At 43.1% G+C, this 144,179-nt stretch overlaps 1 protein-coding gene across 1 annotated transcript; it reads left to right on the top strand.

Annotated features, from left to right (window-relative positions):
• Positions 1-88,015: 88,015 nt before the first annotated feature.
• TBX20 (T-box transcription factor 20) lies at positions 88,016-119,329 on the top strand (the record flags this gene model as incomplete). The annotated part of the gene is made up of 8 exons (XM_079538387.1): positions 88,016-88,142; positions 89,463-89,697; positions 90,862-91,026; positions 95,963-96,071; positions 99,960-100,118; positions 103,801-103,877; positions 115,009-115,118; positions 118,989-119,329. The coding sequence occupies 8 exons, from the start codon at positions 88,016-88,018 to the stop codon at positions 119,327-119,329; spliced, it is 1,323 nt and encodes a 440-aa protein (XP_079394513.1).
• Between the last annotated feature and the right edge of the window lie 24,850 nt (positions 119,330-144,179).

The raw sequence follows: 144,179 nt of genomic DNA, 5'->3' as shown, positions 1-144,179 counted from the left end.
TACATCAACATATAATTTGTTGATTTGCACTTAAATCAGTCAAATGTGCTCAAGTGACAGGATAGAGACTAAAGAGTGCTTTATTGAAAACCACTTGGTGAATTGCAGCAATGATTTCCTTGCGCACGTTGCCTGGCTTTATACAGTTGTGAGGTGACACGTTTGATTGAGTTGCTCAGCCATAGATATCTACATGCTGTTTGACATGCCATGCCTGCGGTGTTCCACACCGAGTTTCAGCTGCTGAGCACTTAGCCTGTGTCTCCCATACATTTATGTTGCACCTACCAGCCTTGTGCTAATGCCCCAGGTGCTCTGGAGCATGACGAGTGGGCTCCTAAGCAATGGCAGTTGCTTTGACCTACTTCTGTCCATTGAGTCTTGAAAACAGCTACATCCAAGTAGCATTAGGTAGCTGAGCATTAGGTCTTGACAGCCTTGTTCTCCTTCTCACTGTCTTTTATCTTTAGTCTAAATTATTTTTACCGTTATTTTTATGAATGCAGAGAATAAGTAAAGAGATGAGATACGTATTTGAGGCAAGAATTCTTTGGGTAGGATTGCACATAAAAAGAGAATGGCAAGCCAGAAGTGATTTGTTATGCAGTTTGTCCCAAAAGTAGTTTATAGTTGTTAATACAGAGGTTTTATATACTAACTGCTCGAATTCTTTGTGTAAATACAGGGTGATGTGAGAGTGGAGAAAAGCAGTAAAGAAACTAAACCTTGTAAACATTTTCAGCAGATGTTCTTGAAGAAACATTGAGGCAGTTCTCGTGCTCAAATCTGTGCTGGATCAGTGGGATGTCATCATGCTCACCTGGGTGATTTGAACATGCTGTGAAAGCAAACATTTATGAGATGCCAGCTCAAATGCTCGATTTTTGTCTGCTTTGATTTGTTGGTAAAACTTGAGGAGAGAGGCAAAGCCCTTCCTACTTTGTGCCTGCAGTGCCAGTCCTTATCTTAGCCCGCAGCTCACCCCAGCTGTTAAGGGGGTAAGCTGTGTTAACTTCTACGGGGTTGTATAAGCATGAGTTTTCAAATACTTAAATCTGTGCAAATGGGTGAATGTAATAGCAGGGTGCTACTGGTGGCAGTTATTTTGTTGAAGCAGTAGTCCTGCACAGGGATAGCTAGCAGTAGCTATCCAGGCACACAATGAAATGCCTTCAGTTTTCGGTTCATGGATGCACCCCACTCTGCTACCACTTCTTTTGTCCGAGCTTTTTGACCCAAACTGGGCATACCCACTCTGTCTAAAAGGTGCTTTCAGGGTTGATCCCTTTCACATCATCTCATTTGCCTTTGTCCTTTCGCTGCTCCGTGTCAAAGACCAATCAATCGTGAAAGGAAGAGTGTGGTCCATTTCCAGGATGAATTTACTTCTGATTAACTTGTGGTATAAATGAGCAGGATCTTGAATGCTACGTTCAGTGTGGCAAGGTGACCCCTGTATCTAATGCCTCTCATCATTATTCTCAGCACTGCACTGTAGTCAATGAAGCAAGCTGCTACCATGCTTCCTGCCACATAGGAGGTGGCATCCTCCTTCTGATCTAATCCATCTGTAACTGAGAAAGGTTATGTCCCTGTATGTGTGGGGGATAACTGGCTGGAAAGTAGCTCTGACTCTACAGAGGAGGATCATGAGATAAACAACAAGCTGATGATGAACCAGCAAGGCATCTTCATGGCCAACAGCATCCATTAGGATGTGTGGCAAATAGGTTGAGAGAGGTGATGCTTCCCCTGGATTCCTTACTGGTGAGGCTGCATCAGGAGATCTGGATCCAGTTCTGGGCTCCCTAATACAAGAGGAATATGAACATCCTGGAAGGAGTTCAGCAAAGGGCCACAGAAGTGATGAAGAGACTGGAGCATCTCTCCTACAAGGAAAGGCAGAGAGCTGGAACAGCCTGAGAAGGAAAAGCTCAGGTGGCTCTCATCAATGTCTCCAAATATCTCATGGGATGGAATAAAGAAGACAGAGCCAGGCTCTTCTCAGTGGTACCAGTTGTCAGGACAAGAGGTGACATACTCAGATTAAAACAACAAAATTCCAATTTAATATGAGGAAACACCTGGAACAGGGTGCAAGGTGAGGTTGTGGAGTCTCTACCTTTGGAAATCTTCAAAATCCAAGTGAACACAGCCTTGGGCAACCTGCTTTATGTGACCCTGCTTGAGCTGCAGGGGCAGATTAGGTGATGTCAAGAGATTCCTGCCAACCTCAGTGTTTCTGTGATTCTGTGATAAGGTCATGCTTTGTACTCTGTAGCTCTAAAGTGGAATACTTGTTTAGGACTACCCTCATAACTTAGAAATCCAAAAAATATATTGCTTTCTTCAGTGAGGATATATTTGTTGTTTAAAAAATATTGCTGATATTATTTGTTATAAACTTGATACCAAGATGAATGAGTTATAAACAGTGGGCTGTATTATGCCTTGCCATGAAAATATCTTCTGGACAGGATAATCTTTTAACATCATCCCCTATGGTCTCTGAAATCTTCCCTGCCTTCCTTCTTCTTTAACCACAAAGACTTTTTTGTATGTGCTGAAGAAAAAGATGTTGCTGGTGGCTGTTGCTTCATTTCAACAAGGATATTAATGTCCCATTGAGTGGAGAGCAGACCTTCTCACAAGGGTCCACTGGATCCCACAGGGTTAACCCCAGATCTCAAACACCAAAGTGACAATTAGGATCCGACAGGAGTTGATTACAACAGATTCTGGGTGTATTTGTCTCATAGTAAATATTCAGAAACATCCAGAAGTCTCCAACAGTTCTTGGAAAAAAAAAAAAAAGTCTTGTGCATCTTCTAATTCTGAGAGTGTTTTTATAACATAAAACCTTCGCTGTGAAACCCTTGTTTGGTCTTCTCCTGTGAACACATTTCTGAACTGCAGTTCTTAACCGTGAGGAATGTTCATGTGTTTTTAAGTCCTTATATGATAGCCACAAACACCAAAAGTTATTAATGGAATGGCATATATTAAAAGCATGAAAAGTGAACCCAGAGGGTTCACAACTGTTGACTTCGGAAGCAGAAAAGCTTTTGAAGTTGAAAATTTCCTAGCTATGGAAGCTTCATCAACCACTTAGCGTTTATGGTTTGCTCTTTAAATGTGATGCTGGTGAAAGGACTGAACAGCTGAAAAGATAGTTATTTTCTTGCCAGCTCCATGGACTCTGATTACAAACACATGACTGCATGGCACGCTCAAGTGACAGGTTACACCTACAAATAAGCTCTACTGAAGGTATATCACCAGTCATGTGCTTCTATGGGATGAGAACACTTGCAAATAACAAGCACTACAACAAAGTTAAAAAAAAAATCAGCATTTGTAGCTTATTTTGCTCAGAAAGGAAACAGCATGTCACATCTTTCCCTCTTATTATTATGAATACAATGTTTTGGTACTGCAAAATAAAATGTGTGATGCGTTTGGGTTAGTGTATATGCACATAGTAGGTCTGTATGCACACAAATACAAAATATACGTATATACACATGCACACATCTGCATATATTTCTGTGGTCCCACAGAAGACTATAGCCAAGCTGTACTGGACTTGTCCCAAACTGTCCTGCCTGTATGAAGTAAATCTTTTAGAATATATCAAAGAAATAATGAGAAAAAGAAGCTAGTGCACTGAAATCCCAGGAAATGTGGCAAGTTTTACACACTTGATTGCTGGATAGCTTGCATCTCTTTTTCAGAAAGTGCAGCTTTAATAACTGTTAGCTATCTGTCATTTTTTTGTACATAAAAGTAAAACCCCTGTAATTCAGACCCCATTGTTTTCATGTTTACCTTTTAAAAAAGCAACAGAATAACAATAAGCAAGTAATAGTTTGCTGTTTGACACTGTAACAGTTATTGTGGTTTGTCTTGCATCAAGGTGTGCAGTACAACAAAGCCTGATACCCAGTACCATGCTGCCTCACAAAGCCACACAGACATTTGGGCTTGCAATGGCTGCACAGCAGCATCTCTGCAACTGACCTGCTGAACAAATGATAAGTATTTTTCGTCAATTTCATGCATCAGAACAACTGTTTCAGATTTTCTCACTCTCCATTAAGTCTAAGCTTCAGAATTTGAAGGCAGAGAAGTTTGTGCTTGATTTTCACTCTGAATCTTGTGTAAAACCAAACTGGAATCAACTGTGCCTTCAGTCATTTCAGAAAATGCAGCTATAGCTGATGATGTATTAATGAATTGGTGTTTAGTTCAACAGCAATTTTAGCAATAACACAAAGTTGCTTTTTTGGTTCTGTTAGTCAGAGAGCAAACAGGGGTAGCGGAGTTGCCTCTTTAGGGCATAAATACACATAGAAAAATCATTGACAAGCCAATGGAATAGCAAAAAGGCAATCAAGAGTCTGTGGCATCAGATATAGAAAATCCTACTTTCATCTCCTTCTGAGCCCCACTGATTGTTACTTCTCTCCATCTTTCCACCTTTCCTGCATGTTCAGCAAGTGCCAGGACAGCATTAGCCAAAGGATTTTTCTGCTTATGTCTATTCTAGCCAGCAGGGATGATGACAACCCCTTCTCTTGGTTGCCACAACCTCAGAGGAGCCTTGGACAAGGATCCTGTGACGTTCAGATTGGTACAAAATATAGAGACTGTCACTTGGGTGCCTCAAAGCAACCTCAGCCCAAATGCATTTCTCAGATCTCACCTTGCAGACACCTGCAGTGAGTGGATCACCCCAGCACTCTCATACTCAGCACTGCTGTCAGCACTGGTAGTGCCACAGGCACTGGCCTAGTGCACAGGCAATGAAATGTCTGCCCAAATGAAAGTTGATTTCTTGCTCCTAAAGCAACACTAGGGATACTGCACCACCAGTATTACATTTTAGCCAGAATGTAAGTTAAAATATCTGGTTTTGGCATCAGAGACATCTCTGAATCAAACTTCTTATACCATTAATTACATACAGCTCAACGTATAAGCTCGGGTAATACTAGTTGCACATTTACAACTGATTTCTTTATTTGTGGTTGTGTTGATACTTCAAGGAAATTAAGCTGCCCATATCCAACCCTCAGGCTTTAGGCTCTACTATTAATTGCTTTTTTTTCCTGAGTTCTGGTGATACTGTCTGAGTTGTTGTCATTCTTTATTTTTTGTGGTTTATATTGCCACATCCTCAAAAACCTATACAACAGACAAAACACCCAAGCCATTATTTTTTTTTCCATACGGACATCCCACACTTACTCACCCATCCATTTAATGTAAATAGAATAGGTAGGGAGATAGCTGTCAGGGAGAATGTTGTGTTTTAAAATCATTGGAGACAGCAAAGTTATGCTCCTTCTCTTTAATAATAACAAACCAGTGCTTATAATTCTTATCAAGCAGTCTGTGCAACGTCTGCATCCTTTCACTAATTTCAACAAACCGTCCTCGTGAGTGGGGAGATTAGCTGTGGGCTTGTTTATTCTCACTGGAATTATGGCTATGTTCTCCTCAAGTGAGAGAGATAGGAAAATAAAATCGTGTTTGTATCTCATCTTTCCTGTGTTCCCGCAGTGGGAGAAAAAAATGCCGAGTGAGTTAAAATGCAGGCAGACACAGGGCTCTTCCCTGTTGGAGGGCTCTGCAGCCATGTGGGCATGGAATTTCATGGAATATTTCTGGAATAACCCATATTTTATCAACAGCTGAAACTTTTCTCTCTTGCTAAAACAAACAAACAAACAAAGAGATAAATTAATGTATAAGACATTGTCGCTCACTTCCGTATTGCCTACAGCAGCCCAAGCCTGAGCTCACTCCATTTCTCACTCTTCTAACATGGCAAGAGAAATATGGTGGCAGTGAAATCGTGGAGTCCTGGGTCCAAAACTGCTTCATTCTTTGCATCCAAGGAAATTTTGTAGGATGAAGAAAGTTACAACGACTGAACAGTCAATTACTCCATAGCATGTTAGTGGGGCAATTACATGATTGGCATTAATAGAAGACCTCTGTTATTCTTTTTTTTAAGGGTATTTTTATTTTGTTTGGTTTGGTTTGGTTTTTTCTGGCTCAAAAGTTAGCTGTTTCCTCAGCTTCATAAATGCAGCTTTAGACCTCAGGGCTTGAATGTTCATTGTGGGTTACTTCAGCAAGGGAGGAAGTAAAGGATATTGCAAGTATTATGAGTCAATAGCTGACCTTTTATTTTTGGTTTGATGTCTGAAGTAAGAAGGAAAAATTGCTCAGGGTTAGCTCTGATCTAAATAAAAAGGAGATAATTGTCTTTGTGGGTTCTCCCTCACTTTCTCTGTTTTTCTCTTTGCATGTGTGTATATGTCCGTATGCACATTCAAAGAAACATATCTCCAGGTTGTATTGTGTAAATTGTTTAGGCAGTTCTTTCATAATTTAAAAAATGTGTTTGGTTCTGAAGCAAATGGTATTTGGGATGAAACTCTCTTTGAAAATCTTTTTGAAAAACGTGTCATTTAAGAAAGGTTTTTAGATATTGAAATTCACTTCTTTTCTGTCTCTCTTTACTAAGTTACACAGGATTTCAGACAGAAACTTGGTTTTAGCTTATACAACCACATGTTTCAGTAATTACATTAGTGTGAAAATTTTGTTGAGCCCCACTGGGGTCTGTAGTGATAGTAAGGAGTTCACAGTTATCTTTTTTTTCCTGACAAATCTATGGAGTGGGTAGAGAAGAGTAACTTTGACTTCAGCTTCCATATCATGGGGGAGGCTGCACTCCGTAGTGTAAACTCTGCACTGAGAGGGACAGTGTTGGAAGGCAGTAAACCAAAAGGAACTGTGAAGAAAGTAAGAACTTGGCTTTATTGATGCCAATAAATCCACGTGTTTTTCTTTGCGTGCAACCCTGTCCTCCATTTCAGCATTTGGTGCAGCACGCTGCAAGCATCAGTTTGAAACCTGTAGCCCTGCAAACCAAGTGATGCCAAATTGTTGCCTGCAAAAGCTGTGCTGTTATTTTTCTCCAGCATTGCTGAGGGAGTTCGCCTCCGCCACGTTTATCTAGGGTGGAAGAGGAAGCCTGCAGGCAGCTTGATGCATGGGCAGCAAAGGCCGGCATGATGTCATAGCGAAGGGGAACAGAGCCCGGCTGTGTCGCACACTCTGGGCAGGGAGCAGCCACCTTATCAATTAGGTAATGTCTGGGGAAGATTGGGGGGAATTTAGCTGCAGTGCCCTGGGCTGTGTTGCTGATGGGACCTCGCAGTTTCTCGGCAAGCGCCAAGATCGCGCCGACGTGACTGAGCAGGGGGAAAAGACAGGGAAAGGGAAGGAGTGAGAGATGACTTCCTTCCAAAAAAACCTCCATGAGGGCTTTGCAATCTGTGGACTTCTCATTGAGATGTGGTGGAGACACTGCTGGGTGTGCTGCTCGATGGGGGTAGGGGGATGAAACATTGGGTTTGCCCAGCTAGCCCGGGTCTGGTGGCAGAGCTGCAAAGGGCTGAGTGCTGCTGAGGGGCTGTCCTGGGGAAACCTGCAGGGACCCCGTGCAGGGAATTTTTCCCTCCCCTCTTCCTGATAGAGAAAGACCAGAAAATAAAGGACTGTGAGAGGAATAGCAAGGAAACACTAGTGACAACCTCCCCTTTGTAAAGGGAAGACTTGAAAACAAATGTGTTCCTAAGGAACACATCGATGCTCTATTCTCTCTTCTACAAGAACCTCAAAGCTGCCATAAATGAACAGCCTCTTTCTTCCAGTACCGTGTCAGGAAGGTGTGTGAGCATCACCTGACTTGCTCTACAAAAAGCCATGTGTCTCATGGCTGCCACAGAGAGCACATCCTCCAGGCGTTTGGAGCCAGGGCTGCTTCATGGTGGGGATACCTCAAAATGGCTGCTGGTTTGGGGTGAGGTGCTTTAAAATGGCGGCTGTTTTTTTTGTGGCCTAACCTCAGCGCATGTGACAGAGGAGCTGAGTGCAGTGAGCACTGCTACATCTTGCAATTAATCCTCCTTCCCCTAGCTCCCAACAGCACTTACTGAGCCCCGGTAGTGTTCAGTGATGCTTTGGAAATGTAGGAAGAAGCTTGCCCCAACACAAGAGTCTAGGTGACAGCCATGAGCTTTGCACCCAGCAGTGTGAGGAGGCTGCGACCTTCCTTCTCATAAGCTCTGTCCCCTTGACTGCGGGGCTTCACAGAGGCTGCTCCCAACAAAACCCAGCATAAATCAGGATTAGTGCACGGCATCTGGGGAGCTGCGCCAGCGGCGCGTCGACGCGAGAGGGAAATCAGGCCTCACTGAGCAGGCTCCCCAAGTGACATGTTTATTCCTGCCAAACTCCCATTCTTTATCCCCGGCACAGAGCAGCCCTGTAAGCCCCTCTAAGTCCCTGGTATGTTAAACTGATAGGGCAGCTCTGCTCTTGCCGTGCTGGGAGGGAAGGTGGCAGGAAGAAGCCGGTGCTGCTTCCTTCAGCCTCACTGGCCCAGGCCATCACCTCCTGCCCTGCCGTGGGACCGATCCTTGTTTGTGGCCAAGGTGCAGCCTGCAACCTGCTCATGGAGTGGGAGGGAGCAACGGGAAAATGCTGAACAGAGCAAAATCATTCCCCCTCGTCCTCCCTCCTCCCTCCCTTGCCTGGCAGCAATTGATTTAGGAGCTTTTCTTAAGTAAAATATTTCATCACGAAAGAGCTTGTTCCCCAGAGCTGCTGAGAAATTGTTTCCCTCTATCCCTCTTATTTATGTGTACATATGTGTGTATACAGGAGCATGCAGCTTCTCTGACCTGGGTTGCCAGTACTCGAAATAATGGGTTGCTGGTGGCACAAAAAATGGCCAGAGCATTGTTGCTGAATGTTTAAAAATTTCTCTTGATGGATCACAAGGGATAATAACCTTGACCTTTCCTTTGATGCTGGGAGGAGAGCTTAGGAGATGGCAAGTAGGTTTCCTAATGTATTTAACATTAGGATTTCAATAAAAATCAAGTAAATCCACAGTCTAGGAGATACTCTTAAAATCCATGGCATTACGGAGATAGGTTTTGGGTTGCTTCTGATTCCTCACTTATCTTTCCAGAGTTTGAACACAGGATATAAGTGCTGTGATGTGAGACTTGCTCTTATGTGCCAACACCTGAGCAGGGCCCTTCTGAAGGACCCAGATGTCCCACCAACGTATCGGGGACTCTACCCCCTCTCCTCCTGAGTGCTTTGTAATGTGAAGGCTCTGATGCTCTGTGTTCCACCATGATATTAAAAGATATTTTTTAAAAGCCCTTAGAAAAAACATGAATTCTATTTGTGTGGAACGTATTGTACCTATAAGTGTATCCAGATTTGCAAAATATGAAAATGTCTGAACTTTCTTCAGTGATTTGGGAAGTCTTGTGACATAGAAAACTACCGTCGGGAACATTAGAAGGCACTCAGTATATAAAATCATAATAACACATGACTGGCATCCAACCCTGGACTAGACCCAGTAGAGCTTACTGGAAAAAGAGGAATTTTCATTAGGAAAATTCCCCTGTTAGAATGCTTGAAAAACAAACATTTTTCTCTGTGCCCTTACAGGAAAATTAAGACAATTTAGATAGTGGAAAATTGTGCTTTCTCTTACCTTGTCACTGCTTTCCAACACTTGCCTATCAGACAAGAACAAAAATGCACAAAAATATCACTTCAGCTGTTCAAAGAAGCTGTTCAAACTGGAGATGTTAGTCTCTTTATTAAAATGTTAGATTAGTAATGCACATAATTTTTCTGCCCTGAAAGAATTCAAAGTCACTTAAGCCAGACTTGCAGTGAAAGAATGTCATTAGAAGTTACTTACCTCCAAGGTCTGTGCACAGAACACAGAAATAATATGCACTACTTTTAAGGTAATTCTAGTTTAAGACCAAATAACAGCACCTAATTTATTCAAATTATTCTGCCTTTGCAGAGAATTTTTAGGAAGATGGAATTTAAATTAACTGGTAGCATTAAGAAATAATATCCAACCAACAGCTGTACCAGGGAATGAACTATTAATAGCTCTTTCCAGACTTAGGTATTGATTGATACCCAAAGGTAACTGGGCCTGAAATGGAGCATTCTTGAATAGCAGGTGGAGGTTTTCTGGGGCTCTCAGCTCTCCTTTCACACCACAAAAAAAAAAAATAGAGGCAGCAATACTGCAGAGCCTGTAGCCACCTCCCTGCAAAACTCTTTGCTGGGGTGAACATGTGCAGAGTTTGAGTACACTTAGTAACTACTTTGTGAATATTTCTTTAAATCAACTGCTTTTGTAAACTTTCCTGGCAGTAACTAATTAACTAATTGAGGAGATTGAGCGTGAAAAGACGATAATGCAGTAATTCACATAAAAACTTGCATTCAGGAAAGAAACCGATCTTCTTTAATGGTGAAGTATCAATTCTGCAGGATATCAGCTTATATCAAGCAAATCAAGAGGGACTGAATTGCAGCTCACATAGCCAGATGGTGACTGAGACCCCAGAGACCAGCAGGACCCCAAGCAGGCATGTTAGAGGGCAGAAATAATATTTGGGAATGGCAGTTCATGAAGTATCACGGAAGAGATGGATGATAATCTGAGAGACTGCCTAAAAATCCAGGAGTGAAAATATATGACCCTGGCATGGCTGCATGGACAAGGAAAGGGAATGAGCCAAAGAGAAAACTGTAATGATCTTTTCCCCAAAGAACTGCCTGCAGTCTACCATCAGTATTGACCCTTGGATTCAAATTCTGGGCTCAAAACTTGAAATTAATGTAAATGTGCAAAAATGCTGAAGATTTTTAAAGCTCTAGAAAGAAAAAAAAAAATGATAAAGCAGAGAAATCAGAAGATTTGTACATATTCCAACTGATGGAACTGGAGTCTTTTGGGACTCACAATAAAACTACTTCCATTTGATTCTTTGCTCTCTAAAGAACCCTGTCATTAAACCAGAATCAGTATGATCCCCCCTTTGTTTACTCTCCTGGAGCCTGGGTTTCTGAATGAATGTGTTCCACTTGCAAGGTTAAAAGTTGCCACTGCAAACTCTCATGTTCATGCCTTCCTCAAAGACCACAAGAGCTGTGCTGACTTCAGGATCGCTGCTCACGATAATGAAGCTGAGCCACAGAGGAGTTTCCAGAATCTGAATAACTATTCCCTGTGCTCTTAGTCTAAAAACAGTTTATATAGACATCTCAGAATAAATACTTCGTAATCTTATTGCACAATATTCATTTGTAAACAGCTTGCACAAATATAGTGAGAGATAAAGGAGCAGTTGATAACAATCCCTTCCTGCTCACAGTGAGGGAAGAGTTTGCATGAGACCCAAAGTGCTTCCCAGCACTGCTTTCTTGATGTGATTGCTCATTGGGGACCAACCTGAGATCCACCTCTGGCTGGGGACACGAACCTTGAGCCAGAAGATATTGAAACTCCACATCAAATCCCTGTCCCACCTGATGCAGGAGAAAGAACATTTGCTCTGGATGTCTGGTTGCATTGTTGCACATCACCTGTGAGAAAAACAACCACCCACATAGGAAGAGAGGGAGCCTTTTTCCTCAGATCTGCTGAGGAATGAAGCAAGGCAGTAAGAAATGTGTGGTGACAAGTGTTCATTGTGGCCTTCACTCGGGAAGGCTTTGAGGAGATACACACTGACGTGAAATGTATTACCTACTGTGTGCAGGGTGCCTGTGTGGTGGGGTCACTTGCCACTTTCAGGTGTTAGTGTAATGAAGGATGGCAGTGTGTAGGAACTCCTTCTTCTGTATGATGCTTATGGCATGTGACATGAGTGTCTGGTGTGCATCTTTCTATGGTGGTGTTACTATGGCTGAACACCACTGGCAATAGCAACGTATGATCTTCCCTGGCCCTGACTTCAGTGCACGCTTCATGCCTAAGGAGTGGAGAAGTGATGACTGAACTATGAAACACTACTTGCCTGGCACTTTAGTGGATGCAGAGCTTTCATGCTTCTGTTTAATCAATGTACTCTTCAGTACTTGGTTTTACTGGTCCTTCCATCAGTCAAAACTAGGTTTTCTTCATTTAAATTATATTCTAGGCAATGTGGCTTTGCAAGTGTGTCTGGTCACTTGTAATTTGTGTGCAGTCCATTGATTCAAGTAGAATAACTATTCATTTTCCAAGTTTTGTTTTGTTGTTTTTTTTTTTTAACCTTTAGAAAGCTAGATTTAATGAAAAGAAATGTCTCCTTTATTTTCCTCCTCTTCCTGAAATTTCCAAGTCCTTTGCCTTCCTGGCCGTATCTGCCTTGAAATGCTTTTGCCTGTTGGTTTGTGTGTGTGCGTGCACACATGCCTGCTGCAAATTTTTGTGTGTGCATATTTATATCTTGGTGGCTGTGTTGCCAAGGAGCTCTGAAAGAAAGCAGAGCTGAGATAACTTCTAATCCACCTTTCTGTGATAATGTGGCGCAAGTGAAAAAAGCCAGGGGTCTCTCTTCTCTTTAGCTATGCTCTAGGCTTGGTAGACTGGGGCCTTTAACAGGCACTTGGGACTTTGCTCTCTCTGTCTCACGCTGGTGCGTGGCAGAAAACAAATACCAGGGTGATTGGAAACTAGAGGTCTTTGCTTGAGGGAGACTCAGAAGTTGGATGAATGTCTTTGGTTGGATGCGGACAGGCTGGAGCACCTCTCCTATGAAGATAGGTTGAGGGAGTTGGGCTTGTTTAACTTGGAGAAAAGAAGTCTCTGGGGAGACGTCCTTGCGGCCTTCCAGTACTTGAAAGGAGCTTCCCAGCTGGAGGGGCACCGACTTTTTATACTGTATGACAGTGACAGGACAAGGAGGAATTTCTTTAAACTAAAAGAGGGGAGATTTAGGTTATATGTGAGGCTTTTTTTTTTACTTAGAGGGTGGTACGAGGCACTGGAACAGGCTGCCCAGAAAAGCTATAGATGCCCCATCTCTGGAGGCATTCAAGGCCAGGTTGGATGGAATCCTGGGCAGCCCAATACAGAGGCTGGCAACCCTACATAAGGTATTCTATGATAATGTGATTCTGTGGTGACCCTTTCTGCCTCAGAAAATTTCCTTTTACATCAAGATATCAGCCACGCTTCAAGCATGGCTGCTTTTACCATACTCTCTCAGAATAATTTTGGTTTTGGAGTAGCCATTTTCCAACAAGTGTTCTTCATCATGCAGTTCCTGACTTGGCTCCTTTTGCATTCTTTACATGTACATAATATATTTGCTGGTAGTAGGGATTTGCAGAGCTATTTGCTGATGTTGCCCCTGTCTAGCAAATAGAAAGAGACAGTTTGACAGAGAATCTTTGGAGGATAATTAATTTTTCAGTTTTACAAGGATTCCAATTAAGTGTGTTACTCTTCTTCTGCTGAGTATTATGAATAATGGGCCAAATGTTCCCATGGTGTAAGTGCATTAATGATTTCAATCATGATGTAAACATATGCAATATCTTTTGAAGTTTTGTCATATGTAGACTTTCCAGCATGTTCAGTGCTTTTTCTTCATCTGCATTCCTTACCCAATGGAGTTGGCTTGGCTTTTTAGTCTTATGGATGCATTAAATTTCAAAGGTTGACTCTATCCATCTGGAGCACTTGGCATCTAACTAGCGGCATTACTGACAGGCTGATACTATGCTGTAATTTGACTTCTTGGAATGTTTTTGAACGGATGGGTGCCAATACAAAGGCAAAGCATCTATTATTGGTCAGGTCATCAGAAAAAAAAAAATCAAAAACCAATAAACAAGAACAGGTCATAGTTTTATTGCAAGAGCTGCTGTGAGACTTAGACCAAAAAAGATCTCACCAAGCCATGAAAGAGATTTCCTATTTTGCTGTTGTGTAGTATTATGCTAGGTGAAACAACGGAGATGACTTTAGTGAAAACATGACTGTTTCAGATTGAGAGAGCATGGATTATTTGTTGTTAGTATGGGTGACTTTAATTCTACCCCTTTTTAACATTTTCTTAATATTAAAACTTGGCTTTGCAGCCTTTTCTTTCTACCAATATGTCATATGAGTGGTAATTTCATTCCAATATAGCTTATAAAGCATGTTGAGAATGATGAAATGTGGTTGTTTGGAATTATACAGATTTCCCCACCTGTTCCTGATAGCAGCAGTGGGACCTGTGAGCTGATGCACTGTCTGGCAGGGGAGGAAAGGCAGTATTTTGAGATGCTGACTCTAGGCTCTAGCTGGCCAGGGTGGTCTCTCTTTATTCCTGCTGTTCAATATCATTCCTCATAGTTGCTGCCATTACTGTCCCTATGTCCAAATCTGCTGCTATCTTTCTTGTATCTCCTTTTCTGTGTACTTTCCTCACTCATCTGAGCTTCATCTTTCCTTCTCCTTCTTCCCCTCTTCTTATTCACCCCTCTGCACCTTTGTCAGGCTGCTCTCATTCTTCTCTGCCAGAACATTAACAAGGAAAGCGGAGAGCACAGCTAAGGCAGCTTCCCTGCTGTCAGCTCTGCTGTCTGGCTCCACAGAGGCCCCAGATAGGAGAAAAGACTACAGGAAGAATAATTGCAAAAAACATTTTGCTTGGCCCTTTAGCCCTGGGATGTTCTGTGGAGACAGCATAATCCGGTTGAATGCAGGAGCTGAGAGAGGTTAGAGCAAGGGACCGTCAGGGATCTTTGCAGACAAACTAATAAGTTCCAGCTGAGCATTTGTGAGCGCTAATTTATTTTTGCTTCATTTTTGAAGTTGAGCCTTCAAACTTGACCAGAAGCAGAAAGCAATCAGGGATGACAACGAGCTACGTCCTAAGCGCTAAGCTCTGTTCCTAAGCATGGGAGATCCTGGAGCTCCGCGTATAGTTGAGAGATATATCCCTCATCCCCTTCTCTGTCAATGAAATTACTAGGTTTAGGTAATCTTACCTGAGGTGTGTGTCCAGAAATGCCTCAGGGTGACAGAAGTAGTCAAAAATGCCAGCAAAATGAGCTTCCCACCAGTAAGGTACCTTATGCACACCTTCCCCTGTTGCCATTGGAAAAATGAGGATTACTATCCCCTTTGTATTAACTGTCTATGTGGTTTTAGCAGCAGTTCTTTCTCCTTCACACATACTTCTCATGCTTTCTGCTTGTTTTTTTTTGTTTGTTTTGCAGCATTTTTGTAAGTCACCTAATGAAGTCGTTTTCATTAGGGTGAAATCACTCATTTTCAGGCCTTTAGAGACAAAGTCAATAATACAACTGCTTCCCTGCTCCTTGACAAGACTTTAGTATTGCTCACTTGCAGGACGTTGGGCTCCCTTTCTCCTGTGGCTGGCATGTTGCTCTTGGTGTATGACCAGTTCCTGGTTGGTTGTTTTGTGCTATTCCATGCTTTCAGGTGCAGTGACTCTGCCAGCAGTGTTTTGAGTCCTACCCTGATGCTCTTTTAGGCTGTGGTCAAGTCTGATAAACAAAGTTTTTTGCTCATGCTGCTTCTTGCTCTGCCAACTTGATGTGTTCGCAGAAAGTGGTACAAATTCTGTGGTAGATCCTATAAGGTAATAATGGGAAAGGTTTGTGTTATCTGCACTATGAACTGGATCTTTGGATAACCGTGGCCTTTGGAAGGGTCAGCAGACTTACCTCTCTGGATGAGAGTTTCAGAATTTTGTCCCTGTAAAAGGTGGCCTTATCTGGAGTTCCCATGAATAGCTAAAGTCATCATGGTCTGTCTAGGGTTGTGTATCACATGAATGTCACACAAACATCCAAGCAGATGAAGCTGTGACACTGCAGGGTTAGGTCTGGAACCACAGTTTTCCCCCAGCATCTTTCTTCAAATCTACTCATTTTGCTCGTATTTTGTGGGACTCTACACCACAACTTTCTGAATGGAAATCCCAAGTGCATGGATGCCGATTGTTTTCCTTTGTTATGAAGCCTTTTGGACTGGATTTGTGTCAAAGCCTGCTCTGTGAAGGTGGGGGTGTATGGAGTTCAACAAGGACTTAAATAATTGTCTTGAAGATCTGTCTTAAGCAAGTAGGAATAAACACGTATCTGCATTGAATGTGCCATGCTGGATATTGCTAGAGGAGGAGCAAAGTCTTCAGGATGGCATAGCTCAGCTATCTTCCTCCAGGCTGATGTATTGGTGATAAAAAATTTAAATAAAGAATAAATAAGTGAGCAACAGTAGGAGGTGATTTAAAAATCCTATAACAGGGAGAGAGTGTTATTAGACTTTATCGTAACTGTACTGTGGAGCAAAGCAAGTAAAATGCCTTCCTCAAGTATACAAGCTTTAATGTGGAGAGCAAAGCGATGCTCAAGTGAGGCAAACTCTCAGACATTTGGGAATGAAAAATTAATGTGTCTTTATAACGAGCTTTTGCTGTAGCTGAGTAAGAGTATCATGAAGTAGCAAATGGAGCATTCCATGTTTTAGAATAGAACGGAACGGTGTAGCATTTATTAGAAAGGCTGGACACTGAGTCTACTTAGAAAAAAAGAAAAGGCTCTCATTGGAGTTTGTTTGACATCTGCCCTGGTAGCTGGATCCATTCCTCCTCTAGCAGCCCACACAGAGTGACACTCTGCAAACACAACATTGTCACCTGAACAATTCACTCAACAGCTCACTGTGCTGTCAATCAGAATAGACTCATTTCTTCTAAAAAAAATTTTTTTATACCCTCTTATTTTTTTCCTTTTGTCTCCGAGCCTTTGTTGATGTTGACAGCTCATCCTCTGGCCATCATTCATCCTGGCTACTGCAAACTTTGGAGAAAATAAAAACCCTGCTCCCCTAATCAGATTACAGGGCCTGCAAATTGAATTCAGCCCCTCTCAGTGTCCCCTCAGCTGGCTGTCATTAGGAGCAAAGGCTGGCCTTTGGCAGAGGTCCAAACACCAGCTAACTGAATTTGAGATGCTAGAGTCTTGACAGGCCAACGAAGGTAATTGAAGAGCCGTGGGGATCTTGTAAAATTGCAGGCATCGGGGATTGCACTTGGGGGGATCTTTGGGACTCCTCTGTAGAAGGGACGGTGCACTGGAAAGCCGTTCTGTGCTCCTGCTTCCTTTCACTGTTAAGACTGGTTCAGATGAATAGAGGAAAAATACTGAAATGCAGAAATGAAATTTTTAGCATACTGACTTCTCTGCCTTGACTGAAACCCCAAATCTGAATGTTATCCAGTGGCTGTAGTTCAGAAATATCCAGAGGCCTCAGGCATAGCGTAAACATGCTGAATTAGTAAATTCTATGTTTGAATAATGTCAGTTCTTAAAATATTAAGAACTAAATACAAGCCTAAAATGAGCCTACAAACTCATGTTTGGGTTTATTTTCTGAAGTATCGTATACCAGAGTCCTTGTAACTCTTCCATCTATGTGACTTAATGTTACTTAATGTTTTAGTTCCAGTTTTGCTGTGTTTAGGACCAACTATCTTGCAGTGAAACTGTACTGGTTTTTTTGGTAGCTGATGTCTCCTACCAACACAATTTACTAAATGCACCAAGGCAGAGGGAACTTTTTTTTTGCCACTCTTCCAGCACTTGTAAATACTTAGATGGGTAAAAATGCTTTGGTTTTATTCACACATGAAGAGGTTTTTAGAAAAACATCAATATTCAGGTCTGTCATTACTTATGGATTTGGGGTGCTGTCACAAATTGCCCTTCCAGAAGATAGATACCTAAACTCCTGAAGACAGGTCCATGAAATAAGCATGTTGAAACTGAGCTTGAACTGAGGAAATCATACACAGGGTTGGAACTGTCATAACAGGCAAATCATTGTAAAGGAACCTTTGAGACAACTGATTCAAGCTCTGAGAAAGATGGGCTGGTTTCACAAGAGTAAAGCTGAACCTAAATGGGCTCCTGCACCTCTTCCATGTAGCTGCACTATGCAGAACATGGTAGAGAATAATCCTGTTATAGAAAGCTCACAGCTCTTTCTTAGAAAGACTTCAATTTCTGCTGGTAGGTGTTGGCAAGCATGGCCTTAGCATAACAAGGTGCCGTGAAGTGTGGAAGCAGATGGCCAGCAGGCTGATCTGGTTCCAAGCACCTGTGATCTATTTGGTATCACTTCAGTTATTGCTATATCAATCGCATCCTTCATTAAATCATAATGTTCATTGGTTTTAAAAGTCATTATTTCTTCCCCTACTGCATAAAAAGTTGTTTCACAAAAGAAAACTGTTTCTGGGATTCTGGGGCTGACACGCTCTTGGGACACTTCATCTGTTTTTCAGTCTGAACCCAGCTCCATGCCAGCTACATGGCTTCATCTGAGCTACTGGTGCATATTTGCTCTCTCACCATTTAGCATCGTTATCAGCTGCTTCAGCCTCTCATCCATCATTCAAAGTACAGTTTAGGAAAGCAGAATAACACAACATACATTACAGGCAGTCCTCTGCTTCTGTAGAATTGTATAGCCCTGGAGAGGGCAAAGGAACGATGCTGGCTTTCTATATTTTTCTCTAAAATCTTGTACTATTCAAGCAGCAGCAGCAGTGTTATAAGTCAGACCAAAAGTCTAACCTTTTCCTGAAGTTCTTGAGCGAGGTCCAATCCTCAGTTCTCATTATTTTCTCAGATAATATCCCCTTTCAGTACTAAACGTTTGCTTTGGATAGATTTAATATGATAATGGGGCTCTAAAACCTTCAGCTCTTCTGACTATCTGTGTAGAGGACTGCCTGCTGCCACATGATATTCCCAGCGTGCCCTTGTTCAGTTCTCCCTGCAATTTGTAAAAATGCAGTAGTGTTCTTCTTCCCTATATCTGAGCAAATACTCCAGGTACTAAACGGGTTCTACTCCATTGCAGTGTTGAAGGTGATGTAATGTATTAACACCTATGGGCCGATCTAAGGGTTGCACATCAGTCATGGTTCTGGTGCTTCCCATCTTGTGAATGCTTAACACATGATCCTTCTTGTGTGGTTTCTTGTTTTGTTTGGTGCTTTGTTTTTTTTTTTTTTTTTCCTTTGCTTTTCATCCTTTTACTTTAGGGCATAAGGATACCAATCACAGTGAGGGGCTGAAGGGAGAAAAGAAACATGGTGGTGGTCAGAGGAGTTAGCCACCTAGAAACAACTGAAACTGCTGAGTTTGCTTCCTTTGCCCGTAGGTGCAAATCCATCTTTCTGGAACATCATCTACTGTAGGACCTCTGAATATTGTATGTAAAATTAGAGATCTCTCCCTCAGAGAGAAAATAATTAAAAATAATAATGAAGTGCAGATTTTTATCAGGGGCAGTGCAGAAGGCTGTGGCTCTTTTCCAGAGGTTTTGCTCTGGGAGCAACAGTTCTGACATTGTATATCCAGAAGCCTTATGACTTTCATCAGTAGAAGAAAACAACAAGGAGGATTTCAGACACCTTATAACGACCTGTCAGATCATAAAAGTTAAGTCCTTAAAGCCTACATATTTGCTTCTATGAATCACTGCATTATGTGGAAGATGAGTTCTGCATCTTCAGTGTAGATGCAGAAGAATTGAGACGGTCCCAGAAACACATTGATCTCTCTTTGTTTTGATGGGTCTGAAATCACTTCAAGGTGACCACAAAGGTCTCAAAGTAAGGTCAGGCAATCCTTTCTGGTGAAGGACAGCAATGTCTTTATATATACTAGACCTGTAATCTAAAGATAGAGCTGCACTGAATGCTTTCAATAGTCAAATAACAGAACTGGCTCCCAGATAGCAACAGGCAATATCTCAGATCTTATTCCTGTACTTGAATGTGCTATATTTACAAAAAGCAAAAAAAAATATGGTTTAAAAACCTCCCGTGTTCACTTGAACAAAAGACTTCTGATAAACTGAATGTGGTTACAGCACCCTTTTGTGCTAGCAAGGCTGCGTGACTTCAAACTATTGAACTGTCTGCTTTTATGTTCCCCATAACCCTTCCTCCTGCAGACTGCACTCCAACTGGATGAGCATTGTTTTCTCTGTTATGCTATGTAGTTTGTGTTTCCTTAAAAGCCATCTTTCAGTCACTATCAAGGGTGGTTTTTAAAACGTAATAGGCTGCCATATTCCAGTAAGATTAGTATTTGGGAAATTCTGTGCTCAGAGTACAGAGTAAAAGAACTTTTTTTTTCTTAAACCTCAGTGTTTTCTTCTTTTAACCCTTTTCAGCCTCGTACATTTAGGACTACAGTGAGCAGCAGCCCTTGACATGACATGAAGCTCTCTACTCATCTGCTCTACAGAAACAAAATTAAAGCTGCAGTGGAAATTCTAAGTCGTGTCCTGAAGCAGTGATTGAGCACCTGGTGGAAAGGCAGGGCCAACCTAGTGGATCTCAGGTGCATACAATGTTCTTGAGTGACCAGAAGCGATGGAGGCAGGATCCACCCTTCCCAGACTTCATTTAAGAGTTGGCAGTGGAGGTGAGGGTACCTTGCTGGAGATCTCTGCCTGGCTGTGGTCTTCTATAGGTAAGCAGCTCTTTTTCTTTATTTCTGTGTCTGTGGCTCCTGCATTTGGGGTTGTTCTTGTTTGTTGTAGCTAAAGATTTTGCCACTCTGCTATTATTACTGTACTTTCCATCACGTTATAGCATTACAAAAGCTTTCTAAGATGGAACTGTTGGCTAATAATGGACAAACTTGAAGAGTTGTGCAGAAAGGCACTAAACCTGTAGAACCACAGAATATCCCAAGTACAAAGAGACTTAAAACAATCTTTGAGTCTGACTCCTGGTTCCACATGTGATGACTTAAGATTGTAACCCTGTGTCTGAGGGTGTTGACCTTACTCTCTGGCAGGCTTGAGGCTCTGACTGCTGCCCTGGGAAGCCTATATTGATTTTGGCAAAACTTAAAAATAGGTTTCAACAGAACAGATCATATTAGTCTTTTTCTATGCTAGTTAAATGCAGAACTCCTTGACTATCTGGAGGCTATGCATTTCAACCACTCAGCCAGCTCCTCTGGTTACTAAATTTATGACAAAGCTGCATGATAAAAATCAGACGTGAGCAGATTGTGAAACTCTTTCAGCCGCTTAGAAAGCAGTTGAGGAAACTATGCCGTTTTCAAACGTTCACATAGTGCTCTTTTTACATTTTTATCTGTGCTCATTATATGCTAAAGATAAGTGTTTCTTGTAGTGTTAATTCGTCATAGGTAATTTCTATTTGAATGATAGAATCATGGAACTGGAAGGGACTCACAAGGACTGCCCAGTCAAGTTCCTGGCTCCATGCAGAAACACCTAAAATTCCAGCCGTGTCTTTGAGCGTTGTCTAAAAGCTTCTTGTATTTTGGCAGCTTAGGGCTGTGACCACTACCCTGGGCAGCCTCTTCCTTGTCCTCTGGTGCAGGACCTGTTCCTCAGTCTGACCCTCCCTTGACATAGCTCCATGCTGTTCCATCAGATCCTGCCTCTGTCACTAGATAGAAGGAATTGATAAATGAACTCTGGGTGGCTTTTGGCTTGGGTGTATTGTGATATTCCAAAGGGGTTCTGCTGAACACACTGCAGATATAGTACCTGACTATTCATACCTGACGCTGTTCATCATGGCCAACACACTGATATCTACCAATTATTGCATATATATGTGTCATTTTTTTTCCTTTAGACTTGTTACAATGTATGTGGTCTCCAGCTCAGGTGAGGTGAATGCAGAGAGGTTGGAGAATTCTGTGCTTTTGACTGCTCGAGGAGCTGCCGACTGCTTTTACGTTCTCCTTCTCCAAAAGTCTTACTGTGAAACTAAATTGGTATGAATCTCTTTAGGATAACTTGTCACAAAGGTGGGAAAGCAGAGTCTCCTTCAAGGGTTTTTATTTTTCAATCCTTCTTCACGTTTGCTTCTTCTGTCTGCACTAGTACATTATTTTTGTCTTCTAAAACTTAGGAGATACTCCTCTTACAATACTGAATTTCTAATAGGCAGCCTTGTTTGCTATACAGCTGAGAGGGCGGCCTCACTTTGTGTAATGGTTTAATTATAATGTCAATGTGGATTCATTAGCATGACAGCTGTCACTGTAAATGGCTGCCTGGGAAGGCTTTTGGACCCCACGGGGTCAGGGTAATTGATGTAGTGAGCAGAATACTGTATTCTCTGAACAATGGGATGGGTCCCCATTCTGACCTGGGAAGGGCAATCAGTGTAAGCAGGGAATCGATAGCAGCTGAATTTTCATCCATGATCAGATTGATTCAACCATGTTAACCTCCTGTGCAGATTATGTTCTGCTGGAGCCTGGACGAGTCTCTCACACCCAGAAGGTGACCAGGCAAATCCTCATGCTCTAATTTTTGACATAAATCTTGAGCAAACACAAGAACGGCTGCAGTTCTGCTCTGCAACTGTTTGGAGGAAGAGGGGATCTGCCTGAACATCTGGAGGCAGTTCTTGAAATCTGTTCTGCCGTTGCTTCCACAGCTCTTACTCTTCTTGACATCTACTGTTCAGCTTGTCTTCTCTTGCCAAGCTTCCCTCTGGAAAATGAGCTAATAGCCTAGTACTGCTTGATTTCCTTGGCCCCATGGGAGTAGCACAGTATTTGAACTTCCCTTATAGGAGTCCTGTTACATGTTTGTGATCTATGTTATCTATTACTGGCTTGTTCCTCAGCTGGCCTATCACAGATCCTTCTGTTGATGCTTCTCCAATTGCGGTGTCTCAAGCTGATGATTGCTTCCTGTAACGCATGCTCATCTGATTTGTTCTCGTCTATTCAGTGTGCTCATCTTTTCAACCTATGCAAAATACATGAGCAGAGGTATATTTTTGGGAACTACCTAGATTACCTAGAAAAATAAGGTGCTACTGTAGACAAAGTAGATGCTGAGTCTGTAAAATATGGAAGATAAATTGAATACTAAATTAACTCCTCTCTGGTAATGGGAAGTTTTTTGGGGGGTCAGGAAAAAATAATTTGAAATTACTTCATGTTTAAAGCCTGTAGTGATATAACTGATCTGCTGCAACTTGTTTTTCTTTTCTGTTAGGATAAGTATTCTCTACGTTCCCTTCTGAGAGCAGTTAGAATTGTATGCATGAGAAGAGTACAGAGATTTTTCTATCTCTTTCTTGGGATGTATGGATTTATATTTTAGAAGGAAATTGTAGTTTTAAATTCTGTTGAGAAATAACAATAGAAGTTAGGAGAACCATGGCAGGACTCAACCATGTTAGGAGAACCATGGCAGCTTACCCTTCTCCTTTGCCATCCTTCAATCACAGCTCTGGGAAGCTGTGTTTATTCTGGGGATAAGCGCACCCAGATGTGTGCAACTCACCTCTGCTGCTGTGTGCCAAACCTGCCTGCAATCCCAGCTGAGTTCTGCTCTACCAAGGCTCACTTTTCTGCAACTAACCAGGAGCCTGGTGCTGCCCAGCCTTGTCATTGCTGCTCTGAGCACCGCTCCCTGCCTCTGTATGTGCTCTGGAGCCCAGGAAGCTCAGGTACAGTGAAGGATAGCTCAGACCGCTTTTGTGGAAATATTGCACACTAATGCTGAAAGGAGGAAGCCCAAATAGTTGGGGTTACAAGCACATAATTAATACAGGTACTGGGGAGGAGTAGTGGAGGGAAAAATGCTGGGACCAGTAAAGCGGAGTGACACAGGACTCAAAGTGCATAATGTAAAAGGAAGTATATAACACTAGGATCTGATGAATGACAGCTGTGTTGCTGGTTCCTCTCTTGCACTCAGGATTGCCACAAGCACTGGCTCGACAAAGGCTCTTGGCAAACCATTGCATCACCTCAGCAGGGATCAGCTCCCCATGCAGTGCAGAGGCCAAGAGCCCTGTCCCAGAGCTGCGAAATGGGTTGTAGGAAGGAGAGATTTGTTATATTGGCATTTATAGAGCCCTTTCAGCAAATTCCAAACGCATCCGAAGGCAGGAATTGCACAAAGAATCAGAATACTCAAAAGTAACACTTTCCTGTGTTAACTGCAAGTGATGAGACACTTGTAACGACCTCAAACATCTTAATTTTTCTATCTGTGCAATTTTCAAGCTGGCTCAATTTCTTAGCCTGAAGAAGCTCATGCATCACCAGATACTGAGGTACACAATACAGCTCTTTGCTCTCTTTGTTAGCACTAGGTGTCAAGATCTCTCTTCTGCAGGGACATCAAGGGTTTTGATTGGTGGACTTGCTCATCTGGTAAAAGGAGGAGGATGATAAGAGTTCTTCCTCCCCATAGCCCATCCAACAAAGTTGGGATTGCCAAATGTGACAATTTGCTATTCTGCCTGTCAAACTGTTCCTGCCAAGCTTGTGCATGTAAGTACAGCTGTTTCTAACACAAAAAGCTGTCTGGGTATGTAGAAATGTTCCCTTCCCAGAGCTGGGCTTTTGCTTGACAAAAGTCACCAAGGAGGGCCAAAAAACTCCAACACCTGCCTTAGTCATGGGATGCTTAACTTTTCAGAAGATTGTTGAGAAAATGGACTGAGATAATCATGTACTATGTCTGGAATGACAATCTCAGTCCTGTCTGTCTCTGGCTCAGTGATATAGGGGGTTCCACTTTGTTTCTGTCAGTGCTGTCTCTACTTCTTATGCTGACTTTCAGGGCAAATATGGAGCAGGTAGCTGCATTTGTTGGCTGGAAGCTTGCTACTGGATTTTAGAATGTCTCTTCTGAACAAGAAGATAAACATTTCCAGCAGAAAGCACTAACGTTTGAGAAGTGCTGAATGAAAACCTAACAGCAAGTAAGACCACCCTCTAATGGGGGTTGAGGGAACCCCCTCCCAAAACAAAATCAACAAACACCTTTTCTGAAAAGTGGGAAGAAGTGTCACTGCAGAATTGGTTCCTTGCAGAGTAAGGGGAACCACTTAAACCTATAAGCCTGCGCAGGGGATGTGGATATGCAGGTTTAATCCAGCAGTCAAGGAACATTGATCTGTTACGACTTCCACGGTGAGTCTAGACTTGTATAAAGTCATCAAAAGGGCATTCTCTGTGCTTTTTCCACTGGAGGTGGAAACTCACGTTTGAGATAGATACTGTGGATGTAACCCTGCACCTCGTTAAAATGTAAAAGAAAATGATTAATACTGATAATGGATAGAGAAAGGAGAAAGTAGGGAGAGGGCACACTTGCTGCCTCTTGAGGAGGTTTGTGTATGCACATGCACATGGTGTTGCCTCTGCTGGTTGCATAAGTGCTTTTAAAATAATGAAATTACTTCCATCAGAAAGAGGAGAGATGCTTGCAAGATATGGGTTTTTGGGAGAAGGGAGGGGGAGTAGGAAGGTTTGCTTTTGTGATTTTAAAAATATGTATGGTTGTATTTATACCAGCCAGGGAAGTTGTGTTGCCAAGTCTTTTAAGACTCGCAGAGGAAGTACACCACAAAGCAAGAAAAATATCTGTGGAAACACTTTGAGAATGAGCTCCAGAGGCAAAAAATATATAAAAATCCAAGTGCTTCATATTGTGTGGTCTGCAGAGGACTGTTTTTAGGGAAGGAAGAAGAAAGTGTGTGTAGAATAAGAACGTGTGTACATATGCTGTCTGGTAACCTGACCTGAAGGTTCTGACCAGAAGCAAGAGGCTTTTGAACTTTTTGTTTTGTTTTTGGAAAGTATGAAGGAGATCTGCTGCAGGAACCCTCTTCCTATGCCTCTGTTCTGAGTACTGTCAGGATTAAAGGGAGCACTATAGCAGGAGGAGTTTCACTTGGCAAAACGGAGAGCCCTCCAGTGAATAATCTCAAATTCAATTAGGCTTTGATGAGCAAGGTACTGAAAAGCCTGGAGACAGGTGCAGAGGGGTTGGTGGCAGATAGTTCTGACTGGAGCTCTTATAAGCAGAAGTGGTAGGAGCAGCTGAGACTTGGGCTGGGGCGATCTACAAGTTAAGTGCTTGCCTGGTAGCGTGAGTCAGAAGAGACAGCAGCAGTGCGCTCAGTGATAGCTGCCTTCACTTCCATGTACCAGCCTGGCAATGGGGGCCGTGCAGTTGGGTAGAGGCTTGTGGGCACTGTGCTATACCAGGCAGGAGCCATGGGGGAAAGTGCCTACATCAGCCCTCCTGCCTTTTTCAGTCTCCGCTGAGCCCACTTTGATCCCTAACCATTGTGCTGGGTTTGGTATTGTCCCAGTGAATGGTCTGGCTGTTAATGAGAGCAGTGTCTTACCTCAGGGAATCCTGGCAGTAGATTAGTGTTTTTGTGATCAGAGACCATATAGCCACTCAGGAACTGCGCAAGTAAAACCATGCTGGGCAATCCTAACTTACCTAAAACTTTTTTTTCTCCACAGTGAATTAAGAATTCATCTCTAGTAACTAGACGTGAGCACGTATTTTATACCCTCCAGATAAACTGTAGTGAAACACTTCTATTTCTGTAATGACACATCCTTGCATATAAACTTGCACTGCAGTAAACAAATACCTGAGCCCAGCCTTAGCTTCCAGCTATGCTTGGACCAGCACCTCTCTTCTCACCCTCCACCCAGCTAACCGTCCAAAATAGAGCTTACTGCAGCTGATAGCTGAAGGAGATGTGTTGTATCTGCAGCAGTGGTGGTGGCCTGTATTTGGCACTTGTTATCCAAGGTTCTGCTGTACCGCTGAGCTCTTGGAGAGGTTGACGTGGGCAGCTTCAAAGCCTGAAAGCATTCCTAGCAAGCCAGCCCTGTGGACCAGCTACATTAGTGCTGCTGCCTTGTTGTGTGAATGCTGAGCTCGATGTACAGCTGGCATTTACTTGGTGATCCGTTTTATTCTGACAAGCTGTAGATTTAATGTAGTAAGTGACCTTTTTTCTACACAATGTATCTATGAACATCCTTCCATCAGTAAGATGGACAGTGTGATTATGTGTAATGCACAAGCAGATTCTTTCTGGTCAGGCTTCTTCCACCACTGACCTTTATTTAAAGGACTCTTGCAACAGAAAAATCTGTTAAAAATAAAGCGAAGGCCTTCATTCTTCTTTAAGAGTCCTGTTTTCATTTCCCTCTTTCCCCTGTGACTGCTCAGCAATCTCCCTGAAATCCTGGGGACTGTCAAGAGAAATGATGACATGCCTTCTCTTGCAAGTAGACCAGAAGTCTGCAGTGGCAGAGTCAGAGCTGATTGCCTATCTTATCTCAAGTCGCTAGTCTCTAATTCAGGCTTTTACAAACAACTACCAGTCCTGTGTCTTTCTGGAGCTACAGGTTAGTGTTTAATGTACTACTTTCCTGGGGCTTTGCCTATCAAGCTGGAGGAAAAATCCTTTTGCCTTTTTGATCCCAGTTGGGAAGGGACTGAAATCAAAATTCAAGGGCCAGAGAACCCCGAAGGGGAAAAGGTGAAGGACAAGGGGATATTGCCCATCACTCAGGACCACTTTTTCTTGAAATCATCCTGGAAGCACAACAGGCTGTGACTTACGAGCTCTACTTCAAATATGTATTTAAAAACAAAAATCGAACTAACTTGAGGAGCTCACTTTATTCTTGGTCAGTAAGCTGGTGATTGTTTTAAAATTTGTTCATTTTTGGACATGTGAAATTTGAAGTTGTATCTGTGAGGATGAGGACTGACTGAGATAACACTAAAGAAAAATTTCCACAGAAATTATCTGACTTACCTTCATTATCAGGTCATGAAAAAGGTTTCTGAGCAGTTTATGAAGAGCTGTCTGTCCTTGGAGAGACACAGGCTGCCCTCCAGAATGGCAGTTGCAAATAGGTATGTCTATGTGCCAGTACTGCCATTCAGTCTAATTCAGTGTTATACCTTTTCTGTGCTGTGGGACTAGCAAATCACTCTAAAACTTGTAAGAGAGCTCAGCATAGCATGCATGGTCTCTTTTTCCCAAGTTCTGGACTATGAGTTTATGCTTCTTGGTATGGTAACAGTCTGGTTGTTTAGGAAAAAATGGTGCAACTAGCTGCATTTTCTGATAGCAGCTTCTATACTTCACATAGATACTATGAAATAACAGACTGCAATGATCCCATTAACAAACCTGTGGGGCTGCGAGGCTTAATTTGTTCCAGTGCATTTTTATATCTACCTCTCACTCAAAATGAAGTGTTGCTCCTTGGGGGGGGAGGAAGGACAGAAAACTGCTGCTGGAGAATGGGATAATTTTACTTACCAGGAGGTGATCACAGGTATTTCCTGTTGCCGGTCCTAGATTATTTCCTTATGTGGTAGTTCAAAGATGCCATGAAAATGGTAAATCCAGTGTAAGCTTTCTGATTAGCATGATGAGCGAGCATCTCATGATTGCTGGGAAGAATGCTCTGACCTCTGGGTGTTGAATATTGAACATGTGCATTCATGCTGTGCAGCATCTCAGTTTGTCCTGCCTTGGTCATGTATCAGTCCAGCTCCTGAACATGATTAAATCACTTGCAGAAATAGTGATTCTTTCTTTTTTTGAAAGATGTATTGATAAAATCTGCTCTCTCCAGCTTGTTTGACTTGGACACGATTTAAAAGTCTAACATCAAGCTGATATATTTTTTTGTACTAGCTACTGCAGAATTCTGCGGTCCCCAGGAGAAGATCATTTACATCCCTGAGAGAAGATCATTGCAGAATAAAAAACCATCATGTTTCAAAACATAATTTTTCTAACTTCTAGACAAGCTAGGCTGCATCTACAATAGCATATCAGTGCTTCTGGAGCCCATCTCCTACATCCCCACTTAGCATGCCTTGGTTAGTGTTGTGAGGCAGCCCTGAAGGTCGCAAGGCATTTCTTTTTGGATGGGAAGGAAGCAGAAGATGTGTTCCTGATGCACTGCAGCTAATGGCTGTTGATTCTGGGGCAAAGCAGATGAGAGTGAGGCTGAAGCTCCCTCCAAGCTGCATGCAGGGTGCAAGTTGGGCTCCCCCCACCACTTGCTGTACTTTACAGATCCCTCCTATTGCAGTGTCACTGCCTACTACTGTAGAGCTGGCCTTAACATTCTGTTGGATTTTAACTTGCAGTCTGTGTTCTTTTCGCTTGCTTCCATTTTATTACTTTGATGATTTCACAGATCAGTGAAACTCAACTGTCCCAATCCAGTTGTTGGTTTTGGTTGGTTGGGTTAGGCTTTCAGTGGGTTCTGGTGGTTTGGCTGTCTTTCCTTCACCATGCTTTTACCAGAAACTGGACATCTAAAGTTTATTTTGGAAGTACATCAATCTGCTGTTTCTCCCACAACTCAAACACTTTAGTAGCTGCATATATATTGTAGTGTATGTTAATCAGTCAAATCTGCTCTACATATCTAGAATAATGTTTTTGTCTGCAGGCCTGTCACACGCCTGATGGTGCAGGAAACTTGCCCAAGGCAAAACCTCTGAACGGGCAAAGCCACAAAGCATCTTAATGGCACACTTATCTGCTATTTTTTTCAGTTGGTATAGAAAAAAGCAAGGCCTGGTGGCTGTATACACAGACTGGCTTTCTAACACTAATAGCATCAGTTCTGCGGCTTCTGAGGGAAGCTCTACTGTGATCTCAATTAAGTACATTTTCTACTTAATGCCAGACTTAAAACTCATAATGATGCATAATACGAGATTTATTGCTGTTTGTGTCATTATTTGATTCATTGTGATTTTGCTGTAGCGTTTGCTAATTCACTATTGGTGTATGCATAATGGGTGGGGTTTTCAGTAGGGCTCTCTATCAACCTGAACCCTTTTCTGTCATGGCTTATGAAGGCTTAAATTGGCTCTTAGTCAGTAAGTCTCAGCACTGATGGTGAGAAATGATTGTAAACAATAGTCAATGCTTCCTCAAAATCTTTCTCCATATACATATAGATTTCTCCTGTTCTCAGCCCCAAAGACAGTTATGTCTATGTTGGTTCTCCTTGGACAGCCTTCTATTCTTGCACTGATCTACTCTGCAGTGTGTACTTGCATATACTGCTTGAGTACGCATAATTAATGCTTTGCATACATGCAGTTCTGGCTGTTTCATTTCAAGAAAACAAGCTAAAGTCCACACCTTTTGGTTTGAATGCTCTTTTGCCAAAGCTGCTGTATGTGCAGTGTTTCAGAAGCATGCTGCTAATCAACTTCTCCTCTGATTTATGTCTCACTGTCAGGAAGGCTGAAACTGTTCAGGTAACTCACAAGTGAAATGCTTTCTGTTAGTGAAATAAAGTAATATCCATCAGCACGTAATGTGAATGTTAACTTGAGCACAGCCACAGCATCACACACCAGAGTGACTGAATCATTGCAGAAGTGCAATCAGAACCAGCCTTCTGAAACCAGATGATCTTTGAAGGCTTTTCCAACCCAAGCCATTCTATGATTCTTTTGCTTCTGGCTCCTGTGGTACCTCATGGAAACTTTCAACTGCTCTTGGTAACAGCAGTGTCAGCTCCTGCTGAATTGGAGGGGAGAAGGAGAGAGAGTCTTTATGTTTTTTGTGGTGGTTAGACAGGAGAAACATGACTTCTTCTAAATAGAACTAGCTAGTGACTCTTGAGCTGTACCAGAACAGCTTTTCCCTGGGTTGTTTTTGACATCATAGCATTCCGCCCTTGCTGTGTGCTGCTGCTGACTGGTGTGCAAAGAGCTCCCCTTTAGACTTTGCCACTTTAACGTCAGTGAGTGCTGTCATAAAACATAGAATATAAACTCAGAGAGGCACCTACCCATGCCTGAAGTGCAAGCAGCTCGCTTCTTGCCTCTGCAGTAAGCCAAAGCATTCAGTGCAGCAATCTAGCCTTTCTGACCAAGCTGATCAGCACTTGCAACCACTCTGTCTCACGGCTGCTGTCAGGTGCCTGTCACACGGGCTGCAGATAATGGTCTGGGGGTAACAGCTTGCTGTCCCTCTATTCTGAGCATGGCAGGATCACCCCTGGGGCTAGGCTCGCTGTATCTCTTGCCTGGCTCTGTCCCTCACTCTGGCACTGCTGCAGGGAGGCTGCTAAGCCTGGCTGTAAAATGGCATGACTACCGTGTTTCCCTCCTGCTTGTAAGCAATGAAAAATGCTGCCATGTTACTTGGGTAATTCCACTCAGGTCTGAACTAGCAGGATCCTTCCAGTGACTGTGTTATCTTCATACTGACCTTGTTAGTTGAACAATACATTGCTTCCTTATGGAGCTGAAGACTTGTTCATGTTTCAGTCTGCTAGAATGCAGGTCTTGATCCAATCCCAAGCAGTAGAAATTGTACTAATACCTGCAGGCTGAGACCTTGAGAATATCAGAGATTTAAGTACCAGTGTAAAACAAGTTATTCTGATTTTACTTCTCCTCCCCCCCCCAAAAAAAAACCCTCAAATTTTGCCCATCTTGCTTCATCTACCAAAACATTTGAATGCTTTCCTCATAAAAAGGTGTAGATCTCAACTGTAATCTTATGGATCCTTCTACTGTAGTTATTAAAAAAAAAAAAAAAGTAGCTGGTTAATTGGTTATGCTTTGAGATCTCTGGAGTGTAAAAGAGCTAGGGTTTAGATCTTGGGTGCTGTATGTAGGTGACTAAAAATGAATGGGCTTGTCTTGGTGTGCTATGCTAAACATTTGAGACTGTTTGGTAAGCTTGGGGTAGAGCACAGGATACAAGGACCATGCATGGAGTGAAGACTTCTTTCTGAAGCATCACAAGGTGTCCTTGTGGCACTGCAGATAATGCACTGAAAACCTGGGGACAATCTTCATGATTTCTCTTAAGAGTAAAAATCTTGCCATTTAAATAAAAAATAACTACAAATACATGCTGATCTGAAGATGAATGATCACTCAGAATCTCATCCCTGTGTGGGATAAGTAGAAAGCTACCAGCCACCATGTGCTTCTAACTCAGAGGGTGATATACAAACTCAAGCTAAACAAATGAAGACATGGATAGGTATGTTAATGCTAGGAAAATGGAAATTGGGAACTTGTAGGAAAGTACAGAGTTGTGTGTACTCGCACTTGATGTGTATTCCTGATGGAAAGAGGTAGAAACTTTATTTTGGCTTGGAAGCAGTACATTCAAATGTAAACCTAAAATCTAACAGGCTCTTTAAGAGAAATTTGCTCATATATTTACTCATCTGTGTTTTCTTTCCTGGAGACTGGACAAACTCTGCTAGCAGATGCTAACAAATCAGGAGAAATCCTAGTGCCATCAATTCAGAATACAGACAATGCTATTGTAAGTACTCTGACAATATAAATATGCAGTGAAGCTGTAATGGTGCTGAGGAGACTGAGGTGGTTCTGCCCTTGTAAATTAGTGTGCTTTTGAGATGATGGTGCGGTGATGGGATGGCGGTGTCAAGAAAACTTAGCCTTCCTGGTCAGGTTTGGATGTGGGCTGCTGAGGCAAATTCTCAAGAGGTGTATGGTCTTGGGCCTCAGTGTGCAAGAACACCTGGTATCTAGATCTGTGCTTTCTCTGTTGGCTGTAAGAGGCAAACGCAGGTTTTGAAGGTAGGTACAGAGGTAAACCGTTCAAAACCACCTATGTCTTCACCAGTTCAGTTACTGTACGCTGGGTGATGGGGTGTAGTTTGCTTGCTTTGCATCCTCAGGCTGCTACAGCAGCACAGGTAGTCAGTCACTGCATGTGTAACTGAGTTCTGAGGCTTTTGAGCCCCAAACGCCTAGCTCCTTACATCGCTTGGTATGCTGTGATTCTTCTGACTGTACCAGCTCATGCAGTCCCTTAGATGACTACATCTGTGTTTTTCTTCCCTTTTTTCCAGCTAAAAACAACTGAAAATACTTAGCTGCTTCCTCCTCTGCGGTGAGAATTTGGCTGGAATCTTCCTGGGAATAACTATCAGTCACTTGCAAAAGAGTCCTACCTCTCTGAGCCTGCTTGTGAGCCTAAGCTTTTATCAGGGCAAGTTTAATTCTCAGTGGCTTTGCTGTGAATCCTTTTCCCTCTCATTGCCTGCGACGGGCTGCACAGTGTTATTTTGGCTGGGGAAGGTCAGAGTGAAGGCATCTTCCCCGAGGGAGGTGGGCAGCTGAGTTTGCTGAAATTCTTTGTTAAATCTCTGCCTGTGAATATCTCTCCATGGGCAGCACCCCTTATGAAGTGTCTCTGGAGCGTGGCTCATGTGCAAAGCAGTTCTGCTCCCAGCAGCCTTAGGTGGGATGACCATGGCATAGGAAAACAGCTCAGCATGGCTATTGTGACAAAGGCTGGGTTAGAATCCAGACAGAGGCTTGAAAAACAAGCTGACCTTGAATGATGCTTTAATTTTTTTTTCAATGCAGAGAGAGTAGAATACAGCAGATTTCTATTTTAAGTGTTGTGAAGACATACTGGAGAATGGTTTGCTGGGCAACCAATTCTGGCTGCTGGGGAAATAAAGGCAGGAGCTTGGAAGAGTTGGGGTGCCCATACAGCTGCCTGACTAGCTATTGAGGAGCCCAGCCTCCGCCTCACCGGGGCTGCCCTTCCCCTAGACTTGGGCTCCAAGCTCCCCAAAACTCATCTTCAAAGTTCTTTGTCCAGTTGCAGACAGAAAGCTGTAAATCTGTACCTTTGTTTAGTGTGGCATGTACTCTGCCTCTAATCCAATTTCCCTTCTGTTTGTTCTCTGTACAGCCTCATTCGGCCTGACAGCTATTTAATAAACCTATTTGCTTTTCTTTGACATGAGGCAGAAGTTGTGGGTGTTGAAGAGCCATAAGGCCCTAGTGGACAATGAAACCCTTTCCCACTCAACACTCTTCCAGCTCAGCACAGATAAATTGTGTAGAACTGGGGAATTAACCCATCCTATCTTTAAAAAAAAAAAAAAAAAGCATTCACAGGCTGATCCACAATCGATTTGAGGTGGTTGCTTTGCCCTCTGTAGTGAGAAATTCTCTGACTGCTATGAAATGACTGGGGATCACTTCTGCAGCTTTTGGCGATGTCACCTACAAGAAGGCAAGCCATTCAGGATTAATTGCATTAAAGAAAAATACTACAATCCCTAGGGGAACAAAATTACTCTGAAATTTGAGGGAAACTTACCTGTTCATTTATTGACTGGGAAAATGCGTAACCATTTCCAACTTAAAATCATTTCCGTTTGGTTTTGATGCACACTATTTGTGTGCTGATGTTTCTCTGCGTGCTTCTCTCTCAGTAATATTAAGTAGCATATGGTAGCAAATATCTTTCAAGTCTGTGCTCTAGGGAAGGGAGTAGGAAAAAGTAGTTGGGTCTCTTATGGCACAACTGTAAGACATGAAGACTGCAGTGGTGAAGGTGATTAAAATGGTGCTTAGTTATATTTAGGAATGAGAAGGAATTTGAATTTGCTGAGCTTCATATATATGTGCATGTGTATGTATATGAATATTGTGTGTATACGTATAAAAGTATATATGTAAATAGCAAAAATGTTACTGCTTACTAGCAGTCTGTTAACTGAGGCTTTTTTTGGTAGATTTTTATCTCTTTGAATGATCTGGAATACATATACATATGAAGCTCAACTACTGCCTAAATTCCAGGGCAATGGAAAAAAGCAAGTGTGGGTTGTTGAAACTGTTTTTTATTTCTTTTGGGTCTTGAGTATTATGTAGGCTTAGTGATGCTTGAATGACAGATTAAGCAAATAGAACGCTGCTGCTATTTATAACTAGCTAATTTTTCTTAAGTGAACCTTTGTATTTCTCCCTGAAGGCCTTTGTTTTGCATGAGGGTCTTACTGAATTTGATGCTGTATAGAGACATGGTAAAAGAAGATCTTTCCCAAAGAAACAATACTGAATATCCAGAAGGAGTCGTTCATTTGGCAACCCAACCCATAATCAATGAATGCTGTAGCCACAAGGCTGTTGTGAATCTGAGTGGTATATGGATCTAGTTGCCATTCTCTTTTTTTTATTATTTTTGTATATTGCATTAATTCTGACAACCATTGAGAAAATTGTTCTTTTCTGCGTCTCTCAATTTCTGCTGTGTTGGTTTTAGATTCCTTTGGACTTTCCTTAAAAGCCGTGTTTACTAGCCTCTGCTTGATACCTGTGTGCCCTCTTCTAGACTCGGCAGTCCATCTCTCTTCTTGCAACAGATCACTAGCCCGCATGTAAATTGTAGTGGAGGTGTGTGTTGGTCTAGAAAAAGGGAAGATACCCTAAGAAGAGAGGACATATGGAAGGGTTTAGAGGTAAAACAGCTTAAAACAGCTTTAAAGGAATGACTTTCGGCTAACCTTTCCCCATCTTGGACCCATTTTCCCCTTCAATGAAGCTGTTGTGTAACTGTAAATGCATTTTGCCTGTAGAGCTGAGAAATCTTGAGGTAGCTTTGCCTTGTAGCAAGTACAGCACTTGATACCTAATGCAGCACTCCAGCTGTGTGCTGCCAGAGGTACAGACAGAGCTATGTGTTCCAAAGATGTCTCTGCAGGGCACACAGTGTGGCTTTCTGAGTGGCCTGTGGCCAACTGTAAGCCCCAGTTCCTTCTCCCTCAGATTTCAACTGCCTCCCATCTTGTACTTGCTTGACAAGTGTGTGATGGGAATGGCTCCTACTGAGAAATTCGAACATCACTATTGATTTCAAGAAAAAAGATATTTTTAAGAGTTAGTGTTATAAACATACTTGGCAAATAGCAGAGGTGGCTTTGCAGAAATAATGACACTCTTCCATATCTCTGCTGCTTACTTTTTATAACTATTCTCAATCCTTGAAGTATTTTTAAGTATTTATTTCTGAAGCCATGATTACTGTGGCAAGACGCCATTATTTTTGAAGTTGCTGACTTGCTTCATTTTTATTGCAAAGGGGGAAGGTCAGCATCAGCTGAAAGAGACAGTGCTGCTCCCTGATGTCATGCGGGAGCTCTATCAGCTGTGGCAGCACCTATCCACAGTGAAAGGCCAAGTGGCAAGCTGAAATATGTTAGAGGAAAGACTTGCTGGCAGATTGATGGAGAATGCTGACATACTTCTGTAAACCACAATACAGAGGGAGTTAATCAAGATCAGGAAGAGTGTCCGTCTTCCTGAGAAGTCATTTCCCACCTCAATTAGCTGGTAGTTTTGGCAAACACACACAATGGTTAGGCCCCATCGGTCTGAGTGATGCTTTCTTGAGCAATGCTTACACTACTGCCTTTGCTGGCTCTCTGTGATTATGCTGCTGGCAATTGGCAGGCTATGTCAGCAAGCCAATAAATCTTTATTGACAGGCTGAGCTCTATGTTTTGCTCAATGTCTCCTCTGAAGACAGAGAGGAAGAAGAGGAAATACCCAGGCCCAGCATGAGTACATTGTCCATCAGAGGGTTGGCAGGAGTTTAATTTCTTTGTTACGTTAATTGTTGCATTTTATGAGGGATCCTGTGCATGTCTTTGTTGCTGGACTGGTCTTGTTGGGATTTTTTTCTGCTCATGCTGTTTGCATGCTCATTTGGTGTTTCATCTCCTGGAATGACCAACGTCTTAATTCTGCGCTGAAGTCCACTTCAGCTCTTTGAAGAAAAACAACATCTTGTACTAAATGATGACAAATATTCCCCAAACTACTGATCAAGAGGAAAAATGAGCCCTTATGCTTTTAAGTCTAAGCAAAGGCAAGCCATAAACATGTGGTAGGAAGGGATGATTTCTTTTAACCTTTTTACTATGGTCTCTGATATTATCCAGTATAGGTTACAGTCCTTTTGTTTTTCACTCTGAAATTGGCAGAGCTCTGCTACAGAGCTGCATTAATGTGTTTTTCCACTGTCTGTTCTCCAGTTTTTTGGTGTCCCTCAGCATAATGGAACTCTGTGCATTTTCTTCCTGCCTGACAAGTACTCTGTTATTGTTTTGGACCACACTGGAGGCTTTTTATAGTGAAAGATCTGGGCAGCAGCGTGTGATGCACTGACAAATTCAATAGCATGTCTTGAGGCTATTAGTTATTTATCCCTCCCACAACCCCTCCACTGAAGCCACCCTTCATTCTAGAAGTTCAATCAGAGCAGAATCGTATTTTTCTTCTTGTCTATCGATAATTAGAATCAATCTAGCTGTGGTAGGTGAATACCCTGGGCAAATGTTGCAGTTAGACATAAGTATTGGACTAGGTGATGACAGTAAGCACTGCAGCTGCTCTGCTGACCATGATGCATGAGAGGTCTGTCTGTCTTACCACCTGTGAAGTGAGATGCTTTAATTATTCAAGGTCCAAGTCAGGCAGCTATTGCAGTCCCACTCCCTATACTACTCATACAGCTACCTTTTATAATTGATAAGGTGCTCATCTAATTAAGAACTGTAGACAGTGCTGTGAATTCAGTCAAAGGCTTCCTCTTTGCTATGCTTTATGTTTTGAGCTATTTCATTATCAGATATAAGGTAGTATTTAGTAAAATCTCCCTGCTGGAATACTGGCCTGTAGGATAACATGCTATCCCTGCCTATAGAGGAGAGGTTGGAACTAGATGCTCTTACAGTGCCCCAAACCATTCTATGAATCTTCTATGTTTTTGCATTAGGGAGGGGGGTTGTAGATCTATTGCAGGAGAAGCTGGTGCTGATCTCTTACCTTTGTCATCAAAATAGTGCATGTGGCATCACCAAGGTACTGCAAAGAAACAAATGTTTTGCAGATGGGAATGTATGAAAATACTGCTGTGGCTGTATGATCTCTTCCAAGATCCTAATGATGGAATCAGAGTTAATGGCCTAAGGTTCTGCCTGGGGAGCTTTAGGTTGGATATCAGGAAAAACCTCTCAGAATCTTTGGGCACTGGCACAGGCTGCTCAGGGAGGTGGTAGAGTCACTGTAGGTGTTTAAGAAATGTGTAGATGTGACTGTGTAGATGGCAACTGGAGATTAGTCCAACATATATTTCTATTAGCATAATATTCCCCTCTTGCCCTCTCTTATCTCCCAGCTTCTACTTGTTCTACCCCCAGTGCCTTGTTACTGCAGAATTAAGGCAACCAAGCCACCCTCATGTGTTCCTCCAGCCTGCCACGTCCCCACCAGCCCTTTCAGGAGACCTTGCTGCTAATTAGAAGCATTAGCACTTAGTGAAGGAGCAGTGGGTCTCTGTGAAACATCTCATGCATTGCAGAGTGAAGCTGCCTCATCTGTGGTTGATGCCATCCTGGGAGAGCACTGGCAGCATCCTCTGGTACTGCTTGAGCTGGAGAAACTACTTTTGGGGCTGGAAGTCTGTGTGGAAATCACTGCTATCCTGCAGTGGAGGGAAAAAGAATTAATCCCATTTTCCCCTCTCTTTGTGGGCTGGAGGACTGCAGAGGACAGGCGAATGAGCCGGAAGGAGGGAGCCATGCCAAAAAGCAGGGCCAAACCCAACTTACAAAACCCCAAGTGCTTGGTTTCATGCAGTCTTTGCTGCCAAAGCAGTGCTATTTTCTGGTATCCGTCAAGGCTGCCTTGCGCCTGGCATTGGGCGAGTCCCATGCAGGCACACTTCTTACTACACAAAGGCATCACAAGAAGCAGTTGGTAACGATGGGTTTGCCTCCCCACACCTTATTCAGCATGGGCAGCACGAGCATTTCCCAGGGCTGTAATCCTGTCCCAGTCTGGGGCTGATGAGGGCAGTGCCCATCTGTTGAAGGGCTTCTATAGGTGAGAGTAAGCAGCTGGGGAGGGTGCTTCATAAAGAAAGAGTGCGATGTGCACAGCCTTGTTGTATTCAGAGAGAAGACTGGAGGGGAAAAGGTGGTGGTATGGCTAGGTTCTTCAGTCCTTGCATCAAGTTCCCTGCAACAGCAGGGCAAAGCAGCTGCAGTAGCTTGCATGGAGAAGATCTCTTATTGATGTTTCCAAGAATTGGAAGGCATTAGGATTCACATGAATCAGAGATGTGAACAACTTGGAAATACATGCCTAGACTGCAGGGTTAGTTTGAATCAAGAACAAAACTTTTGAAATCTTTTTTTTTTCCCTTTCAGACATTTCCTTGTTAACATGTTGACCCCAAAATACTGGCAGCACTCAAATGCAGGACTCGTTATTATTGCACATTTCTGCCTTAGAGCTGGGTCCTTACAGCATCATGGAGTTTTATTTTTTCTCTTGAGTAGGTCATCTGCTTGGAACTCCTTGAAAGCAAACACTAAGGAAGATGCCTCCCTTAACTGCTGAGAGGGGCTAACACAGTATTGCAGTTCGTGGAGCTTTTCCTGCCTGCTTAAATGTGAAGTCATGGTAATTGTACAGGCTGTCAGATCTCCAGCTATGGAGTATTATGTCCTGATGACAGCATCCCATGGGGAGCTCAGAACACAAATAATATACAAATAACTTGAAATGAATCTTGTCGCTCTCAGAAGTTGAGGGTGAAATGTTTTAGCCTGCTAGGGTATGATTGCAACCTGGGAAAAGTGCAATAGGGATAACACTGCTACACTTCTAACCATTGCAAGAGGGTCAAACATCCAGAGCAAGGCTCGCAGATGGAGATGCAGAAACTTTAGGTACCAGCCTGAGCCTCCATGGCATTTCCCTATGTTATCTACCTAGCACCAACCTCAGTCACAGTTTGTTGCATTTCCCATGGGATCTGAAGGCATGACCCAGGGAGCGAGTGGTGGGGCTGCTTCATCCCAAAGACAGGCCTCCCATCCTGGTGGAGCAGGGACCCCATCCCACTCAGCATCATTCAATAACCAGCCCTAAAAGAGTCACTCTCAGTTTGGCAAAACGTGAACTTTGCAAGAAGGCATATTCTCTGAGGGGTTTTGCAGCTTGGATTAGTGAGGTGCTTGCTATCAGCTGGCAGAGCTCACTGCCTTTTCCTGCCTGACAGTTGCAGGCAGGGAATTGCTGATTGCTGCTCTGAAATCTGTCTCTTGCTTGGAGCTGATTCCAGAGCTACCTTGTCTGGTGCAGCTATAAGCTGTGGGAGATTTATATATTTAAGTGAGAAGGAAAAAAAAAAAAAAGTCAAACCTAACATCCAATTCCTCTGGGACTATGAAAGGAAGGTAACTGGAACCTGTTTTCCTATTTCTTTCTCAGCCTTATCCGAGAACAGCCAGCCTATCTGTAAGTGGCAACTGTGGAAAATGTGCTCTGGCCACTTGGTGTAAAAGATAGGCAAGACTCCTAAAAAATCTTCTCTGCAGCTTATCACCTTTCTGCTGGCTCCACAGCAAACTAGTGCCCCAGTGCAGAAGGAAACTGGCTGTCTGTGGGGCTGGACAGGGCCTCATCAACAACTGATAAGCTCCCTTGTGAACATTCAGACTTTTCAAGGCTTACTGTCCTTTCAAATACCACAGAAGCTCCAGCTGGGTATGTTCATGTAAAGCCAGCAGTAGAGCCAGCATCTGGGGATATGCGTCTGGTTCTCCCTTGCTCTCCCTGCTGTTTCAGGGATGCTGCTCCTGGTTCCTACAAATACACTTTATAAAATTGGGTAGAGTTGTCTGAAGGTAGTTCTCCTTCTCCTTCCCTCATACTAGTGCAAGACTGCAAGAATTCACCATGATGCTGCAATAGTAGCAGAAAGGAGGAGTGGATACGTGCATGAAAGAAAGTGATGCCCACAGATTGGTGCCTGGATGTTCTGCCAGAATGGAGGCAGTGGCTCTATCTTACTATCGCTGGTGCCAGGGCAAGTGTGATGAGCTGTTGGCTAAGTTTCTTTTTCTGCTGTAACTTATAACCAAACACTAGGAAGAATTGCTCTTCAGCAGAGCATTCCTGCCTACTCTGGGGAGGGCAGTTATATGGTATGTAGGTAGAGAACAGACTAAAAGATGCTCTTATGTCAGAGTAGCAGGGGGAGTGGATGCCTTATCCCTGGGAGGCGTTCAAGGCCAGGTTAGAGGGCGCTGAGCAGCCTGATCTAGTGCCTGATTTAGCGATTGCCAGCCCTGCCCACAGCAGGTGGTTGAAACTAGACAATCTTTGAGGTCCCTTTCAATCTAAGCCATTTGAGGTGCAGGGACGTAGCAAAAAGGCAGTGCACTGAAGTTCTGATTTGTGTTTTGAAGAGCAGTGCTGTAAGGCTTGATTTACTCCTGCTGAAACTTGAAGTGAGCAAAGAAGCAGCTGTGTTGCTGTGACAGGACTTGATGCTCCCAGTCTTTGGAGTTACTGCCTTCAAACTGCAGATCCCTTTGCATAAAGCATTTTACTCCAGTACGCTTAGTGGATAACTTGGAGTTACTGCTTGGGATGTACACAATCACTGCTCCTATGGTGAGCTGGAGCAGTCTGGGTTACAGTGAGCAAGAGTGCTGGGTGTGTTTTGTGGATTTTGCTGGCTACTCTTTGAATGATTGTGAGCCGTTGATGCACAGCTGAGATAATCTCACCAAAGCCCAACTTCTCAAGCTTTCTTTCTGCAATCTGGCTAGAGAATTATTTAGGTCAGCAACTTATAAATCTGAACAGCTAACAATAAAACCGCTCCAACCAATAAACAAGTAAACAAAGTTACAGTAAAATAAATAATTTCCCCATAGGGCATTGTCAATGTTAGATTGTCATTACGACCACAGGACATCAGACTCCACAGGTTTTACTCATTCAGATCCAGAATAAACCAACTGGGATAACCAGGTATATGACTTTGTGCCAAAATATGAGTATTTCTGTGCTTGAGAGAGTGCAGATACTGGGTGTGACGAGTTGTCAACGAAGAGAACAAAAAAATGAAAAAAGGGAACAGAGCTGAGGATCGTTATGTGAGATGGAAACCCTGTTGGGCAATATTTAGTCCGACAGCCAACAGCTTGTGTGCACCAAGAATAACATTGCAGGGAAAAAGGATATATGGCATTGCTGATAACTGCTGGTATTGCAGTATCAGCATTTTTTTGTAGAGCTCAGGTAAGGAAAGTAAGTGTTGATCCTTTCCTGGTTTGAGGTTTTTGTTTTAAAACCACTGCGAAAAGTAATTCAAATGTAAGAGTCAATGTCTATAACAGGACGTATATTAAGAAGCTGGAAGAAATGATCACTGTATAGAATGAAATTGTGCCATTAGGACATTTCAAGGTGATTATGCAAAATGGCTCTTACTGTCTCCTGAAAACCTCTGCTGTTGGGAAGGTGGTGAAATTTTACCAAAAGGAGTTGCATGACAAAAGCTGACACAGACCTGTATACTTTTCAGTAGGACACAACTGTGTGAAATGAGAGAGACTGAAGAACTGCAAGGATAAGCAGAAGTGAATAGTAGCATACTTTTCTACTATGGAAAAGATGTTATTATTACAAAATAAGGTGGTCAGTTTTGACACGTGATCTTCTGAGTACTTCTAGAAACTTCGTATCGACTGCGTTGTGTTGACAGAGATCAGCTGTACTTGCAGGTGAGCTTTTTATTTGTGATTTTTGTTTTTAAAAAAAATCTCAACATCTCTCATTCTCTCATCTCTAATTAGATGTATCATCTGTATTAGATCTACAAACTGTGTTTTTCCAGATTAGCAGAGGGGAGTTCTGTATTCTGGCCAAGAATTAACTGGCTTTGATCAAAGGTCAGAGAGGAAGTGGGTACCAGAATTAAAATGTTTCATATTGTGCAAGGTGTGGGAATAAAAATATATATATATTGCTAAAAATTATGTCACATATGATTTAAGTTACCTGATCACTTGCGTTCGTGCATTGCTTTACATTAGGTCAAGAGGGCACGAGTATCAGAAAGGACAAACTCTCTCGGTCATGTCGAAATGCAACTTATATTGTGAATGAAAACCAATAATTCTGGGATTCTTTTTCTTTTCTGAAGATTGAAATAGTTTTCAAATGGTCAAAAACCACTTTCAACAGAACCTGAACTTACTTTCCATACGAAGGAATGGAAACCTCTCTGCAGGCTGCAGGGCAGCAAGCATGTAAACTAGGCAGTTCTATATTGAAAAAACAGACACTGTACTTTCTTAATGTATATGTGGTGTTTCTTACTAGGGGATGGGTATTAGACCATTTTGCAGGGCTCAGTTTCTGATCATTTTTCTTCTACTTCATCTGGCATTGCAGTTGGGCAATCCTATAAAAATACACTCTATGCCTGATCTGCAGTTTCCTTTCCTCACCTGCAGCATGGAGGTTATGATGCATGTTGGTGCACAATTAATTCACTCTTCAGTGACACAAGCTGTGCATCTAGGATCAAACTGCAGGCGTTCTGCACAGTGGCTCTGTATAAATGCAGACCCAGGGAGAACTCTGCCTTTGCCTCTCCGTTTGTCTTTCTCTTGCCTATCTTCAGCCTGGCCCCAACTGGCATTTCCATGGTCTACTTTAAAACAGCATAGTAGAAAAAGTCATTAGGTCTGCCAGGCAGCCTCGAGGTTACTGAATTCATCCATCTGGAGCTGTACTTCTTGCAGAGGTAAGGAAACGTTTTGCTGTTCAATATAAACAAACATATCTGAGTCGCTCTTAGAGATGACCCCAACAAATCCATCCCAGTTAAGTGCTTGCCTGACCTTGTGGCAGCAAAATAAAAATAAAACATAATTAAGAGGTAGATTAAGCCAAGAAGCCTTATAATACAGGTTACAGCTTGCCAAGTGGGGGCTTTGGCAGGTTATTAGGGGCAGTGAATTTTGTGGGCTGGAGTTTTGGCTGAAGATATTTTGTCATGAGTTTTGAAAGCAAACTGAAGCAATGTATTCAGTCAAGGTGCTGGGGGAAAAAAAAAACCAGCCTACCAGTGGTCCTCTGTCCCACACCGGCAGTGGGGACAAAAGGAGAAGAAGAAAATGTTATTCAGCGCTGCAAATATTCCTTCTCTTTCTTTTTTTTTTTCTTCTTTTTTTTCTTTCACTCATTTGGGCAACAGCAAATGGTGAAGCTGTGAATTTATCCTCTGGCTACTAAAATACTCCACTTCTCCCTTTGGACCAGTTACAACAGTTATAGAGACTGAAGTTTTATAGAAGAAAATTGCCCTGCTTTCTTAATGAGAGCGATCAGTGTGTCTGCTGCTTTTCAAGAGGACAATAACTCATTATGCTAAATCGGTGGGATGAGTTTTTGGTGAGAGAGATGTTGCTTAGAGCAGGCATCTGATTGTTTGCTATGGTGTCCTGCCTGGTGTCAGGAATGATGGGGATCTGCTGTTTTGGAGAGAAAAGCCCTGCTGAAGCTTCACTGATCTGTCAGCATAGAAACCCTGGGGCTTTATCCAGAATCCAGTCAATAGTCTCTCTGGTTTTAATCATACTAAGAAGTTGGTACTTAGCGCTCTTTGAAGTAGATAACTATTCCTGCTTAAATTAATACATGCATTGTTATATTTGCAATGGGCTGATATGTACCTGTGTGATATAAAGTGAAGGAGGAAGGTGTATGCATCTCTGTTACACATCAAAAGCAGATGTGGCAATACAACTATGAAGGCTGCTCCAGAAGTAATGCTTCTCATTTTATTATGTCAGCCCACAATGTCGGAGGTGGATGTTGGTGTTATGGCAGTAGAGGTTGAACCTTCCCACCAATATGTCATTATGTTTTGTTGCTGTGTGACTTGAGGCAGCAGAGGGGCAGACTGACCAAATGGCATCTGACGTGGAATTGTGTCTGAAGTAAAGCTGTGTCATTGAGTTCTTCCACGTAGAAAAAATGACACCCATTGACAATCAATGGCACTTGCTGAGTGTTCATGGAGATCAAACAGTGTGTGAGCATAGTGAGGTGGTGGGTAGTGTGATTCAGCAGTGGCAGCACTGACATGAAAGACAAGGCATGTACTGAATGGTCAAGCACAGTTATCACACCATGAATGAAGACCTATCAGTCAGCTCATCTGTGAAGACAGTCTAATGGTGGTGACTATGTTGAAAAAGTGTTTTAGAGCAAGTTCTCAGCTACATCTAATAGTGTTATTGTTCTCTTTGTTGTAGTTTGCTTGGAAATAAATAGGGGTCAGTACTTTTGGGGCAACCTACATAATTAATGTTAACATTTAAACAGTACATAGCTCACGAAATGGCTGGGGCAGAGAATACTGCTCTTTGTAGAGCAGCTGGGTGCCAGCTCCAGTGAGCAGGCCCAAGTACTGCTCTTCTGGGGGCAGAAGGAACGTGCTGTCACAGAATAAGAACCAAAGATCTGTGTTCTGCTCTTCTTTCATCACCTCCTTTTCCCACCAGACCAGTTAGGAGAAAGTCAAGGGCTTCTCTTGCTGGGTACGTTCCATTTTCATTATTATGGGAACGTGTTTACGTGTAGGAGTGTTCAAGGTTGATTTCTCTCTTCAGTTTGTTTCTGATGAAACGGAGTCTTTGAAAGAGAGCAGAACAATATTTTTGGAGGGCTCACAGGAACCAGGTGAAGCTCAGCTTGTTATCTCTTAGTACACCCTTTCTCTGGGACCCAACAGAGTGATATCTCACTTTTGCTTGTCTGTTTTAGCATACTGCTATCTCTGCATGTCTTTTTTCATATGACAATGCCAGCGAAAGACACTGATCTATTTTTGTTGTGTAGAGAGCAGCTAAAAAACATCTGGTAATGGGCAGAGTGAAAGCAGCTGGTCCAGCTGAATGGTGAACTCAAATTTTGGGCATGATTTTTTTTTTCAAGAATAGCTTAGAGCTGGAGGCACAGTATTAGAAAAAGTTTATTCTGGTCTTGGTTGAGCATGAGCAGGTGACATCCTCTGTCTGCTCTTGCCGCACTGAGGTGGAAGTATATCTTCACTATGATGAGTTTGGCAAAATGCAGTTTAACTCCCAAGGGGAGGCAGAGCTATGATGACCTGAACCTCGCTCCATGGACCCTGGAAAGTAGATGCCAGTGGGAACAGGACATCAGAGGAGATGCAGAGCAAGCAATGGACCAAATGCACTGAGCCCTGGGAAATGATTTGGGGAAATCTGGGATTTTACTCCAGCTGCTGCCATAGTCCTGTGAGAAGCTAGCTGTCCCTTCACTCCTCCTGTCCTTTCTCCCTTTTACCCATTCAGAATATGAAGCAGGAATAAGAAAAAGGAAATCTTAATTCTGCCAGTGCAAATAATAATAGCAGTGATGATAGCTCAGCACAGCTGACATTGTGTGATTTAAGGTAAGTGCAAAGCCTTTGTATGTAGGAGTTGGACTGGGAGAGGAATCCTCCATGAGGCTGTGTCGTCTTAAAATACCTGGTGCTGGAAGGAATCTGATGCACTCAGAAGGCAACATGCTTTGGCTGCTCCGAAGCACATTTATGATGTCTGGGATAAATCAGCTCTGGAAAGTATGAGTTAGCAGTAATCAGAGGAGGGAGGGAGCTTTATCCAGGATGTGGGAACCACTGCAGACTGCAGCTTTCTTGTGTGGAAACAGTGTGCCAGAATAGATTTCTGTGGATCCCACAGCAGTGGTCCTTCACCCCCTTTGCAAAGTCAAGGATGTTCATGGCCCTGGTGCTGTGGAAAGCTGATGAAGGCTCTGGATTAGGCCTGGAACATGGCTATCCCATTGAGAGAGGGCTTACCTGGCTCTTGTTGGAGGCCACGTGGCTGCAGAACAGAGTGCACAGGTTTTGTCATCACATGGGTTGCTGGGGCCTGTAGCAAGAGTCAGACAGGAGTAAGAAGAAGGAGGGTCAGAAAAAGGAAAAGAATTGTGGAAAATGTCCAAATTTCAACTGTGAAATCAGCTGCTTTCACACAAACCATCAAAATTACATGTTCTTAGCACGCTGGCTAATATTCAAAATATAATACTGCCTAGGCTCCATTGGATTGTTGAGGGCTGGTCTGAAAAGATGTGGATCTACAAGGTACCTTGGTCTATGTTTGTAAAGGTGTGTGGGTACTGCCTAGGTAAACAAAGCCCATCCCCTGGGTGATGCCTGATGCACATTCACAAGATGATGTGCTGAGCTGTAGCCCAGACCTCTGGGAAATGTGGTGTGCATCTACATGGGGAGCTACCAGGGGAAGCAGGCTGTGACAGCAATGTCTGTAAGCCACTCAGGGATGAAAGACGTGCTGCAGATTAGGTATCTAATCAATCTGCATTTCCACACTGGGACCATCATCTCAGGCCCCAGTTTCAACACAAGTTAAAAGACCAATGCGTGTTTCAGGTAAATCCCAGCCACAGCCCCGAAGACATTTTTTCCTTTGGTTACTTTTTAGAGGCAAGCAGGGCCACATTAATTCCATCTACATGATGAGGAACAAGATTCACAGTGAGACAAAGTACTTTGGCTTCACTGATTCAGGCCAGATGAGAATTTGGTCTACTGTTAGCAAGATACTATATGAGAATATTATTTGGGAGTGCCCTTTAGTATTTCCTCTGGTGCTGAGCATATTATGTACCAGAAGTTATCTGGAGATTAAAGTTGAAGTCAGGATCTTTGTGCAAGTCTTCCAGCTGTGTTCTTTCTGGTACAATAAGTTTTGGAGCAAATACAGGCTTTATCAGGCAATGCTGCATATGCTGAAGGGGAAGCTATCAAGGACAGTGAGATTTCTGCTTAAGTAACAATTTTGACATGTCGGAATTGGAACTCTGTCAGTTTTGGCAAGTGTGACCCAGCCTGGGTCACCACTGGAAGTGGAATGTGATAGTTTTAAGGAAAAGGCCTGGAACCCAACAAGATACTGCAGGGTGACAGGCAGCCCTCTGGGATGGATGCGGTGCGCTCCCTGCCGCCATGTGTGCCGCTCAAGTGGGAGAAGAGCTGATAAGTCCACTGCTTGGGGCTGCCAGCATTGGAATGAATGACAGAACAAACATTTTGGTGTGTGCGTGTGTCTTTGTGACCTGAAGATACCCCGCGGTAGGTTTAATTCAGTGGGGTAACCTGGTTAGTGCTGCTCTAGACCTACAGACTCCAGTGCAGAAAAAGCATCTTCAGCCATAGGTCAGCCGCACTGGCTCAATAGCCATTTCTGATGCAAAATGACTGAAGGATTTAAGTGTTCTCAAGTGAAGATAATCTACCTTTGTGCTAATCTCACCAAGTCACCTCGCTCCCAACTCCTCTGATTTTTGGTTCCCGTGGCTTTTAAAACTTGTTTCAAGACCTTTCTTGCTAAAGACCCGTCAATTACTTAAGTAAGGCCACATGAATATGGTTCTTGCTCAAGTGGTTGCAGAATAGGCATCTTTAGACCGTAGTTATGTGAGTGTCAGCTCATCTTGTCTGAATTTTACACCCCAGAAGACCTGGGAGCTCTGTGAAACTACCAATATTTACATATTAAATAAACACTAGCCAGGAGAGTTAGTGGGTTAACTTAAACCAGCTAACCTAATATCAGACACAGTCAAAATCGTGAATGACTTTCTATGAGGCTCTGCTAATTAAGTATCAAAGACAGATTAAATCTTGGATCAAAGCTGATTTCTTTCTCTGCTGGAAGTTATGAAGTTTAGGAAGTAATACAATGTTGTAAGACCTCAGGCACACCACAACCTCTCTGCTATTTTTTCATAAATAAGTTGGCATTGCATGTTCTTGATAAGGTGTACATTAGACAGACTAAATCTTGAAAGAATTTGAAAGTAAATGAGGAATTTTAATTGAAGGTGGATTTTTCTGGTTTGGTTGAGTGGCAATTTGTATTTGACCTGGCAGCTCAACATCTTTATCGGTGATTTGAAGTAAAATAATAACCTGGAGATAAGGCAAAGACTGTCTGAATGGTTAAGAGTCAGGAAGACTAAGCATGAGTGACTTCTTAAATGCAGCTCAGTGAAATGAAAGGAAATGCAAGTTTGTATATCTGAGAATAAAAAAATACAGACCTCATCTACAAGGAAGGGGATGCTGTTCCCTTGGGGGGAAAAAAAAATAAAATGTTTTTTTCTGGTTATATTGGACCAGAGAGCACTCGGAGGGTCACAGAGTATTAATCAAGTTCTCTTTACCAGTGCTATTTGATTAAATGGAGTCATTTCAGAGCTCATCTGTAGTTACAGCTTATGAGAATGGTGCTGAAACACCACAGGTTCAGCAGATTCTGCGTGTAATACCTGTACCCAGAGAACACAGAAAAAGCTGTAAAACAGAATCAGGGGTTAGAGGGAGAGACTCAGATGGAGCTGCTTATGTGTGTTTGTGCCCCATAAAGGTACTCTTGAGAGATGTCGTTGCTGCAGGAGAAGGCAGAACACCAAAGGGCTTTACAGACCAGTGAAGCGAGGCGTAACCAGAGTCTGTGGCTGGAAGCTGAATCTGGACAAATTAAGCTGAAAATAACATGTGTTTCTATTAGAGTGAGCCTAATCGCTGGAACTGGAGGAGGAGGGTGCATTCTCTGGCTCCTAAAGTCTTTACATCCAGACGAATGTCTTTCTGGAGATAGTCTTTAGCAAAACACAAATTATTGGACTCGATGCAGAGGGAACTTGGTGAAATGTAATGACCTGTGATGTATAACAGGTCAGACTGGATGACAGAGTGGCCCCTCCTAGCTTGCAGCATTACAAACCTATGAAAATGCAAACTCTAGAAAATTATGACAGCAAGCTATAATATTTTATCTGCTGAGATTTCTCCAGAACTCCTAAGTAAATCAACTTACAGCTTTCTAACCACCATAGTAATACAAGGGCAGACTTTTTTTTTTCTTAAAGATATGACTTTAAAAAGAATACTCTTGATTTTTGGAAAAATGATTTGACAAGATTGTTTTTTTTATTTGGTTGGTTGGTTGTTTAAGCGTGGTTAAGAGGCTCTGATGCTAAAGCCTTCCCACAGCAGGGAGAATCCATATGCTGCATATTAGACCTCATCAGGTCATGTTGCTTTAGCACAGTTTCCACAGCAATTTGCACTTTCTTCACGCTGTTATGTTGGCTGCAACTACAATTGCACCGTGCTTTAGGCTGCCCATCCTCTGTCACAAATTTCATATGAAATACCACATTTTAATAAAACTGGCTGATGTAAGAACCACGTTGCCATATTCTGATAAGAGGGAGCTGTTTATCTACACACTTCTCCCAACTGTGGCTGGGGTCAGGAGTTGTCTACGGCATGCTTTCCCTCCTTGTTTGAAGTGATTGATTTCATGTTATCAGTAGAGCTGCTCTTCTGAGGCTCAGGAGATGCTCTCCATGACAGTCTCTCCTCGGAAGATTGTAGGGAAGAAGGGACGCTAGATACAACCAGAAACAAAGGTATCTGCAGCTCTCGTTGAGGAAGCGAGTGCTTAACTTTAAATAGGTGCTGAAGCCCATCAATACAAGGTAAATAAATAACCTGTGAAACATTGCAGCATTTGCTTAACCATGCCCCTGTGCTGCCAGTTCTAATGAGTTACGACTTCAGTCTACCGAAGCACTTAAGCAATTGTGTAATTCGCAGTGCAGGAGAAATCCCTTGACTTTAATGGGGTTTATGTGCTCAAAACCATCTGCCCGCTTAAGTGCGGAGCGGGAATAAAGTGTTCTGGAGAGCAAAAGGCAGAATGGAAGAGTGTGATGAACATACAGCGCTTGCTTTGCTGCCCTCTGTGCGCTGGCCGCAGCAAATAGATCCGCAGCTCTTGGGAAGGATGGAGGAGTGCGAGGACCTGTGATGGTCTTTTCTTTGGCAAGGTTCTGTTGGAGGAGAAATAAAACCAAATTCAAACATTTTACAGTGATTCCACGAGTAAATTCAAGCCTGAATCTTAGTTTGGTGGGAACAAATGAGTTTTCCTGAGATGCTCAGTGCCTGAGCTGTAAGCAAGGATTGAACTCTCTCCTGACTCCTTAGGCAATAGATTGATGGGTGTTTAGTTTGTTGCTAAAGAGACAACAGTCGTTGATTCCCACCTTGTTATTCTTCCCTTGTTTCTCATCTCCCCACTTTACAGATAATGTAATAATTTAAAAGCATGTAAAAAAAAAAAAAAAAAAAATAGAAGAAAGTTTAGCTTTTTTTTTTCTGCAGAGGTTATTACTTCTAACGCTGTGTTAACATAATCTCACAGCTGACTGAACACTCCCCTCTGACCTTTCCTTCCTTGGGGACAAACTTAGGTTTAATTGACATTTGTGTCTGTGAGCTCTGCTGAGGAGAGATTAGCAGTGGCTTAGCTAATTAGTATTTAAATGTTCACTAATGTTCCAATGGATTTGTCAATTACAATCTTATTAAAAATTGATTCAAAGATTTTGCTTTTTGGAAGGAAAAAAAAAAAAAGCAGAGATGTCAGAGCTGATTGAATTTCTCAAAAGGATTAAGGAAAAAATCAAATCTGCTATTATGATCTTTTCAGTCATATTGGAAGGCAGGAAAATATTCTGAACCGAGAATGGCCTGTATGTTTATTGAGATGCAAATGTAAGATGCTCAGTCCGCACTACTGCATTGAAAAAGGTGGGGACAGATAAGATCTTATTAGGATTATTTGAAAATATTCACGTTGTAATTACTTGTGTTGATGTTCTTCTATTCCAACAAAACTTTTACAGGTTGGAGTACTAAAAGAACCTTCCCAATTAATGTATCAGATAACATTACAATAATGTTTTATCTTTATTGATCACGTTGTAGATAGTACCGCCTTCTACTTGGTGCGCTGAGCGTTATCTATAACAGTTTTTTAGCCAAGAGGTTTCTGTTTCAAACTCAATTCACAGTTTACACAATGAATGATGAAGGCAGCTTCTGGCTGTGGAAAATTGTTGGCTGATCAAAACAGGTGCAGGTTGTCATAAGCTGAAACCCTCCTTGTGACTTGGTTGATGAAGGAAGGTAATGTAATAAGACAAGTTGGTCTTTTACCCACTTTCTACTGAATTACTTCAACACACAAAGCAAGTAAGCAAATATATTGTGGATTAAGGTTTGGAATTTGGTGCACTAGAGGCAATATCTAATGCTGTCCTAGAAGTCATCCTTTACCCTCAGCTGGTTTGATTTTTCTTCTTTCAACGATGACCCAGTAGGCTCAAAGGGAATTTCAGCTGTTTAGGGGATACGCGCGCCCTCTGAAAATGAAGCTGTGCCTTTGGAAATGTAACTGTGGATTTACCAACTCATGAATATTCAGGAAATATTGTCATGTGCATTAAGGAATGTTAGCATCATTGGGAAGTCCAAGTTCATTGACTTTCCGTGAAAGCAATGCTGTGTCTAACCTTGAGATACAAGAGTCAATGATTATTTGTGGGGGCTTTTTTTGTTGTTCTTTCTTTTTGGCTCATGATTTAAAAATGAATTAATCTGTATCAGCACAAAATTGCTTTGTTTACTGCCTAATGAAAAAAACCGGAATCAAACTGATGTTTTATTCTCATATCCTTTGTTTAAACCTAAGCCAGGAAGATGTAGTCCTAAATATGATAAAATAATTTTAGTCATAATTTGAAGTCATAGTTTTACTACCTTTCCCTTAAAACACTTGGAAACTTGCATCAATTTCAGAATTGTTATAATTTGCCCAGTGCTTTTTTCTTGCTGAGCTCTGCTTCCAAGAACCCAAGTTGCCTTTGGAAAGGGTTATAAATTCAGGAGTGCCGATGTGATTCCCAGTCTTTCCTAACATCCCCAAAGTGTGATGCCGTGGCCCAGACAGTCTGACTCTTTTGGACCCTAAGGGTCAGTAGGTCATTTTCCAATAAAGTTCTCAGGAGCTCTCATTAAAGTGAAGGGGTTTACACTAAATTTATTACAAGAAATTCTTGGACTACCAAGGAAGAAAGAATTACGAGATCTGCTCTTCCCACACCTGAGCAATGCCTCTGTCTCCCTCTCTCTCTCCTTCCGCCCACCACTCTTCAGGTGTCCTCTTCATCCCTGTTTCATTACCTTCTTCAGAAAGACGATATGCAGGAGACATCAGCAGTGATGTAAGCAGCATGTGGGGCGTATAGAGCTGGGGACATCAAACCTCAGACCACTGCAACTCTCCACAGTCTGTGAACTGGCGAGATACTATGCTGTATCCTCTGCAAACATTCCCCGAAAGCCATTAATTACAGTTATCAGGGAAAGAGTTTGGTGCTGAGTTCAAGATGCTGAACTGGAGACGTGGGGAAAGCCAATTCAGAAGGAAAATCACCTCTGCATCCTCCAGCACTGTCTGGCATCAAAAGGCCCCTGCCCTTATGCTGGAAAATGGATATTCAAGGTAGTCCCAGGACATAGCTCTGCCTCCCCCAAACCCTGATACTGTGGGTGTTAGAAGAAGCCTTGATAGGGGGAAATGTAAACAGAGAAAGACATCTGGGGACTGTAGCCAACAACTACGTTTTGGCACTGCAAGCCAAACCACAGCCTCAGCACTGCAAGGAGGATATCTGCTGGGGTCATTGCTCTCTGGGAAAAACCACATGTGAACAAATATCTCCCATCCCCACTGGCTGATAAGGGATGGGAGCAGTCAAGGGGGGCAGTGACATCATTAATCAGCCCAGATAGGTTTTGTGAAGAGAGAGGGCACCAGCAGAAGGCTGTGGCTCTGGCTGTAGTTATCTAAGGTACCAGTGCCATCCCAGAATTCACATGCCACCTCCTGCCGGAGTGAACAACTGGTCAGAGAGCCCTACCTGCTGCTTCTGTGTCCCTGCAGGAGCAGTGCAGCTGGTGCCACGTCACATCTCACATTTGGAACTGAGAGACCAGCGGGGCCATGCTGAAAAGATGGGAGATGACCTACTTGTTAAATGTATACACTGAGAAAAATGAATGATGAAAGCAATGTCTCTGTTGCTAAAATCTAGTTAGCTTCTGTATTGCTTTGTTGTCTTCATTCCCCAAAATGTCTGTAGCGTAGGAAGAGCCAGTCCACTTCCTGGCTTCTTGCGTAACGTAATGCATTACCCCTAATGCTTTGTCTGATAAGGGATGATTAGTCAAAACTCATAACAGTCCTGCAGAAAAATGGGTCAGTCTGTCCTGAGACTGGGCAGGAGGGAGATGACAGCTGGATGAGGAGCTCATCTACACAGTCAGAGAAGACTGACAGCATTGTATAGATGGATTTATAAAACCAGTATGCATCCCTGTAACCTAAATCAGAGCTAGTAAAACCCCACAACCAAGAAAGGGAAATACAGTAAGAATGCATTGAATAAAGAGCCAAGTTAGGCGTAGCACTGTTTAGTTAATTTAACTGGCACACTGTCCAGCTTACTGCCCCATCCTTTTTTACAACTAAGAGATTTACTTTTTGATTCCACCAGGCTATAGCATAGAGCCCTACTGCCCAGGTCTGACTGATGGAAGCAGGTGTCAGGCAATACATGCAAAGAAAAAAATTACTGCTCTGTCTGGGAAATTAAAGGGAAAAAGTAAAAGAGAAAATATTCCTTTTCACACGAGTGGAGTGCTCTGTATTTTCCATTCATCGCTTTTAGAAACAAAGGCTAGCAAATTTTGTTTTGTGAAGGGGAAGGGGAAAGAACCATAAAGTCAAGTGAAAGGGTTACTGATGAGTAGAAATCACCATCTTCTTCATTTTTGAATGAGTAATAATTGTGAATGACATTGAATTAAACGTGAGGTCACTTCTATTCACTGAAAGCTTCAGAGAATCCTGAAGTTATGAACTCCCATTAAATTAAATTGGCTCTCTATTGAAGAGGATTCCTACATGACTTTAAGTGAAACTTAAAACATTCATCCTGAACTTGAAATTTGACCTGGAATATTTCATTATATTGCAAGTGATGAGTGTCTGCATATGAAAAGTGGGCAGCCCCATCTCCAAATGCTCCTTACATTGCTGCATGCACACGTGTTCACAAAATGCAGGCTCCTGCATGGAAGTAGGATCAGTTGGTTGCAACTGCATGGCACAGGGATGAAAGCTTATGAAAGATGCCGTTATTTTAGACAATTTCACTGTGATTTTCTGCTTGGATGAAGGCACAAGGAAACTTTCTTGCTCAGCGTTTTGCACAGCCAAGTGTTAAATCACTTCATATCAGAGCTGAACCTCAACCTCGTCACTGTTAATCTTCTTGATTGGTTAAATCTTTGCTTTCTGTCAGAAGAGCTAAAATCTGAGTGTCAGCGATCAGCACATGAAGATTTTCCAGCAGAGAGGAATACCTCCCCTTTTCCACCCCCTTTCCTCTGTTGCTGAGGGGAGGGAACATCCTCTTGACCCCTTCTTCCCAACAGATCTGTTGTTTGCACTCCACTGTTTTCCAACTGTACAGTAGGCCTGGGCTGAAGTTATATCCTTGCAGTGTTTACCCCATCACTCAACAAGGCTTTTTACTCAGCTAACGCTTGTCATTAACCCACACGAAGTAGTAGGAAAAATGTGGACTTTCTTGGGTGTGTGAAGATATCAACCCTTAGATTTGGACATCCTTGTCAAATGAAAATGGTATTGAAAAGAAAAAACATCTTTAATCCCAGAAGCCAAGGGCAATTTCTACTCTTATTTATGTATCATTGACAGAACTGGCTTTCTTAGCCTAAGGCTAAATGCTGGCCCTTAGTGGGCAGGACCTTGTCTAGGTTCCTATGTGACTGGTCACCCCTGTGGGTGAGAGATCTCCTGTCTAGGCTGCAGAGCCATCACTACTGCTGTCCTAGGAACTGCTCCATGAGTCTGCAAGCTGAAAGGCTTCTCACTGCTTACCCTGCCATGCCACTGCTTCTCCTATCCTCAAAGCAATCCAGGTGGACTCCCAGAGAACGGAAGTGCTGCAGACATCGTTCATGTTGTCGGTCTTGCTTCCCAACAGAGGAAGTCATGATATTCCAGGAAGCACAAGGGTGTTTTCTTCTTAATTCTGACTTCTTGCCTAGTTGTCTATCAAATATTTTAGCCAGCCGTTGTGTCACCTAAGCATACCATCTGGTGCCTTAATCACAAGGTATTATTTGTTTACTGATTGAATGATTGAAAGATTTATAAAATGAATGAGGCATAACAAGACAGGTATTGTGATGCATGAACAAGCTAATGAATGTTGGCATTAGAATGATTAATAGATACATCTCAAATACAGATATTAACAAAACTTTGGTGGTGTAAACAGGCCATTAGCAAATAAAAGTGAGGGTGGAAGAAGGTTGAAAAGGACAGCTGCTCAAGAATCAAATGAATGTTTGAAAGCAAGATTTTGTGAATAGATTCCAGAAAAGAAACACCAATTCCAACATGCAGCAAGACTTTCTGGGGCCTCTTTTGTGATGTGTAGCCATAGGAGGCTCCCTGGATGGAGAAGATCATCTCTGCAATTACCATGACTAATGATGATCCTACTCTCAACAACAGCCACTACACTGGATGCCTCACTGAATAAAGCAGCCAAAAATCTGTGCAGTACCATTTCTCTCTGTGTGCTCTTTCTTGCAGCTTACCCTCACAGATACGACAAAATCACAGCAGAGCTTTTGCAGAGCAACTTCAGATGCCTTTGGAAGGCATGCTTCTGGTTAGAGCTGGGATATTTCACACAGAGGATAATGTTTGCACTGAATGTCAATGCACGTTTTGGTTTGGTCAGAACAATGCCTAGCCAGTGACCTTATACAGCCCCAATTAGCAGATAACTGCTGGAGAGTCCCATTCTTTATTGTTAGGCGTGAACACGGCAATCATGGAAGGAAGGCAGTAATAATAGCAACAGCTAATTAGACAGCAAGTGGTGCACAAGGCAAAGAAAAGAGAAAGATATGAGAGTTTCTATATGGTGTGGCTGCCAGCTGAAGGTGAAGTAAAGACCTGGAGCTCAGGATGTAAGCATATGCCTCAAGCCAAGGTTCAATTCCTTCTGCCTCTACAGTCTTCTCTTTGGGCCCACTGACACTTTGCAACACAGCATCTTTGCAGCAATGCTTGGGTAGGCACAATCTTTGTGGTGCAGCATGGCATGAAGCAGAGGTGCCAGGTCTGGCCCTGACAAAATGTGCTTGCAGCATCCTGCCCAACCCCATTGCTTCACTTCTGGAGAGGGCAGTGGTCTTCCTCTGCTGGCTGTGGCCTGCTGCTGTCCCACAAAGAAGCAGTAGCACCCTTTTCCTTGTGCACCACTGGCATGTGATGATCAGTACAACAGGGAGAGCTTGATTTGGCTGCTTCTGGGACGTAGTGGGAAAAATTATATGTTCTGGGAGAGCCCACTCCAACACCTTCAAAGGATGTGGAATCCGCTTAGGGATTTTGTGTCCTATTGCATTTAATATCAGCAGCACTGATAGTCCTCAGAACAGGAAAAGACCTCTTTCTGAAATACAATTTTGAGGTTTTTTTTCTGTGTTAAATATATAGATCTGCAGAGAAAAGCATCAATCGGGGAACCTGAGGGAGCTGTTGATACTGCCAAGATTACTAGATGAAGGGAAATATTTTGGTCTAATCCTATTGCCACAGTCAGATCTTAGACTTCCTTTATGGTTAATCCAATTGCAGTCTGTTGTATGTAACACAAGAAATAAATTTATACTTACTCCAGCCTACTCATGCCTACAGAAATACCCAGTTACAGTAGTATAATTCTGCTGGTACTGAGAAGTTACTGATATATTCCTTCTGCAACTCCTGTACTTCATCTCTTTTTTTTTTTTGTATGTCTGTAGGAAAGTCACTAGCATGGCATTTTTTTTTCTTCAAAATGTTTGCTGTGGGCAATATCCTACTCTCACTAACCCTCATAAAATGCAGTAATTTCCATTAACGTTGATGGAGCTGACCTGGACTTGCACCTAGCCTAGATAATGGAATTTGACCTTAGGTATCTATAGGAAATGTAATCCTCTACGTACTGCTTCAGATGAACCATATTTCCTGAACTGGATGGTGGCTGTAGTTGGAGGCCCTCCTGATTTTAACAGAGAACTCTGGGCATTACTGTGAGGCAGACACAAATAGGTGTAACTCATTAGGCAGAGAAGATAAAGCGGCACTTAAGGGACCCTCTGACAGATGTGAGTGTGTCACTGCAGCTCTGAGCAGGGAGAGGGTTGGGTGCTTGCCCCTTCTGCTGCTAAACCTCCTCACAGTGCCTACAGAATAAAAGCCTGATGGCATAATGGTGGCGGTGATGACAAGGGTAATAAGGCTCATGATAATAAGGACAAGCAGGGTTTCCATTTCCATTACCAGCGCAATCGATTGGGCTTTAATTTTTTTTTCTTTTTTTTCTTTTTTTTTTCTTCCATCTAAAGCAAGTTCTGTAAGGGTCATGAGATAAAACCCTGAAAAAGGGCTTTAAAAAGGTCTTTGGAAGCAGTGTGGAATTTTAAAATCGAATCTGTAATTTAAAAAATGAAAAGTAATATAATTGGTACACGGTCCATTTCCATTAGAAGTAGAATGCCACTCAGTCATTTCATCTCAGTGTGGGTTAGGTTAAGCATACAGGTGAACTGCTTACTTTTTTGTAATTCTCCTCCCTAGGGAATATGCATTTGCAGAGTAGCAGATGCAGGTTTTGGCTTGTTACGTGCACACACCCGGATATTTCACTCTTTGGGATGAAAAGTCACTCATTCAGTGGGGGTAAGGAGTTGCTATGGTCTGAAAGTTGCCTGCCTGTTGCGTGGTGGCACCTTGGTGCTCCCAGTAGATGTGAACTCAAGCACAGGCTGGCACCCCGCACGGCTGGCTGGCACACCACCCAACGTAAAATCATGGCTTTCCTCTCCAGGAACTGGGAGCCAGTGCTGAAACTGGAGCGCTATGGGAATAATCCTTGCCCAGAGCAGCTGGCTCTATTTCAGGGTAGCAACTGTGAATCAAAAATGCTTTTGTGTCGAGACTTACTGTGGTCCATTTGTTTTAGCCTGTGGCTGGGAGGAGCGCTGCTCAGATGGGTAATGATATTTGGGAGCTCGAGGATGAACTTGGCTTCCAGAAAAGTGTTCTCTGTGCTCTGCTGCCCATTGCTTGCAGCAATGAGGTGTCTCAGGCAATGTTTGTGTTTGCTGTGATATCCACATTCATCAGACAAGTTCCCGTGTGGATAGCACTGCATCTGCAGGAGAGAACTAACAACCTCCTTCTCCTTCCTCCCTCCGTACTACTGGCTGACCAGATTGTATTTGGAAGAGCAAACCTCAAGCAGTTTGAAACAAAAGACAGAGAGGGATTTATCTGCTGAGTGAGTGACACATTAAAATGAACATATTTCGTCACTACTGTAGACAAAAGCCAACCTTTTTCAAGATCTAAAGTGCAAGCAGGACTGTTCAGAATTAACTAAAATTTAGTGGCATGGGATTTTTCCAAGGCATACAGAACAATAGAGGGAGGAAAGTTGAGAGCAAAAGGGGCATGGTGGGGATCATAATCATACACAGACAAATCGAGATGTTGTCCCTAAAAATGATCTTAAATGGAAAAAAATTAAAAAGATTCTGAAAGAAGCTTGGACTCTGAAGCACTGGGTGTAGAACTCAAGGCACTTACACAGAAAGAGGGGCTTGGAAATGAGGGGCGTGTTAGGGGAAGAGCTATGTGTCAAACTGTGGACACAAACTCCCTTTAAGCACACGTTCCACCTCACAACCCCCCCTTACACGTATAGAGAACAGCCCATCTCCATTCCAGTAGACAGGGAAGAAAATACACAGCAGCTTACATGGCTAGCTTAGAGGCTGAGATTTCGGAAGAGTCTGGGGAAAGAGGAAGTTGAACACCCTTGAAAATCTCAATCCAAGGCATTTTATTGAAACCCCGCCACAAATGAACAGTGTTTTTGCGACGCTCATTATGTTCTTGCTTGTGCAACATGTTATTTTTCCCCCTCTCTGAAACTGTGACTTAATGCATGGTAATGGCATGTCAAAAGCAGCATTACAGCCCTGGTCCTGAATGCAATGCTGAGTCTCCTGTCATGCATGGAATGTAATTACCATTAAGGTTGAAAAATGAGGGAGATGAACAGTAGTGGCAGTTTTTCTCAAGTTTACATAAACACTGGCTGCAAGAAGAGGGCAGGAACATTAAAATCAAAGAGTTCCTGTCACATCAGTGCTTTAAATCTCTAAGCGGCTCCTTGAAAATCATCTGGCCTCGGTGAACACAAACAGCCGATAAAACCTTCAGTTCAGGTCTGCTTTTATCTGCTAATTTCAGGGCAGTCCTGCCCTTTACTCGCTGTCCCTAGGAAAGTAGAGATTTTGGCCCTTTTCTGTTGGCTCACTAAACTTCCTAGCTGGAAAAGAAGTGGGGATGAAGGCATTTGGGGTCTCTGTATCGCTGACGGAGCACTGTGGGGGAGCCATTGGGGGAACACTCCCAAGGCTTTGTTTCAGCATCCTTTGTTAAAGGCTGGATGACAGGAAGCACCACGTCCTCCTGTGGTGCTGGCTGTCATCTCTTGGGCACGATGTACCGAAGTCAGACCCCAGAACTCTCTGTAATGTGGGCAGCACCTCTCTCCCCCTTGCTCCCCACTGCAGGTTCATTGCCTACTGAAAGCACTGCAACATAACCATGCCTTGGGGAGTTAGAAGTGGCAGAAATGATGTTTTAAGACGTTCTGTTTACTCTTTTCCTGAGTCATTGGAGTGGTGTTTCCCTATAGCGGTTCCTAGCTAACAGCCGACATGTAAGCCCATCAGTTTCATGTTTCGTTATGAACGTGAAACTCTGAGCAGATTTGCCAGAGAATGTTTCAAAGGTAAATTTTCTGCGTGAAACAGAGCTGATTTATTATCTCTGTGGTTTTATGGAGAGTTTTTGGCTTCTGTTCCCCTTTTTTTTTTCTTTTTCTTTTCTTTTCTTTTTTTTTTTTACTGTGAAACCTGATGGCTTAAGCTGGATTTGTTTTGTGGCTTTGATGAACTGAAGTCTGCTCCTCCTGCCACTTTTAATGGGCCAGTGTTGTAAAGCACTTCACGTTCAAACCTCCCACAAAATCTGCGGTTGCTAAAAAATGTAGATCACATCTTCTAGGTCTTCCACATTGTTTTGCCTGTCCAGAATTCTGTAAGGGCTCCACAGAAAGAGATAAAATGGTGATCTCCCTGACTGCCATTTCACACACTTGTTTCAGTGCTTGCTTGGCCTTCTAGGTGAATGGTTTCCTTGGGTCAAAATGTGTTCTTCTCATTCAAACTGCTGAAGGTTAGTTTAATCTGTGTGGAGATTATATCCGACTATTAATGGTTTGTTTAGCTGTCCAGTAACAGTTAAACAAGGAGTGTAAAAGTTTAATGGACTTTCACATGAAGGTCACAAAGGCATAATCTTCTGTTCTTATCCATGCCTTCTTCTTCATAAGACCATCGCCTTCTGGGAAGCATTTTTATGACAAAGACTTCTCCCCATTCAGCATTTGTTTCTGATAGAAATCTGTAAGAGTTAAATATTTTGGGAAGGAAAGATTTTCCACCTGAATGTTCTAGATGAAGTAAAAATGAAGACTTTTATGATACATTCTTTAAATAATATTTTAATTCTTTTTTTTGTTTATCAGAATTTGGATCTCCAAATGGGCTAAAGCAGAACTTCTCTTTACACTGATCATTTCTCACTCTAAAAATGCTTCTAGGCCCTTAATGGAAAAACTTTCTGACGTTTGTCCCAAAAGGCTGAGCTGAGAGCTTAGGTCGCTAGAGCCTATGATGATGAGGCAGGTCCTCAGCTGAGTGAGGACTTCAGGTCTTGGGCTCAAGCACGGGGTTCGTAAGACCAAGCACTGGATCAGGAAAGCAAAGGCACAGATGGAACTGAACTTGGCAAAGGATGTGAAAGATAACAAGAAGAGATTCTGCAGGTACATTGGTCAGAAAAGGCAGGCAAAGGAGAGTATAGTCCCTCTGATAATTGAGAAAGGAGGACTGACTTCAACAGACATGGAGAAGACTGAGGTACTCAGCAAGTTACCTTGCATCAGTTTTTACTGGCAGTTAGGCTTCCCATGTCCCTCACGTCCCTGAACCTCTAAGAGAGGGCTGGGGAAGCAATATCCCCTCCACTGTAAGAGCAGAGCAAGTCTGAGACCACCTCACAAGACTGAATGTGTACAAGTCTATAGGACCAGGTGACATGCATCCCAGGGTTTTGAAGGAATTGGCTGATGTGTTTGCAGAGTCATGCTCCATCGTGTCTGAAAAGTCATGGCAGTTAGGCAAAGTCTCTGGTGACTGGAAAAAGGGAAACATCACTCCTGTATTCAAGAGAGAAAGGAAGATCTGGGGAACTGCAAGCCAGTGAGCTTCACCTCTGTGCCTGGGAAAATTACAGATCAAATTCTAATGGGAGATATGTTAAGGCACATTAGAGAAAGTAGTCTGAGACAGCCAGCATGGCTTCACCACAGGTAGATTATGCCTGACCAATCTGGTAGCCTTCTGTGATGCAGTGACAGCATCAGTACACAAAGGAAGGACAACTGATGTCATCAGTATGGACTTGTGGAAGGCCTCTGACATGGACTCACATCACATCCTTATCTCTAAATTGGAGAGGTATGGATGTGAAGGGAAGACTAGTAGGTGGATGAAGAATTATTCGGATGGTTGCAGTCGGAGGGTTGTGGTGAACAGATCTATGTCCAGGTGAAGGTTGGTCATGGGTAGAGTACCCCAGGAGTCCGGGGACTGAAGCTCTTCAACATATTTTTCAGTATCATAAGCATTCTGATATAGCGTGCATACCCTCAACAAGGGCTGATGACACCAAGCTGAGTGGTACAGTTGATAAGACAGAAGCAAGGTCCCCAGCACAAGAAAGATGCAGAGCTGTTGGAGTGGGTCTAGAGGAGGGCTGCAAAGATGATCAAAGGGCTAGAGCACATCTACTATGAAGAAAGATTGAGCTTATTTTCTTGGAGAAGAGAAGGTTCTGAGGAGACCCCATTGCAGCCTTCTAGTACTTAAGGAGAACTTATAAGCAGGAGGGAGATCTGCTTATTACACCGTCTGATTGTGATAGGACAAGGGAGAATGGTTTTAACTAAAAGAGGGCAGATTTAGGTTAGACGTTAGGTGGGAAGTCTTTACTCAGAGGATGCTGAGGCACTGGAACGCATTGCCCAGAGAGGTTGTGGATGCCCCATCCCTGGAGATGCCCAAATCCAGGTTGGATGAGGCCCTGGGCAGCCTAATCTAAGTGAATGGCAACCCTCCCCATAGCAGGGAGGCTGGAACTTGGCAGCTTTAAGGTCCCCTTCCAAACTAAGCCATTCTGTGTATCTCTGATAAATATGAACGTAGCAGTAGTGTGGCTCAGGCAGAGACTAGGGGTGGGAGCCTGAGCCTCAGTGCAGCTCAGCATGTAGGGGAAGTTTGTGTAGACTTCTCAGGGCCGGACCTTTAGGATGGGGCGATACACCCAGGACACTATCAAAGGTATATTCACCCTTTAAAGCTACAGGAAGATGTTTGCAATCCTAAACCCCAGAGATATTCTAAGTACTGTAAATCATCCAGGTATTTATGTTCTTTGGCAATGGTAATCAATATGAACAACTTTCATTACTTGCTATTCAGTCAGGACCTCATCTAACCTTAACCCCAGGTAGAGGATGAAAAATGCCATCCATTAAATATTAACTTAAAGACATAGTTGGGATAAATGTATAAATGTAAAAATCACAGCACTCAAGTGGAGTAAAAAACACCCCGGAGGACAAGTATTCTTCAGTACAAGTGAGACGAAAATTGGATACCTCAGAAATGGTGAGAATGTTTTTGAGTGTATTACCCTTTTTGCAGTGTCACACAACTAAGCTAGACTTTTAACAATCCACTCTGGTGATAAAAGCCTGGAATTGAGAAAATCAAATGGAAGAACTGAAAGTGGGAGGAGGGTGTTAATAAAGCCTAATGTGCCATGTATTTGTTTTTAACCAAGTTCTATATGTGACTGCAGTAAAAAAATATGACAAGCTTCTTCCATTAATACTTCATATTCTTATTAGAGGTGTAATTTATTCATGCTGTGTCTTCTGAATAAAACAACTGGGGGTGGGTGAGAGGAGGTGGGAAAAGCAGAAAGTAGAGGCCGCGATGGAAAGCAAAATATTCCTCTGAGTATTCATCCTTTATTCTGTTTTTCATTCCATGTGTGAAAACAAAAGAACAAACTGCAGTTCTCTTGTTCCCTAAAGTACCAGAGGACAAAATGGGTTTGACTCCTTTAAATATAATGGAATGAGATCACTCTGGTTTTTATTCCTTCGTCAAATTTTTCACTTGTACCCAAGTTGTTTTTTTTTTAATTTTTGCCTCTGTTTAGTTTTAGACCATTTGATCCTTCAGATTTGATCACCAAATAAACCTTTGATCCTTGGGACTGATTCAGTACATTTGGAAGGGACATGGTTTAGATGCTAGCTGTTATTTTAGTTAACGTACATATACGTTAATTAGAAATGCACACACGTATGTATACGTTAATTAAAATAACACCTATATAAAGTTCTGAACTTTGCTAGCATAAGCAATGTCAGGATCTGGATCACTGCTTTGCCGTTAGCTCTGCTAGCTGGAGTGAAATGCAAACAGAAGGATGCATTTCAGGAGCTAGCTCAAGCAGAAAGGGATAAGCTCCGAACGAAGAGGAAATTGTGATGCTGGCAACAATTTTTGCAGTCTTAAGGGTAGCAGATGAGAAAAGTTCCTTGAAGTATTTCAGAAATACAGGCTTTGCAGTTATGATCCGAGAGAGAGAGTGCAAAAAAGAGACTGCGAACTTTGGTGCCTTTCTCTGGGTGAGTTGTCTCCTGCCATGTTAGTTCCTTTCTGGATGGCTTCTTGGGAGTGTTTGTGCGGTGGAGCTTCGTTGGTGTGTGTATTTAAAGAAGGCAATCTATGAATGGCTTTGACGTGCCAAAAAGGAAAATCTCTTACACGTGAATTGTATGAAATGCTGGCGTATTTGTTGTTTCAGTAAGAGATGGTGCTGGGTGGCTTGTCTGAACCCAAAAGCTTGTTGTTTCTTCCACTTTTTTTGTTCTGATAATGCACATTACCTCCTCTTACGAAAGCTGCCAAATCAGTACAGTTCAGAATATCAAACAGTGGCTGTGGACTTTGTGTTAATCTTCTGCATATAAAGGCAGCAACATAGAAGATTGTTAGGTTTTCAAAAGAACATCTGTTTTGGAGGGAATTATAAGTTGCAGGCAACATTCAGTTCTTTGTTCCTTGTTTGCTTCATTGGGATTTATTTCTCTGTTAATCTGTGCGATGTTTTAAAGGAAGAACATTGAAGAATATAGTGGTCTATAATACCACCTATAGATAAAAGCACAGAACAGCCCTTTTGCTGCTCTGTGACCTTCTTCACTATTGCCTCACATGTTACATGCCATGTCATGTGCAGGAGGTTGTATGTGGCACAGGGCACTCAGATGCAGCATTTTTTTTGCTTATATTATCCAGGATTTTTTTTTTTGACTGTGACATTGCGCAGGTAAGGTAATTCATCACTCACAAGCAGCTGAAAGTTATTATTAAAAGGATTCTACCCACATATACACAATTTGTCACTTTATCAGAGGGTGAGCGAAACATAAATTATACAGGAACTTAGTGAAGTTTCCCTCTCTCCCCAGAAGTAATTTGCACAGACGAGTGTCTCCTCAATTCCCTGGGAGGTCATCCCTATCTCACCGTTGGAGAGGCGAAATAAGTGCAGATCCTTTAAAAGGAAGAAATAAAGCCTGATTTTTCAGTTCCGTGGACAAGTGTCCTCAATTAACACTGACAGCTATTTAATTTCATTTAAAATAAGGTGGTTTAAAATATGATTCTTATCTCTCCACCGCAGGATGGACTAAATCTTTCTTTTATAGTCACCCAGCAGTGGGTATTAGGGGAAGTTGGTTATATTTCTTTCTACGGAAACCTGAGCTCCATTAGCAAAATATAGATTTGAGCAGATACGAACCCAGCATCTGGCCTTTTAGAAACAAGATAAAACTGTGAGGAGGGAATTAGAGAAGTTCCAAAGCTCACTTAAATCAACAGGGAGGCTTCATAACCTTCAGCAGGTTTTGGATTCTGCTCAACAGAATGGAAGAACTTGTTTACAGTAAAGTAAAAAATCCTCCGTTCGCTAAGACCTTCATTTTATTTCTTTTTTTTTTCCTGCAAAATCTCTTACTTCTCTCTACACCACCAACTTGCTCTTTTAAAGAAAATGAAAATCATAAAAATCACAAAAGCCATCTGGAGAAGTACGGAGTGGAAATACCTCTCAGCCATCTCTGGATACCTCTTTAAGAAGCTTTAATTAAATGAAGTGAGAACAGCTGGCCTTGAACTGGTTGCTAAGAAGGTATCACGTAGCATATTGGCTTATATAAACTCTTTGTTTGTGGCAGTTACAAAATAGGTTATCTCTGTGGATGTGCAACTCCTGAAGTGTAAAGCTTGAAGACAGTTACTAAATTAATGCCTATTGAAGACTCACAGTCAGTTTAACTGAGCTGAAACTTGTACCCAGGTCCCAGGCCCTAATCATTGCACGTTGATGGCTTCAAGACACAGGTAGACAGGGAGCTGGATAATCTCACCTGAACAGATCTTCTATAGAAGGCTGAATCAGGCGATCTTTTTACATCAGTTCTCAGTGGGGGTTGTTATGTGATTCACAGCAGCCCGCTAAGAAACCAGAAAAGCTATGAAAAACACAGTCTTCATATCTGCTGAGATGTAGACACCACTGGTGAGGCTTCTCCAAGATGCACTGAGCAGCCTGCATCTTGACCAGCTTACCACCCAAGTAACCCAGTTCTAGATGACAAAGAGCTTTGCCATTAATGAAAATACTGAACATCTGCAGTGCTGCAGCTCTTCTAGATAAGGGAATGTGATGAAGACCTCCTTGTATAGGAGAGTTCTGTGAGGGTGAGTAGCATTCTTCTGGACCTCAGGTAACCCTGGTTTTCTTCTAAGGCTAAAAATGACAGGGAATGGTATATTTAAGCTTCTTGTATGCAACCTGTGCCTGCGTACTGTGACAGTATAAATGTCTGTGCAAAGCATCTCCAAGGATGACTGTGAGCACATACTTCTCTAGTATGTGTCTTATCTAGCTGGTGTCATGTTCTTTTATCACCCAGGGTGCCTGCAGGCAGTGAGGTTATAGCTTTTATGGCTGTGGTTATTGGGCTATCCTGTACTCCTGAGAAATGCTGGTAAAAACTCAAGTTGATGCTGTATGTTTTAACATGGGCTCCCATTAATTACAGTGAGTTGAGTGTAGCGGTGAAGTTTAGGAAGAGCTTGCCAATAAGTGGAAGATTGTTTTTCTGGACCTTTAAGTTAGAACTTTAGTATGATGATAAAACTGTGTTCCTTTTGATGTGTCTTTGCCTTGTAGTCAGGGTGTTGGTGGCAGCTGGCCTTCTTTGTTTCCACATTCTTTGTTCTATATTTTTCAGGATACGGTGTTTTTGGTTTTTTTTAGCTGAAAGAAACACTACTGAAGATACTCTTAAAATACATTATTGCTGGGTTTTGGTCTTGTTTATAGTTCTAAGACGTAATTTTAAAATATATTAATTATTAAAGTCTAAAGCTACTAGTAGGATTAAATTATTCTCGGACAGGATTACCAAAACAAACAATTGCAAACAAAACCTCTAAAGGACAGTGGCTGAATTGATACACAATGGATAGATTTTTACTGCAAACCTGGTTTTGAATGATGATGGCTTTCTTTGCAATCGGTTTCATGTCTACTATTCACGTGTTCAGTAATTGCAACTGTTACAGCAAGATGCTATCAACAGGCTTTTGTAACTTTATGTTTAAACAGCAAGGAGGCAGTAAAGAACAGGGGAAAATATATGGGTGAATAAGAGATATGAAAATTTTTGGGGGGCTCCCAAGAGCATGAGGTGTGCTATGGTGTACCAGACCGGAATATGCATGTAAACTTGTATGCAGCAGCTACAAGCTAGCTGGACAAAGAAAGAAGGATCATTTTTGAAGTATCCTTTCCTGACTTATGAACACAAGTGTTTTAAGGGTTACTGCTTCTCTTTGACATGCATAGGATATATCTTGTGTGGATTTTCCTAATTCTTCTCTGAACATGTTTTCTTAGTCACAGCCTTCCGTGACAACCAGTCCCAGAATTTATCTGTTTGTGTGGGAAGAGCTTCTCTTCCTTTGCCTGTGAGGTTACAGTTGGATAATTTACTTTGGTGCCTCTGGGGTTGCTTGGGTGCCATTTTTCTTGCTCTGAGGAATTCAGTTCCACATATTTGCTTCATACGCACCTCCATGTCAGACACCATTTTGTCAGACCTCCCATCTGCTGCCATCTGTCACACAGCAACAAAATATAATGGAATATTGGCAGGAAGGTTCAGCCCCTACTGCCACCCCACCAACATCCACCTCTGATATCACGGACCAACATAATCAAATAGAAGGCGTTCTTTTCAGCAGCACTTGTACAAAAATAATCTGCTTCCCGGCACTCTGTCTTTGGGAGAAAGACCCAAAAAGCTACTGAAACTTAGCTCTTGCGTTAAAGAAAATGAAATATCTCACCTACCTGTGTAAATAAATCTTTTTTTTTTTTTTTTTTTTTTTCTTACATGGGCCCCAACTTATAAGATATTTAATGAATACGTTGTTCTCGATTTGTTGCTTCTGTGGGGCAGCAGTGTATACAAAGAGTGTGTAGCAAGTTGTACCTCAAATGAGTTTTTGCAAGAGAGTTCATTTGGACCCTTTGACTCATTTAGTCCTTGTCATACAGAAGCTCACATAAAACTGTAGTGCCTGGTTTAATGGTGGAGGGTGAACAAATCTCTGCCTCTCTGAGATTTCTTCACTGACTTGGCATTACAGGAGAGGCCAAGGCTAGGAAACCTGGTCCCCTCTTCATTCTTGTGTGGTCACCACAACAGCAAGACACCGAGGAGATAAATCTTGTTCTCCTCTCCCACAAAGGTGCCCCTCTACCAGCATGGTCTCCATAGCCAGCTGTAGTGTGCTTGGCTTAGCCTAGAGCTGTGGAAGGACAGAGGGAAAGAAACGAACTGCAAGCTGAATGAAAAAATAGCCCAAAATATAAATTGGTTTAATAACATCCAGTACTGTTTTCAGATTCATTATTGGTCAATTATTCTTCGATGCAGTATAGTCAAACTTTCTTTAAGATCCATTCGTTAAAATAAATATTAACTTTCAGGAAGTGTTCTTTGTTGAGATTCTCAGACAGAGACCACCATCAGGCTTTTGCATCATTTTGAAATAATTTAATTATAGAAATCCATCCACAGCCCAGATTTCAATTTGCAGTAAGCATGATTGGGTGAGGGGAAGATTAACCTCTTTTAAGATGAGAAGTCTCTTGTATTTACACATCTCCAATTTGACATAGAAAATATTATGGTACTGCTGCTTGATTAGCCATATACAGTTTCTTTATCTGATTAGCTCAAAAGTTAAATATATGCTATTCACTTTCATTCACATATATGCTTTACGCATGAATTATTTGTTATTCGTCATGCTCTGCTGCAAAATTTAAAGTGAAATTGTAATATCTTCTAATTACGTGCACTTCAGATTACTCTACGGCCTCTCAGAAAGTTTTGCTCATTTACTAGCAGCAATTTTACTGCTGTGATCTGACTTTGGATGCTTCCAATAAATAGCTGTCTGCTGCTGCATCGTGCTTGTATTTGGAACTGCCTGGACTTCTCTGACTAAGCCAAAACTCCTGAGCAGTAGCTAAGACTAATTGGCACGGAGGGGGAATGAATAAATTGAGTGGATTGGTGGGTTGGTGTCTTCTCTTGGATTTGTGCAGGCTGTTGCATTGCTGTAGCTGAAGCACGTGCATCAGCTGAGTTAAAGTGTTAGAATTTCTTGGATAAGGGGGAAAAAAAGCTTTTTTTTTTTTTTATAGGAGAGAGAGCATAGCATGAAAGATACCTGAAACTGTCTAGAAAATTCTGATGTGTCTACCCTATGACCAAGACAGACTGGAAAGGCTGGGATATTTCCAGCTTATTAGCATGAGTGCCCTAACAGTGCAAAACCAGAAAATGATTGAACAGTTCTGTGTGTCCTGGACTCCTAATGAGGGTCTGCTTACGTCTAGCTAAAGATAATCCCATCTCCTCCTGACTTAGCATGAGAAGCCGGATGATGGGAACTCACAATATTCCACTTCTCAACCCTCCTGTCCTAGAGTTCAAGGACTTCCCCAGTACTTCTGATTTCTGACACTTTTCCAACACATCGCACCCATTCTTCAAGTCCCGTCCCCGAACAGTTCCTATTCAGACCTCTCTGTTCCTTTTCTCAGAACTACGACTTTTCGTCACCATTTACCCAAAGTACCCACAGTCCTCCCAGCTCGTTTTCCTGGCCCTGCTCGATACGTGTTGCAATAACCTTTCAATAATAGTTTCAGTAGCAGTCTTGCTCGGCCAGCTCTCCTTGTCTCCTTCGCTCCCTCCCCAGCGATTACATCTGATGACTAGATTTTCAAGTATTCACTCCCAGCTGTCTACAGTGGGAGCTGTTATATGTTGAAATGTTCCTATAAACCTCATCCAAATAAGACCCTAATGCACTAATGAACAAAGGGAAATGGCACAGATTCCTTCCAGCAGACAAGAGATTGAGGGTTTGGGTGTGTGCACTTGTGAACATCTGGTAGAAAGCGATCTGGTGATGAAAGTTTCCTTCACGTGGTCAAGTGTCAACAATGTCACCTACTATGTAGTCTAAACTCCTATTTCACCAAGTGGTATGTTTTTGCTTTCAGTGACCTTGTACCTCGGTCAGAAGCTATGCCACACACTGCTGTCTCCTCCCTGCACAGGCAGGCTGAAATTGAAAAAGGAAGGTTGGAGACTTTACCACCCTAATATTCCGTCCCTGTTGTTGTGCTTGAGTTTGTTATCGTCACATTGAGAAACCAACTTTTTGGGCAAATGATCTCTGGAATATCAAGAATGTATTTTCATGAGATCTCTTTGAATAGGTATTTGCAAATGTCCTCTAATTGCAGCTGAGATACTCCACTCTTCTTTTTTATTTTAGATGGTCTGCTTCTCATGTAACAACATCAAAAAACATTTCTTCTGCAGTGATCTTTAGGAAACTTTGTATGATGAACGCATTCTGATGCAGCCCTCATGATAGGACCTAAGCAATCATAAATTGGCATCAGAACTGCATTTTGTTTCCCCTCACCTTGTTTCGTTTGCCTGTGAAAGAGAAAGAAGACAAAAAATAAAATACCACACCATCTCTGCATAGAGAATTGTTATCACAGATATAGGAACTCCAGGATACGAGGATATAGCATCCAGCATTCTGGTTTTTTGCCTGTGTGTGCGTGTTTCTGAGAGCTTGATGCATCAGGAGCTTTTACAGCCATACAAGGGCGGCTGTACTCAACTCAGCTTTACTTCTCAATGCTCAGTGCTGCTGTCTGAACGTTTTCCAAACATATGGGAATAGGATGCAAATAGCTATTCTTTCGCAGATGGGTAGAACTTTACCACCGACTCTTAAAACAGCTTCAGGAAACTGGGAGAAGAAAACAAACAACAGCAACAACAGAAAATACTTCCTTCTGTATTAAAAAGGAAAAGGAGAGGCTCTTTACTTAAGGCTGCAGGAAGGCTCCCTGCAACTGGCTTTGGAGTGAGCTCTTTGACCTGGCTGCAGACTTGTATTCGTTCATATTTGTTAATTCCAGACTAGGCAGCCATCTACAATAGGGTTAGTGATGGTAGAGGAAGACAGAATGGTCTGTTAAATGGCAGCCCTCAATCTACATGCTTTTAGTAAGGCTGGGAGAGTCTGCAGTTTAAGAGAACCTGCGAAAGTCAAAAGACTGAGAAGATTTTATTTTGTGACATCAATAAATGCAATGTCCTCTTTTTCCTCTCTTTTTTCTGATGCTTTAACTTTTAGTAAAAGCTGGACTGGAGTAGCTAGTCATTTTCTTACCCACACTGGTAGATGCTTTTGAATTGTTCTGGAAAAGTATTAAGAACACTTGTCTTTATATATTTTGTTAATATATGTTAGCCTCTACCTCTGTCATAATTCTTAAATCAGACTGGACCCGTGACAGTATTTTGCTTGCCTGAACTCTCTCAATTTTCTCTGTTTTCAACTTTCTCTGATATCTCCTGCCTGTTTGTGAAGCACACTTACGTGAAATTCTTACTGAAGATGGGAGAATATCTTAAATATGGACATTTAAAAAATGACATATCTTGAAAGAAAATCTGAAAGTCACGTGGAGCGCAGCGTAAAGCCCCAAACACTTAAAATTTAGTAGTGACTTTTATCAGAAAGCTGACATTGACCATACCGTAGTTATTAGTACATGTCCCCTGCTTATCTCAAAGACATTTCAAAGGCTGGATTTTCACAGATCTTTGGTAATTGCCTACCTCTTGTCCAGCTGATTCAATGTCTGCGGAATTAATTTTTTTCAGAGTTTGAAATATTTTATTTCTGTCCCTCCTACTTGTTTGTATCTCCATGCACCAAGGTGGACAGAAATATTTTCTGTGCTATCTTCAGAAAACAGCTTTTCAGTTGTCCAAATTCTGTGCTGCAGAATAAGAACAGGGAGGTACATGGTTGTATGCATATATGCGTGTGTGGAACATATTTAACTGATGAACACTGGACAAAAAAGTGAGAGCCGGGCAGATCTTAGTGTTTCCTTTGGAGTTCATTGCTTGGGTCTTTGCTCTTTCTTTACCTCCAAGATGCACTGGATAGCTGAAGTTCTACTGAGACCATGTCAGAAATCAGACCTAAAGAGTCTTTGTTCAGCTGAAAACTTTACTGTCTCCCCCAGAGGACTGCACACAGCATGGAGGAAAGCCCGTTCGCGTTGCACAGTGCCAACCTTTTCAAGTCGTGTTCTGAGGATGTTCTCATGCACAAAGAAATTTCCAAGCTGTCTTCCACTGAAATCAGAAAGCTACGACCTTGCACTCCTGAACTCTTTTACTGAAATCAGAAGCATCAGAAAGAGGGGAAAAAAAAGCCCAAACATCAGTTCATATCTTTTTCTCCCCTCTTTTGTGGAGTCGTCATGCCTCAGTTGTAAATTAAAATTGTAGGACTTTCGATGAGAACGGAGCATTTGGCTGCCTCATTTCATGCTAGATCAGGAACAGCACAGGAGAGCACAACGATCAGGATGGGGACTGCTGCCCAGAAATCTGCCAGTTCTCTTCTGCCAGTGCAGCTCGGCTTGTGGGCACCTTTCATCTCAGTCCCTGCTGCATGGTAACACCTGTTCTGGAGCTGCATGGGGAGCGGAGCCGATAAAGGTAGTGTTTTGCAGACCTGAGTGTGCCTTAGCTTTCTGGATGGCCCCGCTTTCTCTGGCCAGGATCCAATACACCACTTAGACATCTGCTTAACTTTAAGCATGTGAGTATCCCCTTTGAAGTCCTATGTATATTGTTTTGGTGGGCTGAGGTCAATGAGCTCAGTACCTTGCAGGATTGAGCTCCTGAATGTCAGATTTGATTAAATGCTCCCCCTCTGCCCCCTCCTCTCCTACCATGAAAGCCTGATCAGAGCTGAAACAGCCTGAGAAAGAAAAAGGCAGCTGGTGGGAAGCGACTCTGGCTCAGCTGTGGTGGCTTGGTCTTAAATTGTTGCAGATTGAACCAAAAGAAAAGCAGAACAAAAAGTCAGAGCAGAGATCTGGTCAAAAACGAAACCCTCTCCACTTCTACGAGCGGGCTGTGAGGTCTCAAACAGGACCGGCTACTCATCCATCACGCTGCCTCTTCCTCTTCAAATCCCTCTTTTTGCCGCTTCAGGGTCCAGCCGCCACTTTATTTGAGTGGTGACTGCTCCCTGCTAATTGTGCTCCCGTTTCCTCTTGTGACCCGGCTCCAAAATGCGCGCTCTGCGAGCGGAATGAGCTGCGCGCTCTCCCAGTCTGCTGCTTGTCAACTCGCATCAGTTTCAGGTCAGGAAAGCTAACGGGGAACAAGGCGCTGCAGCATTTGAACTCAACCTTGCTTTGCCGAGGAACAAACTGACAATTAGTACAGGGATCAGCATCAAAAAAGAGCAACCCAGCATGAAGCCTGTCTAATTAGTCATATGAACGGAGGGCTTCCCCTCCACTTCCTCAAGAACACATGCCTGTCAGATCTCATACCGAGAGACTTCTCTCCCTACCATAATACCGAAATTAGGTTGAGAACGGGTAGCCTGTCTGAAGGGCTTGCGTAAGCAGCAGGAGCTCAGCTGCAGCCCTAAGCTTCGTGTGCGTGTCCGTTCCTGCAGCATCTTCACAATCACTCGCTTTGCAAGTAATTGCGGGGTGCTTCTTTCCTTGCAAAATGCACCAAAAAATAGCACTGATCTTGTTGCTAATCCTCTCGATTTAATAACGCTTCTTGTTTAGATGGAAAAATGAGCAAAGGGAAAAATGAGAGATGAAAGCTGAGTGACAGTCTCCTAATCCCAGGGAATTGTGCTGTTTGAGAGAGACTGCATCTGACTTTTTCTTTTTTTTTTTTAAAGTCGCGTTGTGAACCAAACTGTCTCTGTCTCATGCAGTCTGCAAGACAAAATATGTAGCAGTAAAGCTTTGATTGCTTTTAATTTTGCCATAATGTCTGCGTACTGGCTCTGACTTGAGGTGAAGTTGTGACCATGATAGATTCAATCTGTGAATGGAAGAGAAGACCAGAGCTTGTGAAGCTTAATGGCTTTTCTACATGGGGACAGATAGAAAAAGCAACCAAATGAATGAAAAGTGTATATTTTATTAGGTGAGCTCCATTTCAGTTCTTGAGTCAAACTCCTCGTTCAATTTGTCTTTTATTATGGTTCTTTTTACTTTGGAAGTGAAGCAGATGAGATCAAATAAAAGCAACCTTGGTTTTAACAAAAGTTCACATGGAGATTGAACGTGGTTTAATTAATCTGCTGGAAAGTGGGCTGTAAAATACTCTGCATAGGGTTTGCATTTACTTAGTAAGTAAAGGGAAAAAAAACCAGACCACTTCCACTGCAGTAGGAGTTCTGTCAGTGTACATGCTGGGTCTTCGTGATGATGACGTGTCACAGCACATCCCTCAGCACTGGTTTCACTGCAGATCCCAGCAAAGATTGCTTGTTGTGTTGTAGTAGTAGTCAACATGCAGTGTGCCTTGGTTTTGCTGTCACAGCTATCACTGTCACACCAGACAGAAACTCTGCTCCTTCCCTAGGGGCTGCCAAACTGCTTTGCTCCTGCAAAGTACCCCACTCTGTTGGCTGTGTCTCCAGATGAGGGCTCCTGGTATGGCAGTGGAACACCTTTGTATTCAGGTAGCTCTTTTGGCTGCATGCTGTGAAAGATCATTGCTGCTTTCTGATTGATGTGGCGCTGGTCTGAGCCTCATGAGAGGTAAGCATACATCCTACCATGGCGTCCTTCTTCTAGAAGACAATACTGGATCTAACCCATGTAGTTTTTTCCAGACTATCAATAGTAATTTTCCTTATTTCCTAAGCTCACAGGTTGTACGCTGGAATTAGCATCACAGGCCTTTCATCATTATTTATTGTTATTATGGTTAATGCAGAAGCATTGCCTTCTGCAACTGAAGCTAAGGACATATTCTTGAGAAACACTATTGCACCGAAGCAGAATGTCCAGGAACTGAGACTGCAATCAAGCTCTTTGTTTCTCATATACCAGAGAGAGAGGGACAATGACCTCCCCAGTATTCAGAGTCGTATGGATGCAACACCACGTGTTTGCTGGGTCTCTCTAGTAATTAAATGAGCACTCTGCTACATTCATGCAGAATTCTCTCTCTTTTAATGCATTCTCTATGCATTAATTAACTGACATTAAACGTGCTGCGCTTTCAGCAGCTGGTGTGTTAGCAGACACTTGGTGGCACACTTTCTCCGAAGAGGGCTGTGGGATAAAGGACCTGTTTTGCTTTTTGCTGTCTCCCCTTGTCCCCATGGTGTGTGCTTGTAGGCTCTCAGCTTTGTACTCTTGCAGCTTACCTGCTGAGTATGGGGAGATGCTTTTAACAAACAAGTGAAGCACTTCCCCACAGATCTGTCCCAAGAAAGAGATTTGGCAGCTACAGCTTTCTGCAGATGTCAGTGGCCAGCTGTGTGGTCTGAGCTCAGCTGAGTTTCACTGTGTTCTCCTGGTGCTAGAAATCCCCAGATCTTTCTCTCATGGACTCCTCAGGAATGCCTGCCTACTCCTGTATGGCTGTTGTCATTATCTGTGTGCCCCCAACCAAGCAGTGATCAGGTTTTGCATCCTGAGGATATGTATTTTGGTTATGCTCAGACCTAGCGAAGAACCTTATTTTATTTAAGAGAGTGGGAAGTACTGTTTGTTCAAGCAGTAGGAAGATGAGCTTTGTTGCTCCTCAGGCTCATGAGTGGTATTTACCCTGCTGCCCTTCTTATATGAACGCTTGCCCAATACCCTTGCTCAGCCATAAAGCTTACATTTGCTTCCAGCAGAGTTCAGTGGAATGAGCTGGCTAATACCAGCTACCATCTCTCAGAATCTTTATTAGTGATTCATTGAAAGAATAGTGTGAAAGTTGTACTATTGGCCCGATGCGCTCTGTTGCCTTCTTGAGCTGGCTGGAGATAGTGGTCGATATGCAGAGTATGTGCAGTACTAAACGTCTAGTCAGCCTGCAGCTCTAATCCCCTTTTCTACTCACTTTTCTCCTGGCTGGTGCTTTGTCAGTGCGCAATGGAGCTGTCGGGATTGGGCACAGGGCTACTACTGACATAACTGAAATCTCTCTTCTAAAATCCACCACCATGGAAGTACAATTGTATAGAGATGGCTGCAGTGCCAGATCTTTCACATAGTTAGCCCTGAACAAGAACTGAGGAACAGGGGAAGTAAAATAGTTGTATGTTACTTTTCAAAAGAGTGTATCATACAATGATGAACTCATACCTGGTTCCCTGGTGCTTTTCCTACAAGTTCCCCTTGTCCTGCAGGCAGTACTTGAATTAACAGACCAGTAGTCCCAAGCCATCTTTACTTCTCTGCTCCCTCCCTTCCTGCACTGTATTACAGCATTTGCTTCTCCACAAAGCTCTGAGGACTTCTTTGAGGAGAAAAAGGAGCAGATTTCATTCCCAAATAATCTAAAACTTTCTATGAAAACAGAGAGCAAGTAAAGCCTTCCTGACATTCTCATGGAAGGTTTCATATGCTACAATAGCTAATTTCCAGCCTGCGCAGCTTTGATTCAGATCTGTTAGCCATTTCTTCAGTGTCCCTCTGAGGGAACGCTGGTGCTGCTGCTGCTGACTCACAAAAGGCTCCACTTCCTTGACACATAGCAGTGACTGCAAAGAAAGCCTTTCTCCATGTGAGCCATGCTGCAGCTCGGCCTGGTTCTCATTATGTTCCTCTCCGTACCATTATACTTCTGCATAGATGCGGTACCCACCCAACCGGGGTCACGTTGGCTCCTAACAATCTGCTGACATATTAGATAAGTTATATGGGTTTCTTCACTGTTGCCAAGGGCAAAATATTCCCACATCCACAGTATTTCATTATCTTTTTTTTTTTTTATCTTTTTTTTTTTTTTTTTAACCAGATGCTGGTCAAGCTGCAAAGATCAGGACATGCTCCCACAGTATTGTGCTCTTACCTCATTAACGCTGTCCTTTTTTTCTCCCCTGAACTATAGGACATGAAACGACGGGGAAATACCAGTCAGGATTTCTCCACTCACTCTGCCCAAGGGGCCTTTTGCTTTTTGCTGTTTTCTGCATCCATCTGACAGGGATGTTATGCAATTTGCTTTCAATACCTCTTTTATTTGGGGAGGTCTATCCTAATGAGTCACCTGCGGGATCCTCATCTTCCACACTGAGCACATGGGCTGTTAGGAAAACATCTCCATGCCTCTCTTGGGGGGCTTGTGACCCCAAAGCCTGTATTTGTTTATATAACACAAAGCAGATATGCTTGGTGGCTCTGATATTACCGTGAAGGAAGTATGTTTTTTGCCTGCTTTTTTTTTTTCTTTAAAGCTGGCTTACTAAAGAAACAAAGCTGAAACTATTCTGCCTGTCTGCCCCTCTTCCAGAAATCTGTCTGAACTACATGGCCTTTTTCAAATAAATGTGAAAGTAAGGACAGGATGCTAATAATATTAAATGATTGCGTGTTTTGTGACTGCAGGAAGCCTAATATAGGAGATAGAGATTCTTTATGGAAGAGTTATTGACACAGAGAAGTTTATCAAGAGGCATAAATCTGTGTGTGACCTGCTTTCGCTGATCCTGCTGCTTAGGCAAAGTATTTCTTTTTTATGCCCCTTCAAGACATGCTCTGAAGAAGTTGTATTGAAATTTGCTCACTCTGCATGCATCATTGTGTCATGGGGCAGCAGCCTGCTCCTCCATACAGCCAGTATGAAGGATGCTGGTATCAGCAGGCTTGTTCCTTGAGCCCAGGAAGTGAAGGTAATCTCCCTACACAGAGAATTCTGTGAGATCTGGCACGTTCTTCTTTGCTTTGATTATAGGGGTTTATGCAATGATTTCATCTGTTGCGAGCTCCAGTTTGAAAAAATAAGAAGTGAATCATACTAGTGCAGGAGAAATTGATGGTAGCTGCGTTGCACGTGTTGTTATCTCATCTAACAGTAATAGTTTAAAGCTCTTTCAAACCCTGGCTCCACAGGCTGGATGACCACAGCCTGCTAGGAGCTCCCCATCACCCTCTTGCACAGGATGACACCTGGCCAGGTCTGAGGTGGTGTGGAATCCTTGTGGCACACTGATACAGTCTGCTCAACAGACCGTAAGTCTGGTTTCTGTCTTTCTTCTGAAGAAGGGAACCCAGCTTTTGTAAAATCTGGGTTCCATATGCAGAGCCAACTATGAAGTCTTTCCTTTCACAGGAAAAGCCTGCATCGTTGTCCTCAAGCTTTATGAATTCTGTTATTCCTCTCATGTTCCTTCCTCCCCCAGGAGCAGTACCCACGCTTTCTCATGCTGCCTCCTCCTCACCAGAGACAGACAGTAACATGAAAGTTCCACGTACACTCTATCAATTAACAGAGAGGCCCAGGGACAGAAGCAGTGGGTGTGCTGCAAGGAGCCGGCTACACCAAGCAGCAAATAACCACCGCTTGTGGTGTCAGCTGTATGGGTCGGTGAAAAAAAAATGTGATGGAGCTATGGACAGCTTATTTGTGTAATTCACTTTCCATTGGGCTGCAAAAGTGTTGCAGTCCTTCCCACTTGATTTATAGCTGTGAGGAGAAGTTGTTTTAAGATACCAAGAATCAGTCCAGGAATATTGCTAGCTGCTGAAATGACCCTGTCTTTGCTAGGGCATTCACCAGGAACTCTGGGTTTTAGCAAAGCTCCAGCTAAATGGCTGCCTAAGTACATAATACAGTGAGAGGGTGATGAGGTGCTGGCACAGGCTGCCCAGAGAGACTGTGCCCTGTCCCTGAGGTGTTCAGGGAGAGGCTGGATGCGCCCCTGGGCGTCCTTATCCAGTGCTTGACCTAGTGGTTGTCAACCCTGCCCACAGCAAGGGGGCTGGGCTTAGATGGTCTTTGAGTTCCCTTCCGACCCAAGCTGTTCTATGATTCTCTAACATGCCACGGGAAGAGCGCTGAAGGATGATCACCTATTGTTAACATCTCTGGAGATGAGATTGAAAGTGGAGATGTTTCAGCCTTGCCCCAAAGCTTACGTGCTCCAAGGGGGACCTGAAATGTCACAGAAGAAACAATTGTTTTTCTTTTCAAAAAATAAGGCAAATTTAAATACGAAAATGAGAAGCAAAAGTAAGTTACAGATGTCAAGAACTGCCGGCTTCCAGTGATGGCTGTGAAGTAGCACTCAGATGATCTATACAGTCATTTTAGATGATCTATGCAGTCATTTTAAATCAACTGAAGACTATTTTGCTTAGAGAAAGACGGGAAAGAGAAAGATGGCTTTCACAAGGGCTAACCCTTCCTTTCCACAGCTGCATGTATGACCTCTCTTCTCCATCCCTGTACCCATGAAGCTCACTTTTGTATCTCATACACTCCAAGGTCCTGTCTTTTTGTTCCCAACTTGCTGTCAAAGCTCTCTCACATGGCAATTAGTTCTCCAGCATTCAGCGTGGTGCAGCTTTCACGACATGCATTCTTCTGAAAAAAGAGGGGAAAAAACAACAAAAAATAAAAGGGTAGGAGAGGGGTACAGAAGAGATTCTGCTCTGCAGTGTCTGCTTCTCCAGCCCCTATCTTCACTATCTACACTGCTATCAATGGGGCACATGTGCACCACTACCATAATTCCACTGTCATCAATATTGAAAGCGCCATCCCGTAACAGACACAAATTTTTAGATGAAAGAGTATAGTGTAGAGATGAGAAATGCCAAGGCTACATGTTATTTAAAGCTGAATATATTCAGGTTCTAACGGAGAAGCTCAGCAAAATGAAGGTGACCATTGTGTTGCATGTGAGCGCAAGCTGTTCCCATTCAGTCTCCCGGTGCTGAGGTCACACATTAGAGAGGAATCAGTCAGTGTAGATTAGCACATGTCATCCATTTTCGTGACAGCAGAACTCAGTAATACTCCTTTTCCTGCAGCAGTCAGTGGCTTCTCTAAAGACATTTCCAAATTCAATTGCCATTCGGTTAATTCCTCTCCTCTTATATCATGCTGCAAACTGGACAGCTGCCTCAGCTGGTGTCTGAATCTTCAATGGAGAAGAGGTCAGAAAAACTATTTTTCAGCATTTAGCAGAAATCCACTGAAACTGTCAATTTTAGAAAGCTGATGGCAAGTTGTTTGACAGATGCCACGTGGTAAGAGCCCAAATATACTATTGGGAATGTTTATTTGTGGGCATAATCTCCTCTGTCAAACTGAAGAAAAGGCTGCCACGCGGGTTGCAAATATTAAGTGACTGATTTCATACGGCATTTCTTTTGCTGAAAACCTGAGTGCATGTTAAAAGTATAAATGCACTTCCCAGTCTTCAGAAACACATCAGTGCAGAAGGCTCAGTGCCTTGTGAAATGAACTCAGAAAGGGTTCAAGTTTTAGCTGCTTTGATAACAAAAATATTTTAAAAGCTCCCTTAAATCTGACCTGATTGAATATGAGAGTGTCATCAGCTTGTAGGGAGCACCCACACCGGCTTTAGGAAGAGACTCTATCTTCTTCTGTGTGAAAGCTTGGCCAGAGCCCACGGATCATTTGTCTTCTGAAGATCCCAGTTAGTGAGCAGTGCTAATTCCAGCTCTCTGTATGGCACTTCTGGTACAAAGCCCTCATTGATCAGGCTGGTGGCACTGCACGCGTTTTTGGCGGTGAGCAGAAGCATGGGAGCAGTTGCAATCCTGGGCTTCAACCAAAGCTTAAATCCCACTCGTTTTCTGCTCCCATCCCGCATGGATCAAAAGTAAGCACAGCACTGCCAACGAGGGGTGGAAACACAAAACAACTGGGATGGCCGTAGAAGCTCACTGTGTCAAGAAGGTGTTATCCCAGCACGTGGTTCCAGCCCTGGGACCTAGCACCAAGCCTCCTTGCTCTCAATCACTGGTCTTAATTATTTTTCCGTTGTGAAGTCCAAATATATCTAACTCTCCTTTCCCTTCTCCTCCCCTCCATCCCTTCCCTTTCCCTCTTCCTCTTTTTCAGAATTTATCCTTTATTTCCCTTTTAGATATAACATACCTGTTTCAAAATCTGCACCGAATTCAGCTCCAGCTCTCCCCTGCTGTTGCAACCTACTTTATGCTGTTATCTTTCTTCCAGTGCCAGTCTCGGTTTTGCTCTCTGCTTAGTAAATCCTCCTAATTTATTCTGGTATGCTAAAGGGAATTTTCTTCTCAAGTTTCACTTATTCTGGGCATTTTTAGGCTATCCATGCTAATCACGGAGAACAGCTCCAGTATTTTGTGTACTATATAAATAGTACTTTCCATAGAATCACTTATGTCCAAGTGTTTCAATCCTGAGAGAGCAGGTTTGCCTTAGTGCCTGCATTCATTGTGCTCCTGTTTCCAAAAAGAAAGAGATACCAAAATAGTTTTTCTTGCATTATGCTTTGGCTGCTGTGTTTCACGCTGGAAGATGTAAAACAAGGTTCTGTGCTCCATACCTGCTCAAGGACATCTTCAAAAGAAGGAGGAATGTGAGGATTTGCATATAAGAGGAGTTGTGCAGCTTGTGCTAGACCTTAATTCTTGGTCACATCCTTACCTTGCTGAAAAGCAACAACATAAAATAAGTTTTTAACTTGAGATGTATTATATTGATATAGCTTAAACAATAATTTCCATTAAAGGAAAACAATTAATGAAAGAGATCTGTGATTTGACAAATAATTTCTACTTTGATTTCCATATACAGGTTGCATTGCAGTGCATGGCACTGTGCTGATTTCCATCAATCCCTCCATCACAGAAAGTTCTCTTCAAGAGTAGAGAAAAAAGAAAAAAAAACCAAAACATGAGTAAATGCCTGACTCTACATTTCAGAGGAAACTGTGGAGTCAAAGCAGGGAATCCCTGGCCACGCTTAGCACAGCTGTGAGCAGTGGGTGATGGTGAAAGTACACTCTGTGCTCTCTTGACTGGCAGACAGAGAATGTAACTGACTGTGCAGAGGTCAGGGCTGCTCTTGCTGCTGCTGACCACCAGCTCTGTGCTGCTGGGATTTGGCTGGGACAGGTGATTTGAGAACACAGGAATGCTTGCAGTTTGCTTGGAGGCAGGAATATCAATAAGGGCACAGGGATGGTCTTTGTCTCTGATATTGCCTTGCATGGGAGGAATTCCTTCTGCTCCACAGTTCTAAAAGAGAGTGCTGGGCAGATAATGCAGTGCCATCCCTGCTCAACAGAGACCCAAAGTGAGTCTAGCAGTGCTGATTTCTCTCATATCTCTGATTTGTGATAAATGATCTCTTTATTTTGGCGGAAAAGAGCTGTTTTCACATCTTTATACTTCCTATTGATTTGATCCCTAAAATATCCAACTTACATATGCTGCTATAAATTATGGTTGTATGTATTGGTTATGTCTAGTGAGCCACGATTCTACCCACCGAGTTACTTTTGCCTCATTCATGTATTACATAAATGCAACATCAGTCACAATTTTGTCAAATGTGGCAAATCTCTCTGTATCTCATCAAAAACCAAGCCTCAATTTACATTCCGTGAGGAGACTTGAGGCCAGTGCTTCCTCACTGATAAGACAGACTTCCAACTGACAAGTTCAGGCACCACAAGGCTACACACATCCCTCCTTCACAAAACCCACATTCATATGTGTACTACATATAAACCATTGTAATTGTTGTGTTAGTTTCAACGTCACCCAGAAGTCTCATTTTCGTTCTTGCTAAGAGCTTTCGTACAGACCACAAATATTGCGTTATCACCACCAAGTCTCAAAAAACCCATTGGACCAGTGGTTTGTGTTCCTCCTCTATCCACACTAAGCAAACTGTTAATGTGAGCAGGGCTGGATTTTCACCTCTGCACGCCAGCAGTGACCAGAGTGGCTTTTGGGAATGTGTTACAGCTGTGGTTCCAGGTGGGCTGGTTTCTGTGCTCTGATGGAAGCAATGGGAGCAGGCTGGGCTGTGTTGCAGGGCTGGCAGCCGGGGCAGGAAGCACACAGCTTGTACACTTGTCTTCACACCATTGAAATGAAAACGGTGCGGGTGCCAAGCTGCCAGCAGAGCTTGCGCAGAGAGCTGCACAAACTTGGGAACTGCTTTCCCCCAGCATTATTTACGACCAGCTTATTCTAAATAAGCCCTGTTTCACCCAACAAGCAGCCAGATAAATCAGCAGTATGCTATGGGTACTGAAATATGTTTTCCAAGCCCTAATCCTGAATACTTTTGAAACAGCAGGCCTTAGCACTGCACACTTTAAACAAAATCATTTTCATGCCAGAACACCCCATTGCAGCTCCCCATACTGTGCTGCCTCTCTCTGTGCTGCAGGAATGCTCTCCTCGTGTCCCCAGTGGAACCACACCAGCTGTGCCTGGCCATGCTCTGGCCATGCCCTCTGTGCTGGGGCTGCAGTGGTGCTTCGGGCAGCAGATGGGGCTGCTCCCTGCATCTCTATTCTTTCTCGCTCTTTATATTTTGGAAACTGACAAACATTTTCTTTTGCCTCTCCCACATGAGATCCGGGACACAAAGTGAGCACAGTGCATCACTGTGCAAAAACCAGAAAGTTTTCAAGAAGTGGCTGATAGCCTTTTCTTAATTTCTTCTACTGCCAGCCCTCGAAGCAAAACCCGTTGTCTTTGGGTGTGCTCCTGCTGCTGTGCGTTTGCAGAGGGAAAATGTGCAGGGGTCAGCAGTTTCAGAGGCAGGCTCTAATTTTAGGTTCTCAGCTTCAGATATTTTGGGACGGAACTTGGGACACAGCAAAAGAAGTGTTGAGGAGCCATAAATCTGGATGAAGTAAGCAACACCCAGCACCTCGCGAGCTGAAGACCTAAAACCAGAGACGCTTCTATTTAGAAGGGAAAAAAAAAAAAAAGAAAAAGAAAAAAAAAGTCTTAGCATTTGGCCAGATGCTGTTTTTCTTAGTTCTTGAGGTTTCTGTCCTTCCCCACACTTCCCGCTATTCCTATTTTCGTATCACCGTCGCTCTCAGCACTGACATTCACCAACCAATCCATGGCCTGCAGAAGCCAGGGGAGAAAAACTGCCTCTTGTCTGAGTGTGCGTGGGACCATCACAAGAGTGGTTCTGAGCACTGTTCTGAGCGTGTTCTGAGAAGACACTCCTTGTGTTTGCGTTGTGCTCCTTGAGATGGCACCAATCTGGATGCTTTTAGTTGGCAACGTGTTGCTTGTTAATGTATTTTAAATATACAACTTATTAAAAAAAATTAAAACAAATACAAAGTAAACAAAATTTTTATATGCCCGTCAGGTAATACAGTTTTAAAGTGTTTATTAGATAATTCTTAAGTTTAAAATTAAATACGAAGATACGAAGCTATGAAAATACAAAAGGACGAAAATCTGGCATTATGAAAATACGAAATAGCCAATAGCTTGAAAAAGATAATTCCCAAGTTTCCCAACAAATGCCTGTTGCTGTTAGCAGAAAACAAGAACGAGCCCAAAGAACCGGTCGTTGCTGGGAGCGTTGGAGCATCGCTCGGGCAGCCCCGCGTCCCTCTGCAGCGCGCAGCAGCCCGGTGCCGGCTCGCCCCAGTTCCGCCGCAGGATCGAGCCACGGCCGGGGTAGCGGGAGCTGCCCCTTTTTTACGTCTTTAAGATGAGCTCTGAAATGCAGGAGCGCTGTTTGCTTTGCAGGAAAACGATGGGGCGAAGGGGCGGTTTCAGTGTGCGGGGACCCTCGGGCTGCGCTCCGCGGAACGTAACTAAGAGAGGGAGCATCGCCAGGCGAGCTCGGCTGTAGGGCGCAGCTATGTGCATACGGATGAAAGGACGGATATATCCGTAGATGGACAGATAGATGTAGCTATAGTTACATATATAATTGTGGTTTTGTTTGTTTGTTTGTTTTTTCTTCACGTTGAATTTTATTCCCATTTGAATTCTATTCTCATCCGCTAAGTGAGCGAGCCACGTTTCGTGATTTTGAAGGACATTTCTCAATGCTTTTTTTGTGTGTGTGTGTCAAGAAATGGAAAACGCTTTATTTTGTACAAACAAATCACGCGACCATCCTCCCAGAGAACACCAAAGCCCGCTCCCTGCCCCCGAAACAGCTGCGACGGCGCACATAAAATGCGGTGCATTGAGTTCTTTTGGAGCCCTTCGCCGGGCGGGGCGGGAGCGGTGCGGGGCCGGGGGAAATGCGGATCCCGCGGGCGCAGCGTGGGTGCTGCCGAGCCCGGGCCGGGATAAAGGGTTTGCAGCCGTTCCTGGAGGCTGTCACAACGCGAAGCGATCACGAATTGAATTAAACGAGGGTGCCCGTTCCCCTCGAGCCGGCCGCTGCTGCTCCGGGTTACGGCGGCGGAACGCTGCGAGGGCAACGCCGGGTGCGCGTCCGTTCGGTGCGCGGAGATTGCTTCAACCCGACCTGAAATCGACGGGAGCTGCACACGGACGGAGGTTAAACTCTTTGAGAAAGTGTCGTCTGTCTCGTTAGGAGCGAGGGCTGACCCGGGAGCGGGTCTGTTGCGTGGGTCGGGATCGGGGTGAGGAGCGTTTTGACGGGGTCCTCCCGCCTGGGAGACCTCGGGTGTGCGTGTGTGCGTGTGCGTGCGTGTGCGTGCGTGTGTGTGTGTGTGTGTGTGTGTGTGTGTGTCCCCGTGCCCGCTCCGCGCATACAAAGCCGCTTCCGTCCGCCGCCTGCGATGTGCGAATAATTTTCGTCGGGGAGTTACACGGAACGGGAAAGCTTTTAGCACATTATCCGCCCGCAATTGGGCTCTAATCTCATTGCCAGCCCTCGGGTATTAATAGAGCCTTTCTCTTCCCAGCATGGATTTGCATCGGGGAGATACCGAATCGGCCGCCTCTCTTGGTGGCGGCCGTGTTTTCCACGGCAAAAGGCAGCGAGGGGTCTTCGTGTAATTGGGAGAGGGGGGAGGAGATGGAAGTGTTTTTAAATCTCGGGGGGAAGTATAATGAAATGGCTCTGCCGTGCCAGAGGGACGCCAACGGCAAACTCCTGGGTGTGCTACACAGAAAGAGCTGCGGTGCTCGTTTCGTGTGCTTTGCAGCACTGACGGATTTCGTTCAAACGGGTTCGCAGAAGGCGAAACGCTCCGTCCCGCTCGGGCGAAGCGGTGCTGCCGAGGGGGACAGCGACAAAGAGCGGTGACATCCCCGGGGATCGGGGGGCGGCGGGCACCCCCAGCCCGACATCCCAAGCCCCGGCGATCCCAGCTCGCGGCCCCGCTCCACGCGCGTCTCCGCCAGGCCCGGGTGGGGCGGCCGGAGCCGGCCCCCCGTTCGTTGCCCCGGGGAGTGGGGGGCCAGACGGGCCTCGTTCCCTCATCCTCATCAAAACCGAGAATTTAAAGGTTCTCGCCGGACGGAGAGAAACCCTGCCCAGCTCGCAGATCCGCTTTCTCTCTCTCTCTCCCTCTCTCGGGGAAGGACCCCGTTTGAAACAAAACGAAGCCCCACTCTGCACACGCCGCACGTTGTACCGGCGGGGTCCCGGTTCCGGCTCTTCAGGAAGGCACGGGTAGGGCCGGGTCAGACCCGCACTGTGAGTCACGAACAGTGCCGCACCTGCACGGCAGCCCCCGCCGGGCCGGGCGCTTTATTGCCCCGCTGCCCTGGACGGAGAGGAGCGGCCGGGCGGCAGTGCCGCTGCTGGGCTTTACGTTCACCCCATCCGTGAGAGAGCCCAAAGTGCTGCCGGATCTCCTACGAGGCAAAGCGAGATCTCCTCTGTACATATATATATATATATATATATAAATTTTATTTTTGTATTGAATACGCATTTGTCACGTAGTGTGTATATATGCATTGAGGGAGCTCTGCTGATGCAAAGGCAGCTTCGCGGATGCTCTTCAGCGATCCCAGCAGCGCGCTGCTGCCCCTGCAGCACTCCCGGACCCCGTTTTGAGTTTAGAAGGTGGAACTTAGCTACAAATTCGCGCTTGCCCTTGACTCGTTTCGGGGAGCAAAGCCGTTCTGTTTATTTTATTCGTGGAACTTCAGTTACATTCCCGCTTCTTTATTTACGGACAAGTGCTCACATGGTGCTGTGGTGCTGTGCGGAGCTGGGATTTGGGCTCCACGGTCCTTGTGGGCCCCTTCCAACTCGGGACGTCCTGTGATTCTGTGTCTCTGTGACTCTGAGAGCTGAAGGGAGCACGAGTCCGTTCCCATCGCCGCCCCAGAGCAGCCCTCAGCTGTGACTCTCCTGGATCTCCTCGCTCTGCGCGCTCCACCAGCAGCACTCGGTGCGGGGCTGGGGCCGCGCTGGGACTCCGCGGGACCGGCACAAAGCACGGGGGATTCCGCTACGGGAAAACCGACGCCGAGAGCGGGGCGGCCCGGGGGAGCTCAGCGCCCGCGGAAAGAGCGCGGGGACGGCCGCCCCCTGCCCACCCCTCCTCCTCCTCCTCCTCCTCCTCCCGCATCCTCCTCCTGCTCCATCCTCCTCCTCCTCCCGCCTCCGCCCCCTCCTCCGCGGCCGCGGCGAGCCCGGGGCCCTTGACGTGTCCCGCCGCCGATTGGCCGCCGGCCGATAGCATCTCGGCGGCCGCGCGTTAAGGCGGGGGAGAGCGCGGGCCCGGCTGCAGAGAGCCGCTGCGACGGGACGGGACGGGACGGGACGGAACGGGACGGGACGGGACAGGACGGGACGGGACAGAGCGGAGAATAGCGGAGTCGAGCCGCCCTGGCGGGGCTCGCCATGGAGTACACACCGCCCCCGAAGCCGCAGCTCTCGTCGCGGGCCAACGCCTTCTCCATCGCCGCCCTGATGTCGAGCGGCAGCTCCAAGGACAAGGAGGCCGCCGAGAGCACCATCAAGCCGCTGGGTGAGAGCGGGTGGGCGGGCGGCGAGCGCAGGTGGGCGGCGGGGCGGTGGGTGAACGGGACCCGGCCCACGCTCCGGCCCGGCTCTGCCTCTTCCAGGCTCCCCGCGGAGAACCGCTCCGCCAAAGCCGCTTCTGTCTTTTTTTCGTCGCTTTCGGGAGAGGCTGCTCGGAGCGCAACCCCTTTCGTGGGTCCCTCCGTGTTCCATTCCGCTGTTTTTTTTTTTTCTCGGGTTTCGCTATTCGTAGAATAATCTCACACTCCGAGGTAGCAGCGTTTCCGTCTTCTGCCGCGACATAAAGCGCTTAAATATGCAAAGCGAATGACCCATGGTTCTCAAAGTCAAAGAAAAGAAGCCCCGGGGTACACAGGGAAGGACAAAACTGCCCGCAGCCCTCAAAGCCCCTCGCTCCCAGCGCTCGCTGCGGGCTCCGAGCGGCAGCGGCAGCCTGCGGCACCCGGGCCGGGAGTTAGGGGTGTTTCTGGCGATTCCGGGTGACTTTCGGGTGAGCGATTTGGCTTCTCTGCGATCGCCCGCATTCCCGTTCCTGACGGATATTAAAAAGACGCCTGCACCCCCCTCTCCGATCTGTGCGCTTTGCGTTCCTTGCGCGTATCCAAGAGAGCGCAGAGCTCTACAAGAAATCAGCATCGCGCTCGCAGGGCCACTGCCCGACGTGAACGTTGGGCTGGGGGCCGGGAAGGGCCGCTCTCTGTGCGTTCCCCCCGAGTCCCCCGCCCGGGTATTCCGGGGATCCATCGCGAACTTTATTTCTTTGCTGAGGCACGGTGCAGGCCGGCTGTGTCACAGTGCTCCTGTTGGGAACATCTAAGCGGGCTAAGCTTGGCTATCTCTCTCTCTCTCTCTCTCTCTCTCTCTCTCTTTATGATTACTATTATTTTATTTTATTTTTAGAAACGTTCGCTTTATCGTTTTTCAAACTTTTTTAACCCATTTCCCCACGCCATTCACTTAGAAATCTAAGCAAAACGACTGTCTGTAACCCGGCTTCTATTACCCGGAGATTTGGGGGAAATCCCCTTTCCAGTCTCACTCCGGGGCCGCCCTCAGCCGTCGCGCCCCACAGCCGGGGTCGGCTCCGGGCATCCTTCCCCTTTTTTGGGGTGGATGAAGGGCTGGAGCCAGCCTCCCCATATTCTAGCTCAAATCACCAGCCGGAGGAGCAGCGCGGCTCTGCGGGAGCGCTGGAAGGAGGGGCCCGACCGAGCTAGAAATGCCTCCTTTTTGGAAAGCTCTTTTTTGCCGGCAGCCAGCCCGGCTCAACGTCCCCTCACTGTCTCCTTTCCCCCGAACCCCGCAGAGCAATTCGTTGAGAAGTCCTCCTGCGCGCAGCCTCTGAGCGATCTGTCCGGCCTGGAGCCCCACGGGGACTTCAGCGGCAGCCCCTCGGCCCTGTGTACCGAGCCCCTCATCCCCACCACCCCCATCATCCCCAGCGAGGAGATGGCCAAAATCTCCTGCAGCCTGGAGACCAAGGAGCTGTGGGACAAGTTTCACGAGCTGGGCACGGAGATGATCATCACCAAGTCCGGCAGGTACGGCTGGCGGCGGCCCGACAGCAGCGCCCGGGGGGGAGGGAAGGGGAAGAGTTGCAGTGATAAAAAGAAGCAAAAGAGAGAAATTTGAAAAATAAAAGGGGTGGGGGGGAAATAAAGATGAAAAAAGTCCCAGCTCCCGGATGTGACCCGGGAGCGCAGCGCGAATAGGAGTGAGAGCAGCGCGCGCTGCGCTGCGGGGTGCGCAAAGGGAGAGCCGTGCGGTGCGGTGGAGCTTTGGTTGTGCCCGGAGCTGCCCGCACGCAGCTGCGCCGGGCTCCCGGCTGTGAGTGCGGGGCTGTGCCGGCACGGACATGGCACGGAAAGCGGGGATTATCCCCGCTCTCGTTTGTAAATAGTGCGCAGAAGGACTCCAGGCTTTGCTGTCGCCTCAAACCGTTTTTCCAGGGAGGTTTTCGTGTTGGTTTGGCTGCGCTGGGGAGCCGAGCGTCTGCTCGGGGTTGGTCCCGAAGCGACTCGTTCGGAACGGAGTTTGCTGCCTGTTTCTGTAAGGAACGGCTCCGTACCAGTGTCTGTTAAAAAAATAACCCCAACGGATATATAAAATCTGGAATTTGAAGCTCATTTAAAAAAAAAATACATATATATATGTCGAAAGTTGTTTAAAGCTGTTTCTGGTCTACGGCAAAAAGCTTACACTGAAAAAACTGTGAAATTTGTCAAAATGTTAATGCCGAAGGGAGAGCTGAATTCTCAAAACGCCTCTCAGAAATATTGTAGGAATGCATCTAAGATCAGTGAGCATGTTTGCTGAATTAAGTGCTGCGTTACTGCTCTAGCTCCAGCATGTATCTCATTAAAAATAGATTTGAATCAGTATTTCTTTGGCGCAACGATTTTCTGGAAGCACAGCGTGCTATTAATAACCGGGCAATAATCGTGGTCTCCTTTACTTTTTCACTTTTGCCATTTCTCCTTTTGCTTTAAAGAAATCGTTTGAACTTCAAGCAGCACTTCTGTGCATATTGCAGAGGTGCACAGGATGCAATTTCTGTCACGCTGTAGCAATACTGGTAGATGCTTTCTTTTTATTTTATTTTTTTTCTAGGAGATTTGAATAGAAATTTCCTTCGTAGCAGCTTTTCTGAAGCGCTTCATTCTGTCCCCTGTCTCATATTTATTTCCTGCTTTCCTCTCTTCCAGGAGGATGTTTCCCACGATCAGGGTTTCTTTCTCGGGGGTGGATCCTGAAGCCAAGTACATCGTGCTAATGGATATCGTTCCGGTGGACAATAAGAGATACAGATATGCCTACCACCGCTCCTCCTGGCTGGTGGCTGGGAAAGCCGACCCTCCGCTCCCAGCAAGGTTTGTGGGCTCTGCAGCTGGATTTCTTCCCTTCTCTTCCCTTTATTTATTCATTACCCCCCCCCCCCCCCCCCCCCTCCTTCCTGAAATACCTGCTGTTAATCTTTGATGCCGTTTGCAAACAGTGCTCTGAGAGCTCGAGTCCGTGCCCGACAAACTCGATCTCAGAACTCTGATTAATTTCTGTGGTGCAGAGTGGGGCCTCAGATCTTTGCTTGAGGGCTGATTTATACCCAGCGTTCGAAGCTGAACGGGGTTTGGCCAAAAGCTCTTGCGTATTTGCGTGCGTTTCTAAAGGAAGCTGCTGGCTGAAGGCTCTTTTATGTCTATATGTATTTTTAAATGAAGTTTACCTCAATTCAGATCAGAAAAAAATTTCAAAAACCCATTGCTTTGTCCCTGGGTTTGTTCTGCCCTCCCCGCTATGTCTGACCTTGTAATTTAACGCTATCCAAATCCGGCGGCGATGCCACATTACAGCGCAGCACTGCTTATGTTTGGCATTACATTATTTCTTAAAAACGTGCCCAGTGCTTACTGACCACTCTTGCCTTTAGTTGTCCCTTACAGAACAAGCAAAGCGTGGGTCAGTCCTATGGCACAGAGGGTTTCTTATTGAGGATCTGTGGCAGACCTTGAGACTTTAGGGGACAAAAACAAAAACAAACCCACCGACAAACGAAGCTATTTTCTCCACACCAACACCTCTTCCGTACAGAAGCAAAATGCTGTAGGAAACGAATCTCCATGAGCATTCCCTTACTGCTGTTGATAAATATGACTCCTCCCTGCACGGGGAAGCCGCCGTTCCGGGCAGAGTGCAGCAGTGCAGCAGTTCTGTGGCACATCCCCTGCACGGCACAGGATCACAATGCGACCGGCGCTGCTCAGCCGGAGCTGTGGCTGTATGGGGGTAATGCCTGGCTCCATGCAGGCATCGAGGGCAGCACCAGGTGCCTTAGCCCGGGGCTGAGATCTTGCTTATTAGAGAGAGAGACGTTAGGAGTGAAGGAAGGAGTGGCAGCACTTTGTTTGGATGGGTTTGGGGACCGAAGGCTGAGAGATTTCCTTGTTGGAGCAGCTCCGCTGAAATCCTGCTGACTGCTCATCTCTGAAGGCGGCTCGGGGAAGTACGCAGGAGGCGTGCAGGGAGAAGCTGTTATTAAAGCAGTAACCCAGGAGTTATGGCAGCTTTGTTTTCGTGGCCAAAAGCTCCTTCCTGCAGCGTGGTTGGCGTCAGAGGGCTTCATCTGGGGTATTGTAATGGGCACTGATCAAACCCCGCGGAAAATACATGGGTCCTGCTCCAAAGGAGTCAGCATCAAAAGGAAAAATAGGGGAAGGACAGAAATAGTTTCAGGGCAGGCTTCTCCCTTTAGCATTTGCTTTTGGGGTACCCTTACTGCTGATCCACACATGAACTGGCTCAATGGGGAAATATTCACAAGAGTATAAGATAAGAGACCGATCCTTTGAAATAATGAGCAACTCCTTTCCTGCTAGCTGCTATAGGGCTGGGGTCAAACCTTGCTGGAATTTAACATTAATTACCACTGTCTAGTGGCAGCTCTGTAAGGTTCCTGTTGGTCAGTGCTCCCCTGTACAAACGTGTACCTCTGCTGCACATCTCATTTCGTTTTCGGGATGTTCAGCCAACAGGCTGATGGCAGACACAGGTTCCTCCTCCTTTGTATGCACGGTGCCATGTACATGCACTTTCTGCTCTTTAAATTATTCGGTAAGGAAAGCTTGGCAAGAGGTGGAGCATGCTGCTGTTTGCATTACCGATGCTGCTGGCAGAGTGCTGGTACCACTTTTGAGGTAGGAGGCCTCCATCCTGCTCAAGCAGAAAGCAGCACCATTCCCATCCTGAATGGATCTGCTCCTGCTGTGATAAGAGTAGCCCTGCCAGCAGCACTCTCTCACACCCCCAGGCACACGGCTGTGTCCCCCCTCACCTGAGCAGGTCCCGTATCTGTGTGGGTACCACTGCAACCTGAGGATTGCTCAGGAGTCCCCTTATGCCTACCTGAAAGGCTCTGCAGAATCAAACCTGTGAGTTGCTCTGCTCTTTCTTATTATAAAACTAACTTTCAGCGCTAAGCCAGCCTTCCTCAGAACTGAACAGTAGGCTGTGATTCCCTCTGAAAGATGAGCCCTTCAGGGAACTTGCTGCAAGAAGCAGTAATATCCCTGCCTTCCTGCTGTCAGACAAGTTTGTGCTGCAACGATCACTTGAATACAGCTACTTTTCAGAGAGTCCTTTGTCAATCTGCTAGGCTGCTATCTGGAAATAGAATTCCTGTGTGATACTTTATGTTTGTTCTTCCACACTGCTGAGGCTTTGAGAAAGAATCATCAGTTTCGTAAGTTTCAGCATGTACATTTGTTTGCCCCTCTTCTTTTTCATTCCCTTTCTTTCACTTACAAAGTTCTTTTCTCTCATCCCCCCCCACCACACACACTTCCATCTACGTATTTTATTTGGCTGCAGTAAGCTGCCCATCATCATTTATTTAATGGAATTGTAGTGTTTGCATGCTTACGGAGGAAATTTTTTAAAGGCATTGTACTTTGAAAATTATCTGTTTGGGACACAGATGTAATTAAAAGCAACATGTGTAGAAGCTTTAGGGCTTGTAGGATCAGAACAGCTGCTAAGCTAAACAGAAGCAGAGCACTGCAGCACTCCCAACTATGCGAGAAGGAAACCGTACCCAAACCTGGGCTGTATCATGAAACACCGTGGAGCGAATTCACAACCAAATAAGGCTCCTGAAGCTGCAGTGAGCTCGGGCGAGCGATCCCCGCATCCGGCCGTGGGCAGCAGAGCTCACGCAGCTCTGGGGTTGTTCTGTGTGCAGCGCAGGAATGCGCGCGTTTATTTCTCTAATCCACCCGCATCAGCTTTCCTTGCCTCAGAGGGCAATGCATTTAGCTCTGAGCCCTCTGCTGCAGGGTCGGGCTGCAGGAGAAGCGTGCAGGGAGGTGCGGTCAGCCAGGTGGAGCCACGCATGCAGCGGGATTGGAGGCATGCGGTGCATCAGCGTGGAAGAGCCAGGTTTATTACACGTGTGCCTAACCACTATTCGGGTGCCAATCCTTCTGCTTCTTCCTTGCTAGCTCGTTGCTAACTCGTTCACAGCATGAGTGCTGTGCCAGCCATTAACTGTGTATGGCATAAAACAATGGTGCTCGGCTTGTAGGCACACAACAATCCTGACTCGCTCCCCAAGTGCATATTTGAAATAGTTTGGCTTTTCGGTCCCAATTAGCCAAACCTTGCTGAGCCTGATGCTCTGTGATCACAGTAAACAGCATTAGCTATCCAGACATGCAAAATTAGGAGTCAGGCTCCAAAAAAAATCATGAGACTGGCTGCAAAGATGCAGGGGCTGGAAGCGATATGGTCAGGATTGTTTTTTCTTTGCCTTCTGTAATTTGAGGCTTCGAAAATTCACGTTTTGACTGTTTTATACAGGAAAGCAAAGTGGATTTTCATAAAAGATCTTAGGTTTTCAGGCGCACTGTTATGTCCTCACGAGCTTTGCTCTACAGCTGGGAGCAGGGAGGACTCTGTGTGTTAGGCTCGCTGGCATAGCATCCCTCCCATGGGTGCAGCTGCACCAGCCGAGCGGTGCTGTGGATCAAGAGAAGGAAAACATCCTGCCCGCCTGAAGTGAGCCGTGCCAGTAAAGCTTCAGTTTCACCAGCAGGACTGTGCCTTGTGGATTCTGTTGGCAAAACAGCGAGCCCACGATCATATCTCTTTCCCCTCAGAGCAGCAGAGCGGTGCCTCAGGGGGCTTTAGCTCAGCTGTTTGCTGATTAGGGACCTGCATGGTTCCTCAAGCAGCTAAGCCTCATCGTTTTGAGGGTTTTCTATTCTCCTTTTGCTTAACTAGAATCATGGCTCAATGAAAAAAAAAAAAAAAAAAAGCAAACAAATTCTCTCTGTTGGCCAGCATCTCAGCCCTGCATGATAGAGGGAATCTCTTGGTGTGGCCAAAAACACTGTCTGTAGAGAGCCAGGCCCTCTGCAAGTGATAACACGCACCGACAGCAGCAGAACCAGCCTGGTTTGCACTGGCTGAAGCTCTAATTCAGCCCTTAATTGGCTATCTCAAAAGCACTTTCAAGTTAAATCATTTTTATCAACGTATTATTCGTATAAAATCATTGTTTTTAAATAGGCCGGCACTTGCACTGCGTCTAGTCATAATGTATATATCATTCTATCTACATGTCTTCCTTACTTCCTTTTCTTCTGCTTAATTTCCTAGGTTGTGGGCTGTTAATTACAGAGTTGCAATTAATTTCTTTCATGTCAGACCACTGTCCTGGACCGCAGCCCTCAACCTCTTATAAACACACGTCACCACAGCCAACGTGTGATCGAATGCAGGTTAAAATCATTATCACGGCTTAATGTTACATATAAAGAAAAATGCATTTTTATCTGCATTCCCCCATTATCTCTCTAATGACACTGTGTTTTTTCTCTTGGAGCTGCAGTCATTGTTATTTTAAGTGCTTGTTAGTACAGCTGTGGGGAAAGACGATCAATTTTTCATTTGGGAAAAGAAGCAACAGTGACCGTTAGTTAATGTCTCCATTTTAGATAACTAGATAAAATAATGGCTACGGCCGGGGAGCAATCTAGCACTTGGTCACAGAATTCTTCATTAAGTTCCTGTGAACTAAACAACTTCAGGCATCTGCTTTGCTGCCTTTCATTAATGGCATTCATTCATTTGGGCAGATTGCGTGCTTCTTGCTGTACTAGCAGATCTGTATTGCCCAGAGCTCTCAGGAAACCTACTGCTGTGAAACCATGCCACATCTTGAAAGCAAAATCTTGCTTTGGATTTTCCTATGGAGATGGTACCTATTTGAGTCGAGTTTTCATGCGGAGGCCTCTTCCCTGTGTCTTTCAGGCTGTACGTGCACCCCGACTCCCCGTTCACAGGTGAGCAGTTGCTGAAGCAGATGGTGTCGTTTGAGAAGGTGAAGCTCACGAACAACGAGCTGGATCAGCATGGCCACGTGAGTAACCCTTCTTGGGGGAAAGGACCCGGAGAAACAGCGCTCTGCCACCGCATCCATTGGGGATGGGGAAATACCTGGGGTGGAGCTGAGCATTTCAGTGAGGGAGAGAAGGGAGGACTGAGCTTTGTGCTGTGCTCCTGCCTTTGCCTTGCTGACACTTGGCAGCAGGCTTAGCCACCCACACTGGCTTGCAAGGCTTGTCCCTGTGTGCTTGGAAGACGCCTCTCATTGCAGGCCATCTCTTAGGGTTGGGTTCTTCCACAGGAACTCTTTTACCTCCAGACTCGACACAAGTTGGGCGTGGAGTTAGCAGAAAAGACACCACAAGAAGGAATATGGGATTATGAAATGTGCCTCAACAGCTTTTGAGATAACTGTGGGATGCCTGAAAGTCAGCGTATCACAGCATTCACTTGTCACTCTGGACAAAATTGGCCCCAAAAGTAATTTGGTCTTGTTGGTACCAGCCTGATGTCACAAGACTTAGCTGGAACCAAGTGGATGGGCTTATGGGCTGAGAATGGAGGAGTTAAAAGGAAAGAGTCTAAATGCAGGGTCAGTAAATGAGGTGTCAGGATGAGGGGGCTCATTTTGAGTTCTGACACGTTCTAGGAGGTAACTGACTGGTAAAGCAGAGCAACAGGGGTGTCCATGGTGTCAGCAAGGCCCCCACAAAGGGCTGCTTGTTGCTTTGGCAGGCTGGCTGAGGTGGTAGCCAATCGCTGGAGCTGCACTTGGTGCTAACAATTCTCATCTGAGAGAAGACTTGTGATCATTGCAAGACCTAAAAATTGAATCACAGTCATTTGCATTTAAAAATCCTCCTAGAAACAAGCAACCAAAAAATAGTTTCTTTAAAAAAACGCTCAGCTAGATGCCTATGTGTTGTTCTTTGTTAAGCTCTGTATGTGGATATATTTTTCTTGAATCCAGTTCCCAGCAATGCTCCCTTCCTAGCAGAGAGACTAGCAGAGGCTGTCTTTTTTTCCCCCCTCTTATTTCATAGCCTGTAGAAGGGCAAGGCTGAAGATTTGTGGGCTCTTTCACCGAGTGATGATAGAGCAGTATATGTGCGCATTTAAAAAGAAGCATTTTTCATCATAACAGGGGCCATGTGTGCCTCTAATAAAGGGCTTGAAGCAGTGTATCGCACACTAGTTAGGAGCGGTGCAGTTCCCAGAAGCCCAGATGAGTATAAAAAAGAAGTCGGTCTGCGAAGCTGTCGGGAATAGGGACACATAACAGAGCAAGATGTCAGTGTTCTGCAGGCAGGCAGCGGGGGAACATGGCCTGCAGCGGGTGAGGTGTGGCCGCCGGTTCACTTCCCAAGTGGCGGAGGTGGAAGGCTTTCAAAGTTAATGCAAAAGTTTTGCACATTTGGTTAAGAATAAGCCTGGAAGGCTCGATCCTGTGTTGAGATTTGTGTGACAGATATTATGCTATCGTGGAGCACTCCCTTTTTAGTGTTTTGCCGTGTTTTATGTTCCAAATGAGGGTGTCAGGTTTTATGTGCTGCCTTATGAAGCTGTGTAAATGTCATGTCTGGATGCTCTATAGAATGAAGGAGCAAATTCTTCCTCTGAAGCCTTTAAAGGATGTTTGCTGTGGCATGGCAAATGGGGCTGCTGAGGTCCAAGACAAGGGAGGAATGGAAATGCCTCTTTAAAATTTGCCTTTCTGTTGAAAGAGTTGTGCTTTGCTGATGAGATCTTTTTAATTGTCCTGCTATGACGTTAATTACGTTTGATGAGGCGTGTCACTTCCTGAGGAAGCTTTAATGACCTAGAACCTGTCTTTAAATACTAGTTATGGGTACAGCAGTTAGAACCAGCCTAATTTCAGTTTGTTCTAGCGGCTTGCTTTCTCCATCATCCAGAAGACAGTTTTGGTTGTGAAGGTAATTGCGGTGTTTTATTTGTAGAGTGCTTCAGTTTCCTGAAAAGGAATCTGAAGAAAAGAGAGGCATTTGTTTGCCTTACCATTTGTTTGTTTTCTCTTATTCTGAGACTTCTGGAGTTGGCAAGCGTTGCTGCTGTGTATCTTCAGCAGCACACATAACCCCGTAGCTATGTACATTTTCTCCCCAAGCATCAAGCAGAAGTCTTATCTCTGTGTGCATGACATACAGTTTGCACCATGGAAACACTTGCAGATATCCTTACCAGAGAAAGGAAGTGGCTCTCGCCTCTGGATTTCTGCAGCGGAGCAAGTAATTCCTCTTTCTTTCTGCTTGTGATACACTGATGAGCACGACATTTTTCGGATTTCTGGTGATGGTTTTCACACTGGCTGTTTTTTCCTGGGACTTTTGGCTGCACTCAGTTGTGGTGGCATTATTTCTGGTTTATGGTGAGGTGAATCATGAATGTATACATTATCATAATTGCTTTTCTGGCATTTATGATAGCAAAACTTAAACAGATGAATGTTTGCAGAAGCAAACATGGAAGTGTGAACACAGGCAATTGTGAAAGCTGGGATTTCAGAACAGCCACAGGCGGTTACGCCCAGGCGTTTCTTAAAGTTAACCTGGCAGAAGTTAGGAACCTATAGGCTTTTAAAAAGCAAACCTTGCCCAGCAACTCTTCCTGAGCTAATGTGGAAGGTGGATTCCCAGCACAGTTCTCAAATTCTAAGGATTTTGCAGCTGGCATCCAGATTGCCTCTGGTGACTGGCCTGCCGTCGGTGGGAGCCAGTTGCCCACAAGGTCCATCTGGCCCCCTGCTAATCCTAAAAGGACCTGTTCTGGCCACCTCCACACCTGAAGTGTCAGCATGGGGGCAGATGGGATGGCCGGGGGCCTGTGCTCGTGCTGAATGACCAGTAAGCACTCAATGCAGCCAGCTCCTCCAGGTTGTTCCCATGACATCCAGTGATGCTTTAAGGTGGTGCCTTTGTGCAGTCTCCACTGAGAGCAGCCTGTGTGACCCCTGCAGTCACAGTGCATGTCATAGCAATATTTGGCCCCAGAGGAAAAACGAGGACATGCAACCTTTCCTATTTACTGAGCTAGCACAAAGTACTGCCCTGCTTCTGCTGTGTTTCAGCTGAAGTTAACGCTTCCCAAGGAATGCACATTAGCTATTCCAGATGTACAGAGCTGGCTGCAGTGTAGTTATGGCCCCTGTAAAATAGAACCACCCACTCCTTTGCCAATTTAGTCTTGTGACTGTGATTATATCCAAAACAAGGACTGGTGCAAGCCGAACTCTGTATTTAATTCTTATATTGTAATGCTGTGGTTAGAGGCAGCCAAAAAGGCCTCCATCCCATGGTAATTCAAGCAAATGGGAATCGCTGTTTGACGCCAGTGAACATCGGAATTGGTTTGTTGGTACATTAAGTTTAGAATTATTTTGGGGGCCCACAAACAAGAATTAATGAGACAGAATGGAAAAACTTGGTCATTTGGGGTTTCTGTACTAGTTTCCCTTCTTGGTAGTTTATGGTGAAGAATATCTATCATGTAGGTTGCTTTAAAGGCTTGCTACAATATGAAGATCTGGGAAGTTTTATTTTTTGGTCAGACAGTTTGTGCTGGCAGTGGTGGTTTTTATTTTTTTGGGGGGGGTGATTATTGGCTTTCTACACTCAGCACCTGCATGATTTTGTAACCGTTAGGGCTCGGTCATATACTTTCAAGAATAAAATACCCACATTTGCAGGTGAAACCTGCAAACTAGGTCCCATACAAGCAATAAGATCAGGTAGGTAACACATTTCATCTGTAGGAATAGGTACTCATGTTCCAAAAATGGACGCTTACCAGTAACATGGGAGGCAGAGGAAACCACCTCTTCATCTTCTTCTACGGCTTCATTATAGTCTTCAAGGGTCTTGTTAATCTTCCTCTCAGGGCAGTGCCATGTAACTCTTTCTTGCAGATCATTTTAAACTCCATGCACAAGTACCAGCCAAGAGTCCACATCATTAAGAAGAAAGATCACACGGCTTCTTTGTTAAATCTGAAATCCGAAGAGTTCAGGACATTTATCTTTCCAGAGACAGTTTTTACTGCTGTCACAGCCTACCAGAATCAATTGGTGAGTATAGTTGCTAATTTGCACAGATACAGTTAAATTCCACCCTGCTAAAAATTCCCTTTTTCCCCAGTCTCGTCTAGGAAAGTTTCTGATAGAACCTACCTTTCCATTCTAACGTTTGCAGTGGCTTTGGCTGGCTTCATTCATATTCAGAAGTCATCCTTATGTACACAGATAGATAGTTCTGCTAACTTCAAAGGGACGTAAGGATTATTCACGGGAATGAAGATGACTTGAAAGGAGCTTTCATTTTTATTCCTTTCTTTCTATACAAGGCAGTTTGCATATTATCATTCTGTCCTTTTCTAATTATAGTTCATTAAGGAACCATTTTTATTCAAAGTGATCTTTCATGCCATGAGCTTTCATGCTGCGCAATACGCTGGTTTGCACGTCACGATTTCATGGGTTTAAAAAGTTGACTGATAAAGCTTTAAGGCTCAAATCTAAAGGAAATCACCCAGAGATACACTTTTCAGAGGCTGCCCAGATTACATCCAGATGTTTGAATTTCAATTTGCATGCCAGTGAATAATGTATACAAAATGGAGGAGATCAAAACAATGGATTGCTAATGAGTAATTTTAGGAAGTGTATAAACAATTGGAAAGCAGAGGCTTTACTTAACAGTGGGTAGAGCTTTAATATTTAAGTCAGTAGAAACATGTCGTTGGCTTCAGTGCGATTCAAAATGTATTTAAAAGGATGAATGTCTTCTGCATTTCAAAAAGAGAACCCTTTCCATCTCTAATTCCCCCAAGTTAAGAAAAATTTAAGAAGTACTGTCCAAACATGTGGGCAGGCAGCATCCTAGAGTCAAAGAACCTTCTGTTTTCTTAAAGAAGTCTGCGCTTCTTAATATAAAGAAATACTAACTCATTTCCAAATGCCGTGGACAAAATGAAGCTACAGCATGAGGGTTCAAATAAGCTGTGGATGCAGCAGTTAGTTCTTGTGACAGACCCCACATCCAGCTTTAAGGCTCCAACATCTGATGTGTTGACTGTAGACTCAGGTTCAGCACACGACAATCTCAAAAAATATATAGTTTGAACATTTGGGTAGATTTTTTCCTTTTAACTGTCTGTAGAAACTAGTAGAACACAGGAGGCACTAAGCTAGCTAAACCTGGCATTTATTTCTATAGGATAGATTTATGTTTACCGTCGATATTTATGTAAGAGATGTTTCCAAACTAACCTTCCCAAAGAACATGCAACGAGTCCTGGAAAATTTCTCAATGGAACATCTCCGGAACCCCTAGAGGTTGATGCTGTCATTTTATTTATGACTAATGAAAATGGAGCCTTTTTTCATTTTTGCCATTTCTTTCAGAACTGTTTTAAGGAGGGGCTGATTACATTTCTGGAGGTTATTAGATAAAAGCTAAATACATTACACTTTCAACAAACTATCTCATAATTTAAGATTTAAAGGGCATGCATTTATTTAAACAGTCAAACCACTGCCACAGAGTTGAATTGTAGGTCAAATTTCATTTTAAAATGCTTTCTAGCAGATGTTCTCTGATTGTTTGTGAGACAGTCTCTCAGGAAAAATATGGCCATAAATGATTGCGAGTCTCATCTGGCTTTGGTGAATACAAAAAGTTTCTCTTGTGATGTCATACCAAATTTTTAATATTGGGAAAATGGAAGTATGATTGGTGAAAATACACTCAAGAGATGAATAGAAATCCTCACGATTCTGCAGTACACTTGGCTCAGCGTGCCAGTGATCTAAGTCAATCGAACCAGTTAGAGCTTGTCTTTTTGCAAGGTAGCTTTCAAGTCCTGCCACTAAAATGTTCCCCATACGTGAGGCAGCAACCTGCTGCTCTTCCCAGCATTGCTGCAAATCTGGCACACAGGCTTCTCAGGAGGTGGATGACACCGCACCTGGCTTGCTGAGCTGCTGCAAAGCTAGTGCTGAGGATAGTTGTCCCTGAGAGTGTTTGCAAGGCAGAACAACCCCAAAACCTCAGCCAACTCTGGGGTCCTGTGCCATTTGACCAGCCTCCAGTGGACAACCGTGGGCTTGATGGCAACGTGATTGTCCAAGGATTTGGAAAAGAACCCTTTCCTTTTTGAGTCTGTAGGGCCATTCTTTAAAAAAAATGGAGCTTCTGTGACACAGGGTTTTGGGGTTGGTCTTTTTTTTTTTTTTTTTTTTGAGGAAAGTCGGGCTGAAACCACTGCTCAGTAGGCAGTGTTGATTTTCATCAATTGCAGCTGAAGTTGGTGGCAATTGCTGCCCTTCAGGTCAGACCACATGTTGTCCCTCTGCTCCAAGAAAAACTATAACTCCCACTTGCTGTTTAGCATAAATGGTAAATCCAAATATTGTTTTGATTGTCACAGAATCACAGAATGGCCAGGGTTGGAAGGGACCTCAAGGATCATGAATCTCCAACCCCCTGCCACATGCAGGGCCACCAACCTCCACATTTAATACCAGACCAGGCTGCCCAGGGCCCCATCCAACCTGGCCTTGAACACCTCCAGGGATGGGGCATCCACAGCCTCTCTGGGCAGCTGTTCCAGCACCTCATCACTCTCTCTGTGAAGAACTTCCCCCTGACATCCAACCTAAATCTTCCCTCCCTCAACTTCAAACCATTTCCCCTTGTTCTGCCATTTCCCCTTGTCCTTCTCTCAAGTGCTACTCACCAAACTTTTTTTAACTGAACAGCTAGAAAACTGCTAAGGCAACGGTGTGTTTTCCTGTTCCCAGAAACACAGTGGAAACCCCCACCTCTTCCAGGGAAGTTTCACTGCAAATTTCAGTGCATCCCTGGTGCCACAGGGTGTCCTGGTCTGTGGTTGCTCTGGCAAAAGTAAAGGCTGATTAAGTGTTCAGAGTTGTAGGGCTGCATTTGAAGATGGGAGGGGAGTTTTTCTTTCAAGAGATCTGGCTTTCTAGGACTGACTTGGGTTACTATTTTAACCCTTCCCTTCCCTTCCCTTCCCTTCCCTTCCCTTCCCTTCCCTTCCCTTCCCTTCCCTTCCCTTCCCTTCCCTTCCCTTCCCTTCCCTTCCCTTCCCTTCCCTTCCCTTCCCTTCCCTTCCCTTCCCTTCCCTTCCCTTCCCTTCCCTTCCCTTCCCTTCCCTTCCCTTCCCTTCCCTTCCCTTCCCTTCCCTTCCCTTCCCTTCCCTTCCCTTCCCTTCCCTTCCCTTCCCTTCCCTTCCCTTCCATCTTTCCATGCAAAACCAGCTAAACTGCCCCTGTGTGATGGGAGGTAAATCTGGCTGAGAATATTTGCATGACAGTTAAAAAAAAAAAATAGGAAAAAAAATGGGGCTGAAGTCTGCAGGCAGCTACCCTCGGTTTGGACATAGCTGATGTGCAGCTCCACTGGAGAGGCTCAGATGCTCGCAGGGTGCTGTGCTTTCTCATGGATAAAAGCTACCTGATTTGTGTTGTCTGGAAGCAATAATGCCTCATGTGGGTGGGTTACTCCTGCTCCGGGTAATGCAAAGTCTGAGCCTGCTGTACCCTTTGGTCTTTCTGCTCTCGTATGAATTATATACACGGCTTTGCAGCACCTCAAGAGTTGTGCACACACATAAAGAACATGGATACAACTAGTGGTGAGGCCGGGAGAATGGATAGGCAAACACTTTGTACACTGCCATACTTTAACACTGTTTTCATGTTGCGTTGCTTTTTTCTGTGTTTCCAGATAACCAAGTTGAAAATTGACAGCAACCCTTTTGCCAAAGGATTCCGCGACTCTTCCAGACTCACTGATATCGAGAGGTAATGGGGACTTTCTGTTTACTTTCCATGCAGATAAGATAAAGAGAAGGGAGAGTTTGTAAGAAAAGCATCCTTTCAACTCCTGAGAAGCTGTGCATTTTAAAGTTATCTTGTTGCATATGGTAAGCCTCCTGCACCTCCTTTAAAAATACTTACAAACTTTACGAAGAAAGAGCTGTTCTGAGTTTTGACATCTGTTCCAGTTGGGGCCAATATATTCATCTTCCTGATGGGGCTTCTTGAAGGGGGAGACAGTCAGTTTTAAAACTTTAGAATGAAAAGCTTTTTTCTTATCATGCCATTTAATCCTATTGAGGGCTGTGAATTGGGTCACTGGGAAACAAGGGCAGTGGTCCTGTGAAAAACATCTTTATAGCTCCTCACTGCTTCACACAGTGGAAAAGAGAGGGGGAGCTTCCCAAAATACACTTCAGCAGTCCCAGACACTGAAGTCAGCAATTATTGCCATCAGGACAAATCCCATAACTCCCACTCTGACGACAAAGATGCCATTTTTGTTTCACCAAAATTGTACTGCAGGCTTCATCAGGGGAAAGCTTTATCTGCAAACTGTGGAGTTTTGTGTGTACAGATCATTATAAGCAACTGCTGCTATAGGGACAGAAGCATTAACCCACAGCTGAGTAGGAAATAAACTCCGATCTCTTGGTAGCTCTCCAGTGCTTCACATTTTTATGATATCGTGTCAAACGGTTTGGCAAATGAAGTAAATTTAGCAGCCTGTGTCCTTTAGGCTGGAAGAGAACTTGATGGAGATGGATGTAGCACATCCAAATTTTCCTATATGATCATGAAAGTAAACTGGGAGAGGCCAAAACCCTCCAGGCTCCTATTTGGGGATATCCAGATGTATCTGTGATTCATTTTCCATGGGTGCACATAGGGGACAAAAAGGAATATGACTTTATTGAGCATATAGCTAGAAAATCTCCTTACAGCAAAAGTGCATAAATCCAAACAAATCTATGGCTGGAAAGTGTTGATATAACTTATACCTTACTCCTACTGGATCATTAGTGATCTGCTAAGTTGCTGGGTGAAAGAACAGTAATTCTGAGAAAAAAAGAAGCATGTGAATAATAATGCATGCTTGCAAAGCTGTTAAAAATTTCTTTATGGGTGAAGGACTTTTAGATGAAAATGGAGAAAAGTAACATAAGTTTAACTAAAATAGCATAGCCTGGTTTCTGGACAGAGCACTAGAAAACAAACAATGTGTAAAGCTCAGGCAGGAATGCAGGAAATAGTCAAGAAAGGACCTGTAGGAAGAGAAGAGCTTGATCCTCACATTTCAGTTTCTTTGCTTTACAGACAGGCAACATCTAATGACACAGCTTTGCAAGAGCTGAGAGAGTCTGAATAGATAGATAAGCGGGAAGAAAAACTGAGTTACCTCTGTGCTGATGAACTGACCATCGTGGTGCTGGGTATGAAGGGAATTTTTCCAGAGGACATTTTATTATAACAGCACATGGCACGAAGTCAGAAATGCTGAGCATAAACCACAGTGCCCTTTTGTTTATTGATAAGAATAGAGCCTGAGACAGGCAGCCTAGCCCAGGCATGAATGTTGCCATGAAAGATAAGGTATCCAAATGTGAAACCTACAATAAATACAAAAACAGACCGTGGAAAAGTATTGAAATACCATTAAAACTCTGCATTTGAGGGTCTAGGTTTGGATACGATCTTATTTTCACTTAAATGGAAGCATTTAGCTCTGGTTAGGGCACAGTGGTGTTTAAGAAAAAAGATCTGCTGCACTGTTTATCAAGTAATATGACAGTAAATGTGTGATACACAAGGGGGCTAGCTAATAGGAGATTGATTTCCTAAGTTACTAGATACAGTCCAGACATACCAAAGGTTTTATTCATTTCCAGCATTAAATAATCAGGCACATAAGAATGTAATTTTCAAAGTGCTCACTGTTCTACAGCTTTCATCTTAGCACCAGCAATATTACTTAAATAAACGTGATGTGAAGCAGGAGAGATAGCAATGCGAGGTATGACACAGGAAGGGTTTCCGGGCTTATGTCCAATGAGGTGAGCATTACAAGATGCAGGGGATGCACAGAACAGAGCAGTGTGACTCTCCCTCAGTCGAGCTGGAAATGTGGTACGTTTGGTAAGACGGCCGTGTGATAAGAAATACTTGCAGACACGTACCATGTGTATCTGTGCCAGGGGAAGGACTGTAGTGCAACTGCACATTTGCCCAGCTCTTGACCTAGAAGCTGTGAACCTGTCTTGCATGCAATTCTTCCTAAGACAGCTTGCATACAGCGTGTGCATGCATAATCTGCAATGCTGTGCGGTGATCTTAACGGTTTCCTGTAAAGCTGCCTGTGATGTTAGGGCCAAGAGAGCACTAATTTACCACAAGTTCCAGCTTTTCAGAATGACCTAAGTAGTGTGAAAGTGTACAGAGCTTTGTATTTCATTTCCAGGTATTTAAGCCTGCTTTTTCCTAAACAGCCTTTGGGGAGGGAAACAAATCAGATCAATTGATCTTTAGAGACCTAAAGAAATTAAATTAGTCTGGAGTCAGTTACTGCACTAAACCATCCGGTAATTGGATTGCTCCTTGTAACTGATTGAAAACAGCCCCTATCTGTAACAATATAGGGAGCTTTTCTTTATAGTAGATCTGAGAGAAAAACACATCTTTTTATGACATGATGACAGAAATTGCACTTTTTTAACCTAATTGAATATGATCTTATAAATATGTGACTTTAACGATTTCAAGCTTCCCATTCTAGATTTACGATCTCTGTGTAGGAAATTCAAGCTGCAAATGCCTTTAGGATTAAATTTGTTTGCATTATATGTGTTGGAGTTATAATATATGTAAAAGTAGTCAGGTTTGCAAAATGATAATGGAGCTCTACAAATGCAAAGCTATTCAAGTTCCTACATTTTCTTTTGTTGTTGTCTAACTGCCTTACAACCATTTGCTAGTACTCATGGCTATCTGTAAAAGCTTTTCACTGTTCACTTGGTATATATTGAATTTTCAGTAGGATGTGAGATTCCTTCCTTCCACAATCAACTCTTTCCATACGTTACTTGTGGTAATCTACTTATGGCAACAGGACAGGCTTTATCTATGGCTACTGAGATTTAGATAAGTTCTGACTCACCTTTTGATCTTTTTATGTGGTATTTATTTATTTTTTCCTATTATAAAGAAGGCTTCTGCAGTGGTTGTGATTGAAAAACCAAACATTTAGCTTCAGTTACCAGACTGGGTAACTTGATGTTCTGCGGTGTTGACTACAAAATGCCAAGCGCAGTAATGCGGATGATGAGAAATCTTTTTTAATGGCAACCTGTGTTTAATAATATTAATTAAAAAACAAAACCAAGCAACAACAACAAAAACAAATAAATGAAAAAGTAATGCAAGTTTTATGGGCAGTTCACTCTGCGATTAAGTTTTAAGGGAATGTCTTTATGCTTCTGCTAAAGTAAAACTGCCAAGCTCATAAAAGAGGCAAAAACAAAATTCAAACAGAATAGATTCCGAATTTGTCTTCTGAGTTATGATAAAGGTGGCCTTTCAAAAATAAATAAATAGCTAAAACTATTAGAGTGAAGTGTCATGCAAACAGTCCAGTGAAATGAGTGATCGTTTGAAGAGCGTGAGTTGCCTGAACTACTGAATTGTAACCTAATGATCAAACAAGAATTGACACAGCATAATTATGACTTGAATGCTGCTGGGCTATTTTCTCCAGCATGTGATAGGCAAGTTCAGGTTGTGAACTTGAGACTGTTAAAGGCAACTAAGGGAGTATACCTGTACATACAAGCCTTTCTGGGAGATAGAGACTTGCTTTAAGGAGATAATGGGAAAGTCTGGCTGCACAACCAAGTGATTTCTAGGCAGAGAAAGCAAGGACTGCGGGCTAAGGGAAGTAAGAGAGCCACAACCCAGCATACCAGCTAGATTTGCACAGTAATCAGATTCTGAATTTCCCCCTGAGGAGCTTCACGTCTGAAACGTGGAGATACATTGTACTGCCTTACCAGGCTGCAAGTGAAATGGATGCTAATGCCCAGATACAGGTAGTGTCTCACTGAAGTAGCAGTCAAACCATGTACTTCATGTGCTGTCAGCAGCTGTCTCTGCTCCCATCCCTTCCTTGTTCACCCTACGGAGGCTACCTTCCTCCCTGCTCCCACTGGTTACTGCTAGCTTAGAGGAAAGACCCCAGCTTGCTGCCAGAAATGCATACCCTCTGTCCGTGCTCGAGTAGGGCTTTCCCATAGCTGTTGTTGATGTGGGAAGAAGTGATGTTCTGAGCTTAGGGAGAGACCCTGGGTGCAGCAGTACCTAAACGCCTGGTGACTCATACTTGTTGCAGATGTGCTGAGGTTATTCCAGCAACTGCTGCTGCAAGGGGCTGGATTGATTATCTGTAGCTTCTGTATTCACCTTTCCAGACCTTGCAGGAGGCTTGAATGGCTTAGGATACGTAGTGAGCATTACCTGCCTACATTTAGGCACCTGGAATAGCTGAAACCTGAAACATTCCCTTCAAATTTGATTCCTCCAACTCTACTTCCTGCTAGCAGTCAACTCTTCCTTTTCTCCAGCATAAACCCTTCCTTGCTAGCTAAAACCTCTTCAGTTCCCAAGATTTTAAGCATTAGCTTATTTTCTAGTTAGGCCTGCTTTTCTGTTATCTCCTTCTTGTGCAAAGTTGTATAAAATATTTTAATTTGCTAGTGTTTTCCGCTTAGCAGTGCATGCTCAGCAGGTGGGATGATGTCGAATCACATCCACCATTTCTATCTCAGGGAAAATTTTCCAGGAGATTTCCCCAGACCTGTGTGTCACAGTGCTGCTCTGCCTTTACCTTGCATCCTCTGCCTGACAGTCACAAAGAACTGATAGAACTCACTGGGTGAAATGGAGCTTTGTGGGGCTGCTTATCTGTTGTTGTCACCATATTTTGTCACCATTCTGTCTAGTGGTTGGCGACCCTGCACACAGCAGGGAGGGATTGAAACTAGATGCTCATTGTGGTCCTTTTCAACCCAGGCCATTGTATGAAATGTATTTTGCAGGGAAAAAGATGCAGAGAAAGACCTTTGATATGCATTTGTAGTGGTTATGCTTTTTGGCAAACAGGAGAAAAAAATAAGTTCTCCTTTTGTTTTTTCATTCCCTGTATAAAGACTTACTCATTTTTTTTCAGCTGAGAGATGTAGAGTGGGTATACTTAATATCCTCATGTTCCTCCTTCAGTTATTACTTTTCCCATGTCATGGCTTCAGCCAAGCTAAATCACCTCCATGTTACAGCTATTCCATAACTGTCATTGCTAATCAGATGTTTACTGTGAGGATGCCAGTACTACTTGGTGATGTACTCATTCTTTCTCCTTAAATCATCTAGAAGTAGGTGTTCCATAACTTAATTTTCCTTTCACTTCCTTTTTAAAATTGCATATATTCTTGTAGAATTGCTTTCATCCAACACTTGCCTGATAGTTTTGACTTTCAGTGAAAATGTATGGTGCTTCTGTGCTACGTTTTGGGCCAAATTATACTTCAGTTCATGTGAGCCAATGTAGTTTGATGAGCCCTGGTTCTCAGCTAGTTAGAGTTGGCTCAGCTGACACAAGTGATGTAACAGTGCTGCTCTGTTCTGGTTGAGGATTTGGTCCATACCCTATTGGAGCTGAGTTAGGCTCTAAGGTCAACCTGCAATATTAATCTACCAGTGGAACAAGCAGATCAATCTGTGTCTGTCTGTTCGTACATGCATAAGGTAGCAGCTATAAGCCATGGAAACATGAAGGCTGAGTGATAACTGAACAGTGCTTCTGACAGTTTTTATTGTTCACTCCTAGCTGCTGTTACAGAAATGTATTTGCTCCTCCTGCTGTTTTCCTCTTTTTTTTTTTTTTCTTTCTGTTTTGTTTATTTTTTTTAGGGCTTGTTTTTAGCACTTGCATCTTGGACAAATTAGTCATATTTTCCCTTAAAAAAAGAAGTCCAGTACAGTGCGACTTCCGACAAGTTTATTTTTATGCCTTCTCAGCCCATTTATCCCATCTGTCTTCACCTCACCTCACTTCTGATGTCTTCTGTTATCTGGGCTTTCTTCCAAACACACTAACTGGCAGCTACAAAAAAAAGGAAACCTTTGAAATGCAGAACGAAAGAAGTCATTCAGGCCGCAAACTGATAATTCATACACTTTATATCCTGCTCTGTATTTTTCTTTGCGTTGAATGGAATGGCCAAGTAAAACATAGTTGTCAGGTTTTCTTATTTCATTTTTTAAAGATTTTCTTTAGCATTGCTTTTCTCCTCAAGAAAAAGACAAAAGCCACGACAGCAGGAATAGGGAGTGGATTCTGAGGATATCCTTATATTTTGCTTACCTATCACTTGGATAGTAAGGGCATGTAGAGAAAATGCTAACAGGTTGCTGTACTCTGCTCTGAAATTTGTTGCCCTGCATAACTGAGAAAATGACTTCTGAAGAGGATATGAGTCTGGAGTCCCTGGATCTACCGCTTGCTCTTTAATCACTTTTGCGTTTTGCTTTCAGTAGGTTTTGAACCTGGCTTGTGGTGGAATGGTACCTGAATATTGTATCAACTCCATCCTCTCTGAATCCATGATATAGATTTAAGATGGATACCGACCCTGGCCTGGCTCCAGCAAACTCCTTCTGGATTAGATTTTCTAACACCTTCTGCCAAAACCAAATATATTGCCCTTAGCCTCCTCATCCCAAAAGGAAAAGGTAGACTTCCTGTCTCCATCTCCTTGGTGCTCTCTGTGCCAAACTGAGGAAAATCCATAGCTTCGGGCGCGTGTTGCAAGTGTTTATGGGGGGTGTTGCGTTTATGGGGCGCTGTGGCCACGTGAGCCCTCACTGGTAACAGCAGAGCTCGTGATCACGCACCTTGGGATCAGGGTCACGGTAATTAGCAGGCTGTTGTGAAGGCACAGCTGTAACAGTAACAGTAAAAGCAACAGAAAAAAATGATATTAAAAAAGCACCAAATAAACACCTGCTTCCATCTACAGAGAAGCAGTGTTCTTTCATCTTGATTAAAGATCCTGCTCAATGTGATCTGGGCTTTACGGGCTCCAGAGAGAACTACTTTGATCTGGATTTGACAGCATTGGAGATCGAGCACCCTTATACAGGCCCTTGCTTCTCAGCTGTCCCCCAGGTATGCTTCCTGCAGTCTCTGTGAGTATCCAGTACCATGGCAAGATCTTGGGTTTAATGTGTGAAGTGTTAGTGAATTATTCACCAGGCAGTTCAAGGTCTTCATCTCCACTTCTGACCCTTTCAGAGTGCTCTGTAAAGTGCAATGCTAAGTAAATGTAGGCAAAGACTCGGCATGTATTTACAAGGCGTAGAGTATCCTGCCTATGTACCTTACAACCATGCAAACTGATCATTTCTCCCAGTCCTTTACTTCCTTAGATTTCTGGTCCAGGACTCACTGGTTTCTTTCATTCTTTGTTTCTAAACAGCACGGGCTTGTTAAAAGGACCAGGCTCAAGGCGTGCTTCTGTCAGAAAGCAGATCATCTGGATCAGCCTGAACTCCTTTTCCTTATTACCTCTTCTTACTTTTATCATGCCTTAGTATTTCCTTGGAGGGTGTGGTAGCCAATAAGTGCTTGTTTTTTTCCTCTCCATTTGGCACGTGATTTTTTTTTTCCTTCACCTTCAGCTCCTAACTTGCTCTTCTCCAGCTCGTCATCTGCTGTTATCCAATTGCACGTGTAATGTAGCTAAAATCACAGTAATATATCATGCCTGTGTATTGTTTATTACCTCCTCTGAGTATTCATGAAGGAACAATGAGTTGAGGAGAATTCTGGAAGAATGAAAATTGTTGGTAGGCCACAGAAAAGGGTTTGACAGAAAGAACACATCCTTCTGGTATCCTGCTGATAGGTTTTGGTTCCTCAGAAATCAAGATTATTGCTCATAAAAGAAACTGGAGCATTTTAAGTTGCATTAAAAGATGCAAATTGTTAGATCTAAGTATTAGATAATGAGAGATCACAAATTGAATAGCCCAGGTAAAAAAAAATATGGAGCAACTGGAAATCACTTTCCTCTTCAGGCAGATAGCAATATATGAAGATGTTGCATAGGGAACTGTAAAGCCATAGGTTCAAATAAATAAGTCTTTTCATATTATTATTACAATTATATTTTGAGACTTCTGAAAAAATGTTTATTTTATTGGCCCACTCTATAGGGCATCATATTCTTTTTTTGTGTCAATTCTGAACAAGATTTCACAGCCACATAAAGCCTGCTGTATAAGTTTAGCTTTCTCTTACACATCTACTTCAGAGCAAGTAGTACCTCTGTTTGAAATGAGTTGAAGAGTTTAATCTTCTCTTTCCAACCTCTGTGGGAAACTTTACATGTTTCCTCAGATTAGATGAGTTCCAACCATTTTCTTTTCTGGGAAGACTTGACCTCTGAGAGGTGGTCTCTGAGCGTGAAATAGTTGAGCCTCGTGCAAATGTCACCACCTCTTTCCTTTGAAACACACAGAGAAGCAAAGGTTATCCCTTGATTTGGTCGTTAGGTCACTTGTGCCAGATGGGGAAAACCTGAGTGCAGATTCCAGCTCTTGTTTTGCTAGATTGGAGAACTCAGAGATAAGCTCCATGTGTGGAAAAAATGCACCGCTTCTCTTTGTTTCCTTTTGCATGCCTAGGTGTTCTACTGCTCATGGTTTTGTATTTTGTTAGGTCTGTGTAGAGTTGTAAATGCAGCAGGTGTGTGTGCAAAAGGAGAATGTCCACTTGAAGGCTGTGGGGGCCAGGTATCTAAATCCTGGTGTGAATCTCATGCACCCATGATATAAATCAAAGCGTCAACGTCCAAAATGAAAAATTACTAGGTGTGATGAAGTTACACCTTAAATCACCAGCATAGTTAGGCTAGATAAGTGCATTAAATGTTGAGCTTTAAGTCCCAGATGCACAAAAGGAACTGCTTTTGCAATGTGAATTTCTTTCCCTTATCCAATATGTTCAAACCATTTCTTCCGCCAAAAAAACCTGGCCTCTTGTGCCAATAAGTGAGATTAATCTTCTAAAATTTTAGCGTATTACCTGCAACATTACAACATTAAAAACAAATAAACAAACCTTATACTTCTTTGTTTTCAGACTTTACAGGTACAGGGTTCACTAAGAAGTCATCTCTTTCCTTTAAAAGAAGACAACCGTATAGAATAATAGAATACTCTGTCTTGCATACAGACCCATCTGGAAAAAATTTAGTCTGTAATAATCATGGGCATTTGATTTAACTCTAAATCCCCGCAGGTAATTCAAACATAAATTTATTGGGGTGAATTTATCCTCCAACTGATCCAATGAGGTTAGAGATGAACTCGGCCCACTGCACTTGAACTAGAGTATGTAGTCTTTCCATTGCATCCGAATATTGTGGGAATGCCTGTCATTATAAGCAGACCCTTACTAGAAATGCAGTCAATAGAGACAATACAGGCAATCACCTAAATTACAGTTATTTTTCAGACCTTTAGAGATTAGTAATTATTTGGTTCTGAATACATAGACCGGTATCTAAATCAATTAGAAAACACTGGTCTGATTTGTTATTTGTTAATTCTGCATTCATTTGAGATAGCCTGTTTAGTTAAGTAAAATTCGTTGCACTTCACATTGTACTGGAAAAAAAAAAATCAAGAGGCATTCGGTACATAATGTAAACAATACCATCTGTCTTTTTCTTTGTAAAGTCTTGTTTGAGATAGCCCCGATATGCCTACTGTTTTCAATCACTTAAAAGGCAGTAATTTAATTATATCATCCTCCATGTAGGAACTGCCATTGCTTTCAGTCCCCTTCCAGTCCTGACACAAGTAAATCATTTTGATAAGATCCACTTTTTATTTATATTTTTTTCCGAGGAGACTAGCATAAGTAATGATACCAGTGATAGACCAAGGACAAAATGACTATAATGGGCTTTTTGCAGGAGAGGAAAACATGTGCCGTTGTGATTTACCCTGTTATTTGGAAAATGTTTTTTCTTGGAATTTCTGCAACAGCCACTCTCTCATAGCGAAGGGCATTAAGAAATGCGAACACACAAACGGCGAGCACGACAGAATCTTCATGGAGCTGCAGTTTTAAGCAGCTGTCACTGTTTAAATTTCTTAAATGGGAACAGAAGTCAGACACGTTTTGAAAATATGCCTAGGTTAGATTCATCTTTGGTAGAATGCCACCTACTTACACGGAAACACGCTGGGTATGTGGTTGGATCTTCCCTACAGACTGCTATGGCTTATCAGGCAGATATGCCTTCCTTCTATTTAAAAAATTGTGTGGGTGAATTCAGTGCGTTGTGCCATTGGCAAGGCATGAGCCTGGCAGACACTTCTACCCTCCCAGAATAGATGCTGCACGAGATCTGTAGTGTCTGCAGACTTCCTGCTGCAAATTGGCCTGAGCCCTGGTGTGGAGAGGACATGTTAAGAGGTTAGCTGTCTCTGGATAGATCATTCTCGTGCCCCTAATTTCAGGAAAACAGAGGATGCCAGATGAAGTGGCTACGTGTGTCACAGAAATTTGTTTGAAAGGAACTGAGTCGTGTATCTGAACCTGGACTGGTCACTGAGCATTAACAGCTCCAGGGCACAGGTTTTATTGCTTGCATTTTCACACTGGTAAGCAGTTCTGGTCTTGTATTTGCTGTCTGAGACCTTCCTCAGGTACTGTAGCAAGAAACTTACACTAGTTTGGCTGCTGAAGAAGCAGCACCATGCACTAAGAGGTGATCACCAATGTTGAAACACCACAGGCCAAGTATGGTGTTTCCAGCAACGTGCGGTGAGATAACCTTTTTGGTAAATTACTTTGGAGAGCTTGTGTGAGAAAGGTGTGATTTGGGCAGGAAAAAGGCAGCATGTTCACTGTTTTTAACCCAACTAATTATTTTCATATTCCAAGGGTTAAACTGCTGCTGCCAAACAGAGGCTGACGACTTGGGTTATCCTGTGAAACAGATAAGAAGCTGTTTAGGATGTTATTGATGTAGTATGTTGTTTCCTTTCACAGAGAAAGTGTGGAGAGCCTTATCCAAAAGCATTCCTATGCCCGATCCCCGATTCGAACCTATGGTGGAGAAGATGATCTGGGAGATGACAGCCAGGCAACGCAAAGCAGAGGTAGGAAAATCTGCTCATGAGGTAAACTGTGCTTAAGAAAAGGAGGATCACGGCCAGTGCTGTGGTACTCTGAAGCATTTCTTTGGTGTCTGTCTCTGCTACAAATCCACAAAGAAGAATACTTATTCCCGTATTGCTCTGTTGGACATTTGATATGCCTATGGATTGGAGTGGGTGGCTCACTGAGGAGACAGCTCTAGAAATGCATATATATCTAAACTGCCATCAGAAGAAAATTACTGCTGTTTCCATTTCAAGACAGCTGAAAAACAGACAACTTCATTGCTGTGGTGCTGAGTGCAATCTCAGATAACCACCCTTTTGTAGAACTTGAAAGCTGTATCTCAGCATCAGCTGTAAAGTGCCATGCAGATGTGCCCTTTGCTGCCAGCAAAGGATTTGGTTCAGATCACATTCAACCAGCCTGTGGTTAGCTTGCTTTGCTTCTACAGGGAGAGAAGTCCATAGCTGCCTGGTGAACTGACATTTAATTATTTGTCTAGTAATTTCTAAAATGTGTCCTTACTATTTGTGCATTTCACCTCAAGTACTTCAGGTTTGTCTGCTTTAGCAGTCACAAAAGTAGTAGTAACACGAAATTGTTCTTTGTGGGGACAAATCGCATCTGCCATAATTTGCCACTGGAAATAGATCCATACTGCTGACTAGCATAAACTTGTGCTACAGTGTGCTTTGCATGTTGACTTTGTGACCTGTCTGATATGCAACAGCCACTTGAGGTAAGGCAGTTCTATTTGCCTTCTGACTGGCAGTGCCCTTGTCTTGTCCTCTAACTTCATACAGCGTTGCTAAGATAAGAGCATTATTTCTGGGCATAAACTATTTAGACTTGTGCAGGGAAAACACACTTATTTTTAACTACAACTCGCTCTTCAACAAAATGTGATTAGTTGGGTGTGTTCACACACATCTATTCTGAGAGTAGTTCCATAGATTATGGAGTTCCTAGAGTAACTCCTTAGCTGGTACGATGCCATCCTTGCAAATTCTTCTGGGGGACTACCTTGTGTTATGTCTCCTTAGATCCTAGGACACTTATTGTTGAAAACAGCATACATTTTTCACTTGACAAAAGTGCAGAGCAAGGCACCTTCCCTCCAAGATCTATGTTTCTCCCCGGGCTGATGTATTTGAGACTGACAGAGTAAGAAAGGTGAGTATTAGAGTGAGTGCTGGCAGTCAGAGCCATTCTGAAGAGAATGGTGAAGGAAGGTGTAACAGGAGGATAGAAAAAGTTATTAAAATTTATTTTTTGTAAAATATATGCATGGCACACATTTGCTTGCAACAGGACATATATGTGAGGAAGATGACGAGTTATGGCAACCAACTTTTCTCTAATGTGGGAGCCATATGCTGGGACCCAACTCTCTGGGGCAACCAGAACAGTTACACACGCTGCCTTTGCAAACAATTAACTTGTGCTGCTTTCACTCTCTGTTTAGGTCTGGTATCTTTAAAAAATAAAAAGTCCTCCAAGATATATAGAGAAATAATTATTTCACTGAAACTCCTCAGACACTTTTATTTCTTCTGATGCAGTTTAAAACACACAAAATGGAGGTGTGTCCTTCCAGACACATGAGAACTGACAGCTAAATACATGCGTGCTGCTGGGTGGTGTGTGTAAGAATCTCAGTGTAGGATTATTGGAAAACATTTATTTGGTAACAGCAGTTGTGATGCGTGAGACTTCTTGGAATACTAAATTGCAATTGGGACCATTGTAGTTGGAGGAGAAATGGGCATTTCTGGATGTTTCTCAGGAGAAGTAATCATATACTTGGTTCTGTGTAGAAAGAAGGAAGTTTATCACTGCGATGTATTTCTAATTACTTCAACACTCATCCGGAGCCTCCTCATCTCAGCCCATTTCAGCTGCCTAAAGATAGAAATGGCGAGCCTTCAGTAGTATGTTTATCACAGAAAGTCTGTTTCCAAAGGAATTAACAGATATGAAATAAATCAAATTAAAACTCCTCAGTGCGCAGTGTCTGGGTGCCTGTCCTCCAGCATTCACACTCAGGGTTGATGGTAGCCACCTGAACCAGAGCCAAATGTGCAACTTCTGCTGAAATCCGGATTTACAGCCAGCTTTCCCACTAGCGCAATAATGCTCCGATACTCCTTGATTTCTAATGGGTTTTGCTCTGGCCTGTGAGCGTGTCGTTATCTGTATAGTTTGGCTCTGGATCCTGATTTCCCAGCAGTTAGGATTTGGTTCTGTGGTGGGTTCAGGATCTGGGTCAAGTCCATTCCTTTTGCTGAATGGACACGATTTCTGCTTCCTCTTACTGCGCCGTTTCACTCGTTCCATTAGGCAGAGAAGGAATTAATCAAAAGCAGCACTCTTTCTGACTTGAGAATCTCTCTCTGATTACATTTATGTATTATTGTCATAGTATTATGTCTTTTCTTTCTGTTGTTCTTTGCCACGATTTTGAGTACATGACCATGACTGCTAGACAGGCATCTTAAAAAAAAATGAATGTCTTTATATTTCTTTATTTTATTGTTCAGATGAACCTGTCTTCTAAAAACCAGATTTATGAAACTAATACCTGTAATAACAACTGCAAAAATTCTTCTCTGGACATTTTGCATTACTGGCTTGAAATTATGTTTTGGAAAAAATAAAATAAAATAAAATTGCCAGTACATTTATTTTTAAAGTAAGAAACATTTTCTCAATGGACGCGGTTGGACAAGAAATAAAATACAGAAGGGACAGAAGTTGAACTTTTGTTTGAATAGGAATAAAATTAAGAGTGTATTTATAGGATTTTGTTTTATCCCCCCATCTCTAGAAGCCAGGCATCTGATGATAACCAGATGCTGAGAAGAACAGCAGAAGTGAGGGGCAATAGCTTCATCAGACTATTTGAAAATGACTGTGTATAATTACCAACACAAACTATCCATTGATTTTCCTCTCCCCCCCAAAAAAAACCAACAAAACAACAAAAAAACCTGTCAAAATAAATAAGATTCTGCCACTTTTGGAGAAAAAGTTTTAGAGGGGGAAAACTTGTGTAAACAGAAATTTTTGGAACTCTTCAGATGGAAAAAATATCAAAGAAACCACAGTCACTGGATTAAAAGTACATATTTATCTTGGGAATAAGTTTATCATATTTTTATGTACTAAAAAACAGCATCTCAATATAATTCAGTATTGCTGCTGTTCCGTAGAGCACTATACACAGTTGGAAAAATAAGAAGAATGTTTTGACACTTTAGAGCTTTTTGGAAAACCTAAATTTGAGTGGAAAGATCTGCATCTTGACATGCTGTTGAAAGCATGCTGACATGCTTTCCTGGTGTTAAATGATAAAAAAAAAAGAGCCAATGAAACTAACAAAACAAAACCCAATAACTTGTAATGCAAATGATATTTTCTTATGCTTTACCAGACTGAGATTTCAGAAGAATTTAATCAGTTCTACTGAAGGTCTGTTGTAAAAAGCCACAAGCATGTTTTAACACAGGGATCTGATGCAGGGTGATTCCATGTTGCAGTAGGTGCGTCAGTGTTTGTTCCTGCCATTGCAAGGCGTTTCATACCAAAAATGTCCAATGGGTAAAAATGATTTTGCTGTTCAAGCCAACTGCAACCAGCTTCCTGTAACAGGAGTTTGTCTAAGGTTTAGGGATAAAGGAAACTAAATGGCAAATTACTATGTAAAGAAAGATGCGGTGAAGAGATAGAAGAATTTGGGAAGTATTTCCAGTGGCAACTCATAAATATAATTCAGCCTTACTGTGAAAAATTATTTTCCTCTTTTTGCTCTTCTACCAGCTTTGTATATTGCACTGCAAACGTCAGGCGTTCTTTCTCTTCATTTGCAGGATCAGCTTTTACAACATCTGATAACCTGTCCCTCAGTTCCTGGGTATCCTCTTCAACCAGTTTTCCTGGATTTCAGCATCCCCAGTCTTTGAGTGCCCTGGGTACCAGCACTGCATCCATTGCTACGCCTATTCCTCATCCAATCCAAGGATCCTTGCCTCCCTACAGCCGCTTGGGAATGCCTCTAACGCCCTCTGCGATAGCCAGCTCCATGCAAGGTACTGGCCCCACTTTCCCTTCTTTCCACATGCCAAGGTACCACCATTACTTTCAGCAGGGTCCTTATGCAGCCATCCAGGGACTGCGTCACTCCTCCGCAGTCATGACACCGTTTGTATGACTGATGTAAGATGACAGAAGCGTAAGATTTTAAATGTGCAAGCTTGGTATGAAAAAATATAAGGGACCTTCTCAAAAGGCCTGCGGTGGGAGACTGCTGAACTCAAACCAGCTAAGAAAATGCTTTGTGGAGATTGATTCCTCCATTGAGGGATCACAAGAAGAGAGCACGCAGCTTGGAGCTGCTCACAGACCTATGTGTAACACAGTCAAAACAGATCCCAGAGTTCCCAGGATTTCTGGTCATGTGCAGGTTGTTCCAAAGGTTCGTTAAGCCTCGTGGAAAGAGACTATGTTCATGCAGCAGTGTACAAATTAATTGTGTATAAGTCTTTTTCTGTATGCTAGAAGGATTCTGAAAAAGGCAATACTCTTATTCATCCTCACCTCTTCTTGTGACTAATGAGCATCTAAACAGAAAAATGTATCCCTGTAACTTTGAGCATGTTTTAGGCTATGGGAATAGGAATGGGACAAAGTGGAGAAAGGCCACTGTCCTTTTTAAAAGTCTGGCTTTTATTCACCAAGAGCAGTATTTTATAATTGCTACTATAATCTCATAGAGAAAATCATTAGCAAGTATTTATTTCTTTCTTTGATCTTTCTTTGTTTCTTTCACAAAACACTTAACAGTTCTGAGAAGAACTGTGTTACAGGCCGGAAGCAGTAATGATGCATTCTGTTCTGCTTCTCTCATTTCCTAGGAGGAGCAATTTAGCAGTCCATTAAGATATGATGAAGGAAAACACTGAGTTTTAGAAAATCTGTTGCTTTTAAACTTAGAAACTCGAGACACTAAATTTTTAAGCCAAAGCTACTGTTTGCTGCTGTGCTTGCCATACGTCCAGCTGCAAATGAGTACCATTATTTAGCAGTATTTCAGGTTAGATCAGTCTATATCTAGACTCTAGATCAAACTATAATCAGTAGTTTCATACAAAAATAACAGTATCTTGGAGTGTCTTTCTACTTACTCTGTTTTCTTGGGTATGGTCATAGGTGTTGCTAGACAAGCTGTTTGGCCAAGACACAAGAGTTGTACTTTTGAGTTTTTCAAGTCCCAGTTTCCTTGGGAAAATATCATTGACGAGGTTTGCCTATAATTTTTTTTTATTCACATCTGCCTTATTTTAGTTACTGAGAAGAGTTCTCACTGAAAATACTGCCCGCTTTTTCTAGTACGTTGTGTTTGATGCAACAGAAGATCTGTGGATTCATAGGAAAAAATGACCTCTGCAGAGAGCTAGCATGAATCCTTTGCACTGTTGAAAAGAGAACTGGTGTGATGCTGGTTTTCTGCCTGTAAATAAGTCAACACAGACTTTCTGTGTGTTGTTGCATCCAAGTTGTAGTGGTAACATCTATTAGTAAAAAAAAGGACTTGCAATTCAATCTTACATAATAAAAGATTAGTGTAGAGCTGGAACAGATAGAAAGACATTTTGGCACTATTCTCCTCTACTCTTGACCAGTGGATGTTGGTGACATAAAATGAGAAGTATAGTGCAGTCCACTGAGTGAAGTGCAGGGCAGGTCACCATCTTCTGTTGTTGTCCCAGTGCCTCATCATAGCAGCCTGGTCACAGACAGCAGTGGCAACATCCCAGACTTTTCCCAGCTTCTACTATAGGCCAGTGCATACATTGAAAGATAAGGACCATCTATGTATTTTCCAGTAGCTGAATTTAAGATCTCGCAAACTGGCCTTTACAATCACCTTAGTCATTTGCTGTATCATCCTAATTTTCCCTTTACTCATTGTTGGGCATGCTAATAAAAAATGACCTGGGAAAAATCGGCAACTTTTGTGCTCTGCACGTGAGTGAAACCAAACCTCTATTTGCAGTCTCTGGGTTTAGCACTACTACAAGCAGGTCTGTAAAAACATGAGCCAACCTCTGCAGTTTTTAAGTGGCTTAGAATCAGACACTGACCAAATTGTCTTGATATATCTAAACATTAAATTTTGCTATAGATTCATCTGGAAAGTGCACGTTGCAAGGTTGTGCGTGCTCATGGCCTGTTCTGACATAATAATACTATTTTTCATGAAATTACATGATACTGAAAAAATCTAGATTATACTAGAAGAGTGCTGCAAGAAAATACCTTCTTAAGTAAATATCCAATTCTACAGACATAAAAATTTCAGGGGAGATTTGGAAGGGAACTTTAATGTCTCTTCTTCAACTGCTTGACTTCTGTTTAAAAAAACAAACAAAAAAAAGCACACAGCTGTACGAAGGTCCTGCGGTGAAGTTCTTTACAGCCTATGGGGAAGTTCTGTTTCTCATATCTATTTCCTTTTGCAGCTCCATTAACTTATCTGAAGCTGCAATGAATACGGTTAGGTCCAGAAATCAAACCAGTAGCTTTAATCCTGATACTCATGCTAGAAAGGGGTCAAGTAGGAGGAAGGCAGCTTTCTCATGGCTTCAGAAATAAGTTTGCAACAGGTAAGTTGGTTTAGGCAAGCTGTTCAAGTTATCTAAAGACTGCCCATACGTTGACCTGTCCTTCCTTTGTGAGTCAAATTTGGAGAAATAAACCGTACAATTTTTAGCCCTTCTCCAATCTCAGTTCTAAAAACACCAATATTTGGCATGTAAAAATTCCCCTGGTTCTGCTTCAGAGAAAATGCTCCAGGTTCTTCTTGAAGGAATGAAACCCGATTTTGACATCATTTACAAAAATAATGAAAAGCATTTGTCTTTCATTTGGTATAAGTAAAATGTGTTGCATACCTGAAAAAGGTGGCAGTAGACTTCCCCTGTATAAAAACCGGGCAAGGCCAACACCTTCCAAATCTTCTGTGATGAGGTTTACTTTGGAGATGACCAAGAAAGGCTTCTGCAGAATTATCTGTCAAATCCACAGCCTGATTTTCCCAGTCAGGTCAAGGCTCAGGACCTTCTCTCCACCTAATTTCTTCTCACCCTTCCATGGGCAGCAGGAGAGTGATTCCACAATGAAATTCCTGCTCCTCTTTAGTGAGAAATTTCTTAACTGTAAGCAAGACAGGATTTCATTCATATTTACATTCTTTCCTAAAAACAAAGTCTGTCTGCATGGATGGTGGTTATGATAGCAGCAATACAGGAACTTTGCAGAGCAGACTGAAAAACAGCTATTAGTCAGCTTCAGCACTGAGTGCATAACTGAAAAAAACATGAATGTAAATGTGTCATTAATTGGTTAAAGAAGAAAACAGTTTTGCTTCAAATTGCACTACTTTCAAAATAACTCAGTAATTTATTGAAGGAATTGCTGTACTGCTGTCACAATTCTATCACTTTCAGGACAGAACATCTGTTGCTGGTAGATGTTCTAGGAATGCCAAATGTAATCTAGAGTTTATTTTCCAATATAATTCATGTTTTATATCCCATGAGAAGTGCTCTTCACCTTTACGAGCTATCTTGGCTGAGCAAACTGGTGCTGCTTAGTGGTTCTTTTCTTTATTATTGTTTTATTGAAGAAGGGTGGAGAGAACATGCCTGAATGTGCTTTTCATAAAGCATGATAAGATTACCTTCCAAAGTGTTAAAAGTACTTTTGGGTGTTTTCTGGATTACCCTTTTATCCAAAGACAGTTAACAGCCTTAGGTCTTTTATCCAACAAAAGCATCCCAAGACTAACAGAACTGACATAAACATGTTCTATACATATTTTTTTTCTTCTAGTTTTGGAGCTAGAAATTTGGCTGTTTGTTTTGTGGTGCTGGTTTACGTGGCCTGAGGAACTCTAAAAGATAAAAATTCCGTCCTGCTGGTTTCAGGGTACTCTCCAGATAGAAACAGGCAAACAGGCACACACTAAGTGGATAAAGGTGCAGTTTTTAATGGAAATGCTTCTTTACGAGCTCAGCTATAGTGTGCTGTATGATACCTAACATCATCGTAGTGCAGCCTAAAAAAAGCAATGGAAAAATTTTCCCCAGAAGGCTTCATTCTTGGATAAAGGATACACGCATGCAGTGTGCACCTGAAGGTTGTGACACTGTGCAAACAGATATTTGTGTGAAGGTGGTGCAGCTTCCAGCATCCAACAAACATTAATCGGTATTTGAAAACGAATCTCTTCTAAATTGAAAAAAGCTTGGGCTGGCAACTTGATTATATGCTACATCCTCTGTATGCACGTGGATGCCATAAAGAAACAGAAATATCAATGAAAAATATTGCAAAAACATGGGGAGCTTTCCAAAATTGGAAGGTAATGAAGCTGTGGTAATTCCTTCCTGGATAAGGGGTAGAGAGACGGTGAGATCAGTGTAACGTTTTGGGCTCCTTATCTGGAAGGAAGCCTTGGCCTCAGAGCTTTATGCTCATCATCTGCAGAGGGGTGATGTTCACTCACTGCAAGATAGTGTTTCATTTTGCTGAGATGTTTTTCTCACCGTTCCTTACAGAGTGCTTTCTGCTGCAGAAGATGTGGTTTCTGTACTATTTACTTGCTGGCCAGAGGGTTTATGTACTGACTCTGTGATAAACTGTCCCCAAATATAGTCTTTAGTTTATAACATAACAACTTCTTTTCCTTTATCTTCCTAAAAGAAACTAAGCAGCGATTTAAATAAACTTTGAATTAACTTCTTATAATACTTTAAGGACAAAAAATACAGTTTGCTGTATTTTACCTTTAGCACATTTAAACAACTTTTTTTTTCTTCTTGTTTTTTTTTTTTTTTTTTTTTTTTTTTTTTTTGTTTTTTTTTCCAATTGTACCTTCAGAAACATGAGGAAAGATTTGTTTTAAAAGTAAGGAAGGTAAAAACTGGATGTAATCTCTTTAACAGAATGTACCACAGTTCTGCTGTTTGCTGTGTTGACTTTGTTGTTTATGATGCGTTGCGTGAGCACATTCACCATGTACTGAAGTGTGTGTTTGTGTGTACGGGGTGGGGAGGGGGAAATCTTTTTATGGAAAAAGAAGTTATGGACATAAACTATGAAGCAACATCTAATGAAAAGTTTCTTTTAAAGTGCAATATATTTATTTCTGCTAGAAATATAATATCAACATTATGTAATATTTGAAGCATTAAATGTTATTTGTAAACAGCTTAAAATTATATATATATATATATCACAAAATTGTACAGAAGTGCAAATGTGTGGATATTCAGTTTCTTTCATTAAAATATTGGGTGTTTTGATATATCATTCTTATTTAGCCAAAGCCTTCTGCCTCTGTTCTTTTCCCTCTAACTGTGATGCTAAGTGCAGTAGAACAAACAACAGAATTTTCACACAGAATTTGGAAGCTTGCAAAAGTTTGTCTCAATTCTAAATCCAACATGTGGAGGATTGCTGTACAGTAGTTAACTATAGCTGTAGTTTGCATATCGTTATAGAAATAGTTCTTTCAAAGGGCCCTGTCTTTATATTCAGAGAAATTGCTATTTTAGCCACTGGAGTACAACTAAATAGTTGAAATATGGGGATCCCAGGATTCCCAATAGACAGAGACGTAGAAAACACTCTCTGAGAAGAAAATTGAAAAGAATTTGGTCTGTTTAGCCTGGAAAAGTTAGAACAACGGGAAGATGTGATCAAGTTTTCAACTGTACATAGAATGTAAAGAAGGAAGGAAGGAATTCTCCATATCTACCACAGGTTTTAAATAGGCTTTTATTCAGTAGCATTTTATTTCTATTTAAATAACCTACTAAAGCATGGGAGGGCTACTTGAGATATCTAAGATATTCAAAGAAGAGGGATAATGAAACACCATACTGCCTAGAGTAGATAAGGAAATAGAAGTCTTTAGGAACGGGTTGAGCATACATTACTGGAGAAAGGTGCAAGTAGAGCCTATCTAGTCTTAAGACAACCAAAGAGGTGCCTTCAAGCTTTTTGCAAGAGCCATACCTTGAAGAGGTTCTAACAAAAAACCTTGTGTTGCTCCAGAGGTTTTCATTACACACCTGCAGTTCAGTTTTATCCTCAAATTGAGATCAGCCGTAGAGCCTTTTTTTGCAGCTAGTTCACAGGAGTTGTTGACTTACAGGGAAACCTGACATGGTAGAAGAGCTGTGAGGTCCTAATGAACAGCTGTAGCGCTGCCTTAATTTGGTTTCTGTCTGAATGTAAGCAAGGAGAGAACAGCCTGAGGTAAGCCAGATGTATCCATTTTCCTTTTGGAATATTTGCAAATGAGAACAGCTCATTGAGTTGGTAACTGCGTATGATGTCTTGTCTGTGCCGTATTTTTATGACTTCTTGGTAGCTAAAAAGCATCTGTTCTCATGGATATTCAGTGCTATAAAAGTCTTTTGCTTAACCTCGGGCTAGAGGGCTTTTTGCTTACATGCAGTGTTGAACACGTGCATTGGTGCTTTTCCTGGGTCAGAAACAGGGATGGTGTTCTTGTTTAAGGTACAGTTCTGCCAAAGATCTTGCTGAAATCAGTAGGCTTAACTGATTACAGTTAAATGAATGCTTAAGTATTTCACTGGCTTTGTAACTGGACGCTCCTCGTGTTTTGTGGAGTCAATTTGTCCATGTGACAACTTGGTGGAGCCTTTATTTACTATTGTCAAGAAGAAAACAAGAGGATTAAATACAGTGAAGAACTTGAGCCTGGCAGTTGTCTAACACCTAAGATCCTTATTAAAGCCAGGCATGGATATCAGCGTTGGTCAATGAGGCTTTTAGAGACCTTTAAGAAAACTGCAGTAACTGGTCCTTGATTTCCACAGTAATGACTAAAGGGTCTAAAAACTATTCTGTGGGGATGCTTGCCAGAAGGGTATTTTTTTGTCATTGCTGGGTTTATTTATTTTTATTTATTTATTTTTGAGAGTAGCATGATAACTCGCTCAGCCCAGTGCAGACAGTGGTAATTCTCCACTGCAGCATTTTTAGCTCTGTTAATAAAAAATGCCTTTGCAAACAGACCTAGCAAAACCTGGTAATTTTTTTTTTTTTTCCCTTTTAGGTTTAAAAACAGTCTTGATTACAGAGACTACGCTAATTCAGTTGATCATTTCCTATTATTGAATTAAAAATAGAGTAACCATGTTAAATTATTCTGATCTACTAGTTGACTTCAACTTGTTTTCGTTGTCATTGCAAAGCCTACCAGGAATAGAATAGTTATTTTTGAGAGGCATCCGTGTCCTCATTTCAGGTCAAGGTTTCCATGGCTTGATACCAGTCTTCAAAACTGTGTGTTCTCCTGTTTTTGGAGAAAGATGGTTAGCAAAAATGGTGCAGATAGGAAGCACTGTCCCTCAGACAGGTAGGGGACTCAGCACTTTGTCTGCTTTATTTCAGCCAGGTGTTGTGAGGGGACTTCAAGCAGCAAGATGCATTAAAGAAGGGCAAATGACTGCCACTGAATCTATAATTTATGGTGTTTACCCCCACAGATGGAGGTAACAATTTCTTGAAGAGCTGCAGCTTTTCTCTATGTAGATGCTTATCTTCTAGTCAGTTGTTCCTAGAATTTCTTCTACATAGTGCATCCTTGCTATGATTCCCTTTGTCTATCTGTGTCAAAAGTCTTTTACCTACTCTTTCAGAGGCAATTTATTCATTCTTATGTCAGCTCAAACGAGAATTGCTCTTGTAGTTTTCACCTGGGTCTCTGCCTCAAGGCATCTTAAAATGTCCTGAAAGCAAAAATATGAAACTGTGGGATTTCAGGACCTACTTACACCCCACACTGCCTTCCAGTCAGACTTTATGGACAACAGATACCATAATTTTAACTATGAAATACTAAATAACTTGGGGATATGTTATCATCAGAATCCACTTTTTGAGTTACTACAGAACTGGGATGAGCTGTGATTCTTAAACAATTAGCCTATGCTTAGCAGTAGCTACTGGAATTGGGCCACCTTTTGTCAGGGGTCTTCCTACTGAAAACCATTCCTCCTTCTGTTCTGCCATTTTTTGTTTGTTTCATGAGGCAATCTGTTTGTCTTCGCTGTTGTTCTCCAGTGAGAAAGCTGCATGTGGGAGAGAACAGTTTTTTACTTTCACTTCCTATCTTAAAGTCATGGTTGATATGCAGTCGCTTACAAACTTACTACAGTTTATTCCTATGCTCTCTCATAGACAGGGCAGCCAAAAGAAGAACTAATTTTTATCTTGATGCAAATTTATGCTTGTAAAATTTGCATTGATTATATTTGAATGCATACCCACGGCTTTGGAATGGCAGCCTTCCAGTTACTTCCCTCCTCATAGCTTTTCCACTCGAGGCACCAGTCGTGCTGCTCATCTTCGGTGGCACTACAAATAAGTTAGCAGTACTCAGGAGATTTATCAGCCTGACTTTATTTAATCACTCCCATTTTCAGTTATCACAGTCACCCCAAACAGTCCATTGCCAGAGGATGATTAGATTGTTTCAGATGGTTAAAGACTTTGGCCTTCTTGGCTCTTTCGTTTTACAAAGCTCTGGGAACATCCTGCATTTTTGTATGCACATATAAAACTCCAACGCTTGTGCCCCCTAATTTTCTTTACGAGGCTTTACACGTCTTTCAGTTGTTCTTAAATGAGTTAGCATGCACCACATGGCTTACCTAGCATTTAAGACAACTTGGCGTGTTTTCCAGTAGTTCTGGACAGACAACTACTTGTGTTTTAAGTCACAGGGAAGTATTTTCCATGTTACATGCCTGATGAGGGAGAAGACTAATAAGGAGCATTGTAGGCTGAGATTTCAAAGCCCCGAGGGAAAATAAGTGTGCAGCTCCCACTAATTTTAGCAAGAACCGTGCTCCTAAATCCCTCTGTCCTCTTTTGAAAGTGTTACCTATGGGGTTTGCCATTCTGGAAGTATTTTTTTTTCTTTCTTTCTTTTTTTTTTTTTTTTAGAGACCACCCTAAAAGTTTTATCATCCTTTCCTGAAACAGAATTCTAAAGCTTCTTTTGCTCTCTGTCCTTGTTCTCCTAATGTTTCAACAAGCTTGGCTGAACGCATGGATGCTTCCTTTTCCTTTGCTGCCTTAATAATAAGAGCGCTTATCTAAGCTGCAAGAGTGAATCTCTCTTCTGTTTATGTGGATCGGAACATGTTTCCTTTGTGGATCCTTCTCAGAAGCTTAGTTCTCCTTATGCAAAGCAGAAGAAGAGACTGTGTACTTGTCTCAAAGGTACAGCTGCCATCCCAACCGCATAGGCAAAACTGACATCTCCCATCCCAAGTAGATGGGCTGGAGTTGTCTTGCCTCAAAAGAAGCTGGGAGAAGCCGGAATGCAGAATTAAGTGGAGGAGAACAGGATGAGCAAGCGCTCAGTGCAGCCAGCGTGGGCTGCCTCCAGCCCTGTTCCTCAGCTGCTGCTGCTGCTTGTTACATCCAGCTTTCTCCCACAGCAAAAACAACACATTTTTCTCTCCATAGGCAGCATACAGGTAGCAGGGTTGGTTGGTCCCACCCCCGTTGATAAACATACAAACAGACCAGATGGTTTTTGGGTGTCTTGTCTGCCTGGAGCCACTCCAGGTTCCCTTAATGATGGAGGAGCCTAGAGGCTGAGATCTCTGATGTTCAAGTTCCTCTCCTAGTTCAGCCTTCTATCTGTACGTTTGGACCTCTGTTTAAAATCCTAGCGGAAAGCTGTGAGGGATATGGCTGATAATTATTTGTAAGTGCAAACTTTAGAAAAACTTTGGTAAAGCCATTTTTTCCCCAAATAGTAGCATGTCCATAAACCTGACCTTCAAAATGTTGCAACTTAAAATATTTTTAACGCTTGTATTATTCTGGAAATGTGAATCCACAATGCAGCTGTGGTGAGATGGATGTGCTCGCCAGAATGAACACACTGGAAAAACTAGGAGGGCATAAATAGCAACTGTCTGGATGTTACAGCAGAAATAAATTGGAAGCTGATCATAAGATCCAAGTGGGTATTTAGAGTTAGTGTAAATAGAAATACCAAATTAAGCAAATAACATGTAATTTTGAGATGAATTGCTCTATGTGCCAAGCGTAAAACTTTGCACTCCATTTGTACGGTATGATAACAGGAGACCACGGAGACATTTTAGAACCTAGAATCACACGAGAAACTGTAAGCCACGTAAAATAACATGTAACAAAATCACACATGCAGTATGATCGTAAACAGAACTGCAGTAAGGTTAAAGAAGACAACGCTAGCTCAAGAAGAAGGTTTCCAGAAGAGTGTAACCTGAAGGAAAAACAGACCAGGCATCCAAATTTCAGCCGTACCAGATGCCAATTCAAGAACACACTAAAAATCACACATAGAATATATCCAAACAAGGCAAAATGAGTGTTTCTCCTAATTTTCACGTTACGGTGCTCTGCTAGTGGTTATTTTACTCATTGGGTCTGGAGCAGGTCCACATAAAGTAATTTGCGTGGCTGAAGCTGAACCAGTGATTCAGATGCAGAATGACACCAAAAGGATTTTTCGGCTTTATCTGTGATTCATGACCGTGGCTGAGCGTGCATCCAGATGGAGAAATTAGAGAAGACAAAAAGGACCCCAGAAAAGGAAACGGAGCACTGTATATCATCTTCATTTAAATAATGAAAGCCATAAGAATTAATAAGTGTACCGGGCTGTGGGAATAAAACTGAGAAAAGAAGCGGAGCTCTGCAACATTTCCCCCACCATTGAATATGACATAAATGATCTGAAAATGAATAATGGCTTCACTTTTTGTTTTGTCCCACGCTTCACTGCTGTTGCATTAACAAACGCCTTAACACAGTTTGCTCCGTGTGAAGTTGCTTTGAAAGGCAGCACTTAAAAGGAGCATCCTGAGCCAGTGAGGAAATGGCAAGTTTAATAAAAATGCAAGCAGTTACAAAAATGTGACGTGATGGTCTGCTCTTATGCTAGTGAAGAAAGCAATGATTTCAAAACCTGATAAAGTTGAGGCATAAAACGTTCTGTCAGAGCTCTGTATCTGCAACGGAAAGGAGAGGAGCACGGAGCTCGTTCATAAGCTGCAAGTGTGATTTCAGCTATTTTTTGCTGAACTGCCTTATTTTTCATCTGCAAAACATTTTAAAACGAGCTGTTTCAATTTGCTCACCCAGATGCAGAGCTGTAGGCGCAAAACTCGTTTTAAATCTGAGCATGGGGTGGCTGCAATCCCCTAAGTCTAATTTTGAAACTAAAGCATTTCACTTCAGCATTAGGACGTCTTTTTCAACCTCCAGGAGACCCAGTGCTTTTCTGCTGCAATTTGACTTGAATATTGTAATATTTCACTTTTTTCTTTGCTTGCTTAAAAACATGCCCTGGAGACCCAAAATTTGATGGGGTGCTGTGTGAAGATGTGAAATAAAACTGCTCCAAAATTAGGATAATAGCATCCTAAACGCTATTATGATTCTTGTTAGGTCTTGATGATTTTTTTTTTTTAATTTCTTTTTAATATTCGGAACTGGAATTGCAGAATAACTTCTGCTGTTGTTGCTATGCCAGCAAATACATTTATTTCTAATGTAATTTATTCCAGCTACGCAGCCAAAATAAATGACAATGGCAAAATGACTTTTTGTCAGTGTCACTCTTTGCACAGCTCAACTTTCGAGTCTTAAGAAGTGGCTTTGAGGATGGTTTTTTGGCTGATGGACTGAATAATTAGGGGAAAACAAATTCACAATGAATTGAAAAAGCAAAAATTGACTTTGGAAGAGTACAAAAGGCTGATTTTAAAGAACAAGAAAAGCCATGGAGCCATGCATGTCTGATAAACCTGCAACGAATGCATTCACCCAGGATATTTGTTTGTATCCTCAGGTTAGTTATCGCTCAACTTAAGAATCTCAAAAAGAAGCATAAAAACATGTTATCACCCACTAAAACAGTATTTGTTGTACCTGGGATATTCTTCTTTTTTTCCCCCCTCTTTTTATTTCATCACTATTTTTATTTCAATCTGAAAATCGTTTGGTCTGAATGAAAATCTGGTTTCTGGGAATTGAGTTTTTTCTTTTAAGAAACTTGCTTGTCAGGGAGCTTCCTGGCCAGACAGGGTCTGAAGTCCCACTTCTTCGTTCAAATATCTGGTCATTACATTAGTATACTACTTAGTACAGCATGGATGTATGCATGCTGCAGGAGGGGAGCAATCAGCTTCACCATTCTTGCTGGGTGCCGGCGGGTTTCTTTTCTCCCAAATACTCAACCTGCTACATAGCTACATAGACACAAGAACAAATCCCACCTTTGTTTCTAATCTAAATGCTCACCCTGGACCTGGGTGCTTTCAGCTGAAAGCAAAAGGCCACTTGGAAAACCACAGCTTTTCAACTTCTTTTCAGACTTCTTTTGTTGAGCATAGAGCAGGCTCCCCAATCACGGGCGGTCACAGCCCCCGGCTGCCGGAGTTTAAGAAGCGTTTGGACAATGTTTTCAGACGTCGGGTTTGAGTTTTGGGTGGTCCTGCGTGGAGCCAGGAGTTGGACGCGACGGTCCTTGGATCCCTTCGCACTCGGGATATTGCGTGCTTCTGGATTGCAGGCTTTAGGCAGGCTTTCTGTGCCCTCTGCTGGCTGCAGGCGGCAGTCTGTGGGCAGTGCATCCTGGTGGCCCGGCCTGGGAACGGTCCTTGGTGGCACCGGGGGTCGGCAGGAAAGGAGAGAAATAAGGAGGGGGAAAAAAAAAACAAAAACAAGACTGTGTTTGCTAAATTTTCCACGTGCCCCCATTTGGAATTCCCCAAACGCCTCGTTCCTGCTGGCCTCCATCCTCTGCCTCCAAGCTGCCGCTCTTCCCCGGAAACGATGCTGTCACTGCTGCAAAGTTTTATTTTACTGCTTCAGGGCGTTTTAGGATAGCAAATCTTTTTCCTTTTTTGCCTCTTGCATTTTCTACCAGGTCATCAAGTGTAAAATCCAGGAGGTGAATGAAAAAATGCTGATCTGTACCAGCCAGCTTTTCCTTTTTCTTCAGCTGAGCGAGCTTTTCTCTAGTTTGCTTTTCTCCTTTTTCTCTCCTCCTTTTTTTTTTTCTCTATTTTTTTCTTCTTTCTTCTTCTTATTATTTTCCTCTCTCCTTTTTTTTCCCCCTTGTTTTTCTTTCTCCCTCTCCTTCTCTTTCTCTTCTCGCTGTTGGCTGGGAAACAGCCAGTTACAAGCTGTAATGTCTCTGTGAGTTATGTATGGTGATGTATTTGTTTACTTACTTACTGTTATTCATATGTATTTTCAGTAAATACTAGTTGTCTGTAATAAGCACTATCCAAATAAGAGAAAATGGTCAGCTCATGTCATGCCCTAGTTTCACTTTCCTCCCAGTAGACAAAACAAGTATACCAGCCCATATCTTAACAAAGCTATCTTTAAATCCCTTTGGAACATGTACCCAACACCATGCCAAGCAGACAACACACAGCTTGATTTTCATTTAAACATAAGGCAATTTACAATGCTCAGGAAGCCATGCAAGGCTTAAGGCAGATGTCTGCACCCACTTCACGCTTGCTTTCTGCACCAGAGCTGTGTAGCTGGACGGCCATACAGGACCTGCTGCTGCTGAACTGGGTAAGTGTGCCACATCTAACGCCCTACTCCTGGCAAAACTCCACAGATTGCATAAAGATGCATATGTATGTTTTCTTTTAGTGGAAATCGTTTACATACATTTGCAGGCCTTCACTCTGAGTCTCAGTAAACAGGGTGATAGTGAGCTCTACAGAGACTATGCAAATTGTTCTCCTACAGTGGTCTTATCTTCTATCCTCTTTTTCCTTCCACTTTTTGCATGTCTCTAAATGGTTTTTAATACAAGAGCCATCTGGATGCAAAAACACACCTTGCTACCATGTAGCGTGACTGTTGAATTAGGTTGAAATTAGCTAAATAGTGAAGAATCATTTGTTATATTCAGGCAGTGCTGGAACAAGTTGCCCAGAGAGGTTGTGGATGCCCTTGGAGGTGTTCAAGGCCAGACTGGATGGAGCCCCGAGCAGCCTGGTCTGGTATTAAATGGGGAGGTTGGTGGCCCTGCATGTGGCAGGGGGGTTGGAGATTCATGATCCTTGAGGTCCCTTCCAACCCTGGCCATTCTGTGATTCTGTGTGCAGTATCAAATATAGTTTGTGCCTCTGTATGTACATATTTCCATAGTTTATGTACATATTTCCGTAGTTAACTGAGTAAAAATCATGAGCTTAAAGGTGCATCTTCATATTTGATCTTTATGATTTTTAATTCAGCTGAATCTCCTTAGTTAAGAGGAAATGCAGCTCCTTCTAAAGGAAATGTTGAAGTCCTAAGTGTATGCCTGCCAAAGCCCTGCCGGATCTGAGAAGGTGCTTGGTGGATCATGGAGTCTGAATTCTTCTTTGCTCTTCCAAGCTGTATTTAGGATTGATCAGAAACAGGAGGACTAAACTGCAGGAAAGGTGATAAAATTATAGGGATTAGGACAGGGCATCTTTGAAGAGAAGAGAAAGGGCAGAAACCCGTCCATGTTTTATGAGGTAGAGCTTTCAGTGGGAGAAATGTAAGAAGAACTTGAAATGTAGTTGCAGTCTTTCTTCTTGTAAGGTGTCTGTTGGTGTGGACTCCTTTGCTTTCTTTAGGCTCATTCCTCTTCTTCATACATCAGGGGACAGCAGCTCTCCTTTTTCATACGACAGTGGGGAAGAAAGACCAACACTATGGTCTCCATGAGTCCTTTGGGATCAATCAGTGGAAGCCTTCAGGGTGAAGAGATTTCCAGACTTATTTGAAGAAGGCAGCAAAAATCTATTGCGTGAAAGATTTCCTTCGCATGTGGGAAATAGAATGGATGTAGCTCTGGGAGAAAGAAACATTTGTTGTATCCTGTGGTGGAGAACGTACCTATGAAGGATACCTTCTCAATCCCCTGAATGAGATGAAAATTTTGACTGAGATTTTATGCACCACTTCAGAAATGTGAGGATCTCAGCAGCGTACCAGGGGATCCAGGTTCTAGAACCAGGTTTCTTTTCCTCCCACAGCAGTCCTTTAAAAACACAAGAAAACAGTCAGATCTTTGTGGATTAGGCCTCTGTTGCATTTGCACATTGAAGGTTACTTTCCAAGATGACTTTTCTTCTCTTCCCTTCTTTGTTCTCTGACGGTTTTTCACTTTCTTTCTCATTCACTGCCTGACATTTTCCACTCTTGTTTCACATAGGTGGTTCCTATTCTCAGTGCTACTTAACCACTTATTGTCCCAGTTCTCTTCCCCGCTACTACGATCTCTCGTTTGAGATCATGCTCTTCACTTGCAAACTACCTCTGTGACAGACTGCATGGAGAAAGTCAGGTGTGTAATAATAGCATTTTCCAAACTCAGCGTTTCCTCTTTCTTCTCCTGCTTTCCCAAACAAATGTTGCAGGTTTGGTCCAGATCTGTTCCGTCTGGAATTATTTTCCTTTTTAAATTTCTTTTCAGGTGTTGGCAAAGTTTGAAGGGACTGTCATGCAATTTCTGCAGATGAGTGATTCTCACTGAGTTACATAGAGCCCCCCTGACAAACAGCTATGAAATGGCAGCTCAGAGTAAAATTAGTGTTTTCTTTGGTATGGAGGATCTGGGTGGTCTGTAGCTCACAGCTGGGTCAGGGGATATGTGGGATGATTTTTTTTTTTTTCATAAAGGCTCACTGGAGGATTAGCTGGTATATAATAATAAAAAGTGGGGCAGGAAAGGATCTTCAGAGGATCATCTCTTAGGCTCAAGACAGGACCAGTTCATAATTAAACCACCTCTAAAAGATGTTTATCTTATTTGTTCTTAAGAGCCTCTAATAATAGAGATTCCACAGGTCCTTTAAAGAGTCTGATGCTTAACTATTCTTTCACTAGAAATCAGCCCTAATGTCTGACGTGTTCATGAGCGTAATTTTAGCCCTTCACTCCATATCCAGTGCTTCTGTCTCTTCTTGCATCAACCTTTTGCCTTTTCTGAAAACTGATACTGCATTGCCACTGATTGCTCTTCTCTGGGCTATTTTTCACGTCCTTCTTGTATAGACATCAAGGGTTTTTCTGCTCTGTGTATATGTTTGGAGGGGAGGAATCTGCTTTGCAACTACTGTGACTGATGTAAAACAAGAATGACAGTAAGGGATAAAGGAGATTATGAGGAAAAATCCCTATCCTTCGTAGGTTTACATCTTTCCTGAAGTGCAGCGCTCACTATCAGACACATTCCTTTAACTAAGATCTTACAAGTACTAACTGGAGTCAATAGATGACTTCATGAGGGAGATATGAAACTCCTTCTCACACACCCCAGTGTGACACTTGCTTTTCCCACAGCTGTGCAGTGATGATGATTGCTTTCACTAGAATGTAGGAGTTTGGGTTTTTTTAATTTAAATCATTTTACAGTAAAGCAACAGTTTATTCTGTATTCTTCCTTCTGCAACTTTTCTAATACTGCTAGCAATAAGTTTTGTAATAGCAGCTGCAATCGTGGAGGTTTCACACTGCTTGCAGAATGCACTTCTGCTCGTGGCATGTAAATGTGAAGTTACTTTACACTTGGCACAGGGAATCTATGAGTTACTGGGCAACGAGGCTCTTCCTGCTGTAAATTGGGTAGAATTTCTTCAGGTATTGCTTCAGCAGATAGGGAAAAAGAAACTTTTCTAAAGGAAGAGCATATTTTAAAATTTCATCACCTTTCCTTGATTGCCATTTTGCATTTCTCTTCTCCCCTGCATGACCCTTCAATGAGTTCTTGTCCCAGAAAACTGCACTAAGTATTCATTCCAGCACACTCTTCTGCTCTTTCACATTCTTTCCTCCATTCACTGAGTGGCAATTTCACAAGCATCCTTCCAGTGAAGGATTTAATCAGAGAAACCCAAGATTGCAAGATGGTCCAAGGCTTCTCTGCAGTAGAGCCTTGGCTCTGCTCAGTATCAGTGAAATTATTTGGGATTTTACCATGTGGAAGTTGCATGGCAAAATGGCTAAATAAACTATGTCTGCATCATTTGAAATATGCTTTACTTGCCCAATAGTGCTGTTTGACTTTTCGTATTTTATAGACATGAGAATGTGTGCACAAACCCATCTGTGTACATATATAGATATATGTATATGTGTACACTCAAAAGTGGATTGCTTAGTGAGCACATTTTCCCATCACACTAATGTGAGAAAATGAGTGCTGTACCATACTCAGGATTTAGTCCATCATCAATGTATACATCAACATATACCAACCAGTGCACTCTCTCATCAAGGAAGAGCCTCTGAACTCCTACGTGTCAAGCTATGGGTAATCATCTCCAGTATCCCCTACCAGGAAACAAGCTGTGGTGCCTCCAGGAGCTGGAGTGGTTGCACCTGCTTGGTGAAACAGTAAGCCAGACACTGCTGGCTGAGCACTACTAATTGTTCTTCAAAGCTTTACAATGCTTAGAATACAGAACGAATAGCATAGTTTAAAAACAAATGTTTTGCACCTCCAAACCACAGTCCTTCAGTTCTATCTACAGCACGCTTCTTCAGAAGCCTGGCTAGGGATTTTTTTCTTGGCTATTGCTTCTTCCTTCTGTTTAATTTCCGTCTGCTAAAATCATAAGAAAGCAAGATTTCCTGGGGAATGGGCGGGTGTCTGGAGTGAAGGTAGATGGGGGTAGTGTGAACATGGGGAAGGGAGGGAGTGTCGGAAGGAGTCTGTTGTCACTTGGGAAAGGTGGGGTGGTGGGAAGGCAATGATGGTCCCACTTGCAGGATTGTGTGTGGAGCTCTAGCAAATGCCCACAAGAGAGTGAAGCTTTCTGCAGCATCCTACATCACTTCTAAAAGGGAGACAGAGGAGGCGGACACAAACAGGTGAGGAGCATGTAAGGGACGTCTCTGTAATGGGTAATTTCTATCTGCAGAGCCAGGATGATCACCAGGAGCTATACGGATCTGTGACTGAGGTAGTTACAGTTTGTATTTGAAACATGGGCCTGATTCTTCTTACTTTGCATGTACAGCATTTCCTTATACAGAATTACTCAACATTCACAAGTGAGACGTGAGACAAGCTCTGCATAGATCATTGGTGTAATTTAAATTAACTGTGACCCTGACAAAGTGGCTTGTTGCTGCTGTGGTCAGCAACAAATAAATATGCCCCAGCCAGCCTGCTTTGGTTCAGCAAAACAACTGAGATTTGGCCTCCAAGGCTAGATGGAAGTATCTTGAAACAGAAATTCATCTGTTAATTCTGGGGGAAAAAATTGCTTCTTAGTGACTACGTCTGAACAATTGGTGTACTTCTGGGCTTGTGTTTGTTTTGTGATTTATTTAGGTATTTATTTCCCTCTCAAGGTGATGCAGGCGATGCCGTTGACAGTAGAGGGCACTGTGACCTCAGAAATAAGCTGGGAAATACTTCTAGCTAATCGTTGGGACAGAGGGAGAGACAAACAAGTATTCAAACTGGAAGGGAGCACTACCTGTTTCATGGCAGCTCAAGAGACGAGAGCGATAATGTGGAAAAGCAAGGAAGGACAGAATGACAGGGTGTGTAGTGCCATGATGCCTGTAAGGGAACTCTCTACATGGAGAACAAAAAGCAAGCTGTTATTACCAAGGTCTCAGGAAGTGCGATGAATGCACACAAATAGTCAGGACCGTTATCTGCGGTGCTATCAAGAAATTAAGGTTGAGGAAGGAGATGAGGAAGACCTAATAAACTGCTGCTGTCCATGTGGGACTGTCAAAGTTTCTGTATATACATTTTGTGTTATGTTTTTAGTTTTGTGTGGGTGTACATTAAGGAGCTTGGAGCCTCAGCATCATACATACATCTATCTATCTATCTATCTATCTATCTATCTATCTATCTATCTATCTATCTATCTATATATTTAATCTTGATAATCTCTGGCAAAATGACCTGATTTACCAAGAGAGCAGATGTCATGCAGTTCTTGATCACATCAGTCACTTCAGCTTATCACAGAGAATGCCCTTGTTTAGTTGTAAGCAGAAAGAAAGCAACACTCCCAAGTTATGGTCTCGTTTATCATTTAAGGGGTGCTTGTGTAGGAACATCCTGCCTCTAGGCTGCTCTGCTATTTGGTTAGCTTGTCACAAGCACTTTCGATCGCTGTAGATAATTAATCTACCTCTTCTTTGCCTTCATTTATCAGGGCAGGTAAAAGACATAATGAGATCACGCAGACGTGAATATCAGGGTAAGCAAAAGGGAAACATAAATAAACTTGCTAACATCTGTACAGGCAAGGTTCAACTCCATTAGCGTTTCTGATAACAGCTGTCTGTAAGTGTTTCAACAGTGGGCCACAAGCTTCTCTTGCTCTCTTGCCAAAGTAGATTTGCCACTAAATCCTCAGCAGTGTAGGTTTACTGACAGATACGGCAACATATGTCAGAGCCCTACTGTTTCTCACATCTGGCTGCTCTGCCAGTTGTTAACTGAAAAGCTATTCTGTGAGCACTTCCAGATCACTGTTGTCATGTTACTCAGAAAATTCTAAGTCCGTTGCATGGCTTCCCATATTTCCACCATAAATGGTGTTCGCATCCTCAGTTTTGCATAGAGGACACCTGCAATGAAATATAGTGATGGCTCAGTCCATGTCCATATGATCTCGTTCTGGTATCGCTTAGCTCCTGCTAGTCACTTCAAGCTGCTTCCTCTGTCTTCTCTGACACATCTTTTGGCAGCAACTGCTTAGAGGTGTGCCAAATACACACCAACTCCACACATACACACACACACACAAAAAAAAAACAGAAAGAAAAAAAAAAAAAAGAAAAAAAGTGCAATGCCTGGTAAATTCATGTTAGAGTCACCTGGATCCATCACTTCTGCTTTTAATAGTGAGTTCTGTGGTCCTCATATAACTTGCCCTATAATTTTCCCCTGCAAATAGAGCATAATGAGATGCAGTTGCTGTGGCTATGAATCACTTGATCTATGCCAAGTTAGCATGACTACCTACTGTGGCCAAATGCCACGCAGCGAGAACGTGGAGTGTACAGCAAGGGTTCTTCATTCGGAAAGCTGTAAGGAGATTAAATCATGCAGAGGAGTTAAAAGTCCTCAGAACAGTGAAGTATTACAGAAACATTCCAGGTCCTGGCTGGGAGGAGATGATCAAACTCTGTGTCACATGGAAGGGTGCTGGCATATCTCCCAACTCGGCTGCTTGGCAGAGCAAATGGAAGGCTGTGCTGCTGCGATCATTGTGTCTGCAGCAAGAAGGGAAGGGTAATTGGAAAAGTTCCCACTGCAGCTCAAATCTTCTTGCTGATATTCATAGTATTACTTGTTCATTATTCTTTAATTAGTTGTGGAGAGATTGTTGGTTTTTGTTGTTGGGTTTTTTTTTTGTTTTTTTTTTTGTTTTTATTTCCCCAAAAGCCACAGTTTAAGGTTGCATGAAAATGGTATTGGAAACTAAAAGCTGAGAAATCAGAAAAAGCCAAGTGGAGAATAACTGAGTCATTAATGTTCTTCAGTGTGGGAGCAGGCAGTTTGAGACTCACAATCATATCCATAGAAATAAAGGAGGTAAGCCTGGTGTCAAAGAAAGGAGGGTTTTCAGGACCTCTCATTCTAAAAACGTGATTTTGTTTCAGGGAAGGAAGCTGAGTTAATTGTTCTCACTTGTTTATGGTAGAAATGAGCTTTCACTTGCATGAGAAGTTAGCCATAAAGGCACAGATGTTCCAGTTAAAATCACAACTGCAACTTTAAAGGTTAGAGAAGACAGTTAAGAGAGATGAGTAAGCAGAGATCAGATTGCTAACTCACTAGGAGCCCATTTTTCTCTCTTCAGGATACATGCAATGTGTGCTTAAGGCAGTTAATTTAAGGGAGGTATTTGTATTCTGCAGAAAGAGAATTGGTCCCAAAGAATTGTTAAAGGGCCCAAGGTACATGCTATGATTTGTTTGCTGCTGCATTCTAGTTTTGTTGTGTGGTTGGTTTTTTTTTTTTGGCTTGTTTGCTTGTTTGTTTCCCCTGGTGGATTCCTGCATGTACAAATTCTGAAGGCAATTCTGCTCCTTTAGCCTTGGGAAACTCCTAGGACTCCTACCCTTTGAACTCGCCTTTGCAAGAAGAGATCTCAATGACTTCTGTTCTCAGTGCTTTCCTTAAGTAGGAATTTGTCTGTTCTATGACTGAAGCTTAAAGCTTAATAATTGTCACACATGGTCATATGTTACAGAGCTCAAAATGCTGTAACTGCCTGGATATTTATTTACCTGAGGCTTTGGGCTCCACATTGCTGTAGCTATGTCAACTTGGTTCTCAGAATAGCCTGTTCAGTGCTAGGTTGAGTATTCCTAACCAGGCTGCAGCCATACATTTGTTGGCTGAAGAGACATACTTTACACGTTATACTGTCACTGCATGCTAACCTTGGATTAAATAAAACAAGCAAAGGGAGGCAGAAGTGCTCTAACTTGCTACATTGCAGTCCTGCTATTACTAAGTATGCTCCTGGATGTGTGAAAGTGTGGGTGCTTAAGGAAAACTCCACAGAAGCAAAGCCCTGTGGTAGCTGACAATGGCAGATCAACCTTCCTCTTGCTGCAAAATCTGCACAGTATGCTCTCACTGGAACAAAGCAGAGCGATAGGAGAAACGTTACTACGAATATAAAAGAGAATTGTCAACTGGCACTCTCATTCAAATCACCTTGGGAGAGAGAAAGAGCACTGACAAAAAGCTGCAGAGTGAAGATCTCACTTGAGGGAGAGTGAGAGAAGTGGTGGTAAGAAACAGTACAGGATGAGAGTGAGTGGAGGAAAAGGGGGTAAGCTGTGGTGACAAAGGTGTGCAACACTCAGTTTGCACATTCAGTGTTCTAAGGAATTTATACTGCCAGAGAATACGTAGGAACTGTCAAGGCAGTGTGTTTTATTTGAGGACTGACTGTGAATTATCTTTATTTGGAGTGCATCCAAAACGCGATCCAACTTAGCATCTAAAGGCTGCTGAAAAAGTGGGATTTTGAAATTAGAAAGGTCATTACAGCGATCCTTCATGGAAAGGTTGGGTAAATAAGAAAAGCTTAGTGGAAACACAAATGTTGTCCACTATGTGCTTTGTTTTGGGACAGGAGAAACCGTGGAATGACATCTTGCAGATTTTGCTGTTCGTAGGCAAAAGAAGTGAGGATAAACTGATTAAGATGATGTCTTTCTCATGGCCAAGTGTATTCTTCAGCACCACCAAGAGTTAAGAGGAATCAGATTTACTTGGAGCTATCAAATTTCTTTCTTTTTTTTTCCCCCCCCTTCTTGTTCTAAATAACATGTGCTGGCTTACTGGGATCACTCATCTTTTTGTGATCTGCAGGATTAGGAATGAGCTCCTTCATATGAAAAATGGTGCTGGAAATAAACAGTCCTCCTAGAAAATGATGCAACTCTTGCAATGATATAAACCAGCGTTTGTTTCATGTTACTGCTGTCTTTTAAAGATTGAATAAAGTGTCATTTTATGTTTAGAGGTGTACTGCAGCTCATTTGAGGTAATGTGGAAGGTTTTCTTTTGCAATTCATAGTTGCTAGAAACAGACACCTCTACGTTCAAGAAAGTAATGTTCTTTCTTGCACTCTTATAACATTGTAAATTGAGTTGTTTAGTTTAGTAGTAAGTGCCTTTGTAATCATGTTCTGTGGGTGGTATCTTTTGCTATAAATTGCCTGAAGAGTTTTAATAGCAGAAAACAGCCTGAAGGTAATCGATTTGCCGCAGGCTGGAGCAGGCCCAGTTAATCTTAATAGTCCTGCCATCCCACAGCAATCATTTGAACCTTAACAATCTCAACCCTTCATGTTACTAAGAGCTCCTTGACTATATTGATTTTGGCAAAATTTAAAAATAGGTTGCAGCAGAACAGATCATATTAGTCTTTTTCTATGCCAGTTAAATGCAGAACTCCTTAACTATCTGAAGACAGTACATTTCAACCACTCAGCCAGCTCCTCTGGTTACTAAGTTCATGACAAAGCTGCGTGTTAAAAATCAGACGCGAGCAGATTGTGGAACTTTTTCTCTTTTAGCCACTTAGAAAGAAGTTGGGAATATGGTATGCAGCTTTCAAATGTTCACATAGTGCTCTTTTTACGCTTTTATTTATATTTAGTATACAATGAGCGCAGATAAATGTTTATTGTAGTATTAATCTGCTACAGTAATTCGTGTTCGAGTGATAGAATCATAGAGTATCTTAAGTTGGAAGGGACCCATGTGGATCACCTTGCCCTCCAGACCTTCCCCATCTTCACAGCCCTCCTTTGAATACTCTCTAACAGTTTTATGTCCGTCTTATTTTGTGGCACCCCAAGCCACACACAGTGCTGGAGGTGAGAACACAGCGGGACAACTTCCTTCACCTGGCTGGCAATGCTCTGCAAACTTCTTGCTCTGAAAAAGGGCCTATGTGTCTGACAGACTGCCTGTTTTGTTCATTTTGTCTGTTTTTATGAAAGATATTTCTTCCCACAAGCCTTGCCTTGCTCATTTTGTGAGGTGAATGTTAACATTTGCTGTTTGCAATTCCACCCCCCCCCCCCTCCCCAAATATCTAGGAGTAAAATAATTATTTTTCTTAAGAAATGTGTCATAAGTATCTGTAGACATATAAACCCTAGGGAAATGAACAGGAAAAGGGACAAAGAACAGCATGAAGATGGATGGAAATAAAAAGACAGCGAAGGAAGAAGGAGCAGGGTAAAAAAATCACAGGATTGGAAAGAGTGAAAGGGATCCAACAGGAGAGGCTGCAGTAATGGAGAGGTGTATTTTTCTCTGTTTAATCAACAGTGTCCAAAAGTGGTAATTAAATTGGGATATCACTGTGGGATGAGTCACTGTCCGACCACTGTTGTGCGCCGAGCAGAAAAGCACCGGTGGGAGGAAAGGCAGATTTGCTGTCTATTCATTACCCTTAAGAAAACAGCAGTTCCGGTTGCCTGTGTGGGAGCTGCACTAATTGCGACCGCGATTTACAGAGGAAAACTGCTTCAGAACGTTGTGAAGAAACCTTGGAGAAGCGGAGGGCAGGGCTGCTACCTAGCCGGGCAAGCAGCCCAGTGCACAAGCTGCAAGTGCAGCAGCATGAGACCTTGCCATCTCTGAGTGAGCGCTGCCTGATAGAAGTGCTGACCTCGTGCTATAAATGCAGAGGCTTTATAATCTTCAGCCTGTCAGCCCCTGTTTATGGCCGTTGCAGGCTTGCAACAGTGTTTTGTTTCTGAATAAAGACGTGATTGCCTGCCTTCAATTAGATCTCAAGTGCAGAGCGGTGCTTGATTCCCTCCGTATTACTTCAGATCAGTGCCTCTCAATGCGTTTTTAACCTTTGAACCCTGAGCCTTGTTCTGGAAGGAGCTAATGCTGCTTGTGGCCTTTCTTTTCTGGAGGGAGCCCCGTGGAGCTGCCCTGTTTGTAGGGAAGGAAACTCGGTTGTTGGCGGGTATCTAGCACGTGGCAGCACAAAACCACTTTCAAAGTACAGGATGGGGGGAAGGAGGAGGTGGTTTGTGCGTACACAGCCAAGCCACCCTCCAGCAGTTAAAAAGACAGGTATTTAAGGGTGTGAAGCGTTCCAGAGAGATCTCTCATCTTTTCGGAGGAATATGTGAATTTCACTGAGGCGACTGCCACGAAACCAATACGGTTCAGCTGCGGGCAAGAAAAAGACAACGAGAACGACACCAAGACGAGTGGGAAACGGCAGGTCGCGCGGAGCAGGCGGCCCTTCACGGCGAGGCGAGCGGGAAGCTCCGCGCTCCCCCGCCTTTCCGGCAGCGATCCGCCCGGGGGCTCCAGCGGCCGCAAGCAGAGCGGCGCGGTGAGGGGCGGAGGGACGGAGCGTCTCGGAGCTGCGGGGCGGTGCGTGCGTGCGCGCGGGGCGGGCAGAGCT

Source organism: Tetrao urogallus, assembly GCF_951394365.1.
Source record: "Tetrao urogallus genome assembly, chromosome: 7".
In the NCBI taxonomy this organism is placed as follows: domain Eukaryota; kingdom Metazoa; phylum Chordata; class Aves; order Galliformes; family Phasianidae; genus Tetrao; species Tetrao urogallus.
This window is presented reverse-complemented; position numbering and strand designations above follow the sequence as displayed.